Genomic DNA, 144,179 nt, shown 5'->3' on the forward strand with positions numbered 1-144,179 from the left:
CCCCATGGCGTAGCTCTGAGTCACTGGGGCTGAATTTGCAGCTTACTCAGACAAAGCACAGGCACTGCAGCCCACAGCCAGGAGGTCACGCTGCCAGTTTGCAGAGTGCCCGGACACAGCATTACAGTGCCTCATGCGCTCTGCAGAGGACTTCCTGCTGCAGCAGAGACAGCTGCTACCCTACAGCAAAAGCAGCCCTCTTCCTCACACAGGGTAGAAATCAGAAATTTTAAAACTAAGACGACTTGTAGCAACTTGACCTTTAGATGGGAGTTTGCTTCTTCACACTTCTCTCAGTTTGAGTGGTGGGAACAGATTAGCCAGGGCACTTCTGTCTGTAATCAGCTCACAGCCCAAGGTAGGAAAAACTTGGGTCACAGAAACTGCAGGAAAAAGTGTTTACAATCAGTAAATTTGTTTACACTGAAGTTCTCTTTTTTTCTGTCCTTGTCTTAAAAATAACCCTAAACACATTTCTATTGGCTTGCAGACTCCAAAACCTTTCAGCCTGGGAACAATCCTGACTTTGCAATATTTTTCTTTTATTACATGTATCAGGTTACATAAAAGCTTTCAAAGCTCCATTTCCTTTCCCTTTTTTTTTTTTTCCCTCCTTGGTTGGTTGGTTGATTGGTTGGTTTTACAGCTGAATTTAACCCTGTACGTAGCAATATCTTATCTGGACACTTCTTTCACATGAATCACAGGAAAGTAAGAGACAACATTCATTGCCATGAGCAGTTGAAAGATAATTGCTAGACAAGCACTTATGCAAAACCCAATCTTGAAACTCAGACGCGTTTTCTTTCGTACATCACACACAACCAGCTGGGATTTCCTTAGTGCCCAAGTGATAATAGAGAAAACAAATCAGCCCCCTACATCACAAAAGCAGCATTCTTACCTACAAATTTATGTGTTTCTTTTCGTCAGCTCTAAGTTAAAATGCAGCTCAACTCAAAACTTAATTAGACTCAGTGGGAGAGGTAGTAGCTTGTAACAGGTTTTTATTCTTACAGGGTTCTGAAGGCACTTCAGTGAGTAACAGAAGAGTGGACATATGGTAAACGTCCATAAACCTGGAATAATTTCAGCCCTTAAGTCTCATTGTAAGCTGGACACCCGTAGCAGACTTCCTTGAACTCTTCAGCCATCTAAAACAGCCACATAATACTAAAACTGGTGGACTGATCATTTGAAATTAATTTAGCCAGAATATTAATGAACCACAGTTTCTTCTGCTGCTTTATGTTGACCATCAGCAGTTTGTAATCTGCTTGATTTTGCTTCCTTTACCAGTTCTACAAACAATTCTGGCCCATAGCTTTTCACTAAAGCTTACAAGACCTGAAATTTGAGCAGCCCAGATTCTATTGCACAGTTGTGAGCAGAGTCCGAGCCATGAAGAATACCAGCCAGCTCCACTGCAGACCCGGGTTTGCTTAGGGCAGTGTGGCAGCGTGACCCAGCCTGGCAGCTAAGCCCCCCAGTCACTCTTCCCCAAAAGGGGTGGGGAAAAGAATCAGAAGGGCAAAAGTGAGAAAAACTTGTGGGTCAAGATAAAGCCAGTTTAACAAGTGAAGGGAAAAAAACCACCAAACAAAACAAGTAATGCAAAGGCAGTCTCTCATCACCTGCAGACTGATGCCCAGCCAGTCTCCGAGCAACACCTACTGTTGAAAAAACTCTCTCCCTAGTTTTATTGCTGAGCATGACATAATACAGTATGGAATACCTCTTTGGTCAGCTTGGGTCAGCTGTCCTGGCTGCGTCGCTCTTGCCCAACCCTAGCCTACTTGCTGGGACAGCAGAGTGAAAGACAGAGAAAGCCTTGACACTGTGCAAGCACACAATAAATAAAACACTGCTGTCTGCTACCAACACTGTTTTGGTCACCAGTCTAAAACACAGCACCATAAAGGCTGCTATGAGGAAAATTAACTCCATCTGAACCGACCCTGCACAGGCAGATAATATTGGGCTAACTCCAGACACAGCCAGTCCATTGACAGTCCAGTACTGCTGGTATTCCATGCAACAAAAAATAATATTTGGCTTTCTCTTTGTTCAAAATGTTCAGCCTTGACTAAAAGTTTGGGAAACTGAGGCAGGGAAATTAAGTAAGCTATCCTAAATCACTCCTAGACGAAGTAGAAGGGATTAGCATTCAGGGCTAGTGCTTGTCGTGAACCACAGTCCTCCAGTCTTTATCCACCAGCCCCATTTTCCTGTTGCCTCACTGGATAATCAAAGTTATTTGAATTCTACTTCCACCTCTTTACCACTAAATTACTACATCAGTATGTTGTTAGCTAAGGTTCCAAGCATTGATGCTCTGTGTTGTTTGCATGGCACTGCACTGGTACAGAGAGAGGATAAGCATAAAGTATCTGGAAATCACATAAGCAGCAAGTTAGGGACTGTAAGACTTCCCCAGCCCAACTAAAACCAGGTAGATTTGTTCTCACAGGAACATGGATCTCCTTCAGGAGGGACGGGGAAGGTTAAGGTGCTTTTTTGGGTTTTTGCATCATCTTGGTTGGATCTTTAAAAGGCAGTAGTAGTTCTAGCCCTGAGTTTTCTGCTCTGAATCTAATTTTCCCAAGGCACAAGAAGTGACTTACCTGGAGATGATAAAGGCTGCCACAAAGCTCAACAGCCAGGATGAGAACCATATTTCCTACTTTATCTTCTTTCTAGTTAGTGCAAAATGTTACCAAAAAGCATTACCACCAAATGACATCAGTGCTTAAGAGGCATAGGCACAGGAGCCCATCTAGACACACCTATCAATGTCATGTGTATCTGTTTACAGCATGATAATAAATGTCTAGCCAAATAACAAACACAAAGCAAAAAAGGGTCATCTGTCTCTGGTGTATTTTACCGATGAAATAAACCTAAGGGTGCGAGTTGGATTTCAGCAGTAGTTAACCTTTCCCCTGCCATGACGCAAAGTCTCTTTGCAAGGATGCTAAGCATAAGATATGCTAAATGGCATATTGGGGCTAACTCTGGAGACTGCCAGTCCATTGCCTTCTTATATAAAGCTTCCCAAGAGTCAGGCTGATACCCTCAGACTTCTCTGAAAACACTGCTGATCCATAGAGCCATCGGATAATTTCTTGGACCATGAAACAAGCCACAGTCTAAGGGTTATGGCTGATGGATACATGAGACACAATCGCCAGTTTGCTAACCCTAACCCTAATGTTCCCCAGGTCTGTTAGGTATTTGGTGGCATCTGGGCCCACAAGAGACTAGGCTGAATGATGCTACCCGCTTGTAGGGGACACCATGCCTGATGTCACCTTCCCCACTACCTGCCTTCCACTGCCCCCACCTTAGCATGTGTTTTGGAATAAGAGGGGATTGGTATAGCTTTTCAGTTTCACAAACTGCAAGAGAGCTGAAAGTTGGTCAAACAACTCCCTAGAATACATCCCTGTGGGTCCCATGGGTCTGCATGCTCAAGCACACACATGTGTAGTGAGGTAGCTGTTTCTGCTAAGGCAAAGAAGAACATTACCTGTTCAGAGAGCTTTGGCTGTCAGCAGAACAGATATTTTTGGCTTAGGTGGAAAATAATAATGCTAGATAGGTCTGAGGTCCTGGTCAGAGTGTACCTGATGGGTGCTGGGCTTCAAAACTGATGACAAGTTGTTCAGCTATTTGAATTTTCAGAATTAAAGTGCTGGCAGCTGGGCGGCCTGGGCTGCAGGCACAGTACAGGTGCGTACAGGTTAAGCTGCAAGCTCTTGGGAGCTGCTTTCCCATGTGAACACTAGACAGGGAATGATTACCACTTGCCTGTCATCATCTGTGTGAAAAGTAGGTCTGATATTTCCTCGTTCAATTAAATAGAAGGACCCCAAGGTCACTACCCTTCTTTCTGAAGTGGGTCCATTTCGTGTTAAGTACTTCCCTTTGTTTCCTACGCAAAGTGGTGACATGAAACAATGCCATCTCCCACGGACGAAATGACAGCTTGCTCCAGCCCTTTCATAACAGAAGCCCTTGAGGTTTGCAGCAAGGGAGCTTGATTAGGTTAGTAATCACTGCAGCACATGGAAAGCATTTATGCCCTGCAACCTTTTGTATATAAAGAATTATACTGGTTCTGCCTCTAAAGCTGGGGAGATTTACACATACAGCTTTCTCCCAGCACTGAGGGAGGAGAAACTGAGGCAGTAAAATCCTGAAAGCCAGCAATTTATTCAAGAAGGGATGCTGAGAGCACTTGAGGTCTCAAAGCTTATGGTATTTTACGCATAGTTTGCAGCACAGGGAACAAGGAATAGGATTTTCTGTAAACCCTAGCATTTTTAGAGACACAAACTAGTTTTCCAAGTCACATTGATGGTCTTGCAAAAGTTTTATTCAAGAGTTGTTACTATATAAGAGCTGTGTGCGCAGCCCTTGGTGATTCACTGCCTGTTACCTGCTGCTGTGGTGAGAGCTGCTCTAACGGATCGGCTAGAAAAGGACTTTCCAGTTCCCTCTTATTCTTAAGACTTCTTCTGAGATCTTCTGTCCTATTCTCCTTTGGCAATCAGTCACCTCACTCCCACGTAGCTATTGCACCTGACATGACCTCTGGTTAAGGACTTATTTCCAAAACCTGAAGAAATCATTTGTGCCAAGTCTGCCTACACTTTCTGTAAGAGGTACTTTGTGACCTGCAGTTCCCTGCTCGCAGGTGTGACTGGGGGAATCTCAAATCTTTTCTTCAGTACTTCATGTCTTGGGCTACAAGGTACCTGGGAAGCAAAACCAGGTAATATCCCTTTTCCTTTCTCAGAGCAGTCTCTAGTTTTAATAACCTGCCCTGTTCCTTTGGCAGCAGCACTTCCTGGGAGTTCCCTCTTCTGTAGCCAGGAAACTGGGAAACACAAATATGACACAATTACCTTCAATTACCAAAAATATTACTTTTATGGAAGAAAAGTGAAAATTTTGTCTTATTCCAGATCTGAAGCAGTGAGACACATAGTGAGATTATAGGGGAGTTTTCAGTGACTGAGGCTCACCCATGGCCTTCACAGAAGAGAGATAATCACGTTACTGCCTCTCCTTCCAGCTTCACAGTGGTTTGTATCCTTTAATCTCACACACTGAATCCTCTGTTTGCTTGGGCTTTGGAGATTCAACAACCCCCATGTGCAGTTAGCACAGAGCCGGACTCTCCTGCTAATTGCTGGTTTGATCCTGGCCACAGCCATAAATGACTGCCCTGCCTCCGTATGCACAACGTGTACATGGATCAGATACAAATTTGAACGTGCAACACAGCTCCACCCACGCTGTCTGCCGAAGTCAAATGCATCCACGTGATGAAAGGTGCAACGATAATTTAGTGTTTTCCACTTGATCCCAGGTGATGTTTCTTAGCATCCCTTGGCACATCCCTCCTTGCACACCTGCCTCACTCCCCAAAAGCTACTGAGATGCTTGTTTGGCTGAGTCCAATTCACCTTTTGGTCTCCAAGGCTCTTCTACCTGTGTTTCCAGAGAGATTAAAAAATACTGTGCACACCAAACTTCTGTAGGGCCCATCGCAGGAGCCCCAGTATCCCTCTAAAACATTTCAAGTTTGTTTTTTTTTTGCCATCCCTTCTCTTTGAATGTGTAACTGCAAACAAGCCAATAATGGCTATATGCCTTGCAGACAACATCCGTTGTTCAACGTGGAGCGCCATGTCCTTATTTTTATTTGAAGGATTCTTCTCCTGTCCCATAATACACAAGGACCCCCAACGGTTTTGCATTTGAGCTCCATCTGGTGCATCTTGGCTGTGTGTAGCAATGCCTCAGCGCCCATCCCCGCTAAGTCCTCAAGCAGGTCAAGACATGGCCATGTCCCAGCGTTGACTCATGGCCGTGCTCTCACAAGGGTTGATGACAAGCTCTTTGGTGCTCTCATTCGTGTCCCCAGTCATCTCAGTGTCCAAACAGAAGCGGGAAGCTATGTGTTCAATATGTGACCCAACTTTACCCCATCGCTGAGGAGAGATACACAAGAGAGGAGAAACAGGGGTGAACAAGATTCCTCCTTGTTATGCTTTTACTATACTGTTCCAGCATCAAGAGGACAGTCATCACTAAGACTTTGCGACCTGATGCTAGGAAGTACAGGGTTCCTCAGCCAACACTCAGCAGAGAACATGCTGAGTATTTCTCCTATCAGAAGCACTCTCATTTAAGCTCAGCCTCTGCTGATAATATACTACTAACAGCTTTTTCCCCAGGTCGCTGGTTCAAATGCCAGCTCAATGATTAACTGCAGAGAAGTGTTAGCATCTGCTGGCTGACTGGCAGCCCATGTGAACTAAATTGCCAGTTTTGGTTTGACTTCTGCAGATAAATATCCAGATCACTACCCGCACTAATAGACATCCTTATCAACACACTCATTTAAGAGGCAAAGGGCCAAACAGGCCAGACTCTGCACTCCCAGATAGACTGTGCTTCCCAAAGGAAGTTGGAGCACACGAGCGATTTGATGCGCAGTAATATTATGTTGAAAGAAAGGGCGCTTCAAAGAAAATGAGGGATTAATCAAAAAGCTCACCTGCTTGTTGTCACCTTCTTTGCAAGGTGACAGCAGCACCTGGGAACCAGGGAAGAGGGTGTACACGGACAAGCACAGCTGCTGCTGGCGGACTTGGTGGTTGTATGTGTACGTCCATTCCTGCAAAGAGGAAGAAAAAGAAAGGAGGTGAGAGAGATCAGGGTTGATTCTTGGTGTTCTTCCACCTGGAAAGCAAACACTTTGGCTTGGATCCTGCCCCCTTGGAAACCAAGCACAAACCTCATTGACTTCAAGAGGCACCAGGATAGGTCACTAGGAAGTTTCAAGCCTCCCCAAAACTGCAGCTACCATTGGAGGACTGTACGTACCAAAGACAATGTCTACAAAACCTGCTGGAAGATAATGGTTCACGAGGCAAAGGATTTCATAGCCAGAACTGAGCTGTGGTTGGGGAACAGCGAGACAGAAAAATGGCATAAAAAACAGAAATGTGCAACCACACAATGTAAAATCCTCTTTTTCCATGGAAAAGCAGCAGAAATGATCTCCAGCTAGCAACAGGAAAGAGGAGGAATTTTTGCAATACCCAGGATTCTGTTCCCAAATATCACAAAAATCAGGGGTAAAGCTCCCCTTTATATCAAAGGAACAGGACCGAACTCCAAACGTTTGCTTTACTGGTTTGCTATGATCACTGCTATCCCTGCTCCCCATGGCTGTCCTGGAGGTTTTTTTTGCTCATGTTGCTTTACATGATCACCTGCTCTTTATCAGCTCCTCAGCCCAAGAAATAATCTTTGGGGGAGCAGAGACTCGTTGTCCCGTGTAAAGCTCTCTGGGATTGTAATTTTTTCAACCCAGGGATGCTTTTCTTGGGAGAAAATGAGAAGAGGCTGACAGTTTGACCAAGATTTCCAAATGTAATGGTCAAAGCATCGTGTATGTACAGATACACTGCTTAGTCCCGTAGTATTTCACAAAAGTTTATTCCAATGCCTATTTGAGTTGAACATTCTCTGTCATTCACCTCTGCTCATATTACCCAAGAGCACCTGAGGATCTAAGGCTGTCCAGGCAGGGACATTTCCCTGCTATTTGTGTGTGTACACAAGCAGACAAGAGCTACTTTGGCTTACGGGAAACCACAAACCACGCTTTTACGTAACCCCAGAGAGTGACTTCTGTAACAAGTTTTTTGCTTATAACTTTGTGAGAGTATTAACTTTAAAATTAGGACTTGAAGGAGTTTCTGAGAGCCCCTAGCCAGGGTGCAAAACAGGATCATTTCCTGCTGTATAAACAGCCCTGAGACAGTAGTCAGGCGAGCAGCAGTAGGAGCAGACAGAAAGCTCCCACAAAGCATCCGAGAAGTTGAGCCATGGCAGGGCTGGAGGAGAAGCAGTAGGCTGGCTTCACTAGCAGAGGGCAATAACCATGCTGGAGAGTGCAAGGCTGGGTGCCAGAGCGTTTCTGCAATAGGCCCCAAGAGCCAAGGCAAACGCTTTGACAGGGTACAGGCTATGAGAAAAAGTTGCTGTGAAAGAAAAGGTGCAGAGAGAAAGCAAAAGAGTTGTGAGCTCAGACACTGAGGAGTCAGAGCTCTGGGAAGAGTGAAGTGAGCAGGGGTGCTGGCAATGGAGGGGAAGGCTGCACTCAAATGTGGGCCAGTTTAGGCTGGGTCTGGAAAAATGAAGGGTAAAAGGTGCTCCTGGGAGACTGCAACCCTTTCTGAGTGCCAGAGGGGGAAGTGAAGAATGACTGTCCTGATCTCAGAGCTGGGACACCTGCAGCTCCCCCTGACTTTGAATGGTGGAGGTTTTAGGTTGCATTAGCATGAGTTATTAGAGCAGGGAAACTCTGCCACCCCTTTGGTATTTGTCACCTTCAGCAGCTTTAACGCCTTTCCCTGACTTCAAAACAGACAGCTACAGGCATTTAATTCCTGGGAATATAAATCCCACTTCATTCAGGTTCTTAGCCACCTGGAAGGGAAAACACGCTTTTGCACAGCAGACCCAGATCCACAAGGACTTCACACTGTGATCCTCACACCCCACATTTCTTAGCCTACTACTTCCTACCAGCTAATGGAAATCAAACCTGGCTTTCTGAACAGCCTGCCCACAGGCTTCTCAGCGAGAGCCGCCCAGGATTTCAGCACATAACAAGCATTAATTTTCAAAGCCGTATTCTGCACTCAAAGGGCCTTCTGGCAACTCTTTCTTCTTTGTCAGATGGAGCAGAGTTTACCTGATCCTACAGTGAACATGTTCCAGACATCCCAACCATGCACACTGTCAGCTGCTGTGTAAACTACCAGCCTGGGAAATCAGGTGCAAAATTAGTCCTGCATCTGTGAAGAATCAAGCCCTACAGGGCAAGCTTCAACACCTGTTCTTGGCGTCTGTGCTGCTACAAGCTGCTTTGAAAACCTGCTTTACATTTTTAACCAATTGGTTGTCATTTTAGCTCAGGACAAGGCCTGAGCTACACCCGTGAGGCTCCTCAGGAGCAGCAAGCTAATCCTGCAACTCTTGAATATATTGGATCCCCCAACTAACTCAGGGAGTGGGGCTTTGTGACCTCTTAACCTCCTTGCTTCACTGAGACATTTCACAGAGGACTGCTGCTCCCAGAGGTTCTCCATGGTTCTTTTTTTTCCAAGCCAGGCTCTGTTCAAACCTTTCCAATATTCACATCCTTGTAAGGCAGGACCACCCTCCTACTGAGCAAAGTGCCACAGGATAGACAAGGTAACCATCTCTCCTAAGTTGTCCTTCATCAAAAGAAGTGAGGCCTACAGAGCTAGATATATGCATCAGTTCGATAGCTGACATTGGATCCTCCCCTCTTGCCCCCAGGCTGTCCTGCTACTCTCTTTATCTAAACTGACAGATTTTCACACAGCTCTTCTATTTTGGCAGAATGGCTTTTTATGGAAGCCAGTCCTGTTGAAAATGTTTTATCCAGTTCTACTCATGTCTTGTCTCTTTTCAGCCCTAGATGAAAGCCAGAGAAAATGATGCAGAAAATGAAGAAATTCTGGGGGAAAAAAAAAGTCACTTGAACACCACAGTATCCATTAAAAGCTTTGTGTTAAAGTACCGGCAAATGGCCATGCAAATTTTTATCTTACGTCATCTCTTCCTTTATTTGTATCAGTTGGGATGAAAATTCCTGCCTTTTTTTCCCATGAGAAACTATTTTACCTTCTAAACCCTGGCACACTGAGCGTTTACGTGGCTGGCACAGCAGCAACAAGAGCACAGCTTTGCACCCCGGTAGTTATGAATGGGGCATCAATTAGGGTACTCCTAGGAAGGGAGACCTTCGGGGAGCTAACACAGCTTGAGGGCTGCAGACTGGTCTGAAGCAATGCCAAAAGGGTTAAGAGCTGACCCCTAGCACAAAAGAAAAACAGACACATGGAATGAAACTGAGATCAAGATTTCCTGCCTTTTCAAAGACAAAGCAGTTCCTGATGAAGTGGTGGTGGAGGAAGGAGGAAGAGGGTGGACTGGGAGAGCAGAGCTACCAGCCGCACACCACGACCAGAAATCCTCCTCCTCCAAAGCCTCAGATAACACTTGCCCCATCTGAGGCTTGTGACTATTTTTCAAGGCTTTAGTATCATTTGAGCAGACACCTGTCACTGCTACTCAGCATCATTGTGAACTGAGGAAATTATTTTAAAATGCGACCTTTGGCTTGTCATAGCCTGGCTGGCAGAAGGAGAAAGAAGCCCCTCAGCCTAGCAAGAAGCAGCCCCGTGGGAGCCCAGCGTTATGTGACAGAGCTGTACATGCTCTGCTGCCAAGCAAGAGGTCAGCTGTACTCTAAAGCCGGGGTAGCAGCTATAGAAAAATGTTCCTGAAGAAGCTGGGAACAACCTCAGCCCTCTATTATCTTTCTAAAGTCACGGGGAAGGATTTCCCAAGGCACGTGACTGCACAGGTCACCTAACGATATCAAAGTGCTTCACTCATCCTGGGATGCAACTAGCACATCTCAGGAGAGGGAAAGCAAAGTACAAAAGGTGGCTATGGCAGCATGGGTGCAGAGGTCACACTGCTTCCAACCAGCCCCTCTGCTCTGCTGGCTCAGTCCAGCTCCCACAGCTCCAGCCAGCCTACAGCTGGGGCAGGACATGCCCAAGGAGGAGAAGAACAAAGACTTTTGAGGGGAGGGAGGTTAGAAGAGAATTTTTATGGTTGAGATGTCTCAGGAGGGACACTGTCATGTTAGTCTGGATAGAGGCTAAATGTTCTCCACAGAGGTCCTCAAGCCAAGGGGGGTAAGCTTCAATGCCACATCAGGCAGCTTATCACATTGCATTTCACCAAATCACAGAACAGTAGGGGTTAGACGGGACCTCTGGAGATCATCTCATCCAACCCCACTGCTTGAGCAGGGACACCTAGAGCAGAGAACACAAGAATATGTCCAGGTGGGTTTTGAATGTCTCCAGGGAAGAAGACTCCACAAGGTCCCTGGGCAGCCTGTTCCACTGCTCTGTCACGCGCACAGTAAAGAATTTTTTTCTCCTGTTTAGCTGGAACTTCCTGTGTTTCAATTTGTGCCCATTGCCCCTTTTCCTGTCGTTGGGCACTACTGAAAAGAGTCCAGTCCCATTGTCCTGACACCCACACATTAGGTATTTGTAAGTATTGATGAGATCACCCCTCAGACTTCTCTTCCCCAGGCTCAACAAACCCAGGTCTCCAGCCTTTCCTCATAAGAGAGATGCTCCAGTCCCCTGATCAGCTTCGTAGCTCTCGGCTGGACTTGCTCAAGCAGTTCCATGTCCTTCTTAAACTGGGAGGCCCAAAACTGGACACAGTACTCCAAACGTGGTCTCACTAGGGCAGAGTAGAGGGAGAGGATAACATCCCTCGACCTGCTGGCCTCACTCCTTTTAATGCACCCCAGGATGCCATTGGCCCTTCTTGGCCACAAGAGCACTTTGCTGGCTCAGGGTCAGCCTGATGTCCACCAGCACTCTCAGGTTCTTCTCAGCAGAGCTACTTTCCAGCAGGTCAACCCCCAACCTGTATTGGTGCATGGGGTTGTTCCTCCCCAGGTGCAGGACCTTACACTTGCTCTTGTTGAATATCATCAGGTTCCCCTTGGCCCAGCTCTCCAGCCTGTCCAGGTCTTGTTGGATGGCAGCACAGCCTTCTGGCGTATCAGCCACTCCTCCCAGCTTGGTATCATCAGTGAACTTGCTGAGGTTACACTCAATCCCATTGTCCAGGTCATTGATGAATATATTAAATAGGACTGGACCCAGCACAGACCCCTGGGGAACACTGCTAGTTACAGGCCTCCAACCAGACTCCACCCCATTGATCACGACCCTCTCAGTTCTGTTGTTGAGCCAGTTCTCTGTCCCCCTCACTGTCCATTCATCCAACCCACACTTCCTCAGCTTGTCTATGAGGATGCTCTGGGAGACAGTGTCGAATACCTTACTGAAGTCAAGATAGACAATCTCCACTGCTCTTCCTTTGTCGACCCAGCCAGTCACACCATTACAGAAGGCTAAATTTCCTTCACAATGAGAGTCACGGATATGCCACCCAAATGCAATGGCAGCCAGTCAGCTCCAAGGTCTGGATATTTTGGGGTGCAGGCCAGCGAAACGGATGCTGCAACCTTCCCACTCTTTCCTCACTTGTCTAGATGACTAACTTTACACTCATCTTGCTGCTACTGTTTCCATGTGCGTGAGTACCCAGGCTGAGGCGTCTTCTGCTTTTTCATCTGAAGTGTGTCATGTTTCATGGAACTGCTGATGATTAATGGTTTATTAAATAAGTCCCAGAGTCAGATGTCTATTCCAAAGATGTATGTACTAATATCAACTGACACTTGGTTTGAAAAGAAAACCAATCATTCATATCTTTATCAGGTAGACCAGGGCAAAATTATGGTCAATTATTTTTCCTCAGATGCATTTCTCTCATGAAAAACTAAATCAATCAGTTCATTTAGTAAATGACACACAACAAGATATAGAACACCAAGGCTCCTGTGGGCAGGAGTGCAGGCAAAGCCCACTGTGCCCTGAGGATGGGGAGCACTGCATAAAGATCTCTTCCAGTCACTAACTCAAAAGTAGGTCTCTCTGAGAGACACCCCAGGGGACAGAGCCTACCCTGACTGCTACCAGACCTTCTGGAGAGGGAAGGGCCAAGTGGATCCCAGGGATGAGAAGACAGGACTCTCCTACACAAAAATGAGGGGTCTTCTTGAGCCTCAGAGCCCCATTTAGTAATTCATGATTAACACCATACACAACCAGGGAAGGTTTGTGAGATCTGCTAGGGGTCTAAATCTAATTTCACCTCAGAGTATTCTTCTCAATTTACCCAAATTATGGATGTGGCCAGGGCTCACAACATCCTTCCCCTGCACTACAGATAGAAACAACTAAAATAAAGAGCAATTGATTGCCATCTGACAGCTCCTGTTCCTCTGTCCTCAAATCACGGTGATGTATGACAGCTCAGATCTTCTCACACCTGGTCCCAGGACTTCATGCATGTGATGTCAGTAAAGGGCTTGGGAAGCCTAGTAAGGAGACAGCTACGGAAGGGCAATCGAGCAACTAATTAAGCAACATCAAATTAATACTACTAACATGGATAACAAAGGATCTGGATGGCCAGGATATTGCCGTAGTACTTACTGAATGCCACGAAAACAAAGCTTTGATTTAGCTAAGCCTATTTTTCAAATAATGAAGCTTAGAGTAAACAAGATGTGACTTCAGTATGTTAAAAGTGAAGATTATTGCTCTATTCTGATATACCGAATACAAAACTAAGTAGCATTCAGGACTGCTGCATAATCTATCCTACACAGCCTGGTGACTGCAACCCCCATGTCCTCCACAAGTTCAGGTAGTCTTGTAACAATTGTGTAATTAAAACACCAGTTTCTATTTACAATGAAAATGTAAATATCCTGCTTTTACCTGAAATAATCTCCATGCGCACAAATAACAGAGAACTATCCTAGAAAGACAGAAAAAAAACAAAAGGGAAAGGTTTTTCTCTATTCCTGTCTGTGTATTGCGTGTAGCTACTCAACATTTTGTTTGTAGTGCATTTTCTGTTCCCCTGCAGAGTTAGTCCTAGATGTGCCCCAGAAATGGAGTTGCCATCCAGTGGGAAGCATTGACCTATTGCAGACAGAATCAGAATGGGAAGATGAAAGGTTTGTGGCATGAAGAATTCAAAAAATTTACTCCACCAAAATGTCAAAACAAAATGTGTTTGATGGGAATGAAACAATTCAACTTGTTGGCATGACATTTCTCATTTTAAAATACCACATCAAACTGATATTTCAGAAAGACCAATGCCATTTCATTTTGAAACACTAGCTTGCAGCAGCATTTTCCATCCTGATTTTCTCAGATTTTTAAAAAAACATCCAATTCATTGAAAGTTGCAATTGTTACTAACACATTTTTTTTTCCTTCAGCAGAGTTGACCCTGCAAAACACAGCGATCTGCTTTCATCTGCTCACTTCTCTTGCTGTTTGTGTAAAAAGTTCATGTAGCAGTGCAAGAAAGAAAAAGAATTTTAGAAACTGGAAATCAGTTAAACCGTAAGAACTGTAACTATGCGGTACTTGCAATTATATTCATTATACCTTCTGAACTGACGAAAATTCAAGTAGTCATTGTTGATTTTACCAGACTGTGAAGCAGGTATTATTTTCCTGGCTAAAGGCAGGCATACAACTGCATGCAAAAGAGATGTACATAATGACATGCTTCATTTGCACATACAAACTAGGGACATTTTCAGCAGCATCTCCAGGCTGGGCCTTTTATATGCATAGCTACTTAGTTTGAATGTGTAACCATGAGGGTTAAGGACATACGGTCAAGTGGAAGCAAGCGCACCATTGTCTATTAAATTATTTCATGGCACCCCAAAGAAGCGAGTGATTGTTATCCTCCCTGTTTTGTGGATGGGAACAGTGAGAGAACTTCCTGACATGCCCAAAATCACAAAGGGAGCCTGAAGCAAAGGCAGGTTTTGAAGCTGCATCTTCAGGGTCTTGCTCCAGCCACTCCACTGCAAGGCACATGTGCCTGCTCTTGGCTCTAGCATTTCATGGAATATGCTATTGAGAACACTGATTCATGTGTCTTTTTCTCATCTCAGTGAGACTGAAAAGAACAAGATCATCCTCATTAAATTCTCAGTAGTTTAATGAGCAATCTAATATTGAAAGAATGCAGAGTATGAAGTTATAAATACCATTGTGATTCAGTGCATTTTGAAAGAAATAAGGCTGAAAGATGAGGGGAAATTATAGTTCGCTCTGTCTTTCTCTGATCTCTGCAGATGAACGGCGCGTGGCGTTCCTGAGCAGCAGTAAGCGCTCAGTGCAGGCTAGCACAGAGATAAGCAGTCCACCCTGTACTGTGGCTCCTGCACCAGTCCCTGTTGCTGCCCAGGGCCTCCACTGAGGTAAGGAGAACTTACCAGGGTTTAACTACATACTGCCTTAGGGAAAAGGCTGGCGGAATGGGTAATCCTCCAAGAGAGCTTTAGCCAATTTAGGAAATCACCTTTAACCTGCCCTGGAGCCTTCTCTCCAGCTGGCATCACAGGGATAGGTGACACATCTTACCTGTCCTGTTGCTGCTGTGCCTTTGCTGCTGATGCAAGGATTTAAGCTCAGGATGGGGAACTCTTGGGCTTCAGACTTGTGTGACTCCAGGCAGCTCTGTCTTTGCCTGATCATCCCAGTCTGATAGAGCGATTCCTCAGGAATCCTGTGGGAACAGCATGAAAACAACATCCCTACTCCCCCAGGCAGACCGAGTACTTAAAGGGAGGCTCAGTGGGTTAAACAGGGTGCGGTTGCACTATTTCACCTTCAGAAAATGAGAGTGGCAAGATCTATTACAATACTGAATCACTGAGAGCAGTACACGGGCAGGGATGCTGCAGAAGCAGCACTCAGAGATGGATGGATGGCCTTTCTAAGAGAAAAAATAAATAACACTGCACAAGGCAAACAGAGGAGCAAGGAACAGACTATGAGCAGGTTGAAGGTCAGCCTTCAGCTTACAGGAGCAGGGAACTTTATAACAAACCACCGCAGAGCCCTGGCATTCCCTGTGAATGCTGCTATGCAATACTACATGTGGCAAAAAAGCAAGAAAACAGCTATAAATCATTTTCACACTGTGATTCTACACTCAGCCATTGCACCAGCAGGTCCCTGGAGGTATATCCAAAACATTTGCACACTTTTTGAGGATGGTTCCCCCTGACAGTGACCAGGGCAATGGATGCAATGGATTCTGGAGTAATTTTGGTGACTGAAAGGGATCTGAGCAAAAGCAACTGTGGAATTGCATAATAAGCTAAGCGTTAGGCTAGGAGTAAGGCAGAGCCACCTGAATATGGGTCATAAACTCCCAGAGTGGATGGTTTCACAACAGAGAAGTCTTGAGTATCACAGAACAGTGTGAAAGGACTGGAAATTAGGTCTTTTTTTTTTTTTTTTGTAAGCAAGAGTCATTAAGTGCTGAAACAACCACCAGCGGCTACGGTGGATTTTCCACCTTGGGACAGTTTTGTAATGAAAACTGACTATTTTCCTATACCACCTATCCCAGAGAGTGGGCAGGAGGATACCTGAGGAAGCCCCAAGAGCTAAGAGATGCTTTACCCCTCACCAGCCCTGCAAGCAAAGAGCCACAGAGTCTTTAAGACTGCTTAGAGAAAGCAGGACCACAAATGAACCACATCACACTGTGAGCAAGCTGTGTTTAAAGCCGGCACAAAATTCACTATGCCCTTCTGTGAAGCTCAAAGGAGGGGTTGCCTGTGTCTCTGAGGCAGGGAGAGGTGTGGGGACTGGAGGGGCAGAGGAAAGGGGCAGGAGGGATGGGGCATCCTGCTGGCTGCTAAAGACAGGCAGAGATCGCACATCCATACCGAAGTTCGGGATAAACGTTTTCCAGGTACCACTTGAAGCCATGGCATTTCAACCTCTTCCGCAGCTCCACTCTGCTCTGGACACTGTGGGATGAAAATATCATAGAGATACAATGGAAATCATGAAAGTGAGACCCAACACACTAGAAAGGAAGGCTGAGAGAAACCCAACTGATATGCACAGACAGCAAAGACAAGAGTATCAGCAGCTCTGTTTTCTGCTATCTCCTGCATAAGCTTGGGTGGTCGTTTTGATCTCTGACTCTTTGGAGGTCTCACTTCATAAAATGGCATGATAACATATTGCCATTTTAACAAGGAGCCTAGAGTTTGGTGGATGAAAAGGTTCATGGAAAAGCACAGTCATTTAAAAATTATAAGTAAAAAAAAAAATGTTATCTGCTATATGCAATAAGTATTTATTTAATCACAGAACTGTAGGGGTTAGAAGGGACCTCTGGATATCATCTTGTCCAACCCCCCTGCTTCAGTAGGCACACCTAGAGCAGGGGTCACAGGAACACGTCCAGGCGGGTTTTGGATATTTCCAGAGAAGGAGACTCCACAACCCCTCTGGGCAGCCTGTTCCACTGCTCTGGCACCCTCACAGTAAAGAATTTTTTTCTCCTGTTTAGCTGGAACTTCCTCTGTTTCATTTTGTGCCCATTGCCACTTTTCCTGTCATTGAGCGCAATATATTGGGTAATATATTAATGTACTAGGAAAATAATATATGCTATTATAAGTTACTCTTAGTTTACAGGACTACAGAAGGCCTTGACTTCCAAGAGCACCTAAACATGCCGTTAAGTCAGCAGAAGCTAATTACAGTGAAATACTTCTTTCTTTCATTAACTGAGGCAAAATTTCTGCTGAGGGATAGTGACATTTTCCAAACTCCAGCTCCTCCCTGGGCCAGCCTCTTCCAGCACCTTCCCTTCACATAGGCTATCTTCTCTATACCCTCATATATTTAGCAGGATGGAGCTGCTACTTCATTCGGTGTTGATGGATGGAAAGAAGATATAAATTCAGTGGAAACAGGTTAGTCACCAGGATTTCAATTTATTTATCCAGGAGACTGAAGAGTAGCCAGAAGGAATTTGGGTTTGGATTTGGAACCCTCCGTGGTCCGAAGGAGACTTTCTAAGGAAAGCAAGAGCATGTGAAAATGAGAAATTAACACAAATACTTGCAGTCCTTCTCACAGGGAGGCATTTCTGACTGTTCAAAGAACGAATGGCAAATTCCCTGCATACAAAGCACTTGCTCCTTTCCAATACAGCCTTAGTAGGCCCAAAATTTAGTGATTTTCCTGCCCCTCAGCTTCCAGCAAGTCCTCTTGGACTCTCTCCCTCTAACTCTGCTCTAGGACCAGAAGCACATATACCTAATGCCAAGGGCAGGACATAGGCAGAGGGGGTTTTCCCCCACCTTGATTCGGTTCACTCACTGGTATAAACTAGCTGTTTCTATGTTTCATTACTGTGCTCATAGCATCTGCCTACCATTAGCATTTAATTGAGCGTTACTACAGAAACAACGCAGGCAGGTTTCCACAGCAGGGTGATGTCACCGTGAACACCCACTGCAGCAGGCAGGGCACAGGTAGGGCACAGGCAGCAGAGGAAGACACTTACTTTCCATAAGGCCTCCCTTGGGCGGCAGGGCGAGCTGCATAGTAGTACTGCTTGAATTCATCCATCCACACCTCTGCAGTGCGCTTGGTGTTTCTGAAGGAGGCAACAAAAGACAGGTGAAACCAAGGAAGCCTCCGCGGTGACATTTTCTAAAATGCATCAACTGATCCACCCCACTCTCTCCTCCCGTCCTCAGCTTGGTCTTTGGCTTCACCCAAACCACCCTTGAGCCAGCCCAGCTCTCACTACTATAGAAGCTACTCTTCCTCTCCATTTATCCAGGGACCAAACACAACAGGCCAAAGCTTGGGTGAAGGATTCACCATTTCAAACTCAGGTGGATGCTTTGCATCCACCAAAGTCAGAACTAAAGCTTCTCTTAAGCACCATCTCCTAGGCAGGTGTGCCTGGGGTTTTATTTAGTGGCTGGGATGGAGCTCTGAAAAGTGGTGCAAAATTTACCAAAGACTGAAAGCAAATATTTCCTTTGCATCAATCCTGTATGGACTCTTCTGCTTTGCACTCCTGGATTTCACTGAGGCAAATCTCAGCATCCAAAACTTAAAAGAAACCACCCCAGCCACAGTGCTGTAGCATAAATGTCAGTCTTCCACATCAGCCAGGTGCCTGGAGAAGGTTTATGAACCTCAGAAAACCTGCTGACTTCAGATGGCTCTAACTCTCCTTGCAAATGACTTTGTTGCCCCCATGCCTATCCACCCATCCCGGCCTGGATCAGGGGAGTCATCCAAGCTCCTGCTCCAAGGCAGGTGAGTGCCTCCAAGATATTGCTATCACTCCACTGGGTTGTGGGTGCCGTGGGGCAGGCTCTGATCCAGCCGAGTCCCACATGGCCAGAACAGGAGATAGTCTGAATGTGAACCCAGCACAATGCTGGAGCCTGAGCTGTCACTCACACTGAAGAAGAGGCTGTGTGGAGAAAAATCAATATCTGACAGAAAGGTGGAGATATTTTTTGCTGACATCTCTGTTTAAACAGAGGTATGACATAGCATCAGGTTGCCAGAACCTGGTTCTCCTCTCGGTCTATATACTACATTAAGTTGTAGTATACTATAGGTATATAGATACTGATAGGTGATAGATACCTGATAGATACCATAAGATTACCTGATAGATACCATAAGGCTGATAGATACCATAAGGCTAATAAAATCCAAGCTCCTAATGCCTACACATATGTTTCTCCAGACCGCTCTTCAGTCCCTTGCTGATTCACAGTGCTTCTTCCTCTGTCTCTAAGGCCACTGCAATAATCTAAGTGCTCTTCCTCAAGAGGTGCTGAAGTCACAGTGTCTACATCTGTATCTAACCTTCCCCAAAGTCCAGGATATTTTTGTCTTGGCTTCCTGATCTCTTTTGGGTTTATATGAAAATTGGGGATAAATGCTGAGGCTCATACCTAGGCGTTAATTCAGACCTCCCCAAAGTCCCTGTGTACCTGTGCCTGGGGTGCAGCCAGAAGAGCTGTACCCATTCAAGCTCCCCTTGCTCCTCCTGCAGGTGCAACGCAGACGCTGCCTTTTCATTCAGGTTTGCAGCAACTCCAGCAGTGAAGAAGTTGCCACATCCCAGCCTCTTCTGTAGGAGTCTTATTTCCCTAAAGTGAGAGCCATCCTCCTGACTCTCAAATTTGTGCCCTTCTCCTTGATGCCAGCAACACCCTGTGCCCTTCACTGCAATCTTTTAATAGCAAGGTGAAAAGGTTCCCTTCCTGCCCCACACACTGTGTGGCTAGAAATCACATATTAGGTATAACTGAGAGGCGTAATTTGCACTCCCCCAGGTTGCTGTCTCATGCAAAGCATGGGGAAGCTGCAGAGAGCCCAGGTCAGTGGTGACCCCGCTGCAGGTGGCTGGGTCTTCACAAATACTGATGTCAGCTTTTTATAACACTGGGAAACCCACACTAAAAGGAATGCCTGGTATAAGTGCCCCCGGTGTTTCTCTCTGTCATTTGCTTAATGGACAACCTTCAGCCTCATACTCTAAAAAAAGGAAGAAACCCTTCCTGACTTCACTAGCTGCTCCCATCATCTTTCCAGTGTTGATTCCCACTTCTGGACTGCCTCCTTCCTTGCCTGCGGCTCCCAGGATCTTAGCCCATTTCTGCCAGCCGTTTCAGTACCTGTTTCAGTCTATGTTCCTGTGTGCGAGGACAGGTCCCCTTCAACTGGGATGCCCTGGCAGTTCCTTCGGTGTCCCCACCAGTGGGGTGCAGTCCATTGTTGCCTCTGCTCAAGGGACAGCACCAGCCTGGAGGTGAAGCTACCCACTCCAGCACCCTGCTCGGCTCCCTTCTCGGAGAGGTATTGGGAACCAAATTTTCTGGTTCAGCTGAGCCATGCTCAGCCCTCAGCTAAGGTCACTGGGTACTGACAGACGTTGCTGGCAGCCTGATTTCAGGTCATAATAAATGTGTTCTGATGACCTTAGGGTCTAAACCATTTGCTGTTACAGTAGCTAGTACTCAGGGAGATGCTGGGCCTGTCCCTCCGTTTCTGTGCTGATGAAAGGTACCATATAAGTATCCTATTTCTGTCACATTCTCGACACTGTAGAAATCTTATGGGAGAGTTGTACTGACTTGCATTTTCTTCGGCTCACGAGATTCCTGCCCAAGGATATTTAAAAGTTTTCCAAACAAACTTTCCTCCCCATCTTCCCTGCTCCTCCCTCCCCACAAGGCAGCATCTTATTCCATTTCACAAAAAACAAAGCAAGCACAAAACACCTACTTAATGTATGTATTGGCATTTCCCTCTGGAAAGATATATGGATGTTTCTTCCGGAAGACATGTCCAACGCGGCTGCAGGGGATGATTTCCAGGCTCCCTCCACACATCCACACACGGAAAGAGATTTCTACAAGAAAAGCAGCTTCAGCATTTTGTCTTTCTCTCCTAGAGCAGGCTGGATCCTGGTGTTCCCTCTCAGTTCAAACTCTGCCACATTAAACTGGTGTAAATCAGTTACTGGAGGGGCTTTCCTAGGCACAACTCCCTTAAAAGCACATTTCAAAGCTTCTTGCAATCTGTTTGAAGTCAGTGCACTTAAAACCTACCTGTAGTACAGCAAGTGCTGTCACAGTGGCAAGAGCAAGACAGTAAGCAGGTGCCTTTCCATGCAGCCCTGCTTACAACACAGAATCATCTTGACAGTTTTGTGCTCCTCTAATTACTTCTGCACTGCCTATTTCAGAGTCACTTCCCTCCAAAGGGCTGTGAAGTTCACCAGGAGAGGCCATGAATTTTGCTTATTAATCACTACAACGGTCATTATCTTTATGAATCCAGCATCAATTCTGCACAGTGAACAGAGAGCTGTGCATCTATCACCTGTCCCAGAATGGATAGGAGCTTACCCTGCCCAGCTTGTACTCTGGGCCATGAGTGCTGACTTTGTGGACCAACAAGGCACACACCTTCACACAAGTAAAGATCAGTGGTGGAAGGGATTATCCCAAGAATCTGGATAAGCTGTCAGTATGGGAAATGGCTCCTGGTTACCCAAACCATTCTCTGGCTGGTCCACAGGGCCCTTCTGGAGGAAAACGAGCCTGTGGCACAGCTGACACCAGAAGTTACGGGATGCCTGGCAGGGAGTTGGATGAAATCCTAGCTGGCAAGGTAGGATGGGTAAACAGAATGGCTGATCTAATGGGTCCATCTGGTCCTAATGCCTGTGAAGCTATGAATCTGCAGCTACATTGTCAGACAGTCATGCTTAGACAGAACCAGCGTGGAAAAAATATGAAATTACACAGAAAAGGCTCTGCACTTCTTTTCATCCTATTTTATAATCTGTTGATAGTATAGAGCTACATGTAGCATTTATTTACTCCAAAACTACAAATTCCTCTTCACACCGCCCCACTCATCTAACTACAGAAGTCAGACAGGAAGACACCCATGATCTTTGCCAGCACATGCCCCTGACAGTCCCCTCATACACCAGCACAAGGATGACTTCTCCCCAGGTCAGATGCTGGCAAGACAAGCACCTGGGGCCGGAAGGCCATTTGGGCAGCATGGACAGGTGGGCACTCCTCTTCCTCCAACAGTGGGCGCTACCAGCCTGCAAAGCTGCCATCCCTCCAAAAACAACTCACAGCTTCAGGGAGCAAAGGAGAATTGGAGCCTGGACCTCCAAAGCCACCTACTCTCAGATGCAGGTTGCTGCAGAGGTGGAAGCCCACTTCACGGTGTTCCCATCCCCACTCGCAGCACGCCTGCCTGCTCCTGAGCTGATGAAAACAAGAGGCTGGCACTGCTGCAAAGCCCTTTGATGCCTGGGTCCAAAATTCAAGGCTTGATCCCACCCCCAACAGCTGGCCCTCGCAGCAGGGGCCAGCAAAGGGTGGGGTAGGAAAGCACAGCAGGGAGGAGAAGCATTTCTTTCCAGAAATCCCCTCCCCTTCCTTTCACTGCTGAGGTTACAGGCAAGAGCTGCAACAGCAGCTGGAGCCTCACCCCTTTCCCCAGTTCTGGGTATTAACAGGCCAATAAAAGGTGCCCTTGTGCCATGTCCTGGTGCTATATTGGGAGCAACCTTAATCACAGCTGCAGGGAAATAAGATTACGGCAGGATACAGCCGCTCTAAGCTGCTGCACTCAGTTCTCCTTGCATGTGGCTGTTGCTCATTTGCCTGTGTGTCTCAGCACCAGCCACACTGCCAGTGCTGCTGAGTAAATCAGAAGGGTGCCTGATAAAATGGGACAATCAGCCAAGCAGCTGTAAACTGCTGCATCGTGCCTTCCCCTCCTGTGGTCCTTCTGTTCAGCGTGGGAAAAGAGCAACTCCCTAAAGGGAGGGAAAGACCTGCATTGTTCAGTCCTTGCCTGCTCTTAATTTAGAGCCTAATGAAAAGGTGAGCTGAGGTGATCTCTGTGCACTGGGAACTGGAATGAAAACACAGTGCTGGGGAAGATGGTGAAGAGTCTGAGCAATCTGCTTCAGACACATTGCACCCTGCAAACCCTGCTCCAGTCCCAGTGAAGGCAATTAAACTACAGGTTTCTGCAGGTAGGGACCACCCTTTGAGGCATCTAACAAACAAGGTATCCAGACAGACAGCCGAGAGCTAAATGCCTTGAGAGGAGGTAAACTGAGGCACCAGTGAAGGCATGGCACAGGGCCAGCTCAGAGAGCCTGCTCGGGGGAGCAGGACCCAGCAGTGCGGGTGGCCCCTCTGAGTGACCCCTAGGAGAGAGGCGAGCAGTACGCGCTGGGGCGCACCAGCCTTGGCCTTAGCTTGGCGAAATACCTTTAGCACATATTGCTGGCCTGCAACTCCTTCTGCCATTACTCATCAATTCACCCACAGGAGATTAAGTAAATTTAAGAAGTAAAGCACCTACAATGTCCTCTCCCTTACCCAAACACACTTGCTTCTGTTTTGCCTGAAGTCTCCAGCCCTCCCTAGCTGCCCAGTCAATAACATTAAAGGCAGCAGCAATGTTCCCCAGGACCAGAGTCCTGCATCTCCTCAGGACTAAGCTACCAGAAAAAGCACAGTTCACTGCGGGTGCCCAAAATGAGCAAGCACTCGGTCAGCTCCTGCCTTCTGTCACCTGCCCAGAACTGACCAGGGCCAGCAGGGTCACAGCTGCACTTGCCTGTGTGTGACAGAGAGGTGGGACATGCTGCCCTCTACTACTGTGCCTGCAGGAGACAGACCTTTGAACTGAGCACGCTTCTGCTCTCAGAGCAATGGGCATGATGGGATCTGCCCTGCTGCTACTTCTTGGTTGCAGCATTAGCCTGCTTGGCCCCCTCCTCACCTTCCGCCTTTGACACATAGATGTTCTGAGGCAGCATTACATGCCACAGCAAAGCCAGCGCTTGTTAGGTCAGGACTGGCCTCCTGGGGCACAGCACCAGTAAGGGGAACACAGCACTCTGTAGGATAGGCCATAGCCATGCGTGAGGGCAACACCTGCATTTCAGGGCATTGGACAAGCTGCTGGGAACGAACTGCCCCAGAGGGCAGGCTGCCCCATCACCATCATCTCCCAGGAGCAGGGGCTGGCTGCTGTCAGAGACAAGCGATGAGCAGCGATGGTCAGGAGTAGGGTAGCAGTCCCTCTCCTTCTGTCTAGTTCCCTTCTTGAATGCTTTGTTTTGGCCGTTGATCCAGCAGGGGAGGTGGGAGGGCTGCTGCTCCCTCCTAGTTTCCTCAGGGCCACCCCATTCAGAGGAGCAGATGCTTTGGGAGAGACTGGTGGCAAGACACCCACCCACAGAGAGAAAGCATGAGGGTGAGAGATCCTACTGCATAACAAGATAAAAATAAATAAAATATGCTAGATTAAAAAGGCATGTGAAGGAAACAACAGTGCCAGGCAGTGGATGGGTTACTGCAAGGCGGCAGCATCTGTCCCTTGGATGACTGACAGCACTGCTGTATGTGTTAAGACACGAGATCCTTCCTTCCTTGCTAGCCATACTCCCCAGAGGTGTCAGCTATTAAAGCCAGGTTCTGATCTGTCTCCCTGACATTGAGTGCCTCCCCCTTCTTTCACGGATACAGTCTATTGCTCTGATCTGCAGCATCACTATGACTTCAAAGAGAGAACAGCCCAGCCTGATCCAGCTCTGCTTGACATGGGGGACAAGGGACAGGCTGTTACCTCTTTCATGTGACCTCTCAAGTTTGCATGCAGGAGATTTCTTAATGCCCATCTTGCCCCATGATAATGCACAGAGGTGACTGAATTTAGGTCAGCTCTTAACCTTTTTTTCATGCAGGAAAAATGATAGTGTCAAGGAGGTCCTGGCAGCGCTCAGCCATCCAGCGATACAGGAATGGATAAGCAGCTGTGTTACTTTGCCAAGCGCTTGCATTGTGCCAGTGGAGCTACTGTTTCAGGCATTCTGCAAACTCAGGGAGGCACCGATGCCTCAGTTCATAGCTTCAAAATGCTACCATCAGACAATGGGGTAAGATACGTCTTTGCTTTATTACTGAGAAAACAAGGTCAGGAAGGAATAGGAGGGGGTGTGTGGTATTCTTTCATCTGTTGGTAACACCAAAGCTGAGAATTCTGTGGTTTAGAGTATTTACCTATAGAAAACCAAAGCAGCATGGAAGGCAGGGAGTCCCAAGTACCAACATTTGCTCACTTCCCATCATTCATGGTTTGTTGGTTCCCTTGCTCGCCTGAGACCGTAACTTACGAATCTAAGTGAGGGAAACCATGCAGTGTTAAAAGCAAAATCCAAAATGACCTTATCTCCATCTGGCATGACTCAGGAAAAGAAGACACCACAGCAAGTCATAGAAGGAAGAATGACTCACCGAAGTTCTCCCCACCCCAGATGTCCATGGCACTGTCATACTTCCCCAGGTGGTTGAACCAGGCTTTGTCGATCACAAACAGCCCCCCAGCAATGATAGGAGTCCTGCAGAATGGGTAAGGGAAGAGGGGACACTCTCTCAAACACTGCTGCAGCACCTGGATGCACAGAAGCAGCCCTTCCCTTTGCCTCCTTTTCCATTGTCAGGACATTACCTATGTATCTCCTTCTTACCAAACAAGGACAACACACCTCAAAAAGCATCTGAGCCTTTCTTTTAGCTGCCTTGGTATTTTGCTGTCAATCATAAATTGCCTGGTGCTTAATGACTGGCTAATGCACCCGTCAGCACAACTCCTACAAGCCCAAAGTTCACAGCTCTGATTGTAGGCTTCAGCATCAAAAATGCACTTAACGCTCGGGGGGTTATTCACTCAGACAGGCTTTTTGCCCGGAGCCAGCCTATTAAGAGCACCATTCCACTGAGGAGGGGAAGGCAGAGCCAATTCAGAAGGGCTTTTTAAAAGCCATCACTAGCTGTGTGATCTTCATTTCAAAACAGGGTTATTTTTCATTCTTTGGATTAGCTAAGAAAACTACACAGAGAAGGTCTGTGGAGGAGGGGAGGGCAGACCCAGAAGATAACTCGAGGAGACTCGCCATTTACTGGCACAAGTCCTGTCTCCATTCAATCGCAGACAGTGTGGATGCCTTAGCGTAGGCTCAGGGGGAGCTGGGGTCACTGCTGCGCCCAGGTGAGTCTCCACAATGCTCTATGTGGCAGGATGACCAGGAACGTGAGGTGAGCCTTCATGAAGCCAGTGAGAGCTCCTGTTAAAAACAGCATCCTAAGGAGCAGCAGCGCTTTGCTCCCCTGCGAGCTTTCTGGGGTCCTCAGCTTCCTCCAACACCCGGTCTCCTCCATGCTACACACTCCAGCGCTCCACAGCTGGGGATGCAGACACTAGCATTTGGCTTGCTGCCAGGAGAGAATTTCAGCAGAATGAGGGACTCCCTCCATCTCACGGCATGAGGACAGATGGCATCTCTCCTGTTCAGTTTTGCTATCTCTCCTGCACATCCTGAATTTCTGAGAAGCCTTCAGCAAGGTCCAGAAAATCAGTGATGCTCTGGAAAGGCTGGACTAGACACCATGTTTTATCAAGCAGGCTGAGGACACAGTGATAGCTGAGCTGAGAGAAGCAGAAGTCTGGAGCACTGGGCTTTTTCTCTAAACATATTCAGCCTCCTTAGCACTACCAAGCCATGAACAACCACAAATACACCCCTTCTACCTTTGCAGCACTCTCAGGCTTCAATGGTGGGAGATGAAGCTGTACTGCAAAACCCAAGCTAGCCAGGAGCTCGCAATAGGTATTGGAAGTTCAGAGCTGTCCTGGAAGGAATATCACACTGCTATAGTGCATGGTGACACACACAAGGTCAGATGAGATGCCTGTCCTGCCCCATGTTCCCCAGGTGCCTCCTTCACCCTCTTGACTTACTTAATGGGTTCAGTGGGATCAAGTCGTTTGGCTTTAAGCTCTGGAGAAAGCTGCTCCCATTTGAAATGCAAACTCCAGTCAAAACCTAAAACAGAAGTAGGGAAGTACCACGGGGAAATTAGAAATGGGTATGAATTAGGAGGCAATGCAGGCTGCAGAAACCATGTTTGATGGAGTATTTCCCCCCCTTTCAAATGACTGAAGCTCTTGGGAGAAAAGTCCAATGGCTAACATATTTTACTACTACATATGAACAAGAAACAACACATTGCATTACAATTGCAAAGTCAAGCACTCCAAAGGCAAGGAAAGTCAGAAATAAAGCTGCTGCTGAAACTCTACTTTGTCCCCTTGTGCACAGATACATGCTCTGATGGATATTGCGTGCTACAAATAGCACAGGCATATTAATAAGCGCCACAGTCACATCCTCCATTTGTTGCCTAGACATCCCCCATCTCCTCGTCAGCAGCCCAGCTTTCAGTGCTGCCAAGGGTGGCTTTGACATGACCCTTCTTTTCCTGCTTGACCGCCTTATCCATTGTAGCAAACACCATTCCTCATGCCACATTTACCTGTCTCTAAAATAGCCTGAAAATAGCCAGTGGGGAGCACTGAACAGTGCTAATGCACTTTCTGCAAGACGGCAGAAGCCAACAGTGTGGTGCAGAACCAGCAGCCCCTCTGGCCAGTGCATTCTCATACCATGGGACAGGCATCCACAGGGCATGCACGTGACTTGGACTCACCTCCTCTGAGGTCCGAGGAAGCCGCCACATAGGCAAAGGTGTCCAAGTTGATGATGTCAATAACGGGGCTGACCACTCGGGTGGGATCCTGGAAAGTAGAAGTGAAATGACCCATGACTTCAGATCACATCCCTCAAATGGGTCAGGGGATGCTTTAGCTCCGGCAGACACCAGGTGGCTGGAACTCTTGGTGTCATTCATGTTTGTCAGGGACAGATGCCCATCAATGCCGCCTCCTCCTCAGCCATCACATCAGTTCAACCAAGGAATTAATGGCAGCAGCACCAAGTGGCAGAGGTATTGCTGGGAGCCAGGGGCATGCTGATGAGAGAGACTGGGAAGGCAGGCACCGTCTGTCCTGGGAGAGAGGACTGTGTGCTGCTGGGCTGCTGAGCTAGCATCTCTCACCGGCTTTGGCTTCACCCACAGCCTCTCCCTCCACAGGCTGTGTATATACTTGGCACCAACCTCGGCAGGATGCAAAGCGCCATCTGCCTTTTGCAAATTCACCAATGTATTCCCCTTTCACCTCCCTTAAATGCTTTTTACTGGATTTCAGAAGTCAGGCAAGAAACAGGCAGTTGAAATGACGGAGGAAAAACACAGGCTTTCAAGCAGCTTAAATATAGGCATTTTTAAAATGAACAAACTATGGGGATAGAGTTTTGCCAAAGGTGTGAAAGGGTTAAAGAAAAAAAAAAAGACTCAAATGATTTTAAGTAGTTGGTGGTGATTTAATTAACATCTTGTTATGGGCAAAGAGATTATACAAACAGTTATGAACAAAAATATCTACAGGAGGAAGAGATTCTGACAGCTTTGACTGGTCTCTTATCTCCCTTTTTCTTTTCAAAAATTCCAAACTCCAATTATAGCTCAAACTTCAAGCTTTTACCCTCACCAGATCAAATCATTTTTCACAGCCATGCAAAGGAAAGCAGCTGAGCACACACAAGCTTGCTCGCTCACTCAGAAAAGACTCTGTTTTAGAAATTAGTCCTAGCAAAGAAGTATTTAAATGCAGCTGTAGGATGAAGCAACTGAAGGCCATGGGCCAGGACCTGGACGAGAGCTCAGGTTTTCCAAATGAGCATGACAAATGCTTGGTATTTCTGTAACAACGTCAAGTCAGGAGTCTTAACATGACTTCATGTGAGTCAAACAACCCACTGAAAGGGCAAGGTCTGCTGTACCTACGTACTGCATGGAGAAATTCAAGCCACGCCCAAGTGTGCTGAGCCTTTCAAACTCATCGCAGCAGCTGCATAGTGCCCCTCAGACTGCCGCAGCTCTGTATACCCAAGCATGCTTTAGTTGCCTGAGGGTAGGGGAAAGGTTTTAAGCAAAGCATCTGATTTGAGTGCCGAACACTGCAGGGAAAGGATCATATCTAGTCATTTAAAACTTGCCCCTCAGCATCTTACTGGTGAGCACTTCCAACTAGCCCACATTTGTCCCCAGTTTCAATTCCACACCTATACTCATTACATGGCACAACTTCTTGCAAGAAAATCTCCTTCACCTCTTGGCTGAGTGCATTACTGCAGGATGCTAGCAGCTTTCAGCAATGCAACCTTCTCCTTACCTCACTTTCCTTGCCATGTCATGGGGCCATTTATATTTACTCAGCTTTCAGGAAGGTCTCTCTGACCCTCAACAGAAAAGCATGGCATGCTCAAGAGCACAGTGCTGTTGCTATGATTTATTTTGGGTTGAGCACTGGATTGTATTATAGGCAACTTCACCCTTCTGGTTTTTTGATACCCTCCCATGCCAGGGCATGTTAATATTAACAACACCCAAATCTTCAATCCTTTTTCACATGAAATTCTTAAATACCTGAGAACGCATTTCGCCAAAACACTTCCCAAACAAAACAAATTATGGAACTAAATCAACAGGAAAAATCTCTGAGAATGGTCCTGAAGACAACAGATACATTTCAACCTTGGAAAAGGACCTTGATTCCAGCTTGTCTCTCAACCTCTACATCATGACCTTGTAATGGACAACAAAACAGGCCATGGTTGCTCCTCTGGCCCCACAGCAGCAGCAGGCAAGGCAAGAGGGCCAGGCTGCCCCTCACCTGCCTCCCCCTGCCCCAAGGGAGCAAAAAGGGGGGGGGGATGCTTGAGTTGGAAGTGGGGGGTCACCATCCACTGGCTCATTCCAGTGCCATTTGCAAATTCAGTTTTGGGGCCAGCTTGTTGAGTCATGCTGTAAAAATACCTTGGGCTAGATAATTACATTTTTAGGAAAGTTATTTATTCAGTTGAAATGCACCATTAATGGCTTCAGAGATATTTGTTCCGTAAGTAAAAACAAGAGCCTGTGTGCCCACGCGCTCACAGTCATATGCTTATAAACATGCTGGTGCAAAACACCCGCTGTTGCTGCCGCTCCCTGGGACACGTAGCCTCCCAGGCACAGGTCCCAGACCACCCCGCAGACCCCTCTCTTCCCCCCACATCCCTTCACTTGCTCTTAGACTTTCTAGTCCTGCTTGTTTCCAAACCCACATGCCAGGCACGCACCTCCCGTGCCCAAAAGTGAGCATGGGCCTGGCAGGGGGCATGCCATTGCCTGCCAGGAAAACTCAGTGTGGGGCTCAAGGGGCACCTTAACGCAGGTGCATGGTTGCACACATGGGCTCCAGCGTTTCCCACCACAGAAAGCTGTAAGAATAGCTGCTCTGGTGAAGAAAAAAAGGAAAGAGAAGCAAAGTGCTGAGTGGTTGGTGGTGGCGAAAGAGCTGGGTGTGCTTCAAGGAACTCACCACTCCTTTGCTTGAAAGTTAAATCACGTTAGCTCAAAGCAGACTGTTCCTAGGAGTAACACGGTAAGAAAATGCTTTCTAGGTGGCTACTTCTCATCACAGCAATCGGACAGGGAAGCTGGCTCTTTAACACAGCCTGAAGGTGGCAGCAGTAACATTTCATACACTCCACAGATCAATATTTTAACCCTGATAGAAAGGATGGGTATGGTGGGCCTGGGAAGAAGGAATCTGAGGACCTTATCCTGCAGCTTTTGCAAGCAGTTAAAAAGCAAACAAGTGGGACTCCACTTGCTTTGCAAGTCACTCAACACTCTTCATAGTAGTTCTCCCATACTGCCTTCAGCTGAGCTGCAAGGCACTGGGCAGGATAAGTGCAGCATGAGTAGCAGCACAAGCTTACCAACCACCTTACCTCCAGTGAGGGAAAGATTTAACCCAGAAGAGCAAATAAAAATAAGTTCATGGAGGTGATATTTGCACATGACGTTATATGCAGACCATGATGCAGTGAAACTCCTATGGCAATGCTGCATGTGGCATCTGCATTCACCTGCCCCACGGGCGCCAAATGTGGGGCACAGTCATGGAGCTGCACAGGAAGGCAGCTCTGCCTGCCCCCTTCCTGCCACCACTGCTGCCCTTCTCCTGCCAAAATACATCAAACGCTCTGCCTGGGAAACAGACAATTTCTCTGGATATTCTTCACTGAAATACAGCAGAGCTTCGGCAGAGAATGAGGAATGCCTGTCTTAAAAAAGCTCAGAGGAACAACTGTTGCAGTAAAGTTTAGTGGTGAATCCCACCCTGGGGAAGGCCAGCTATGAGGCTTGAGTGGGGTATCACAGCACACGCTCTCGTAATTGCAGGGAAGCTGCGATCGATCATATGAAAAGGCCATTTTCATTATTTTACCGTTTATCAGCAGCACTGCGGCTCAGCCTGCAAACAGAGGTTGCCAGCAGCACTGACTGCCCTTGCCCATCTGAAGGGACCTGAGCTGGTGCTGTGCCCCATTTCCCCCTGTCTCATTGCTGCTGCACACAGGGGACACACAGCCCAACCAGCACAGATATCACATATGGAGGTGAGAAAAGCAAGACACCTTGGATGATGGGCACTGTGAACACCAGCCAAGCAGATTTCTCCATAACCCATTGCCTTGGCTTCCCCTTGCTCCTCAGCAGCCTTTATTTCAACATTATTCAGTAGTTTTAAAATTACTGAGTAATAAATACTAGCAATCAGGAGCCATAGGTGTAGCAAGGGTGGAGGAATGAGGCATAGCGAAGGGAAAGGACCATGCGTCCACACTGGAGCTGAAGGCTTCATTCCCTGCACGGTGCTAGCAGGTCACCAGCACAGAGCTCCCTCTGACTCAGGTGACAAAGTGCTAGGAGACCCCATGTGCATGTCTGGTGAGACAGTTGCCGCCGGCGAAAGGCGAATGTCATTGTCTGCTCTGAAATCAGCAGAATTTAAATCCTATTAAATCAATTTATTAGTGCTTAATTTGCATGAAATTAAATTCAGCCCCTATTCAAGGAGCCATCACTCCCTTAAATCATCAGCACTGAGCATTTTACATGAGCTTAATTAAAACCTCTTCTGGAGCACTGCCCACTTATTCCCCTTCCACCACTCAACCTGTGCTTGCTGGGTAGAGCCCTACTGCCCCAGAAGGCACCTTGCCCCACGCACCAACATGCTCTCCCAGTCACAGAAACAACCCCACCTGGCTGCTGGGTGGAGGAAGATCAGCAAATGTCACTTTGTACCCCAGAAACTCATCACTTTCTTACTTGGATGCCTGCGTGCAGTTGGTTACAGTTGGGTGGTCATGCCCGTTGAGAGGGAAGAGGAGGTAGACATCAGTGATGTAACCACTGAGGGTAGCCCTGGTCTCTCAGGAGCACTCACCTCTTTGATTCTCTGCAGCAGAGGGAGTAGCCAGTCCTTATTCACCTCACAGTGACTGTCGAGGAAGGTCAGGACTCCTGCTCCTGCCACATCTGCCCCTCGGATTCGTGACCGGATCAGACCTGTTCAGGGACATACCATGTCAGCTGCCACCCAGATGGCTGGGCAACGTCCCCAAGCTCCTCCAGCATGGTCTCCTGCACTTGTGCATCTCCTGGGTTTTGACCCATCAAAATCCCATTCAGATAAAACATGGCTTGGGTTCATAGTCTCCTTCCCAGCGCTGCAAGGCATGCCAACCATTTCCCAAGGTCACCAAAGCAAATAAACGGCCCCACCAAGATTAATGATTTTTGGCACTTATGCCAATCCTTAATTTGAGCAATTATTTCTGCTGTCACCTTCTGGGGCAAAACACGACTCAAAATGCTTTCATAACCCCCTACAAGTAATAAATCTAACATAGATGTAAGTCAGTGGGGAATGGGCCAGGGGAGTCGAGGGTGGAATCACCTCATGCCAGAATTAGGCTTTTCTTAGACCGCTAACTTTTCCCTGCTGTGCCCCTTCCTGTGTCCCAGTGACCACCCTGATCTCTCTCCCACCCTGGGGACACTGCTGATCCGCAGCTCAATGGGAACATATTTTCCACAAAGGAAAGAGGCTTGGCTCTTAAGGTGCTAAGAGCTCACTTGGCTCATCAGGGCCCTGATGGTGAATTTAGAGTCCTTCAGAGCTGGGGATAGATTGCTGTGTGCGTTTGTGAGAAAGAAAAATGAACAAAGAGGGAGGTCATGGAATACAGCTGCACGCATGGATTTCACGCTAGACTCTTTGGCAAGACCACGGCTCTTAAACATGCTCTGTTCCTATTCATACAGGAGTCAAATGGCTTTCCAGCACTCCTCCTGCCTGTGGCCAATGCTCAAGTGAATCACAGCATAAGAGAGGAGATGGTCCATTGGCAAACAAGATGACACACAGGTTGCTCAAGGGGAGCAGAGATTCTTGATGAAGGAGAAAGAGTGGTAATACAAGGGGAGGCAGGGGCAGATAGAGACAGAAGGGTTTCAGGGAGCAGCCACATATCAGATCCATGCAGAAGGGAGTCACTGACTTTTAAATTTTAAATTAAAACTCCCTAGAGGAGAGGGGTCAAGGAACAGCCTCTGACCAGGAGGGAGAGGGACAGGAGAACAAAGCCTAGAGCAATCCAGTGTTTGCCAAGGTCGCCTCCTGCAACAGAGGTTGTCTCTGTATCTTTCTCTGCAACTTATAAGATCTTATGGGTAGGCACGTTCTGCTGTACCCACCCCAGCCCTCCCCAAATCCTGGCAGGTCCTGAGGAATACAGCTTCAGTGAAGTATTAAGTGAGGTAAGCCCTCCAGGCCGAGTTCCCAAATCCTGACTGCTTTATAGAGCACCAATACCTGCACGTCCATCCAGTGCTGGGAGCAAGAACATATGTACCCCCAGAACACAGAAGAGAAAGGTGAGAAGAGGTGCAAGTGTACTGAAACCTCCCCTACCCTCCTGCCAAAGCAGGTATGTGTCTTACACCCACGGGTGGGTGATGCCATCCTGACACCAGACCCACAAAGCTGAAACCTTCTGCAGAAAGAATCCACAGACAAACCCTCTCTGCTCCTCAATCTCTGCAATCTGACACTCACTTGGACTTTCACCTTCGATTTTTAGCATGAAAAAACTTCTTTGTTTTCCTCATACTGCAAAGCAGGAACTGAAAACACCCATTCAGACTATGGGGAGCTGGAAAATGTCTCAAAAGGTTGCCAGCAGCAGCCCAGTAGGACACACATTCATCCTCCATATAGCCCTTCTCAATCTTTCAAATATAATTATTTTTAAAAAAAATCTCACAGAAACAGTAGGAGCAGATCTCCTCTCTTTTATTAGAGCAAACATCTTTAAAAATAAAACCCGGGGCTTTGTTTTGCCTGTTCTAATTTTCTGGCTAATAAGCTACAGCTGAGCCTCATTGGATATCTTAATAGTCCCATCTTTTTCAGCCAGAGAGGATGGATCCATTTCAAATCCTAGTCCTTTATCACATGTCCTTTTATCAGGGCCCCCTGTCTCCAGGAGCTGCTGACCTCCCTTGTCACCCACTCCACTGAGGTTCCCCCCCTCACTCCATCACTCACGGCTCCTGAAATCTGGGCTTCCCCTGGGTCATGGGCAGGCAGCTCTTACCTTCTCGCCGTCCGTTCCGCAGGCACTTCACCTTGGGGAGCTTGCCCAACAAGCGGCAGTCGTCAGCTTGGGAAACACAAAGGGAGGACATGTCACCCTCAGCCCTCATAGTGGCTCTGGCAGCAGAAATGGTCCTAGGGGAGATTGGGAGCAGGGAGAGGTCCTCATCCTGAACTGGCTGATGGCTTGTTAGGGCAATGGCACTGCTGGGGCACAACAGCATCACCTCCCAGCTCATGCAGTGTAAATCAGGACTGGCAGAGCAGCAGTTTTCATAAAACTAGTGTAAACCTAGCAGATTTACACCGAGAACACCCGAATTACACTAAAGTCAGCATAGAAGAGCTGTGGTAGGGGTCAGAGTCAGAGGTTTTGCACATTAATGTAAATTACTATTTTTGGTAGCTGCAAAGCAATACATAAGCCATTGGATGCATGTCTATGTGGCAGGGCAGGAGCCTCCTGAGGTGGCCTGCGAGCCCTGAGTGAGGAGAAAAGGATGGTCAAAGAGAGCCCCGTGGAGCATCTGAGGGCTCTTCATGCCCAGGGCAGCAGCTGCACGGGGCAGAGGGGCCCCAGAGCCACTCACACCCAAGCTAGGGAGGCCCTGCAATCCCACATGCAGTTGCTGCCATTGCTCTTGCCCCAGTGCTGCCTGCAGCCCCAGCGTCCCTCCTCACCTGGTGCAGGCAGGTGCACCCATCACAGACCCCTCTATCTCTGCATACCCACGCCATGACCTCTGCAACCCCTTTGTGCCTCTCACCACTTCTCTGCCTCTTCTTTCTCGGCACATCTGCATGTGCCCCATCCCCACCACCCACCCTGTGCATCCACACGCACCTCCAAGTGCTTTCATCCCCTCCAGAAATCTTTGTTGGCAAGAGGCATCACCGTACTGGTATCCCTAACATCTCGGTTACTGAGCTGCATTGCTCTGCACACAACGGGGGAGCAAAAGTGGCAGGGGTTGGCCAAGTACCTACGATGGAGATTTGCTGGGAAAAGCAGGAGCCCACGTGCAGAACAACTGCATCCCAGCAAATAAAAGGTCAATGGACAGACAGAGGTGAGAAATGAGACACAACTAAACACAAGATAAAAGCACCAATTGCTTGGGGTGGGTTGCAGGGAAAAAAATTGACCATGTATGTATAGCATATTATGCAAATACATGTATTTTATGTAAATGCATGCAGACCAGATGCCAGCAGGCTCAGACTATCACAGGAAAGGAGATGCAAGACAGCTGAGAAGCTCTAATTTCAAGTAGCCAAGGGGCTGCTCTAAGTTACATGGGAAACAGGCTCCCCCCTGTTGCCCTGGGATGAGTTTAAACCCAGCCCTGCTCCTTGTCCCTGGCTCATGCTATCGGGTCTGCTGCAACAGGGGAGCTGCATTTCTACAAACCTTCCTCCTTTCAGGAAGGCAAGTGCTTTGTCTATTTAGCCAAATAACCAGCATTTGCTTCCTCCGCCCTTCAAAAAGCCTTCTCTGCTTTACACCAGGGCAGCTTGCATCCTTGCACCTGCTCCTTTTCTCCATTGCAATCACTCTACCAGTCCCCAGGCTTGCCTAGCCTGGGTCCCCGTGTGCTGGAGTCGCCCCAAAGCTCACCATAATCACTGCAACCCCTTTCCCTGGCTTCAGCAGCTCCGCGGGGAGTCAATGCCGAGAAGTAGATCTCATGTGAAATCTGTCCTTAATGCTTGCCAAGGCAGTGCCAATTTATAATATCCAAGAGTAAAGCATAGATCTTTTTTGTTTTTAAACTTCTCTGGCTTTGTTTTCACATTTCCTAGTAAATGGCTACATTTTGCAGCTCCTTGAAATTTAAGAGCCACGGACCACTCGGCCTAGATGTGGCCAAGGTGCGGCCACCCTTTTTATGCCTGAGACAGTTTTTTTAGCATTTACTCTCAGCACCTGGATCTTCCACTCACCCATCTCACCAGGCAAGGTCTTTAGTTGGGGCAGTTTCCTGGGAGGCCCTGGGGCTTCAGCTACTGGCTTTTGCTGGAGATCAGACCTATTGATTTCATTTGAGTCATGCAATTAACCGGGAGAGAATGGCAGGAAGATGTGGGCTGTCTGTGGCGTACAGCGCTATTTATGGTGCATCTCAGAAATGGGCAGCCCATGCGGGAAATCCTCTTTACATGGGTGAAAAAAGAAAAAAAAACACCACAAAAAATCAATCATGAGTTGCTGGCCACCTACATAAACATATGCAGAACATATGCATATATCAGGAGGGTCAGACTATCATTATCCTGTGCAATTCCAGTGGTCTCAACCCAGAATTGCTCCTGGCTGCAGCTGAAAGCCAGATTAAACACACTACGGCTGCAGCAGGATACAACTGAGTAAGGATTGGATTCCTGTCTACTGGGCATAAAAGTGATTTGCTATGCGCTTTTCTTGTATTATTTTCATGAGAAGAGGTTTGCTCATTTGGAATTTGAATTTTCCATGCAGCGATGCAAACCTGGCACAGCGGGGTTTGCTTTCCACACCTACAGAGCTTTAAATTTCCTTCCGCTTGGACAAACTCTTCCCCCCTCTCTGCATAAATCCTAGTCTCTCACAGTCATTTTTGATCTGGCCCCTCGCTTTTAATATAGAAAGGGTCACTTACGATCATCACTGAAGTCATCCACTAGTATGATTTCATGGACGAGGTGCACTGGGGTGCGGTTCAGCACGCTAAAGAATGAAGAGAGAAAATCCATGACAGTGCTTGACCAACTCAACAACCCAGCAAACAGGTTGGGAAAGCTTAGGAATCAACCCCTGGCAAAGCACAGAAGTCCAGGCTTGGATTTTCAGAAAGGATATACTGAATAAGAACAAGAAACCACCCCCTACCACCCCCCCTCCCCGTGGTAACCTACAGTGCCTGGCTTCCAGCTCCCTCTAGCCTGATCTAAGAGCTGAGCGCCCAGGATTCCTGGGAAACAGCCGAGATTCGCCCTTACCACCTTTGTGAGCAAAAGCAGAGCCCACGTAAAGCGAGGAGAAACAGGCTTTTCAGCAACATGCACATCACACCATGCATCCTAACAGCACTTACAGCAAAGCTGCTGTCACCCTGCAACCTCTCCTGGGGATAATGATATGGTGTCCACCAACAGCAGGGCCAACACAGAGAAAATTACCCAGCTCAAACCCATCTTTACAGAGCTCACAGCCGTGGCAGGACAACTCCTGTTTTTATCCGTGAGCTGATTGTGTTTCAGAGACTGCCGAGAGGGTAAGCGCAGCATTGGAGCCCACCTACTTAATGAAAGAGAGAGGCTGGAGGATGTGGTTCACAGCTCCCTCCAGGTGGACAGACACTGTGAAACGTGACTGAAAGCTACAATCTTCCCTTAATTATGCCACGAAGGACTTTTTAATTATTGTTATTATTATTAAAAAGTCTAGACCTGTTCTTCCCCTTTCTCACACAGCACAGAGGGCAGCAGAATTACATATGCGTAAAATCCCACCCCATCAAAGGGGTCAAGGCTGACTTCTTGAAGCAGAAACCCCAGGGCATCCCAAAAATCTAAGGGCTTCACATGGGCTTTGATAATGCCAGTTAGGTGGCACAGGCCATTCCAGAATTCAAACTCCTTTGCCTTCATCCTCAGCATGGTTCCTTTTTCTAACAGCATTTAAAGGCCCCCCAAATTTCACACCTGAGTCTGCCTTCTGATCTGGGTTAGGAAAAACCTTCAAACTTACTGCTGGCATAAGAGGACAGACACCCCCTGAAGCCCCTGACACTTCCAGATCCTTATTAATAGGTTTCCCTGGCCTCTCAGGCTCCCAAACTCCAGCAAAAAGCCTGGAAGTCTAGAAAACTGTGTCACTGGCCCAGACCCCAGTCAAGAGGGCTCCAAAAGGGCAGGATCCCCAAGGAACCCAGATGCCCAGGAGTCACCAGCCCAGTTGGCAGGAACCCAGAGGGGTCCCACAGCGTCACCCCCAGATATACAAGGACGTTCATCCAAAGGGCTACACTTCTCTGATGAAACCTTCTTGATGAAAAACCACCAGCTTACCTGCCCAGGAGGGCTTGGAGTATCTATACCTATTGCCAGGTGCCAGCTCCCACCAGGTGCTGGAATTACAACCCTCTAGAGAGGGAAGGAGCTGAGACAGATTTTTTTTGGAAGGAGAAGAGGACAACCCAAGGCAGATGTTTGAAATGGATCCTCCCTCCATGTTTTGTTCTGGGTTCCCCCCCGCCCCCAGCAGAAATCCTGAAAAAAAAGTGGGTTTTATCTCAGACCAAGGCTGGCACCTCCCTTGTGGAGCTCCTCAACATCACTTCCAGGCCCATAATTACTTTCTCTGGCAACACAATCCCAGCCACCTCCAGTTTCAGGGTCTTGGCAAAAACCATCATTTCCCCTCCACTTCAGATGTTTTGCATGTTAAGGTTTGGGTGAGGAGGAGAGGAAAGCCTCTGCCCCCTAAGCAACAAGTCATATTGGGAGCCCTAACAGCCAGGAGCTGCTGTGGCCACCCCAGCAACACTAAGGCTTGCACCAAGCAAGGGTTAGACAACACCGCTGTGCCAATGCCTGCAGCCTGCACAAAGTAATAGAAAAAGTGGCTGAATGCCCCTCCTCCTGCTGGGGCACACAGAGCAATTTAGATGTGCTGTTCCCACCTGTCAAGTGTTTTTTAATTATTATTATTAATAGGTTTGTTATTTTTAAGAAATCCCCATATGCGAGAGCTGAGTTCAGCAAATTACCGTAGCTGAGCGTCAGTACAGAGAGACAGGAGAGCAATATCATGCTCAGTGGAATATTTAACAAGCGCTGATTGCCTGGAAACCTAACTTGGTGAAACCTGCAGGAAAGAAGCAGACTTGTAAAAAAGCCAGCAAAATAAATAAATAACCTGCCGAGAGCGGGAGAGGGGGAGGCAGCGAGTAACTTGAATATTCAAAGTCTGCCTCCACCCAGTTTCCCCTACAGATTTGCCTGCCAGAAGTGCAAAGCAGGGCTTAACTCTACAGAGAGGTGTTCACAAAGGGGCTGATTCTGCTTTTGCTGGTTCTAGCAAGAATAACTCAACCAAAACCACTGCATTGGCTGTAGACTCAAACCTGGACTCATAGCAGTACCTTGTGACTTGGAGGAATTCCCTCCAGGGCACCTCTTAGGGATGAAAATCCAGCATGGACCGCTGGCCTGGAAGATGTGCAGCCCAGTCTTGGCTTAGCTGCAGGCTCCCACTGTTCCCAGGTCAAGCCATTTGCTGCGAACTCTGTGCCTAAATGCCAATGACGGCCATCTGTGGGATGCAGAGGGTTGACTACAGCAAGGAGGAAAAGGTCAGTGTGCAGGCTGATGAGGGAGCAACCTCTCCAAGGCTTGCCCCATCTCCAAGAACCGTCATCCTTCTGTGGGGTTAATGACAGACACCACCATGGATGACACCACATCCCCCGGCACCAAAAGCAGCCTCACCCAGCAGCATCACAGCCCTCTCCCATCACTTCCCTTGTGGGACTCACCCACAGCATGACACTGTGCCAAATCCCAAGTGAACAAAGCCCTGGTAAGGGTGGTCCAAAGGCTGAGTCTACCACAGCTTCAAGGGACCTGTTGTCCCCTGGTTTCAGCAGGCTTTGAGCTCATCATTGCTTCTGCGAATCTGTGCAAGCCCCAAAACTGCTGTGAAGCTATGGGCCACTTGATACAGGCATGAAGAGATCCACAGCAAAGGCTGCAACACCGCAACTGCACCACACTTCCCAACACAGGTGAGAGCGAGCACACCGGCTTTTCAGCAAAGCCAAATTCATGTCTCCAACAAATTTTCTACCTGTACTCTATTAATCACATGATAATGCACCCATGCCACTGGAAACACAGGAGATTATAAACACCCCTCCTACAGCACTCCTCAGGGAGGATGGGAAACAGAGACACCAAATACGAACAGGACATTTTCAATGTTACAGGGATTTTTTTTCAGACAGACTATAAAAGCACTTTTAAAAATTCCAAGGCAGCTTTTCTATTACTTGTGCCTTTGCTCAGCTTTGATTTTTTTTCCTATACTTTCTTTTCTTTCTTTATTTGTGTGCATGGCTTTTTTTCCTTTTATGTGGGTAAAATCAGAAGACAATTAATATTATGGTGCTTTGAAGTCCCCCTGTTATTTATAGAGTTTTTCCCTGAAATCAAACATAGGTAGATATACTGCAGTGACGGGCACATTTTCACAAATCAAAACAGCTTTTAACTTCTGTTGAGCCAGGTATCACAATGCTTTCTCCCTTAAATCACAGAAAGACCTGTTACCATCAAAATGAAAACTCTTGCCTCTAGTCCAGAAAGCGCTTACGCTTACTCAACCCCATAAGACCAGATTCGCTGCTGAATTACCTTGAAAAGTTAATGCCAAAATTCTCTTTGTTTCAGTGGATTTACCAGATGTTATGCAGATGTAACCATGGAGAAATTCACCTTAAATATTCATTGTGAGGTTGTTCTTTCATCCTCCTCAATGATTTGTTGGAATCCTTTTCCACCTACCCAAAGGTAAGCCCTGGATTGAACAATTTCACCTCCAAATAAGTACCACTGCAGAAGTCACCCTGATGCATAAGACATGGAAAATGTTTGCAGGGAGGAGTTCAGATCTTCTGACCAAAGGTCAGTATGTTTTTGGTCATCACCCAGAATACCAGTTGCTTTGGAGAGGTGACTGTGGACATCGGTCCTCAGGAACTCATGAACCTACTAATTCTCTCCATGGCAACGTACTGGGACTTGTTAGGTGGGAAAAAAATACCTTTGGGTGTATAATAAAGTGTCAAAAGGGCCAAGGGTCACAATTATCGAAATCAGACTGAGAGTGCAGAGCGAAAATGCCCGCCAAAATGAACTGCTTCAACAACCCAAAATGGCTAATTATGTAGGAAGAGAGACATCACACCAAGAATAACCATAATGAGCGTTGATTACGCTGCGGCTTTCGCATTTTATTCTTTCAAATACCCACCAAGCTCTTTGAAATTCAAGAGTTCTCTTATGTTAACATCAAAAGGTAAAAGCGCACGGAGGGCTGTGTACTTAGTCACCGTGAGAGATGATTAGCAAATTAAGAAAAAAAGAGTCCAGGGTTTAAGCAAAAAGCAGAAAAAAGATATAAAAAAAATAGTCAGCACAAAGTGCTAATTATACAGTTTCTGCGCAACACCTGGCTTGTTTTTGCTTCTTTAATCAGCCTCGTTTCAGTTATGGCACAGACTCTATACAGTGCCACGGCTGCCTAAGGAAAGAGGAATGCGGCTTTGTCATTTCCCTGCCTCAGATGTGTCTGGATGCAGACAAGGTAGTGGCACGAGGGGACGGTGTGAGGTGCTGGCTGTCCAGGACATCACTTCTCTTACTTACAAGCACTGGAAAATGAAAGGTGTGATATTCTCCCTGCTAATTAATGATCTAAATATTTGATGTGGTATTCACAGCACTCGCATCAGGACTTTTGCCAAAGGATATGTTTTGGTTTGTCAGCGAGAGGTAAATAATTAAGTCTCCTTATACCTGTTCTGAGCTCCCCAGCTGCAAGTTTGAAGAATAAATAAATAAAGACCACTCAGCAGAGTAAATGGGACTGTTTCACCCTCTGCCTGGCAGGTTGCCGGCACAACACCTCCTACACTCCTCTCCTGTCCAGCCTGCACCAGCGCTGACTGGCCATCATGCTCCCAAAATTGCCTTGCTGGAGGAAGTCACAGCACGACGGTCTCTGATGGTCCCGGAGCAGGGCATCACCCCAGGCTGCCTGCAGTTCTGCCTCCCCAGCCCTGCCTCCAGGGCAGGCAGCCTTTCTCTACCCACCATTGCCAAGGACACCCCCAGGGATTGGGCATACACCAAGCCTGGCTCGTTGCAGACCTCTTCAGGGGATACCGCAGCTCATCAACCCCTGAAATCACAACTGCCCACACAGCAGTGGCCGCATCTCAGCATATGAGCATGCTGATGCCTGCAGAGGAAGGATGAGAAGGAACGAGGATGATTTTCTCATAAGCAAGGCAGTTGATCCCCCTAACCACACAGGATTACACAATGGGGAGGCACTACTACCCATCACTGTTAAGAGCCCCAGCACCCAGCCTAGCCCCAGGTGATGAGGAGTGCATCTTTCCTGGCTGTGCTGCTCCTTCTCCAGTGACTGCTATGGCCTTGGGGATATCCTTAAGCTCTCCCACTGGAGGAGCTGGGTAGCTAGAGGTGGGCAATGAGCTGGATTCTCTTCCTAAATCCAGGCTAGCACAGGATGGAAAGAGAGGAAAGAACAAAATTGTATTTTTTTTTTAAATTGTATTGCTTATTCTTTCCCTTGCTCCTGCCTTCCCTCCTTGGGTTTACTCGCATGGTGCCATCCTCATTGGAGACTCTCATCTTCTTTAATACACTGAGCCTTGGAGCTTGAAATGAGTGAAACTGAACCACAGAGGGATAAGAAACTTGCCCAAGGTCATTCAAAAAGCGAGTGTCTGAAACAACAACCTGACGGCAGTTTCTTCACTGTCTGCCTATTTAAAAAAAAAAAAAAAAAAAAAGAAGAAAAAATCTCAGGAGCTACTTTGCTATTCACCATCTCCTCTTTTCTGGCCTCTTCTCCCCTTTTCTATTTCCATTTCTCACGACACCCATTCCCTACTACCTAGACACTTGTACGTATTCACAAGCATAGTTACACATTTATAGATGCTGACTACATCATTTGCAGAGATTTGGGCATTCGATTAATTGAGCTTTTCTTTTTTTTTTCCTCCTCCTTTTCTTCCAGCTGGCAAATGGTCAGAGAAAAGATCGTGAAACTTTTAAATGAATTAATTATTCAACACAGTCCACTAGCTTTTCTCAATAGCTCTGACACAAATTGTTCATAAACAAACTGTCACAAATGCCTGCAATGTGACTTGCATAAGGGGTACTGCGGAGGCCACGTACTGGTGTCTCTGATTCACGGGTCAGAGCACTCACATCCACACCAAGAGCCAAACACAATACACTGAGCCTGCAGTACAGCTCAGCCTTAGCACTCAGTGAGCATTAAAGCTCTCAAGCACCTAGGAAAAGTGTAGGAGTAGCAAAATCCCTCCTGCTCATCATGTACATGGTCCCTTCTGCAAGAGCTGATTTCATCTTCTTCTATAGGGTACCCTCACCAGCATTTTCCTCTGTCACCCCTCTGTGTTTACATCTGGTCCTGTAAGAAGTGCTCCCTTTGGAGGGGCAATGCTCCATTGCCCCATGGCTTTGGACAAGCCAAGCACTGTCCCTTTGTCCTGTTTCTTGCTCCTGTCAGGCTGTTAAATGAGAACATTAATTTTGCAATGAGGCTGGAAACCCCAACTTGCTGGAACTCAGGAAACCAGGTTTGCAACCCAGTCTTCCACCAGCCACAGAAAAACCAACTCTGTTCCTCAGTCCGTCCATCTGTCAACTGGGTTATACCAAGACACACCATGGAGGTGTACTACAGAGGACAGGGTAGAAGAGGTGCCCATTTTACTCACCGCTGCGCTCAAAGTGCATGGAGACACTTGGCCACAGACTGCTCCAAAAGGCACAAAGCAGTGTCAGGAGGACAGAGTTTGTTCTGAGTGGCCATGGAAAATGATCCATGTTGTTACAGCCACCGTGGGACAGAGTTATCTGAAAGATCTAATTAAACTAAGCATTTGTTGAGCAAGGGGGAAAAAACAGAGCAGCCAGAAGGCATAGAAAATTAACCTACAGAGGCTGAAGAGACAGATGAGCTCTCAACTGGTCAAAAAACAGGCACAGAGGTGGCAATACACACATAACCGTGGCCAGAGAAGAGCAGAGCAGGAGCCACGTCACCAGCACGACTTGCCACCAAGGACCGGCTGGGTCAAAGCAAGCCTCTAAGTACTGCATCCAGGAGGAAAATGGTGAACCCTGATGCAAGGAGGTCACCTCCAAACCATGGAGACCAAAAAAAGGAGGGTCAGCTCAGGAGAGCTCAGGATCTCAGCCCAAGGATCAGCAGGGGAGATGGGGACCCAAGGCTGTTATCTCGATTCCTTACTGCTCGGGCTTGTCTCTGTGGTGCAGCTCAGTGCGATGCTCCACAGGGCTCTGGCACAATTTGGAGATCAGCCTACAGGAAAGAGGGCTCACAAGGGGCCCATGAGTTGGGAAAAACCTCCCCACAGACCAAACACGAGTGCTGGAATTGCCAGGGCACCTGAACAGGGAAGAGCAAAGCTGTGGTAGAAATCACATGCAACCAGATAAGAAGGCAGTAAAGCCAACTAAACAAGTCAAGCAAAGAAAAGAAGAGGAACAGGGAAGAAAGTCTTTTTATAGCTGGAAATCAGAAACATCAGAGGACAATATCCTAGAGGAAGAAGGAAAAAATCAAACTACCTGTATTTCTAATCATGCCATCACAGTTCTCTAGTGAAGCTGAATACGGGGGACCCAGGCAGAAGAGCTGCGTCATGGGTCTAACATCTCTCATGTGACAACATCACTCAGGATCGTACTTGCCAGGACAGTTGAGTGCTGAGTCATGGGGAGAAATGAGATTAAAGTCCATCCCTGCACTTTACATGTTATCAGCATCCTATATCTCAGGGGCTAGAGGACTGCACTTGGCTTTGCCTTGCCATCTCTGTTACAACGGGTTTTGGAGAATGGTACGCCTATGCAAGGCACTATAAAGATAAAAGAGACGGTCCAGGATCAAGGATGTGGTACACCAACACCAACTGTCGGTGTTATGCACACCCAAAATCCACACATCCTAGAGAGAGAAAGTGGTGATAGATTACTAAGTGTGAAGCGAAGGAGATGGGATTGGGCACTAAACCATAAAGCAAAGCAGGAATTCAATTTCAGGACTGTCAAACTCACTTGTGGCACTGGGTGCATTCACCTGAGGAAGGATGCTGTTTTCAGAGAAAAGCCTGGCAAGGATGTGATGGCGAACAGGGCACAGCTGAAGTCTCCCCACAGCCAGCAACCCCAGTCTGACCAGTTCCAATGATGGCAAGGGGTCCCTGGGAATGCCAGGCTTTAACTGACAAGGCTTGCATCAGGGCATAAACCTTCACTATGTGGGCATGAGACACACCTGCAAACCACTTATTGCTGGCACAGAGCAAAGCACGCCCAAGCTCGCTACAGAGGAACCCACCAGATGAGACCTGGAGATAGACTCCTCAAAGATGCGGTGGACACACCTTACTACCTTACTAAATCTTCCCACAAGAGAACTTGTGGATTCAAGGCACACATTGGGATTAAATGCCGATTTTAAAAACCTGTGGTGAAAATGAAGCCTTTAGTCTATCCACTACAGCAAAACACAGCCAAAAACAAAACGACAAATGAAGGAATGGCCACATGCCCAGAGCGCTCCACCGTGTATCCAGAGGAGTACAGAAACCGTCCTTGAAAATCTAGTCTGCATGTGCACCATTAGAGCTTCTCAATTATCATGCCTTTCTGGCACTTGATGGGTCACTGGAGAAGCTCAAACAGCAGTACCAGAGCAGACATCTGCAGAATAATAGCTGTCTCTAGAGTACTGGGACAAAATACATCTGAGCACTGATACCCAGCTGGATATAAAACCTCTTATTCCAGGCTCTGTCTAATCTTCTGCTGCTCCCTCAAGACTGTCCCTGCAAACTTTCCTGAGCATCCCACTGTAAAACCTATTTCTAAGAGACCAGCTTTCACGCTAATTTCTCCCAGTAATTATTTGAGACCCTAGCTGGTAGGTCTGGTCCCATTGCTGCGGTGTGTGCAAACAGATTCTGCCTTTATTCATGAAAACTTCTAGTCCACTCACCATTTCTTAAGAACAGACTGCGAGCTCTTACCTCCTAATCGTCCTTAGCAGGGTCGACCTGGCCTCATTGTGGAAGGTGATGACAATGCTTGTTGGTGGGAGGTCCTGGCGATAGTGCAAAGTCATACACCTGGGCAGGGAGAAAGAGGAAAAGGCCATTCAGGTGCTGGAATTCAAAGTGGGAGCTCACTTCATTAACGCAGGCAGCAGATTCCATCAGTAGATGGTCCCCCAGCTACTATTAAAAAAAAAAAAAAAAAAAAAGGTTTTCTGTGTGAATCCTTTCTGAAGGAGTCAAGAAACTGCCAAGTAAGTCACTGAGAATTAAAGCAGGAAAAAGAGCTTAACTGTCATTAATAGGAAGGGATGAGAAAGGAGGCACCCAGCCTGCAGCCCTTTTCTCTAGCCATTCCTTCCCAGCTAGCACACCCTCCTGGTACCAACAGCCTCCCCACCAACAGGTAGTGGGAAGATAAATGCCCTCCTCTCCCTTTTTGTATTAGTTAGGGCACCACCACCTTCAGTAAGGATACTCCTCACTGACATTAGCATAATGGGATCCGAAATGGGTCCTTCATGCCAAAGGTAAGGCACAGGTGAGGTACCTGCAGAAGGCCAGCTGCAAATCTTATGCTGCCTCAGTGGCTCTGTCAGCTTCACGGGGCTTTTGGTGACATTCCAGAAGTACTGGGCTATCGTGCTGAGGCTTTTTTCTTTCTTAAATTGAGGCAGGGGCCCAAGCACTCTTGTACCCACCTGGCTGGTGGCACCAGCAGAGGTAAGAGCATCACTGAAGCTCCAGCTCCAAACTGCCTCACTCCCAGCTCCCGAGGCTGCAATTTCCACCAGGCAGCCACAAGGTAAACCAAGCCCTGTTTCTAAATTGATTGTTTCCTTATTCGTTTTGCCTTAATGGCATAACCTGACTACAGGGAAGATTGGGATTTAACACTTTCCAAGCCAGCCTGCAGAAGGTGAAAACCCACAGCTGCAACCACAGCCCCTGCTGCCTCCTTACCAAGGGGAAACATCGTAGACTCTGTAATTACTTTGACTTTTAGCTGATGAAATTTGTTGCTTTTATAGACCGACACCAACATAATCCTAGCTCAGGAAACCAGATACACCTCTTACATCTGTGCTACTCTTTCTAATTCCCTGTCAGACCATGTGATGGACTTAAGATGACATGCCAGTGGCAGGATGGCACCCTGTGACCAGCCTGAGGAGCTCCCCATCACAGCCATCGCACGCCTTCCCATACACATGGCACTCCCCTCTCTTGTGTCACTGCCCAGGTGCTACAACTACCATCCTCAAATGAAGCAGGAAAGAGAACCGAGCAACCACTCTTTCAAGAAACCATCAGTTTGCTCCCCCAAAGCTCTGGACCACGCTTTGCAAGGTGAAGTAAAAACAGATGGAAAAATTAAGGTGGGGATGGGGAGGAGAAAGCAAGTAACAGTAGTGAAATATTGATGGTTTATGCTATCAGCATGGTATGTTGCACCTCAGAAATGCCAAAAAGCTTGAGGTATTATTTTTAATGTGGTTTTTCACCTTTTCATTTTGAAATTACATTTCTGATTATTTACAAAATGACCTAAATAAAAGGAAAAAAGGGCATGTGGCAGGTGAAATAATTCCAAAGGTAAGGAAAAAAATGACATCTTGGATGGGACAAAATATTTGCAAGCTTACATTAAATCTGTTGCTGCCTTCTCTCACCAAAACCTTTCCCAAGTCCTGCCTCAACTTGACCAAAGCAGATTTCTCATTACTACCATGTTCTTGCAGCATAATCACCAACCCCCAAAATACATCATTCAACCAGTTCTAATTCTAGGTCTGTCCTCAAAGGACACCGAAGTTGCACAGCTACTCCTCATGCAGGAGAAAATTCAGTGACATTGCCCTGTGAGACAATACCCTCATTCATCTAAGTTACATCTCAGGGATGCTGAAAGCCGAGGGTTTCTGAATTACTAAACAGCACTAGGTCGTGCCCCGAGCTGCTCAGCTGGGTCGCTGTGGCGCCTTGCATCATCCAGGAACCAACTTCAACTGAGCTTTCCCAAGCTGATATGAGAAAGAAGATGCTGCTGCTGCTGCTTGGTGCCTGGTTTGCCACACTCAGGCTCAGCTCTCGCTTGCTTTGCAGAGCTGCAGGGACAGACTACAACGATTGCTCTCCCTGTGCTATTTATACACCATTATGTCCTAACCATTCCCAGATGCGTGTCCTTCCACCCACTTTCAGCACGGCATCAGGAGGGGTTGGGTGGTGCAAACAAGGGAAGCTATTTCTGGAAAAGAATGAAAAGAGGGCAGAAAATACAAAGTCATCAATACTTATGTTATTACAATAGTTAAGAAGCTAATAAATAAAGTTGCAGTGGATACATGCTGTATCACCCACCAGTGGTAGTGCCAGGGGTATTGCACACTGGCTGGGTCTGCCAGTGCTGTGAGAAAGGCTTCTTGTGCGTGACAACAATTTGATTTTAGAACTCCAGGTGTCTATGCACCTGATCAGCCTAATTAGACAACATGCATGAGGAAAACACTGAAACATCATATATGAGCGCCTCCAGAGCTTGGTCACTGGCTCTGTGACTCACCCCTAACTTCTGTATAATAAGGCTCACATCCCAAAAATGTAGCACTGCCGCTACGGAGTGGACAGGGACCTGGCAGCACCCCAACCTCGCCTCGCCTCTGTGACCAGCCCTGCACCGCAGGTGGCACCCGCTGCCCCAAAACCAGCCCACAAAGGGTTAGGCTGAGCTGCTGCATCTGCCAGGGCTCCTCGGGGTCCCTGTGTGGCCCTGACTCTGTCCTTGCCCAGGTTTTTATTCCTGGGCCCTTCTTTAAGGAGCCCTCCCAAACTTTCCTCCAGTTGATCCCTTTTTTTTTTTTTTCCTTCCCCCCTCAGTGTAACTGCAGCTTAAACATCCTGGCTCCTCAGAAGGCAGATTTCAGTTTAAGTTGTTGACTACAAGTGTTTTTTGGCACTTGCTTGGGTAATAAAAACCACAGCTTGGAAAAGCATTAAATCCAGCATGTCCAGAATTATTTTGTGTGACAATTACATCTGGGGTAATTTCAATTTAATACCTCACTGCAAGTGAAAATTGCAGCATGCAGCCCTAAAATTGCTGTAATAATGAAAATAAACCCACTAAGAGCTGCCTATGCTACCTCAGGCTGTCACTGGATAAACATTTTGTGCTGCTTATGGTATTTCATAGGTCACCCAATTGCCAACAGCAAAAAACCAAAAACAACACCCACAACATTTTCAGGAAACCAATGAAAGTTTGAGGGTATTCTTTTAGATTAAAAAAAAAAAAGTAATAACTGCATTGCTTCTATTTGCAGTGTGTTGAAACTCACTGGCTGAAGTAATTTACAGTTTCATGCTTTGAAACCTTGCAGCAGGACGGGGGAGCAATCTTAGCACAGCAAGTGCTAGCAGGAGCACTGCCAGGCTGAACTGCCTGCAACGTGGGCTGCTCCACCAGCTCACAGCATCTGGGGGGCAAAAGAAGACAGAAGCTAGTCTGGCCTGCCCTAAAAAACCTAGAGGGAGCATCCAGCTGGAGAAGCAATTACTATTTCCTCCTGCAAACCCAGAAATCACACTCTTATTTATTGGGAAGTTTTACTCTTCTGTTTTAAGGTTATTTCCCATTCAAATTTGAAATAATTTCAGAATCAGAAAGTTATAAAAGGGGCATTCTAGCTGCAGACATCTAAGGAATCACCCTTGGAAAATCCCAGCCTGGACTGGCTGTTCGCCGTACTTCCTTCAGGGTGGAAGGAGCAGCACATCTCATCTCCTTGTTCCGAGTATGCCATTAACAGCTCAGGGATATATTATGGTGCGCCTGTTTGTGGGGACAGGGAGCACACAGGCGGAGCCCTGTACTCATCACCAGAATCGCAAAGCCCTCCCGCAAAGTCCCAAGCTTTAGACACTCCAGTGTTCCTCACAGGCCTCTGAAGTCCCTCACTAAAGACTTTTTTCTTGGGTTGCTTTGACCCTTGTGCTCTTGGTGAATGAGGGGCTATCACACCCTGATGGCCTCTGCACGCAGCCACCCCTGCATCCCTAGAAGTCCTCCTGATGGGGCAATGCACACCCATTCCTGGGGCATGTCAACCTGTTTTAGATTTGAAATGGCAAACTTAACTCATAGCGCCCCTCACCAAACCGAAGCCCAGCTGGGAAACACTGCTACACAGCACAATGGTGAACAGAGATGGACCCTGTTCCTTGACACCTCTGGGTCCACCCCTGGGCTCATCCAGAGTGTGTTTTCTCCTTGACATCTGCCATCATGTGCCCGCAGAGCTGCACTGTGTCTCCCGAAATCTACCTCTCACACTCCCCCTCTCCTGGGTCTTGTTAACTTCCTTCAAGAGATGATTATCCCTATCCTGCTACTCCAGCTTCCCCTGCCAGGCTTGTCTTCATTCCTCTTTTCTGCTTCGATGCCATCTCTTGCCAACAGCTCTGCTGTGAATTTTTAATGTTTTTCCATGAAGTCAAAGCTCTCCCTTACCACAGCTCACCACTTCCAAAGTGCTCTCTGCGTATTTATTTTGAACAGCCAGCTTCATCAGAGCTACACCATCTTTCAACTCCCTCCTGGCTCCTTTCTTCTCCTTGGAAACACGTGGGAGAGCAGTCTCGTCACCACACGTCTAAACCAAGAGTATTTGGGTTTGTTTCTACACAGTGCTAACAGGGCTCTCCCTCTCACATCTACCCAGAGGACAGGGACCTGTCATCCGAAACAGTATGGGTTCACACCACCACCAATGGACAAACCCTACAAGCACTTGGGTTTCAGATGATATTCCTTGAGTCTGACTAGCTCTCCAAGCTTGATGGTTCTCTTGAGTGAAGACATGTGAAGAGTCACACCACAACAGTGCAAATATCATGAGTTGCATGTTATAGATTTGGATGCTCCACTGGAAGCAGAGAAGAACTTGGTGGAGAAAGGGGGAGAAACATTAAAAGTCCTTTTAGTGCACAGAAAAAGTGAACTAAATTACACAAATCTCCACAGCAACTTCTAGGAAGAGTTAATACTAACATCAAAGCTTTCAGCTCATATCCATGCTGGAAGAAGAGACCTTGCCAGCCTGGTGCACACCTCTGAAGGGACTCAGCCAGTCAGGACCAGAGCAAGTCTTTGCTCTAGCCTGGCCTTGGGCTGGACCAAGTCATCCATGCCTGCGAGAAGCCTCTACAGCTTTGCCCAGGCTATACACCAGTCAGTCAATGACTATGTCCCAGGGATCTTGATGTCATCCCAGACCCAGCTGGAGAGACAGAATGGCAGGAAAATAGAGGAGAAAGACCAGAGATACTGAAAATATGTCTGTACCTTACCAAATGGCCTGGAGCCAGTCCGCTTCTGGAAATGGGGGGCAGTCCAGGAAATAAAAACAAGGAAAGCTTTCTTTTACCATTTTTCTTTCTTATCGTGAAAACTAGCTCAGCACTCTCTGTGTTGAGCTACTTCACCTAGCTATTGTGGCCAGGCATCCTTGGTGTAGTCACTGCAATTCCTCTCTCCAGGACGCCAGAGGAAACTGGAGCAAGTCTTGACAAACAAGCAGGCGTGAAAAATTACTCCCTTGGAGGAAAATTAAAGTTACTGCTCTAGGGAGCAAAGACGACACCCACCACAGGCAAGCAAACAGTCACTAGTGGGAGGAAAGAGATTAGAGCCCCAGCTGCCTTGATGAAGCCAGTAGCAAGGGTGCCCAGGCTCTGCCTGCCTGTAGGGATGGCAGGACATGCAGGCACCTTGGTCATGCCTCTCAGCACAACCTCTCACGGTGGCATAAACCCCAGCCAGTGGGAGACCATTGTGCCTAAACCCTGTCTTGTAGCTGGAGCAAAATTACAGGTGAATTCCATTAAAATAATCTAAAAATAGGGACCATGGACATGTTGTGATTTAGAGCTATATTGCCATGTATGTGCCAACTCATATGGAAGCTAATGAGTTCATAGAGCTTTCTGCTGGACAGGACCATGCACTGTCTCACCTGATGTCTGGGAAACAGGGTCTCTGGCATTTTTCCCAGTTATCTGTGCATATCTCAGTTATCCATGCATTAAGCCCAGTGACTTGTGTCTGACAGCACAGACAAAGTGTCTGAAAGTGTCTGACACACTTTCAAAAAATCATTACTTTATGCCCTCCAGAGACAGAAAATTCAAGAAGCGCTCTTCATGTTACAATGCATCAGACTCATACAACAATATAAACAGGATATGACAATTCAGTATTTGCATGACCAGGGCACACAGAGGGGTCAGTGGCCTCCTTCATGACATTTACCTCCTGTTACCACCCTCAGTTCTTCTTGGCTCTTCCCAAGTCATCCTTCCTGCACGTTACCTCAATATTTTGTCACTCAGCTTTGAGAGACCTTCCCAAGATATGCCAGCATCTCCTCCTCCTTCTGTGGGTATGCATTGCACCCCATCAATCAGGATGAGGCTGCTGAACGGAGAGCTGACCATAGTCTGCCTTACTGCATGTCTCCAGCACCACCATGCACTGCCTGCACTGGCTGGCACCCAGGGCCATGCCAGGGGATGGCTGCTAGCAGTGAGCAGGCTGCTTGCACATCCTGCACTTGGGGTTGTGCCTGAGACAAAGACCTCCTGAGAAAGCTCTGGGGTTTCCTCCATAACACTAAGAGCTTTGATGCTGACCACACCACTAGGATACAGCACAATCTGATCACAAACGTCGCTGCTCAGCGCATGTATGTGACCTTTGTAACACAGTAGGATGAGCAGTGGCTGTTGGGATTTGTTGTGGTTTAGCCCCAGTCAGCAACTAAGTACCACACAGCCACTCACTCACTCACTCCCCCCAACCCTGTGGGATGGGGAAGAGAATCAGAAGGGCCAAAGTAAGAAAACTCGTGGGTTGAGATAAAAAGAGTTTAATAATTAAAATAAAACAGTAATAACAATAACAATAATAATAGTAATATAATGAAAAATAAAATAACGAGAGAGAGAGAGCGAGATGAACCCTCGGGAGAAGGAAAAACAAAAAATCCAAACAACAAGTGATGCAACTGCTCACCACCCGCCAACCGATGCTGACGGTCCCCATGGCACGATTGCTACCTGTCCCCCCGGCCGGCTCCCCCCAGTTAATATACTGGGCATGACAGGAACCCGGGTTCAGCTCAACTGCAGGTTGACCCGAGAAGGTCAGCCTTCTTGGGTTGACCAAGGACATTTTTCTACACAGCTTCTGGAAATTGAAATGGTGCTATGTTTGACTAGTGTACAATTACTATTTCCTCTAACTCACTGTCTCTTTCAGTCTCTCTCTTTCTTTCTTTTCCCTGCAAGATAGATATCTAAAAAATTAATCAAACAGCTAAATTTGAAAAAAGGAGGAAATGCAAGAAAGCAAAAATAACCTTCCGTGTACATGACGTGCTGCTGCCTGTGAACCTCAAAATTGATGTGATGATGCATTTATAATTTATTAAACATTTGCTGGATTTTTGTCTCTGGAAAAGGGAAGGGGAAAAAAACAGAACCTACTAAAAAGCAAGGAGAGAATAGCATGGCTGCATTTAAAAACAAGTTAAACCAGATTGTGTGTCTTGATTTTCAAAGCAGCTCATGAATAATTCAGACTTCTAGGGCCCTCCACACAGACTCAGGGTCTGTCTTGCTTCTTGACTCCCCCCACCCTTCCTTCCTCAGAACTGAGGCAAAAAGAAAAAGGAGCCAACAAAAGTGAAGAAAACAAAACAAAAACAACCTTCTTTGTCTTCAGTAGAATTTTAAAATGTGGACAAATTTCTGATGCCAGTTTTACTGGAATACCAGAGCTGACATCAAAGGTTTTCACTTGGTGAAAGCAAAAGCAAAATCTGGCACCCTGCACCTTCCTGGAAAGATCTTTAGAAGCCAGGACAAACTGGAATTATATTCCAGAGGGTCAGAACCACAGATTTAAAGATTCATTAGGGAGGACACTTTCTGACCAGAGCTTTCTGGCACCAATGGCAAATCAAAGCAGAGGAAGTGTAGAAAGTCCCCATCCCCACAACATCTCCTTAGTCATAACTGGAGAAGGAAAAGCCCAAATCTACACTGTGACAGCTCAAAAGCACTTTAAGCAAGCAGGAATCTGCAGTGTTTACAGCAAAAATCCACCCAAACGGCCCCGAAACATTGCCTGTGGTCACCCTTCTGCTACAGTTGATGGTGTAGAGCGTTAAGGTGCTAGGTAGCTGAACAAACAAACGAGAGTTTGATGGAAGAAATTGTCTCATAGCCTTAATTACCAGTAGTAGCAAGCCTTGGAAAATTAGTTCCATTGCTTACTAATACTCAACTTAGATTTCAACCTACGCAAACATACTGGGTCAATAGAAATTCTGAGACAAGCACTAAAGTTAAACAAACAACTTCATTCTGTCAGAATTACTTGGAGCAAGTTATCAAAGTAATCGATGGCACGTAATAACTATAAGACAAGTGGTCAATATATTATAGCAGTCAAAGGCAGAGGATGGCTCTAGCAGAGTGATCAATGGCACCCCGGGAATGCCAAAGCGCTTGTGATTAAATGATGTCCATCATGAAGTCATCAGCAGACCCCCGTATGGTTCAGGAGGGTGCCACACCACTCTCTGCGATGGGCACTGAGGCAATCAAGGATTTATCTTCCCTATAAAAACCCCAGGATCCTCTCTGTCTTTTGAAGGGAAGGGGGCACATAGAGTTTATAGAGGAGACCTGATGCTTCCATGGGTTGACCGGTGTTGGCACACCCATCCTGAGGGCCATGGCTGGGGCTGTGGTCAATCCTGGTCTATCAGAGAAGCTGTTCCCCTGGTGCAGCAATCGCCACAGTGATACCACGCCCTCCCACTGGCGGTTCCTGCAGCTGCCGACATGCATCGCGGCATCACTTCCACTCCAGCACATCATTTGTTCCAGAGGAGCCCAACGTGTACTTTTCATCTGATACTCAAAATAACTTGCTTTTAAGTACAGCCTGTCATTTTTAGATGGCTAGAAGTGTCAAAACCATTTGAGATCTAAATGAAATTTTTCCTTTTCAGGATGAGAAAAACAGATCTCTTTGGCCTTAAGTTTTCCTGTATTTTTACTCTTACATTCACTGAGAGTTTTGCTTTTGGTTTATCCTGAAATTGCTAACTCTTGGCTTTTCTTTTTCTTAAATAACCAAAGAACAGAAACACAGTTATTCCCTCAGCTCTACAGAGTGCTGTTCACCCGCACAGCCCCCAAATTCAGGCTCCAGAGATGTGCCATTGACAACACTGACATAACCCAGGTGTGGGGAGCAGAGCAGATCCCACCACCTGCTCCATCTCCATTTCCAGCTTTAGTGTCTCAAACGAAAGCAGCAGCAGCGCCTATGTCCGCATGCTGCTCACCTTGAAACGGAGTGGTTCATCTTCAGGACGCAGCGACTGGCAGGTCGTTGTCTTTTATTAAATACCCAGCTCTCCACCCTCCCCATCCCCCATCGTGACAGGGACATGCAGAAAGATCACTGTGCCACAGACAGATATCTGGGGAATGAGCTTTTATCTCTGGGTGAATGTGTCGCAGAAGTGGAGCTAATTAACTGGGGCTCTGTTTTTGAAAAAGGTTAATATTTTATCACATGTCTTCTATCTTGAGGAATAATTAGCCCTGGCAGTACTAGCTCTGCTGTTTCCCACGGGACTGAGCAAGAGACTGGAGGCTGGAGAGAGACACGTGACACTGATGGATAGACAGCTTCTCAACACTGGGCTAACAGTACATCTAACCAGCAGTTACTTCTCAACACAAACTAACCTGACATAGAATATTAACAGAGGCAAAACCCTGCTCTAAAGGCAGTACATATTCTGCTCATCCTAGTCTATCCCCTCAGGTACAGGGGATGCTTTAAACCAAGGCACTGTGACTCAGTCAAGAGGTTCACAGCTCCGGCACCAGAGCAGCAGTCCAAACCCCTTCTCCCCAGGCACTGCTGCCGGTGCCAGCTCTGGGGCAGTCTCTTCTCTCCTTGCTCCAATGCTTCGGTCTTCACAATAAGAGGGAAACCCCAAGGGCTCCCCCAACTCTTCCATCCCAACAACAAACCTGCTCTCATGGGGGGAACCGACTGCTGAAGCAAATTCCCACAGGGACTGCAGAGGAGAAACTCCCCCCATTGCTTGCACAGCAGTCCTCATCGGGGAGTACAGCACACAACCTCTCCCCATAAGACTGCTAAGAACAGGGCTGGGATGCAAGCAGAGTAAATGGACAAACTGGAAAAGGGTGAGAGAAGAGTAATTTCAGATCAACCCAGACATATTTTGTGCATGCGTTTTTCTTGGCAAAATGCAATGGACGGGTGGGTGGGGAATTTCCAAAATGAAATCAAAACTCTCAGGGGGAAACAAAACCAAAATAACTTAGGTGAAGGAAATATATCACTTCAAGAGCAGGGAGAAATATTTTTCATCTTTTTTTCCTCTCTGAAACAGCAACTTTTGGCAAGCAAAACATCAGTCCAAACAAAAGACGTGTTCTCCTCCAGGGAGGAGACAGCTAGGATGGAGGCTGTGCCTGCTGCTCCTGAGTGAGTTCCTAGGACTCTTGGGAGGATGCCTGTCCCGTATGGATTCTCCTCCTATCCAGCAAGGCACTGTGGGGCTGGAACAAGTGACTATTTGGAGAAACAAAACACAGCACGTAGGAAATGTAATGTTACACCATGGTGTTTGCTGGAACAGTCCAGAGTCACCCTCACTGCCAGGAGCTGGGCTCCGAGACACCAAGGTCCTACGGGCTCCCCCAGTACCGGAACTGCTGATCCCCTTTGCCCTGCAGACACCTTTTAGCTGAGAACACAGCTCAGAAATCATTTCTGCTTGCTGCGCAGACAAGTACCGTAACTCACACTCCTAGCACAGCTCTTTCAGATATAACTGGCTTTGCCCTCCAGAAAAAAAATTAGTAACACAGCCACTTAACTGACATATCCTCCTGCATTCAAAACACCCGCCTATACATTTCCATCGGCTCCTCATACAGTCTAGCTCACTCCTCAACTCCTTCCCAACAGTCACCCTCATCCTTCTCACTCAAGAAAAAGAAAAGGAGGGGGAGGAATAGGACTGCAAATCCACTGCTGCAGTCTAAGTACCATCACAGTTGCCATTTCCTGACAGCATCCATGATTGAGACACAATCAACCCTGCTCCTGAAGAACACTAGCCTCCCCCCGCATCCCTTCCCAGTACCATTTTTAATTAAAGCACCTCAGCCTGCCTTTCTCTAGGCAGCCCCTTGAGATACAAAACTGGGCCATCTCATGGCACATCAGATCCTGCCCCACCTGGTGGCTGCGAACATCCAGTGTCAGAGCCCATGACTCCAGGGTACAGTTCACAACCTGGGACTAGTTGAGCTGCAGTCAAAAACCTGAGGGGAGCCACTGCGCTGCCAGGGTGAGGAAGACATAACACCTCCAAAACCAACAGGGTGGCAATCCTTTCACTGTGATCCAGGTAGCCTGGCAGTAATGATTAACCTCAATTTCTGCCTGGAGTCGCTTGTTGCCTGACCTGACCCACCACCTCTAGCTTCAGGAGCAATCAGGCAAGGGCTGGAGGACACAGTGTTGTTGCAGGCTGCCACAGACATCAGAGCAAAATCTGGGGTTGTGTTGGGATCTCGGCACTTGGAAGCCCCTCTCCTCCCCAGGGAGGTCTGTGCAAGTCACACAGGGCAGTTCAGATGTCAGTGGGGCCTGGGGAAGACACTAACCCCCAGGAAAAGCACTAGAAGAGCCAACATGGACCACTGCAGAAGTCCCATCACATCTGAGGAGGGAAGAACAGGCTCTTCAAGACAAGTGAATGTTGGGATGATGGTCTGGCCAGCAGTGTTGCCCAAGGACAGTCCCCAACCCAGACACAGGCAGCCACCTTGGGGGACATGAGACCTCTCTCAGTCCTCAAGCCCACTATAATCCCATTTCATGCAGCCCCTTTTCATCACTATTTCCTTCCCCCCACCCCACCATTAAAAAAAAAAACAGAAAACTTCAGAAGAGTGCATTAAATAGAAAGAGGTATTTGAAAAGGATCATTGCATTCATCAAGTTTTGTCCCCTGAAGCTACCAGCCTGTGTCTCAGAAGCCATCAGGTCTAGCTGGCCTGCTCCTCAAGACCTCCACCTCCTGGCAAGCTGTCCCACGGGCCAGCAGACCACAAACATGGGGCAGCAAACTCTACAGATGCTATCATGCATTAGGGTGGCCACAACCGTTCCCAGGATGGAGACTTGAACACACACCAGCCATTTCCCAGTACTGTGCATTTCCAACCCTGTTTGCAGCTGATGAGTCCCCAGAGAGACCCATCACACTTCCTGCACAAGCTTTCCAGAAGCAGTAGGTGCAGCTATTGGAAAAAGGCCCCTTACTGACTTCCTACCAGGTGTCCCCACATCTATGTAAGACACCAGCTCCAGCAGAAGCACAAGAAACACAGGTTTTTGTAGCACTAAAATGGTCCAATGAATATTTTTCTCCACTTTCAGGCAACGCCATGAAAGTCTGAGGGATTTCTGTCTCTGAGTGGGAGAGGGATTTTTGTCTCTGACCAAGTTTTCTCAAACCTTAGGAAAGAGGAAAGTTTAGGAGTTTTAGTTCCAGCTTGAAACAAGAAGTCAGGGTTTCTTCCCCTGCCCTGAGCAGCAGAGGTCTGGACGGATCACAGCCCTGCAATCCAGGCAGGATTTAGCCGGGACCTTCCTCTCTTCTTTGAGGAAAGGCAAAGCAGATGGCCACAGTCAGTCTTCAAGTGAGTTCAGGCATCCCTATCAGGAAACACTTCAAATTATGGATCTTATTCTCTCAGAGAAATGCACATAAACCAAGAACCTCTCTCCTGGAAGGAGTGAAGTGGTTTTGGATTTACACAAATGTGAAGGAAAAAAAATGTAGAGGTCTGTGTGCACATCATATTCTGAAATACCAGGGACTAAGGAGTGCATGGAAACATAGGGAAAACATAGGGTGCTTACAGCCCAGCCTATAAGGCTTTCTCCTTTGTTGATTTGGCTCTGGCCAGCTCACATGAGGAGACTGTATCTTTACCACAGTCTTGAATGAGTACAGTAATAAGGCCACCACATCTCACACTGGATGCACTGCACAGGATGCACAGTGGAATTCAGGGCATGAAAAGAGCTGCAGAGCCCAAGCAGCATGAAAAGATGATCCTGGAACACTGTGGGGACTTTGCCAGAGTCTAAGCAACCCCATCACTGTCAAAGCCTTGCAATGTCAAGCCAGAAGAGATACATGAGTGCAATAGTTGAGTGTGGTAGTTAATTGCATCACTCTTGGGTGATGAACCCCAAAGAGAAGAGAGAATTCCCCTCACTGCTGTCCCACCAAGAAGGACCTGAGTCCACTGAACATATCAATGTCACCAAAGCAGCAGCACAGTCTCTCGCTTGTTGATCACATGGATAAAGGCCTCCAGTCACCTAAGCAGCCCTCCATCAGGGCAACTGGACAGTGGTACACAGATTTGAAACACAGATTTGCTACCAATGTAATGATCAATCCTGGAAAAGATGGTGGGTAGCAAGGACAGGAGGCTTTAGCAAGCATGCTTCAATGTGCACCTACCCCTCCTCTCATTTAAATGCACTCACTATGGGCAGAATTAGGGCCCATAGTATTCGCAAGATAGGAAAGATACGGGTAACGCAAGTGCTGCAAGGACAGCTATTCAAGCAATTGCAAAGCTTGTTAAGCAAATGCAGGCAGCTGGCAGAAAAGAACTACAAATTATGTGCGCTGCAATCAAAGTTTGTAAATCATGTCAGCTCTTACAAACGCTGGGCCAAGCCTGAGAGGCAGGAGCCCCAGAGGGGTCAGAGGTTTCTGCAACAGGAGAGAAGCTTAGGCCAGTTTTGTGGGTGACCCCTCTTTGAGCAGGAGGCTGGATCAGAGACCTCCTGTGGTCTCTTCCAACCTGAATTATCCTATGATTTTATGAAGTGCCTGCTTCTGATTAATAGCTGTCTTGCTTTCCTTGCTTAGCTGCCAACAATTGCAAATCTCAACAGTCCTTGTTCTCTCTGCCACCTGAAAACAATCTCTCTGGGTTTTGATCACTTACCTGTTCCTCAAACATCCTTGAGTTTCAAGGTCAAATTCACCCAGAAGACCAAGTACAAAATGTCACTATGTGTGGTGAACACTCCAGATGGACTGAACCCACAAAGTACAGAACTGAGCTCTTTTGAGCAAAAGACTCAGATTTTGGCCCACCTATAGTCATAGGTGGGTAAAGTTTGGCCAACAGGCACACAAAAGCCAATGTTGGCCCAGAAGCAATCGGCAACAAACTGGCCATCACAACCATGAGATGCCAGTACAGCTGTCTGACAGGGGCTGCGAGGCCAAAATAAATAGCACATGGTAGTCCAGGGGACACAGTGCACATTACTATTCAAACTACACCTCACCCTTAAGTCTTTGGCCAGATGGGACCTTCCCAGTTTGCATCCTCTAAATTGAACTTCGTGTTTCATGCTTCAGTTCATTCAAAAGTTCATTCTCCAGCAACACGTAGGCCCAAACTGTGAGTGACAGCAGGTCTAAACTCTAGCACAAAGTTATAGGTAGTGGGTTTTGATAAGGGGAGCTCTATACTGGGTCTTTTGTAGGCAGACAGCAAATTTTCCCAGCTAGGAGAACTGGCTGCACTTGTAACCAACCTGTATAGCAAAGGTCTGAATTTCTGGAGGGCTGAAGAGCTTGAAAACAGGATAACTATGACGAGAAGAGATAATAATGACGGTTCCCTAAAAAATAAAATAAATCCCAGCATCACGTGATGATCCCATCTTACATAGATGGTATGGCTGGATCTCAAACGGTTGATCAGTGGTTGGTGATAGTGTGTGGAGAGAGAGCTGGCTGCTCAAAGCCATGTGTCTCACTGACTTTCAGCTGCCCAACTGCAACAGAAGCTACAAAACATAGTAATATACTTTCTTTCACACCACCAACCTGGGCTAGCTATTTCAACCATTGCCAAAGGGTTACCAGGTTGCACAGAAGCACCATGAGTGATTCCCTCTCTTAAGACGTTGCCCAGCCTGTGAAAGTTTCAAACTTACACCACAATAGCCGATGGATGGCAGAAACAAAACTTGGCCTCTTCAGGCGGTTCCAGTTTATCCCCAAGACACACACCAACCCCTGCTCTGCTTGATGAACTCATATCTTCATCCCCAGAGATTTCAGCCTAAGGAGGTGATGGAAAAACACGGTGTTGAGCACTAACCCCTTGGGGTCTGGTGTCCAAGAGATGAAAGCAATCACCCTGTTTCCTAATGGAGATACTTTCATCTCAATGTGTTTTCCACTGTTCATTTCTGTAACTGCTCGCCTGCAGGGTCATGCTGTGCTCTTGCCTGTAGTCAGGAATAAGAATGAGATCAAGACCAAAGGCAGGGTGATCCCAGATCTGCTGGCAAGAGATCCAGAGACAGCCCTCATCTGTACAGGCTTTTGCCCAAATGTGATAAATGTTATTTTGTAATGAAATCACAAATGACCTGGCTTTGCCCAGAGAACAGCATAACAGCTGGAATAACAGATCAAGAGACAGAAAAGTCTTTGGGATATTTCTGGCAGTCATGCAGCAGCTAATAACAAACCACAAAAGCAAGAAAAGACCTGTACCCCCTTACATTCAGCCCCCTCCAACCTATGCGAGGTGCTGCCAGCCTGCTCTCCCTGAGGCATCATGCACCATTCTCCCAGGGGAGCACCCGCACAGGGACCCCCCAGCCCACACAAGAGGTTGCAGGACAAAGCAAATCCTCCAGCATGCAGACGTGGCCACACAGTCTTCTGGATTTCACTAATGCTGAGTCCAGAGATGTGGCAACATTTGAGTGCTCCATCTCCCCCATCCTCCTCGCCTGACCCCCTCTTCTGCGGGCCAGACAGGCTTAGCCTGCACAGCTCCGTCTGTCCTCATGGACAGAGACCTATCTGCCCCCACCACATGCAAGGCACCTCTGCTCAGACATGCCCCACTCCCTGCTGTCCCACCACCCCTCTGCCACCAGCAGAAGCACTCAGCAGCATCAGCCGCAGGGAGATCTCACGTACACACACACACCTGTACCCACACCACTTCTTGCCCAGGTCTACAACAGAGCGCAACCAGAGTCAGCAACTATCAAGACACTCCCTGAATAAGCAAATTTTAAAAATAACAGAATCCCTCGGGACTTAGTCTGCATCATGCAGGAAACTGGATTAGCCTAGCTACAATCCAGAGGCCACAGTGAGAAATGTATGCAGTCAGCAAAGGGAAGGGCAACAGTAGACAAGAAAAACTTCTAGGTTCAGTTCCACTTTCGACTGTTTGAGGTCCATCCAGGTAATGTCCCAGCAAACCTTCCCTCGAATTCAAAGCGAGTTTGGCCACCTCCTAGGTACTTACCTGCTTCTGCAGGTCTAATGCTCAGGTACTGCTGAGGATGGCAGAGCAGAACCTCACCTCTGTCCTGCTTGTGGAATAAAATGGGCTTTTCTACACATCATAGAATCACAGAATGGTAGGGGTTGAAAGGGACCCCTGGAGATCATCTGGTCCAACCCCCGTGCTTGAGCAGGGACCCCTGCAGCAGGGAACACAGGAACACATCCAGGCGGGTTTTGAATGTCTCCAGGGAAGAAGACTCCACAAGGTCCCTGGGCAGCCTGTTCCACTGCTCTGTCACGTGCACAGTAAAGAATTTTTTTCTCTTGTTTAGCTGGAACTTCCTGTGTTTCAATTTGTGCCTGTTGCCCCTTGTCCTGTTGTCCGGCACAATCCTCTTGACATACACCCTTCAAATATTTATAAGCATTGGTAAGATCCCCCCCTCAGTCTTCTCTTCTCCAGGCTGAACAAACCCAGGTCTCAGCCTTTCCTCAGAAGAGAGATGCTCCAGTCCCCTGATCAGCTTCGTAGCTCTCCACTGAACTGGGGAGCCCAGAACTGGATGTAGTCCTCCAGTTGAGGCCTCACTAAGGCAGAGTAGAGGGGAAGGATAACCTCCCTTGACCTGCTGGCCACACTCCTTTTAATGCACCCCAGGATGCCATTGGCCTTCTTGGCCACAAGAGCACTTTGCTGGCTCAGGGTCAGCCTGATGTCCACCAGCACTCTCAGGTTCTTCTCAGCAGAGCTACTTTCCAGCAGGTCAACCCCCAACCTGTATTGGTGCATGGGGTTGTTCCTCCCCAGGTGCAGGACCTTACACTTCCTTTGTTGAATTTCATCAGGTTCCCCTCGGCCCAGCTCTCCAGCCTGTCCAGGTCTCATTGGATGGCAGCACAGCCTTCTGGTGTATCAGCCACTCCTCCCAGTTTTGTATCATCAGCGAACTTGCTGAGGTTACACTCTGTCCCTTCGTCCAGGTCATTGATGAATATGTTGAACAGGACTGGACCCAGCACAGACCCCTGGGGAACACCGCTAGTTACAGGCCTCCAACCAGACTCTGCACCACTGATCATGACCCTTGAGAACATGTTGTTCTCCAAATATTAAGTTCCTCCTTTGGGGACTCTCAAGAAACCAGGCAAGGAAGATAAGATGCCTAAATCTCTATGTGGGGTACAAAATGCATTTCTAGCTCCTGAGACCCAGTGTTCACCTCGATTCATCTCAAAGTGGTTTTGGTCTAGCAGGCAGTAAAGTTGAAAGAAGACAAGGCAATGTCAGAAGTCCAAGGGGATCACAAACATGCTAAGCCAAAGGCAATGCATCAAAATATACTTTTCTCCTCTTCAACTCTTCAATTCCAAGAAGATATTACAATATTCTCAGTGCACTTGACTGCTTGCCACTCCTAGGATGCAATCACCATCTCAGGCAAAAACAGAACCACTTCAAAACCCGCATGCAATACAGCTGCCCTCACGCAATCTGCACGTGGACATCTACATATGTTTTCACGTGCCGTGTGCCAAACGTATTCACACAGGACACAGAGACACATGGAAGGTGTGCAGCAGCAGAGATGTATCCTCAGCCCTACATGCCCTACACAGGTACCACACCTGGCAGAGGTAGGACAATCCTTGGGACAGTGTATTTGTCTCGGTAATCCCCATCCACAGCAGAGTCAGGTATTTTCAATTACCCCAACTAGAGCTGCTCCAATGTAATGCTGATCATGCAGCCTCTGCACCCTTGGGATGCACGCTGCAATTAATGGGTCAAAATAATGCTGCAGCATGCAGTGCTTCAGGGCTGAAATCCTGAGTTTTCTGCACCTTGAGAATTCAAGACAGCAGCTCTTTGCCCCAGGGGAATGTCACAAGCATCACCTCTTCCTGTCCCTCTGTGAACAGTCCCTACGAGCAGAGCCACCAGCCCTGGGCAGCTCTCCTACCCAATGGACACTCTCCAGCTGGTACCACACTGTTGTTTGAGTCAGGAGACCTGAATGAAGTTTTATGGTGTGTGCTGTTCCCTGCAAAGGCAACATGACAGACTACAAGGGCAGAGCTTTTCTAGGGGGCACAAGTTGGTGTGACGAGGCCCCTGGGCTGCCAGGATGCTCTCATCTTCAGCAGACAATGTGATGCCTAATCTTCATATCTGCCAGTATCCTTACCAGCCTCGTGTTTCAATCACGATTTTAGCAGATGCTTTCTCTCTCTCAGACACACACATATGCACACAAATGCACCCCCTCAAGCAGCTGTAAAATTCAAGCTTAACTGGGTAGGTAGGGCCCCTTGTAAAGCACTCAGGACTCAGTGAGAGATAGAGCTTCAAAAATTTGTAGGATTACTGCTTTATGCCAGGATTTGAGAGGGCTCCATCCCTAGCCTCCTTGCTCTACCAGCTCTTGTGGCAGCACTACTAAACTCAAATCAGCGCTGCAAGACAAATAGAGGAAAACAGGCAGCAGGAAATGCGTGAGGCTACCTGCGATAGCCAGAGAAGTCGGCTGGAGGCTCTTACCTCTCCTCCACCCACTACCTTTTCACCTACTCTCCTCGTCCCCGATTTCACCTCTCTGCTTCGCCACCGTCAGCAAGCACAATCCCCAGCTCAGCTTGGTGCTGGCCACAACTCATGGTCCCAGCTAAGCCTTGCAGCCACAACAGCATCTGCACATCTATTAAACACAATGGAGCATTTGAGAGGTAGAGGTCAGCCTAAGCAGCATATGGAGCAACCACGTGGTGAATACCAGCCTCCCCAGGAGCTGTCTGCCACAGATGGAAAAAGCCCAGGAGCCATCACAACGAAATCTTCTGGCTGGGGGGTGATGCATCCTCCCTGTCAGCTTTCCAAGCCACTGAGCAGTACGGGAGACCTCAGCACCTCTCCCTCCATGTGCACACCTGGCACTGACTCACTCGGTGCCGTTTTGGTCCTGTGGTTTGCCAGTGGGAGTTGGAGAAAGTGGGATGTGGTGATGAGGTAACCCCAATGGCGTGTGGCTACCATGGCGGAGGGGGACTAGCCACCCATTCCAGCGGCATGAGATGGCTGTGCATGATGTAGATGCGCCACCTAGATCTGGAACCAGCCTGCTGCTGTGGTCACAAGGATTTTTTAACCTTGACTCTTGGTGGGGATGTGATACACCACCAGAGGACCATACATGGTCTTCTGGAGAAGGACATCCCTTCACATAGTCCGAGGGATTAGTTAATGCGCAACCAGGAATGCAGTTAACAGCAGGCAGATGCAGGTGAGTCACCAGGAGCAATGCTCCAGCTGTGAGATCTCCCAGGGCAAGGGACATGATGTAGTTGTCAGAAGCCATGGCATTTCCCTGGATGAAACCACCCATAAACCAAGAACAGGCTCGCAGCCCCATGCTGGCTAGAGGCAGGCAAGGGGAGCCACCACAACCTCTCCAGCTCCAAATCCTTATAGTACTGAGATTCTTTTCCAGCAGAAACCGTTCCACTAGTTGCAACTTAAAAAACAAAATCAATCCAGCAAACATTGCTAAGCAACTGACTGTCAGTGCCACATCCCACCCTGCTGAAAGTATTTGCCCTCTCCTTGACCTCCTGGCAAGGAGCTTGCCGCTCAGCCCTTGCCAGATTTTGTATATCCAGCTATTGTTGGCAAGTCCAGATGCTTGGCTGGATTAGCAAAGAAAACTCCAGGAAATCTGCAACCATCCTGGTGAAAAACACCCCACAGAGAGGCTGTAAGGAGCAGCAGTCCCACATCGCAGGCAATAGGATCAGGACTATGAGGTGCTGGTCTCGAGGAATTACCATGGTTTGCAAGTCTGTGTGTCTTGGTGCAGCCATGTGTTGTACAGAGGGGATAAGAGATGGAGAGTAAACCTGCTGAAAACCTGGTCGCAGAGCAGAGCAAGCTGCTTCGGGCAACAACATCTGGCTGAGAGGCTGAAGGAGAGCCTGCTTGCCCATAGGGACATGCTCAAGAGTTGGGTAAGACCCTCTGCAAGTCTCCTGCCCCTCATGCGAACTTTCTTTGGGAATAGCAGCTGGCCAGGAGCACCTTGGCATGGCTCCTGCCATGGTGGTGCCCCTTGGTGTGGGGCCTGTGCCAGGATGCACCTTTCCCCAAGGTCAGCTGAAGCAGAATCAAAGTCTGACTCTTTGGGTTCACTTTCATACAAGCAAGCCTGAGCACTTCCAGTCTGGCTTGCACAAAGCAGCCTGAGCCAGGTTTGCCATTGAAACCAAGTTTCTCTCTAAGCACAGACACTTGGCAGGCCACAAAGCGTGAGCCCTGGGGGTTTCCCATCCCTCACACAAGCCTGGTCTCCTGTACCTAGCTCTCCCCTCTGCAAGATGGACCTCTCCTAATCAGCCCCAGGCTGGACTCTCTTTACATGTTCTGGCACAGCCACCAGCAATTTCTCCCTGCTCCAAGAGCAGGCCATGCTCATCCACACTTTCCCACGCAGCTCCACTGAGTAATTCAGGACCTACTCCCAGGTTGCACAGTAGTGCAAGAGCATCACCTGCAGCAGCTCCCTTAACACCTGTGCCGTGAGCAAGGATTTCTTTCCAGAGAGGGCTTTGCAAACTCTGCACCTTCCTCTCCCCCTCAACCACCATGCCCGGACCCTTCTCCCTCCATTCCACCCATCAGTGCCTGCCTCTCCCAGGTCTCCCAGCAGCCCCATTTCCTCCGCCGCAGCTCTAATGCCCGGCTAATGGTGCACCATCCGCAGCATTGTTCCGACATATTCAATAAATCAGAATCCAATTACCGGGTTAAGGAAATTGGAAGCAAATGCAATTAGCCCTAGCCCCTCCCACATGCTGTGCCCTCGCTTCCTCCTTAATGAGAACTTTTCTTTCACAGGAGCACTCAGCACCGCATCCGCCCACCCAGGAACAAGGTGGCTGCCACTGCGCAGCGGGGGTACAGAGAGGGGGCAGCCGAGTCAATCTTCCATTTTAATAGGGCAGATGGTTAATATCCCTGGCATTAATTCTCTCCAGGAATAGCACACTTGCTCTCTGCTCAGCTATTACAGGCATCCGTCAGGGCTGACAGTTCCTCTCCAGAGAAAGGAGCATCTGGTTCTTACCACGAAAAGGAGCTAAAAAAAATATATAAATAAAAACCCACCATTGCTTGCTATAGGGCTGGAGAATTGGCACTGTTTCAGTATTTCAGCCTAAGCGCTGCATTTGGACCGGAATAGGGGAAATTCAGAGTTGGCTCAGATGGTGGGTATTGGGTTGCTCCAAATGATAGAACTTGGGCAGCAAGGCTTGGGTTCAGCACAGGGCTCCCACCAGAGCAGGGCTTCCCCCAAAAGTGCTCCAAGGAGAAGGCAGGAGAGGACAGCTACTGCCAGTGGGCTGTGACTTAATGCCAGGCACAGCTCCTTGGGAAGGGCTTGCACCAGCTGTGGGCTAGGGATTGCCGGCAGGGGCCAGGCATATACTGTGTTCTCTGAGGACAAGGAGGAAAAATCCATTGAAGGAACCCTGGGGGCATTTCCTACCCCAGTGGGACACCCTGGCATCACTCCGTCCAGCAGACTATCAATCAACCCCACTGACCATCAACAACCTGCAGCTGTGAAGGGCAGCTCTTCCCCAATGAGTTTGGAGAGGCAATCAGAGGGAGGCTACAGCTGCACTCACAGCAAGCAAGGGTGCACCGAAACTCCCACCCTGCCCTTCCCACACTGACAGCAGCTAGGAAGCATGGGTCCCTCAAGGCAACCCTCGCTGCAATCTTGCCTCCCTCAAGAGGTCCTTTGGGAGCCAAAGGATATTTTTGACCCAATGGTGCTGTAGCTGCTAGTAACCCAACTAGTTTTTACTTTCCTCTCCCCCTCCCTCAGCAACAGTCCCTATTCCCCACAGTAACTCCTCTCTCTCCAGAGCAAAATAAGTGCTCAACAGTTATTTTATACCCGTTGCACCATCTCATTGCATCCTCTGCAAAGCAAGAGTTCCCAGCACCAGTGAAGACTCTGCCCACTGTGGGGATGCACTCTCACACACCCATTACTTTTCTGAAGGGGAAAAAAAAAAGGCTTTTAATTTCTTTCCCTGTGGTCCTGGAATAATTTATACAGATTTTCATTAATAGGTTTAGGACTGCCAGAAATGCCAAGAAATCAAGTAAAGCAAAAGATTCAATCCTAAAAATACAACCCAGGCAGAACCAATCCCAAACACACCTGTTGGGCATGGGTGAAGGGCCCAGAACCTCCTAGCATGCCAAAACCACTGCCCTGAAGAAGAAAGGGACTGTTCACCCATACAATGAAGTTTCATGAGGAAGACCAGAAGAAATCGGGGGGAAGCAGAACCTGTGATGGCGGGTGTCACGGACGGCACGGTCACTGGGGATCCTCTCGCTCTCCCGCTGGTTAAAGGCATGGAGCCGGTATGGGTCCTCGCCGCCCTTCCACCTCCGGACACTCAGGTACCTCCGCTCTTCAAACTGATCCCAAAGGTCGTCCCAGTCCATGTCCGAACCCTGTGCATACAAAGTTAGCCCTGTTAGAGAGAGGAGAGACCAGAGGACACCTGACCCCACTCCAGACATCCTCCTGAGCCCTGCCAGAGGTCAGCCAGCCCTGCAGCACAGGCAAGCATCACAAGAGCAGGCTAACAAGGAGTCACATTAGGTCTTCAGGGTTTTTTTTTCCTTAGGTCTTGAAACAGCGTCAAAGAGAGCCTGCCAATTTGAATTTAAAATTACTAATTTGAAACCGAATTCAGGCCTCCGGTGGATCCCCCTCTCAAACAGCACAGTCTCAAGAAAGATAAAAGCACAATGCTCTTGTTAGGGTTTTACTTTCTCTCCAGCCAAAAAACCAAAGGTATTTTACACCACATGCCCCATTACCCCTGTAACCTTTCAAGCAGGAAAGGACCATCAGATAGGACCAGTTTTTCAAGCCCAATCCCACATTTCCACAGCTGTACCCTGGCCCCAGGGCTGGCTCCAGCAACAGGACCCTGGAAGAAGGGGGCCGTCATCCTCCCAGCCCAATTTTGATCCGTCTTTGCCACAAGTCTCCCACCAAGGACTTCAGCCCTACTACAGGGAGGAGAGTGGGCAAGCATGTGCCCATGTGGACCCCCGCCTCCAAAAGGATGGAGGAGCTGCATTTCAGGGTTACCCAACAGCCATCAGCACGTTTAAGCATCCCTTGGCAGCCTGGTGCCATCAGGGGGTTTAAGCATCCCTCAGCAGCATGCTGCTGTCATAAGGTTTAAGCATCCCTCAGCAGTCCGGTGCAGGAGCAGAGAGGACAATGCAGCACCGATAAGATCTCGTTACAGCAGCACAACCTCTTTGATCTCAGCCTACATGTAACACGGAGAGATGCAAACATTTACAGATATCTCAGCCCTGAAGAAAATTGTGATCTTATCCAGTAATTGATCTTTTCTTCTTCATTTCTTTTTTTTTTCCCCTCCTCAGTTCACACCATCTCAAAGCCGATTTTGCCTGCTAATAGCACAAAATTAAGCTTTTGAAATGGGTGATTTTTATCCCGTAATTGATTTTACTCGCATCTGGCAGCATGTTTTCTCTAGTTGTAGGAAGGGGAAGAAGGAGCACCGGCTCCTGCAAGTGAACCGTGGCAGGACCAAACCGGGTACCTCCAGCCACATGATGCCCCACACCACCCTGGATCACAGTGACACAAGCACCCCCAAAAAGCCAACAGTGCTCAGGGATGCAGGGGCTTCCGGATACAGGTTCGTATTCATCCTCCCCTGGTGTGACCCCATGGCTTTCTCAGGAGCTCCTCCAGCACCTACCCCAGTGCAGGAAAGATCAGAAGAAACCACTGAGCCACCAGCCCTACTGGGAGAAAGTTATTCAGAACGGGGTGAAAATTATTCAAGGCTGTGAGAAAGTTATAAAACCAGTAAGGTCATTGCAGGAGGTTTATAAGGAGGATGTATGTAACCCACCTGCGGGCTTTTAGGAGGAGCAACATACACAGGGTGATAAATATTGTTTATGTTTTTTCTAAGGCATCTTGCAAAACATGTTCACCGCCACAGTAAAAGATCAGGGAAAAGTGAGCCAATTGCATCTCAGAGACACCAACGGCCTGACGTTTATAAGATTTCATGATGACCCTGGGGGGCCTGGCACCATTAAAACAACTGCTGCAGAGTTGCAGTCCCTAAATTTTAATGCTGTGAAGAAAAGAAAAAGTTGGTTTTATCAAACTTAATAAGAAGAGAAATGGCTTTTAAAAGCAGCCACAAAGCACTTAAGGCTGTTAGATGTGTGTGTATATATACTTATTTTTTTTAAGTCAGTTAAACCCAGTAGCCTTGGATCAACTAGAAGGGTGCAGTTGAACAAGCATCCGACGGCTCGAGCAGTAGGGCAGCTATGGCTTCAGGAAAACTGGAGCTTCTGCACATGCTGCAAGAGCAGCAAGGCTCAAGCCAGGCCAGCAGAAGCAAGGGGTCAGCATGCAGGAGGCTCCTGGCACATGCGTCGAGGTCTGGGACAGTATTTCCCCAGCACCCGTCTAACCCCACTACCTTCCTGTTACTGGGGGATCCCAGTGGTAAATGGATAGATGGGCAAATACAAGTGCCTTATCCCATGGCATTTGCTTCTCATCCTGCCCTGGATATACCCTGCACCCAAGGGTTGCATTTCTGGTTCACACCACAGTGAATAACTAATACCCCTGTGAAATCTCCACCTGAAAGGCATCAGCTCACCTTGATTCACCCAGGCTTTCCTTTCTGGGTTGAGGAAAGCTATCAGTAGGATGGTTCCTAAATATCAGGTAGCCAAATACACATCTGAGATGAAGAGCAAATAGATGCCAAATGGAGATTAAAGAGTTATTTTAGCCACTATCTGGCCACAAAACAAGCCCACGGATTGGGTTAACTTTCTCAGCCAGAAGTAGATACCCAGGTTTGGTCATTTGCTTTCGACCCATATCTCCTGTCCAAATCTTCTGGGTGTTCTTCAGCTTTCCATCCCAAGATTCCCTGCAAGGGTAACAGAAATCAGAGCAGGATGCTAAGGCACACGCACTCGCTGACCTCTGCAAAAAAATACCTGCGCAAAGCGGTGAGGCAGCAGCCTCAGATGAAAAGCTCCCAGCTACGCAAGTAGAGGGAGGCAGGAGACGTCCCCAACCTGCACACAGGGACTTGCCTGCTTCTTGGTGCCTGATCAGGGATGGGGAAAGTGACTTAAAGCGTAAGGAGAAATCCCCTTCGCTCACCCAGGGACAGCACATCAGTTACAGGTTACTGGATAAGGTCTTCATTATAATATTTCCGCCATGTATTATCACCTCTTCCTCACAGCAGAATTCTGTCTTGGGAGTTATTTAACTGATGTGCAGAAATCTAAATTTAATTTATTATGATCTAACTCACTTTAGAAGCCAAATTACCCTGCACTAGAAAAGGATCAAGTCAATACTCCACTTGCCTTTCTATTTATCTTCTACAGGGCTTCTCTCTCCAAGCTTCATATTCATTTTCTCTCATGTACCAGTAATAAATTTCCATTTTTTTTCTTGAAATTAGGTAATTTCTCTTTCAACATTGCAGTTTAATGGCTGGTATTAATTATAGGAAACACAGTCAATGCTTAAAAGACTTTGAGAGACTCAGTGAGTCTGCAGGAAAGAGAGGGCAAAAAATATCCAAAGGGGTAGCCAGCCACTCTTGGCAAACGAGTGCTCCCTCTTCTGACACTGCATGGGCGCGGGGGGGTCCCCAGTGGGGTCAACAAGAGGGACACCACCACCCCCAGCCCAGGTAAAGAGACACGGACAAAATTCACTGTGGAGAGGAGCTCCCATCTCATGCCAGCACCCAGCCAAGAGCAGGGCTCGCAGAGAGTCTTCTGCTTTGCCAGCTCACTAAAAGCACCCCCCAAAACCACTAAAGGCATCCTCCCAAAACTGCCTGCCATCTCACAAGCAAAGGGCAAACAGCAAACCCCTAGAGAAAGCACAGAGGCAGCTTTTCACCACAACTGTACATTAAAGATCGAAAGCCTCTCTGCGCAAAGACATAATTCATCATCTGCCTCTTAAATCACGGCTCAGAAACAAAAAAGGGGAAAAAAATATTAAAAAAAAAAAAAGTGGTGCTGTGGGGGGAGAGCAGGTCATTAGCAGTAAAACTACAATTTTCTGGCAACTGCTAATGCCTTGTTTATGTGGATTTCTGCAAATATGGCATTTTAATGGCATAATAATTGTGTGATTACAGTACAGCAGAGATCGCTGGAGCAGGAAGGAGGAACAAGCGACCCAGCTGGCTGCTGCTGCAGACCTGCAGCGTCCCCACAGGATCCTCTGCCCCCTCCTGCCTGCACCCTCACCGTGATGGGAGGTCAGAGCAGGCTGGACACCAGGGAGGGGGCTGACATGTTGTGGCTGCACCTCGGCTGCAGTGAGGCGGCCTGGTGGGGAAAGGGAATTTTGGGTGACACGACTGGCCTAAGAAGAGCTGGCAGTGACCAGGGACAGGCAGGTCACACTGGTCCCCAGGGCCAGCCTCCAGGAAGAAAATTAGTGGGTGGCACAAGCCAAGAACGGACTCTTACTCACTTTCTTCTTTTGTGGCATTGTTTTAAAATAGGGAACTTAAGCATCTGCTAAAATAAAAGCCAGTTTCCTCTTGGGGCTATTGTGTGTTACTGTTAGATCAAGGTGAATTGCACTGGCACCATCCACCTCCTTTCAGGAAGCAGCAAACCCAAGACAGCCCAGTGGGCAGGCAGAGCTGCCAGCGTTAGCTGGGGAACCCCAAGTTTTGCCCAGGTGAAGGGGTTTTGCCTGTGCAGGTGCATTGACAACCCCAAGGGGATCTAGCAGTTGGCCAAATGTGCCACTACAAACCCTTGGCCCTGCCCTGCACCCAGCTTTCCCTGGAAAATCTCATTCCTACATAATCCCTCTACTGAGCATTCACTGCTGAGCTTCCATCCTGCCTTTCCTGGGACTAAGACATTTAAAAAAAATGGAAGAGTTGGGAAATAAAAAATAAATTTTAAAAAAAACCACCACATCATCACAAGCTCCAATAAACATGTGAAAACTCCAGAAACTTGGATGCCACACAGCATATCACTGCCTGGCCACGCTCAGTCGCTCTTCTGCCTGCAGACGGTTGGAGCATGCGTGTATATTCACCGCAGCTCAGGGGCACTGGAGGTGGAGGGCAATCTTTCAGCAGGAATTGCAACCAGGCATTATACAAATGAGATTTAAATGTCTTGATCAAGCGCAGGGCCCCTGCAAGAGGTTCAATTATAGAGCTGTTACCAGCCGAGGCACTAATGCCATCTGAAAGGATTATAATACTTCAAACAGGGTAGGGTTCATCCCACCTCATCCCGCCGTGACAGCGCACTTTCCCCAGAGGTGATGCAGCCCTGCTTCTTTCCTACCACCTCCATCCTCTTCCCTGTCGCCCCAAACAGCCCAATGAAGCACTGAGGTACAAGATCCTTCAGTCAAGCTTTGGCATAGTTTTCCCAATGCCAGATCCCAGTGGCTTGGCTTAGCCCTGTATGTGCAGTACTGTGCATCCCAATAGCCTCATCCCCAAGATACAAGGGGGACACAGACAGAGCACCATGGCCATGGTCTTCACCCTGCCCAGAGAGTACATGGTGGTGCCAAAATCAGGCTGCGGATTTCCTGAGACCAGGCTTCATACCCATCCTGTAGCACCATCCTCCAGTGCTGCGGGTACTGCTCAGGCAGGGAACTGGGACAGACCCCCAAAGGGTCACGTCCACACCCCTTTCTCTTATCCCCCTTCCCCAAACCACACAGCCCCCCAGTCAAGCACTTAAATACAAACTTAAGCAACTCCAGACATTTGGAAGAAGCCCACAGAAATCCCTGTTTAAATGCTTGAGGTTACACACTTGCTTAAGTGCTTCATTGGCTCAGTGCCTCTTCTCCAGCTTTGTGCTGACACCAACCATGCATTGGAAATAGAGGTAGCTCTGGGCCCTGGCTATCATCTGCCCTTGACTAGTCTCCTGCCCCATGGGGATTTTAGCTCCAGTTACTTTATTTGAGGCCTGTGAAGCTCCTCTTCCTCTTGCACTGGTACCTGGGCTCAATACGCAGGTGTACCTTGGTGGCATCTCCTCTGGGACTCATGGGGATGCACAGCAGACCCATGTCTGTCATGATCCCACCCTGCCCCAAGAAGGATTGGCAGCTCCCACTGCATGGAGGTGAATTACTGCCTCTCAAAGGAGACCTGCAGATCTAAGCCTGCTCTGACCCCACTTGCTGGGGGAAGAAAGAACAAAATTTTAAAAAAATCAAATAAAACATTAATACAGATACCTAATTAAAGCAAAGCACTTCTCCAGCAAAGCCTGTCCTGCAGCTGAGGTCCCTGGAGAAGCTCTGAGCAGCATTCACCATTAAGCTTCCTGCTGCTGCTGACCTTTCCCTGCTCATGTACACCCTCAGGCACACTGCTCCTGCTTCAAAGGATGGAGTGTCGCCTCCTCTTTGCTAGCTCAGCAGGGAACATGAGTCCCTGAGGACCTCCCAGCAAGCATCCCACTTTCTCATTTGGCCCTGAGGCCAAGGCCATGTTACCACCACCTCTGCCCAATGCCCAGTTTTCTTTACCTGTTTCTGTCCAACCCGCCCTCTAACACCCACTCCTGCATGGGCAGTGTCTGGACCTCTCCTGTGTCGCACACATGTGTTTACACAATCAAGACACCTACTGCATGAGGCAACAGAACTGATAAAGGCTGGAATGTGACCATGGAAGAAGACTTGACCTCCAGGAACTGGGAGAAGACTTGACCTTCAAGAACTATGGCTGCAACCGCTGCCTGGATGGAAACAGGCCCATTCAGGCTCTGGAGAAGGCTCTCCAGTCTTCCCATGTCTTCTCTGTGAACATCCCCATGCTCAACTAGCATCAGCACAGGCTGCTGGCCACTGATTCAGTGCAAAGAGTCATCCAGGGCTAGGGCAGCTGGGCTATCATTAAGTTGATCGCAGCTAGAATCAGCTCTCTGTGTATCTTCTGTATCTGCAGTAAATGATACACAGAGTCCGAAACATTCTCCAAAGGTTTAAATCTGCTAAACTCTCCAGCCAAACACAACAGCATGAAAAGCCGCCAGAGATTTATTGATGCTTTTTCCAGTAAGGGCACCAAAGCTTTAATTTTAAAATGGATGGCCAGGGCAGTCACCAAAATGGGGAATTTATTCGCAAATCAGGAGCAGGGGACTCAGAGTTGCAAGGAGGGAAACATGACAGATTCATTGCTTTGATGAAAGGCCAGATTTTGTTTCCAGGGCTTCCCTTAGGAGAAAGCAAGTCAGCTCAGAATTCTCACCACGCTTATCAGCAAGCGCTCACCACGCTTGCAGCAGTGCCAGGTTAAAATATACCCCCACCTCCTGCAGGCAGGCTGGGCCTGAGCTTCACGTGTGGATGATGCTCCTATCCACTGGCTGTAGCATCAGGCCACCGTCCTGCCTCCACACAGGGAAAGGCAACACGTTTGCTGGCCAGTATCACATGCCCCAGACATCCCCGTGGTAACCCCCATCATCTCCAATGTGCTGAAGAAACTTCTGCCTCCCTGAGATGATGGAGAGGAGTGCAGGATCCAGGCCACTGACCACCTCTAGAAACAACATCCAGCTACAAGATTCCCTGTGTTTCCACTTGGAAAGATGCTCCTCCTGGGCCCCCAAAATCAGGTGCATGCACACGGCTGTACAGAAGTTCACTGCATAAAGAACACATACTTTAATTCTTTAAAATAATAAATTAGCCCATAGGATAGCCTGACACATGAAGACAAATCCTGTATAATTAAGAAGGAAAGGAAGCCGATTATATCCTCCTGGAGAATATTGCTGCCTGCTTCTGTTTTATTTATACATTACACTGTATAATGAGCTGAATATTTAGGAGGTCAGCACAAACCAATCTGCTGACTGGAGAAAAGAGAAGACCTAGCTCTGTCTGTGCCAGGAGCCAAGCAGGAGGATGGAGAGGATTTTTGGTCATCTCCTCCCCCTGCCTATAGCTCCCCTGAGATGCTGTGGGACTGCTCAGATCAACTACTTACACTCAACTGCTTGTGCTCAGGCTGCACTGGTCTTCCCAAGCCTACATCAAAAAAGGTCTGAGCTCCCCCACATCCCCCTTTAAAGGGTGAGCGAGGTCAGCCCAAGCCCATTGATGCCTGCAAACTCTTCTAATGGGTCTGCAAACAGTAATTTTGGACAGCAAACAAGACCAAATAGGTTTTAAGAGTCCACAGAGTATCTCTACACTGAGATATTTTTTTCTTAAGATTTCAGGCTTAAAAAAAAAAAACAAAAAAAGGCGGAAAAACACTGGTCTGGCAGCAACTCTGCTCTGTGATGAGCCCCCCAGGTTGATGGCAATAGTCCCCCACCACCACTCCCACCAGCAGTAGGACACCTGCCACTCCCCTGGGCCCTCTCCACCTTCGCTGATGCCAGCTCTCCCAAGCGCCTTTGCCCCCTGCTAGAAGGGGTCCTCTCAGCGTTCCATTCCAGGCTCACCACCGTGTCAGGAGATGGCAGAGAGCATCTTCATGGCCATTGTGGTGCGTTAACCAGAGCACCATGGGCAGCCCCTCCATGGCCCGTTGCCACCACTCAGTGCTACTGTCCACTTGCAGCACAGCGTGGGCGAGCCTGAGAGCTGCTCCCCTGAACATCAGTGGCAATTACATGGGGTACTAATTGGGAAAGAAAGCAAGGCAGCATCCCACGTGGCCCCCACACCAGTCAGATTCAGCAAAGATCAAAAGCATTTGGGAAGAGCCCAGATCCACGGTAGGTAAATGAAGTGGCAAAAAGGAGCTCCTGCATGGACAATGTTTTGTTTTCCTTCTGTGTCTCTTCAGGATGGACATGAGCTGCTTCCCAGCCATGAAGGTCAAACCAGCCTCCCCAGGCTTCAGCAGGAGCAGCAGATGATTTAGTACTCAGGTGCCCATAGCTGCATTCGGTCTCCAGCTGAGCTTTGCTCATCCTTCTGCTTAAAAGCCAAAGCTCCTACCAAACCACAGAGCTTGAGCATCTCAGAGGTCAAAAGAGGTCTCCCCCTTCCCCACTGAGCTGCAGGTCCCACATGCCAGAGGACAGCCTGGGATGGGGCACATCGGGGAGAAAGGGCGGGGGAAAGGGGAAAAGGGAGTAAAGGGTAAAGGAGCCAGCAGCTGGAGTCCTGCTCTGAACCCAGTGCTTTAAAAAGCAGGCAGCTAATCCGAACCGCACCTCCCGAGCAAGGAAGGGATCGTGCTGTTAATACACTCAGCATCCTCGACCCAACGCAGCAGCAGCAAAGCCAGGGTAATCCATCTGGTAATTGCTTCCATGGGGATCTTTACACAGCTTTAGAAACTAATGCTACTATCCTTCCCTGAGCAGCCGCCCTTCCGAACCAAGCAGCAACGAGGGGTGATGGATAACAGCAGCATATTAATGTGAAGGGAAAAGTGCCTCTAAGGGAGGGAAAGCTCAGCCTTTATTTTGCCTTGGTTTATTCTAACAGAGGGGAAAAAAACCCAGAGATTAGAAAAATAGATATTCAAGCAAAACAAAATAATTGCAAATACACAAGGCAGTTTATATGTGTGGTTTTACCTGTCTTCAGGAAGCCACCAGCTTGCCTTTCCCCCTCCTTCTGCCAGCTGACTGCTTTTGAGGAGCAGAGCTTTACCAAGTGGACACCAAAGCACAATCTGCTCCAAGGAAGGACCTCAGCAAGGACAAGAAATGCTGTCAGTCAAAACTCCACACTCCTGCACTTGATTTCCAGCTCTGGAGAAGTCCCGGACTGCCCCCAGCCATGCCTCTGCTTTCCTGCTCCTACAGTTAACCCACAAGCTCCCAAGGCTTGGTGGGAGGCTCCCCAGAGAGCATCACCTGTGCTGAGCAGCTCCAGCACAAGGGCTTTTTTTGTCTTCCCATCTCTCACTCTTCAAAGAGTGGAAAGAGCAGAGGAAAACAATTGCTGGTGGCTAATCAAAATGCCCCAAGCCCTCTCAGAAAGTTTTCCTGGCAGATGCATGCTGTGCAAGTGATGTGCTGCAGGCCAGCCCAGCTCAAACCATGCCAAGCAGCCACCCCGGTACTGGCAAAGAAAATCTCGATTGCAGCAGGACCTTTCCAACATATTTAAAAACACCACCAGAAAACATGCAGGCTGACCTACCCTGCAATGAGAGGATGCAGGAGCCAGGGGTGGGTTTTCTGCAGCCGGCAGGGGCAGCCTACAGCACGGGCTGTGGAGTACCGACCTGTGGAGCATCCTGCTAACCCTCAGTGCACAGCCAGAGCGTGAGACCCACCACCAGTATCCCACCAACAAAAAGCGCCAGGGCTTCAATGTGACCCACCTCCTCATCTCATACACACACATTTTGCAGAAAGGCAGGCATTTCTGTAACCTGGAGCCAGTCCTCAATACACAGGTGGAGGGAGATGAAGCTCAGGTCATGGTGACAATGCTCCAGGGTGCATGTACTATCCAGGCTCCAGCCCATCCTCCCCACAACTCTCCTCAAGGAGAAATTAGATATAAAACATTTGTGACAGCAAGAACTGATCTAAACCTTTGATCCTTAGCTACCTGCTGCTGGAGTGTCTGCGAGATTCTGGGCACTGGGAGCAACATGACTGACAGCACCAGATATATAGCAGCATAATTTAGAGCATATGTGTCAGCCCAACCTTCTCCTGTCTCAGCTCAGTAATAGGAATTAAAAAACAAAACACTAAAAATCCAACACTGGCTAGTGAGAAATGCACCCTAGTAAGGTACGGTCTGTTAGAAAATAAATAAGCCTGTTGAGGAAGGATTGCAGGTCCCTGCAAGCCGCAAGCACAAGCACTGCGGGAGCCTCAAGAAAGTGCCGCGCCTTGGGATGATGCAGGCTTAGCTGGGGAGGGGGAGACTAGAGGGCACAGCACGGCTGGTGTGACCTGGCTGGACAGATCACAGGTAGATCTCCAGGGTCTGGCCACCTGTCAGCAGCACAGTGCTGGTGCTCGCAAAAGCAAACCCTGAGGAGAGCTGGGAGCTGTGGCATGGCACACACCATGTCCATGAAGCAGGGACACGCCGAGGACAACAGAGTTGGCAGCAGGGGCAAAAGCTCATATCGAGGCTTGAACAATATTTTAGGGTAAGTTTGCCCCAAAAATCATCCCCACAGGGGGAGAAGAGACAGTGCTCAGCTTCTTCTGGAGCAAAGACCCCCTTCCACCACCACAAAAGCCACCTGCTTCCCTTGAGGGACAGGCTTAAGCAGCATTATCCTTTCCAAAAAGAGAAGTGGGCAAACAAGCATGAAGATGCACACCCCACTGCCCCCTCCTGCTGCGCTCATGCGAAGGCACGAGCACAGCTCCCCACATTGGTAGGGAGATCAGAGATGCAGAAGAGAAACAGAAGGAGGGTGGGGAAAAAAACCAAAATACAAACAACCAAAGCTGTAATTGGGCTTGTAGCAAATCACATCTGTAATCTGGAGAACAGCTGTGTTACCACCAAGTGCCCATCGCTGGAGCCCTTGCACCTGGGAAGATGTTGGGTCAAAAATCACTGCTATGTCAAAGCCTGGAAACACAGGACAACCTTCCATTCTCCTTTCCTTAACACATTGGCAACATCTGATCAATATTTCTGCACATCTCTAGAAGCAAAAAAAAAAAAATTTCAAAAAGCCCACACAAAATAAAAATAAAAAACAAACCCACTGCTAGTCACCTGATGCAGCAACCGCAAAACACCTCCCGAGAGCATGGAGATCTGGATGGAAACCAGCAAACAAGCACTGAGCTTTGGTGTTATTATCGGGGGGGGAATCTGATTTTCTCTCACACATACACACACATTCTGCTGCAATAAGGAAAAGAGGATTTTTGGAGTCATCAGTCATGAAAACATAGCATGGAAGTCTTGATGGGCAGCTTCTGCTTGGGCATGCACCAGCCCCCTTAGGTGACACAGGAGGATGTTTCCTCTACTCTGGCAAGGCAGTACAGCTATCTGTTCCCAGAACGCTCCTGGCCAGCTCCACCACAACTCCACACACTGTAGCTAACCCACACGTGGAGGTAGCAAGCTTTTCCAGGTACCTCAATGCATCAAACCCCAAAACCTCATCCTCTTCAATACAGATAGCCAAGCGCTGCTGTAGATAACATTCTGTATTATCACACAATATGAGGAGGCACCATGCTCACTCTGCTTGCCCACGTGCGTGGGCAGTGGCAGGGTTCAAATCAAAGCAAAAGTAAGCCCTCCTAAATCTTCTGGCTCTTGACACTTTGCCAGCTTTGAGCTTGGATGGGTGTGGTAGCAGCAGGCATGGTACAGCTTCTAAAAGCACAGTTGGGTGGCAAGTCAACACATGCTCCATTTGTTGGCCATAGCAGTACAGAGGTTTACCACCAAAGGCTCGCCCACCTGTCTACCAGAAATGAGCTGATAGGCAACAACTCCAGGACCTCCAAACTCAGAGTCAAGCACCAAAACTGCCTGATGCTCTCTTCAACGAAGAGCATTTCGCACCAAATGAACACATCTGCTCTGCCAGAAGCTGTACAATATCTATCAAAGATGAAGGTTCCTGCTCTCAGAAAGCCGCAGCGGGGAGAGGGAAAGCACCCCACACGTCACAAGGAATGGAGAGAAGAGGCTGGATGTCATTTTAGACAGCCCCACCACCCAGTTGGGCCATGGCTCATCCTGCACACCTTTGATCCCCCTTGTTCCTGCAGCAACACACTCCCCTTGCCAGCAGCACTGCATTAAGGATAAGGTGGGATCAGACATGGAATAATACAAATGAGGTCACATTTGCTGCTGGCAGTAGGTACAAAGAAATAAGAAGCCAGTCTTCCTAGCCAGAGGTAAATGAGAGGGTGGCAGCTTTTCTTCCCACAGGTTTGGATATACCACTACAGCACCCAGTGGCCTGCAGCTACAGGGGGAAGGGACTGTCCTTTGCAGAGGAGCCATGTCTCCAGCCAGGCTTCCCAGTGGAAACCAGGGGAGATGGAGAGTGGACACAGCAGGGAGGCTCTCCACAGCTGGAGGCAAGTCTCTCACACCATCCCTGCACAGGTCTGAGTAACTGGAGATGAAACAAACACCTTTTGTTACCTGGATGGTCCTTCAAGCACATGAAGCCAAGCCCCAAATTGGTGATGCTGTTTCCCTTAATGCTGGGCATCTACTGGCTCATTTCTCCACCTTCACATCCTCCTACATCCCTCAGCAGCTTTTTCCTTCCAGCCACAGGCATGCTTCTACCACCCCTTGCTCCCCAAGACCTTGGCACAAGCCACAGCATGCCTTCAAATGGAGGGGAGAAGATGGAGATACAAAGAGCTCAGGGGTATGTTCAGGCTTTAATAAGCACACCGGCACAAGCAAAAGCCACAGCACCTTGTGGAAGGAAGGGTGAGAAGCAGAAACCCTGTGGATGGGGAAGACCTGCTGAGGAGTAGAGATGCTACTTCACAGACCCTTCCCAAAAACACAGCAGTCACACCACAGACATCCTACCAGCCATGGGGCTGGCAGGCTTGAGCATCTCAACCAGCACTGGTCTTGACGGCTCTGAAAAAAATCCCACCTGCCTGCTTTTATATTTGATTTACTGCTTGTAAATGAACCTCCAGAGCCCAAGCTCCACCTGAGCATTTTCATACTCTTAGTGCCCTCGCTGGAGCCGAAACTCTCACGAGACACGAAGTGCTCTGGACACACCACCACAGGCTCCCAGCTCTGAGCTGGACAACCTGCCACCAGCTTGTGCACAGCCCTGGGAAAGGCAGGGGCAAAGCCCCAGCTGCAATGCCTGCCGCAGCCCCAGCAAGCCTCAACGCAGATGGGAACAGGACTGGTCCCTCTGCAGCTGGCAGCATATGCTGCTGCTGCCCACATCAATGCAGGTGCCTGGAGAGACACACCAGAAATAACTGGTTACACAAGCCAAGACTTTTTCTCCTGTGCAGGCAAAGAGAGTTTTAATCCCAAACTACTGGGTACAGCTAGGCATTTGAATGCATCCCCCCTTTTTGCAGTGGAAGGAAAAACATCTCAAGGGCAATGAAATGGACCTAAAAATGTGCCGAGGCAAAAAAAGGCCAGCGGGAGGTACCAGTAGCTCGTGACAGCTAGGCTGGTGAACATCTGTATGGCAGAGATTTTCTGCTCTTGGTCTGCCAGAGACCTTTATGTCTGCTCTAAAACAGGGGAATAATGCTCACTTAGAGTCTCACACTGAATTAATTGTTGCAAAGTGGTCTATGGTTCAGCAACGACAGATAGGAAGGCAGCAGTAACTACAATCATAGCCATGCTCAGCAAGACTAACGATCTGTGCTGTGCTATGGTCCCCGGTAAGCTGTCTGTAACACTGCTTAATGCTTCAGAGGAGGATGCACAGCAGCCCCGGCAGCAGGGATGCACCTTCCTCCCTGCCCAGCTCCCTGCATTGGCCAGGGGTCTCATTCCCACCAGGCACAGCTTCTGCAGTTGTACCCCGTTGTACCACCTGGCTCTAAAACCAAGCTCGGGAGCATGGTGTTCAGAGGAGCATGGAAAAAGAAAGGGGAGGGAAAAAAAAATAAAATTGAGCAATGCTAAAGGAAACAAGTTATTTTAAAAGGCTTCCTCTCCTCTGCCAACTTCTGACTTGCTCCTGGGCTCTCTGCCCAGCAAGAAGCATCAGGCAGGGTGAGGTGCGGGCAGGGCACAGTGCAGGCAGGGCATGCACAGCAGTACCTGTCCAGAGGGTGGTATTTCCTGGTTGAAGCCACCACGCAGACCCAGTGCTGGGTAACACAGCCAGCCAAAGTGGCGCAGAGAGGCAGGGGAGGAATGAGGGTTTCGATCCCCATCCAGCTCCATAGCAGATTCCCTCCTGCCCAGGTGGAAAGGAGCAGCATGCCCACAGCTCCCTCGCTGCCAAGCAGCTTGTTCCCACACCCAGCCCCAGCTTTCCACAGCCCAGTTTTCTTACAGGCATGTGGTAAATTAAATGTAACAGCATATATGCATGCCATGTTTTCCATGCTCATTTACACACACTTCCCAGCAAAGAGCCTCCAAGCTGAACTGCTACAGCTGCCGCTGGGATGCACTGTGGGCATGGAGTGGGAAATCTGGCCCCTGGGGAGCAGAGTGACAGCCATGCACAGACAGGCTGCTCAGAAAGGCAGCAGTGCTGGGTCACATCTGTCTAAATACTCCATCTCTGATGGGAGTCTTGACAGCAAAGACCTGGGAAATAGTACAGGCGAATGAGCACAGGGACACCTCTCTGAGCACCCTGCTGCTGCCAGCACACTCCCATCTTTACATTTAACGCCTGCACAGACCTTTCTCCCATGCGTCTGTCCAGTCACTGCTGAACCCATGCAGGCTTTCAGCACCTAGAAGACGCTGTTGTAACCTTGCATCCATCTGCATTGAATTTGCCCCCTGCCAGCTTCCTCTGATGACCCCAGCTCTTGACCAGGAAAGACAGGAGGTATTTCCTATCCACTCTTTCTTGGCTATTAACTATCCTCCAGATCTCCAGCACAACCCACCCTCCTCCATGCCAATTTAAGCAGCCCAAACCTACTTCCCACAAAGAACCCATCCCAAAGTCTCGATCACCCCATGTTCCCCCTCTCTGCACAATTTCCAGTTGTACAGGCCTCTCTCCAAGTCGGCAGTAAGCAAACAGCAGGCAGGAATCACTGGGGGTTCCCGTGGCAGCACCCTGCCTGCCCTCACCCCTGGACCACCCATGGTTCACCAGCAACGCCGCTGACCTGCCAACTGTGCTCCAGCCCTCGGTGCTTGCTATGGGGCACCATTCACTCCCTGAGCATCATTCACCTCTGCTGGCAGCACGGTAAAACCCAAGCACAAGCCACCCAGCAGTGGCTGTTCAACAGTCATGTCCTCTGTCCTGCTAGTTAAATACCTATGAAAAGACAAGCAGTAAAAGACCAATTATTCTAAAATATGAGCCCAGGCTGCTAAAAGGAGTAGGGGTTGTGGGAGCAAGGTACATCAAGACAAGATGTTCTTCCCCACTGAGATGGGAAACAAAATCACAAGGATCTGGCAGGGGCTCTGCTATTTCCAGTGCTACGGCTGAGCTCTGGCAGACTTGCTTTGGCTTATCCCTCACCCCCTGCCCAGCACCAGCGATGCCAAACAGGAATGGGCAGCCAGAGCTAGTGGAGCAGGGATCTGCTGCCGGCACCGGGCTAATCCCTTACTTTCCGAGACAAAAGTGGTGAACTCATGGAATAAAATTAAAATTCTTCTTTGTGCTTTGATTTAACATTTTATCTGTATTGGAAGCAGCAGGGTAAACACGTGGGAAATGTGAAGCAAGTAACCGCTCCAGCTCAGTAGCAGGAGGAGGCAGAAGAAACACTAGGGCATCTAGGGCGAGCTCTGCGAGGCTCATTTTAAAATGTTCCCTCCGCCAACACAGATAAATATTTGAGCAAAAAATATTACAGAAAAATTCAGTTGACTCACGAAGAACAACTGTGTTAAATATAGAAAATAAATTAAATAATTAAAGGGCAAAAGAAAAGGTATTTTAGCCCTGCTTTAAGCATATTTTTCATTGCAGCCTTACATGGGGAGCCACCAAGCTGCTTTTAACTCTTGGAGTGAGTGAAGCAGGTGGCAAAGCAAGCTTTTGCCATGCTCCCAGGCCATATTTCCCCCTGTTGGGAAGTGGGGAGCAGTGGGACTGGCATGGGGAGCTCCCTCAGCCACTGCCCTGTACCCCCAGAGTACAGCACAGTCTCACCGAGGGCTCCCCATCCCTTCTCCACATCCTGATGGGGCAGCTAAAATGCAGAAACAGTAACTGCTTTTCCCAACATTGGCTCAGAAACTCTCTGTGGGATGTAAACCCACTGGGAATGATCTATAAGCCGTTAGCCCAACGGCTGGGCACTCCCAGAGCTGCAGGTATATGTGGCAGCTCTTCCAGTACAGTCCAATTCAAGCTAAAAAAAAAATTGAAAAAAAAATCCCAGCTCCAAATATACTCGAAGATCTTGGGACAGGCTGAAATTTAGGCTACAGATGTTACTGCCAGGAGTCAAGCCCTGCAATTTAAAGGTGCCCTGGCACTAACCCAGCCCAAATGCAGCTCTCATCCTCTGCTGCACTCATAAATTACACAAGGCAAAAAGAGCAAGCTCGAAGCATCTGCATGGCTTTTGAGAGCTCAGTACTGATCTCGCTTATCAAGCCTTTTACAGATCCCTAGGCAGAGTAGAGGAGCTCCTCAGACCAGCAGGGAAGCCTGAGGCTGCCCAGGAAGAGAGCCACGTAGTCCTCCACTCCCAGAAACTATTCCCCAATATTAAAGCAAGAAAAACTTGTGGAAGGCTGTGCTGGCAGGCACCTGCTGTGGCTGGGGGAACAGCAGGGCCGTCCGTCGGGCACCACTGTCCATCCCGATGGCTCTCTCCTTCCACAGCCTGCAAGATACAGTGGATAAAGGAGGCGAGCAGTAAGGTAAGAGGATAGCTAGGGAGGATATCCCAGGGAGGCGATAAGTTCAGAGCCAAGCTCTTTCATTAATGTCCCTCTCCCTTCTTCTACCAACCCCCCCAGAAAAGGTCCTTTCCTCTTTATGGAGTGACATCCTCAGAGTCTCTGCTCTAACGAGGTCAGCCTTGATGCTGGGCAACCTGGGTGGTCCACAGAGGTGAAATACTTTAAGACACATTTCTGTGTCTGTGATCAGGAGGCTGAAAACCAGCATCATCAGCTCCCTAAATAACACGCAGCGTCTGAGGCTACACCGCTGATCTCTGCAACAACCCCCTTCCTCTCAGCTACAGAAAACCTATATATAGGAAACCATACATATATGTATATGAGCTCCATATTATTTTGCCTTTTCTAAACACTCTGATAAAGCATCACAGATTCACTTTTCCTAAGCAGGAGACTAACACGCCCATGGCTAAGCAGTGTCCCCCGCCCACTGTGCCACATTCCTCTCCGTCTCTAGCCCTGGGTGCCTCCTCTTCTCTGCCAGTGCTGCTAGAAGTTGCAGAGAGGAGGATTAAATTGCTACACCAAACTAACTGAAACAAATCCAAAACATCCCCAATATTTGTCAGGCCACCCTCTTTGAATTTATCTCAGCATCAGCTTTACAGGGATGGAAGAGAGAAGTGTGTGGCCTTGGGCTGCTGGGCAACAAAAGGCACAGCCCAAGCATCAGGGACAAATTCAAGCAGGGAATAACAGGGTTGTGGTTAATGGTTCACAAACCTTTTATGAACATGCTTGCGTCTTCCTCGGTCGTGAGCAATGCACGTTGCACAGACCGGGCTCTGCATCCTTACCAGAGCTGCCAGCGCTACCAACGTCCCCTTCAAGACATCCATAATGCACTGCATTTGCAGCAGGACTGCGGGGAAGAGGCGGCAATAACAGGTGACATCAGTTGGTCCCCTCTGGGGTGTGCGAAGCATCAGGATGCCACTTTGCACCTGAAGGCATCCCCTCAGTTCCTGAGGTAGCCATATTCAATCTGAACCACCAAATTTGCCCACTCTTCCCCAGGCTGTAGAGCGACCCTTAGAAAACCTAGTAATACTGAAGGAGTTAGCCTGTTGCTTTTCCTGTCTCACTTCGACATGTGCGGCTTTGGTTTTAATTGCAAAGTCCCCACACCCTGCAAACCAAATGTAGCTGGAATTGAAACTGAAAAGTAAAACTGCCTATCAAAAAAAAATTCAAAGCACTGTACTGCCAAAACTGAGCAAAATGCACAAAGCAGCGAGCTTAAATTGGGAGGGGGGAAAAAATGGAAATTACATTAATAGCATAATTTAATTCCTAATAATGTGAGAGAGACTGGCAATGACATGGGAAGGTGAGCTATCCTCAGCCCGAGGAGACATGGCTGTTTATGAAACCATCTGGCTGCCAGCAGCTCGAACGCCACGCGAAGGTAAAGTGTAAACGGCCGCTGCATCACGTCACCGTGCCAGCTGTAGTTAGGCTAGAGCCGGGCTGGCAGCAGCCCTCTGGGCAGGGAGAGGATGCTCCGTCCTCCACCTGGTGGGGTGGGGGCGAAAAAAAAACCAACCAAAAATCATCTGCATTATGGGGAGGAGTAGCAGTCTGCGGTTTATAGGGGGTTTTATTCATTGTATGTAACTTGTTCATTTAGGAAGAGGTTTATAAATCATTGCTTTCTCAAAAGTGGGCACCAAGAAACAGCTACATGAGAATATTTCTTTGCTTTTAAGACAGCATTGCACAAAAATTATCAGATCTATTTAATGGGCTGTTGAAACAGTGTAATGCCAGCCTCTTATGTTATTCTGGTTCTTAATGATTTTTATTAAGCAAAGAGCTGGAAGGAGATCAACTTGGCATTCCTGGTCTCTGCAATTATATTCTGCTCAGACACAAGCAGGAACTATAGCTAAACAGCAACAGGTAGGATGATATTTAATGCCCACCTCTATACCTCGACATTGTCTGTTTTGAAATAGAGTCCTTGTGCCATTTACTGGCAGTGAAACTAATAGGATCCTGTAAAAATCAATCCATAAACGCACAGATGCTAAAATGAATGGTTTCCTTTCTGTTCCATTTAGGGGAGGGCTCTTTTATGGATATCTATATACTGGCATAAAAATTTCAGGAACAACTTTCCTAAGTCTTCATTAAATTCAAGGGGACTTTTGTAGAGAAGACTGCTTTAGAAGAAACTGCTATTTCACACTGCAGCTCGTTATTACCCACAAACTTAAAAGAGCGATACTCGTGAGAGCTGCCCCAACCACGCCGCGATCCCAACAGCGGGGGAAACCAAGGTTGAGGTTAGGATGGGACACCGAGCCCCATGCCCAGCACGGGAGCTATTGGACTGAAACGATGTGCCATCATCCACCAGCATCCCTGTCCTTTTGAGAGCTACTGCCACACCCACAAAACAACACTTCTGATGGGAAGACCCTGTCCAGGCTCATCCCTAGGGAGCCCAAGAAACTGGCAGTGCCAGGGTCTGCCCTGCTGTCGGTGGAGGGTTTCCAGATGGGAGAAATAAATTCATTAACTGAAACTGAGCGCTTTTGGGCAGGCCAAGGTGTACATTTCTTGATAAAATATTTAATGAACACAAATGAAAAAGAAATATTTCTTCCCCACCCTACCCGCTGTGTTAATGGCAGGGGTTGGGGGTGGGGTTTTTTTGGAGGAAGCAAAAAGACCACCTGGCCTGTTTCTCTCTTCTTAAAACAAAAGTTTATCAGAGCAGCTTTCAAACTGAGAGATTGTTCAGATTTCCGCCTCCACAAGGATATTTTTTCCAAGACCTCTTTCTTGAAAGCACCGCAATAATTCTTGCCCCAAGAGTGGGGTGGGGATTCCCAGCAAACCCCTGCATTGCTCACCGAACCAGCTTTGCAGGCTCTGGGGTCCCCCTTCTGCAGGCAGGGATACTGCCATGCAAGCCTCCCCTGGCATCATCCCACCTGACTCCAATTTCATTGGTACCGCTTGGATGCAATGACTCTGCCAGCACTGACAGCTGAAAATAGATGGGCGGAAAAGAGCCAGGTCAGGCACGCACAGTCCCCCAAAACATGTCTTTGGTCCCTCCTGATCTACAGGGGACATCAGCTCCCCGGCTTCCCTCAGCAGAGGAGGAGGAGACAGTGACCCCAGGGAGCAGCTTCACCACTGCCAGCCAGTAACACTGACATCCCTTGGATAGTCCACTGGGACTGCCCCTGGGAAAAGCCAAAAGGCAGAAAGCCACTAGCACATCACCACATCCTCTACCAGGAAAAATTTTCCATGGGACTTAACAGCTATCTCTAGTGTAAATTGGGATTAAGGGAAAAACGTATACCCAAGCCCTTTGTACATCTGCAGTGATCCGTCTTGCCTCTGGCAGCTTAACATCTCCAGAAAGATGTAGCTCTGCTGTAGGAAAAATAGCTCCTAAGTGCTCCCGGCCATGACAGATCCCGAGGCGCACAGCAGAAGTTCACAACAGCCTCCTGGCTGACAGCCATGCTCACAGAACTGAATTTCACCTTACCCTCTTTTGCCTCCTCCTCCAGCCACAGAGGCTTTTCTTCATCTCTCCTTCCTCACATTTCACTTCCAAGGTCACTGGACTACAACAGCATTGTTTTTGTTCCATACCCAACCTCAGAAAACAAATCGTTCCCAAACCATCCCACCAGACACCTTGCCTCCAACACCACCAGGAAGATGCAGATGTCCCCACACTGGTTAGCTACACATTACTCCCTTATGATGGATGCTTTCCCCCAATTTTTTGCTAGCAAGAGACCATCCCAAGTCATGAGACTTTTTTTCCTCCTCTTATAGAAGCTGTGGCTGAGGATGGCCATGCAGATGTCAAATCCTCCTGCTGCCAACCATCAAGTGCTCAACCCTGTAGAAGCCTGGCAGCCTCAAGATCCACTGGTGAAACCCCTCTCTCTCCCTGCAGATAATTTTCCATCATCCACCTTAATTTCTTCCAGCCCATGACCCATCCCAGTGAGATGCCAAAAACTCAGCAGCATACTCAAGGCAGGGGCATGCTCCTGAACTACCAACCAGTGTTATAACTTCATCAGTGTTACTAACACTTCACTTTCCCCTCCGATTTCTGCTTTTCCCCTTCTTTTAGTTAAATCAGCTAAGATTTCACTAAACTTAGCTAAGTAGCTAATTTTACAAAGCGTCCCACATTAAATCTTTCCTTGCCTCGAAGTTCCCATCTATAAAAAGAGAAACATTATCTCCAGTTCGTCTCCAGATGACAGAGGTTTAAATCACTGCCACCTGACATCTGGTTTGCAGCCCATGGGGAGCTGCCAGGCTCTGTTCAGCTCCAAGTGGATAATTACCCACCAGTAGAGGTGCCACCAACTCGGCTCCAAACACCCTTCTTCATCCCCAAAGAGCAGGCCAGGGCTGAGGGATACGGTCTGGGCAGCCCAGGGACCCAGAAACTGCTGCCACTTGCCAAAATCAGTGTAAGGCTGCAGCCTTGGGGGCTGCCAGCAGCACTTTAAAATCGAAGAAAGAAAAAAAGAAAAAAGAAATCCAGCTAAGGCAGGCAGCAAATGGAGAGGTTGCAACCTTAAGAGCTGCAGAGACATTCAAACAATAGTATCTCAGCTCAAACCTTCACCGCAGCTGTAGATGGCGAGGCTATAAATTGGCCTATGATTTAGCTCCATTTGGTGCCCTCTATTTAGTCCCACACCTCAGTACCAGCTTTCGTCCTTAGCTCTGCCATCCATTAGCTGCTGTCAGCCAGTGAGAGGGGAAGGGGGCTGCTAGCACGGCTCTCCTGCCCTTTTGGGGTACCTGCTGGGTGGGCATGGCATGCTTACATGGGAACCCCCTTTTCTTTCCCCAGCAGGTCCCATTGCAGCACCTCAAGTCATCACTAGGACCCACACTGCTGGGCCGAGGGGCCTTGGTCAAATTAGACATTTCATTTCATAGCCCATCTGTTGTTGAGTACACTATATTTTTCCCTCTTTTTTTTTTTCCTTTTTTTCCCAGGTTTGTTTTTTTTTTTTCCTTCCTGCTCCCCCTCAGTTCACATTACAGCCATCATTTATCTCTACACCACCAGCAAGCTGATTTACTGCCTTCATCAGTACAGCTCTGGCACAAGCTGCATGAAAAAGGGATGCATCAAGCCCAACACAGAATGGGGACCCAGCCATAAGAACCTGGCAGGACAGGGGGGAGAGACAGGGAAGAAAACCATCTAAAAGCAGAAAACCAAGAGCACCAACAGCACAATTTGCTTCATTCTCATTGTGGCAAACATGGGAGGACGTAGCAATGCCGGGACAGACAGACAGGTATCCTGCTGGGCATCCCTGGAAGATGGGAGTTTTGAGGCTAAGCACTCTAGGAGAGAAGGAGATTTGGGTGAGATGATCCTTTTTGCCCCCTAACAAGGCAGCAGAGAAACATGCTCCATCAGGATTGACTCAGACCATTTCTGCTAAGCACCTAGTTCGCTCTCCCTCTCCTAATGAACAGCTTGACAAGCTCAAAAATCAATGAAGTCTCGGCAAACCCTGAGCAAAGCCTCCTGCCAGAGCCCAGCCAGGCGTTGCTGCCGCACTGCTCTCTCTAACCAAAACCGACGGGGGCGTGATTAGCCGACAGGTTCGTTAATGGCCACCCCATCAGGACTCTTCTCACCAAGACCCCGTGAAAGCAAGCCATGTAAACAAGTCATCTGTGGAGCTGTCAGCCTTCTCCCTGGCAATACTGGCACAGAAAAGAGGGGCTGCTGAGGCCACTGCTGGCAACCGGCCTTGGAAAAGCCCCCAGCATGTTCCCATGGACAAGGATGTTCAGCTCAGCACCCCTCTCCCAGACACCCATGGGCCTTTCAAAGCCCCCAGCCCCACAAGTTAAATCTGAGTCTTTACAGCCAGATGCAGCATGTTTTTGGGGCCAAATGGGAAGCACCAGGACACCTCTGAAATAAGCCACCCACTTGCAATACCTGCGGTTGAGCGGGGAAGCAGGCAGAGGAGAGAGAGGACAGCCTCAGGGGACTGAGCAGGATGGGGAATAGCCCAAAGAATGCAGCAGGGTACCAAGAAACTGCTTTTGGCTCTTTTCTCTAAAATACCTGGCAGGCTGAAGCCCCCTCTGGGGCAGCTGAGGCTGCATGCAAGGGACAAGGCTTTGATGGGGAAATGGCTGTGTCCCAGCGCAAGCCAAGGAAACCCAGAAGCTGGGACAACAGCATAGGCATGGCAGGGAACGGATGCTCCCCAAACCTGATACCAGACAAGTCCCAGAGGAAAAACCAACTGGGAGCAGCCTCCCACCAGCATCCAGAGAGCTTGGGGTGGATCAGGGCCTTTTCACAATAAGCAGCTGCTGGCTTCAGTTCCAAAAGCCTCCCCACACCACCACCGTAGCACCCTGTGCCACTCCCCCATTTGCGCCACTACCAAGTATATACCAGTATATATTCACATCTACATATCTTACTCAGTTTGCTGTTTTTCCCATCCAAGTCTGAAAAGACGATGAGGAGAAACATCATGTGGTGTGTACAGCAGTGCTGCATCGTACATGTGTCCCACTCACCCTCCTGGCTCCTGACCCTCACTGTGCCTGTGCCCTGTTCTCTTAACCTCTTGGTGAGGGGCTTGTTTCCCACCTCATTTCATGGCTCTGAACCATTCCCTCTGTGTTTTGTTTGCTTAAACAGCACCGTCACTTAAGACACAGAGGAAAAAAAAAAAAAAGGAGGTGGGCAAGTGGGAGAGATTTAACTCTGCCTGTGAATCTCCTAGCTGGAGGGGCTTCACACGCTATTCAATGCAGCATCGTTGATTTAATCATCAGTGCGATGCTATTGCAAACAGCAGCAGACAGAGCCTGCAGGAGTAACGGGCTCTCTAACAGCATGGATATTAAGGGCATTTAACAGCCCTTGTAATCACGCTGTGGCTCCTTGCAAGAGCACAGCCAGGCAGCACGAGGAAAGGCACTAAACCACGCTGCCAGGTTATCAAACTTCACGGAGCTCCTTACGGCACCTGAAATCAGCCCCACTTACAGAAAAGCGAGCATTGGCTTCCCAGTACATTCTCTTGAAACCAATTCCCATGCGGCAAAAGCCCTTAAGCACATGCTGGGATAAACTGGTTGGCTTTAAAGCCTCCTTTAGTCAAAGCTGGCCCCATGCAGAATCCGGGTCCCTGTAACATGGAGTAAACATTAAGACCTTCAGCAAATTAATCTCATGTACCTGTGTTTGATGCACTGGGAAAGGATTACTGGGGGAGGAAAAGAAATCCTGAGCACGGCATGAATTTAGCTGTGCCTTGGAAATAGAGACATATCACACTTTTCAGGTCAAGCATTAGTTCATTCTCAAAGGAAAAAGATCCCCAGCTTTTCCATTCAGAAAAAAAAAGTCCTGTTATTTCAATGCAGAAATGGCCAGTTATCTATTGCAGCCTACTGTAACAAAATGCCAGCGAAGTACAGCCACTCCTGCCCTACAGACTTGAAACACAGTTTCTGGAAATAAGGAAAAAAGTGGGAATTCATTTGCTTTACCTTTCGGCTACAGTAACGGCTGCTAGTTCTACCTGAAGATCATAGAATCACAGAATGTCCTGAGTTGGAAGGGACCCACAAGGATCATTGAGCCCAACTCCTGTCCCTGCACAGGACAACCCCAAATTCACACCATGTGTCTGAGGGCGTTGTCCAAGTGCTTCTGGAATATCATCAGGCTTGGCGCCATGACTGCCTCCCTGGGGAGCCTGTTCCAGTGCTCCACCACCTTCCGGGGGAAGAACCTTTTCCTGTGATGGGGACATCATCTTAGACCGAAGCCTGCATTCAGAAAGAGAGATGCTAGCTTGGCCAGGGCCATACACTCAGCTGGTGCTAATGTCGAAACCAGTGTTAATACCAGGAGGTCTGCATCAAAAATTAGTTGATCCCAGTTGATATTTACATGCTGAAACTCGGAATTGTTTGGCTGTGAGATGGTGCAGGCAGATTTTAGCTGGACTAACACCCACATTGCCGGGTTCTCCCACCTCCCTGGTTATCTCAGCACAGCGCAGCCTGTGCACCAGAGGAAAGGGAAATAACTATCTGGTCTTTCATTCACACCTTTAATTATTCATCTTATACTGATATAAAATTAATTGAAGCAGAATAAGCTTTTATCCCAAATACGGGTGCCCACACAGAGGCATCACTGAGATTAAAAGGTGCAAATTACACTTTACTTAATGAGCTATTGCACAGGCAAACCCCTGTGCTGGACCTGAGTCCAGCTCTACCTACGGCAAGCGCCTTCATACCAGCTTCTGCCCCAGCTTTACAACTGTGGTCTAAGTACAACACTCTGGTTAAACAGCAGATGTCCAAGGGTTTGGTTAAATGGCAAAGATGTTCTGCACTTCTGGGCTGCATTTCATTTACAGAGTCAGGATTTGGCCACAACACTGGCAGTGGGACCTGATCTCTGAAGGATACAAGAAAGCACTGAGAGCAAAGAAACCCTGTTTTACAGAACACCGAGTGGGCCTATTGGGGAAGGTCGAGCACACTTCACCTCCCAGCAGCCTGTGCCCTCGAGTACCAACAGGTTGTCCTCCGGCTCCACGCATGCTAGCAGAGCTTCTGCTTGCAAAGGCGAAACTGGAGCTGATTTTCCTTCGCTGACGTTGCCTCCAGAAGAGAAGGTGTCGTCATCTCCCCAAGGCATGTGGTGTCTCTGGTGAAGAACAACATCTGAATGACCTTCCCCAGCACTCAGATGCCTATTGGAGCTCGATCCTACCTTGCAAGGTAGATTGCATTTATGTTTCACATTTGATTTTGGAAACATCATGTTTCTTGAGTGTGCAGGTGTGTCAGGAGGTCCCTGCTGAGCAGGCACATCTGTATCTCATCACCCAGTTCTCTCTTTTGCCACTTGCAAGTCCAATTTCAAATTTCAGATATTTCATTTGAAAAATGTCCCGGTGACCTCTGTTTGAGACATCCTTCCTTCTCCAAGCTTAGGGGCTGGGATTTCAAATTGGGCAGATGACCACCTCTCTAACAGGCTCAGATATTTCACTTCCCCTTGCCCCCCCAAGAACACCACTAAATCAGGCAAACTGAGGAGCCTTTGCAGAGGGTAATTTTGCACAAATACCTGACACTTCCTAAGATGGCAGCAGCTGAAGTCTCAGCAGGTTTCAGGTTGTTTGCAGGCTTGATCTTCTCACCGTTTCTAGTGCTGACCAAACCCGTCACACATCACCTCTGCAAGGGGGACATACATCCTTATTTAGCCAGGAGCCGTGCAAATACAAGTATTAGTGCTCGTGAAGCCCTTGGCCGCACAAACGTTGAGCACAACAGAAAAGTCTGCGTGCTCTGGGGTCAGCAGGGAGCAGTAAGGAATAAGACAAAAAAGTTGCTTGAAAAGGGAGCAGAGGTCATCCAGCACACTGCATGGGTACTTTTGTACATCATTACATTGGGAAGGATTCAAACTACATCTATTTCAAGGAGCTAAATTAAAGTGGTGATAGGTACGGCAGTACGCTCCACTTCATAATCTCAATCCTGGTCTTCAAACACCCAGAACAGCATTTTTCTGGGTAGTTAACTATATGGTAAAAAAAAAATGTCAGAACTCAAGAAAAAAAAGGCAAAATTATTTTCCTTCTTGCTTCCCAGAATTTCAACCCCACAGCAGAATCGCTGCTAACAGCTTCCCAAGACATGCACCATCCCTCCTACAGCAAGCTCTCCATCCACCCATCTACCCCTCCTTTGCTCCATGCCATGGCAGGAGGGCAGGGATTGCTGGTGCTGGCTGGCCCCAGGCAATGCTCATCATCTCCTCCAGTCCAGAATCAGGTCCTCCACATGCCACGACCAGCAGACCGGACCACTTGGACACTGCTGGGCTGAGCACCCGTCCCCAAGCACTGAACGGTGGTTGGTTCTTTCTTTTTTTAAGAGATCTAAACCAGAGATCTTCCTGTGGGATGGGAGGGCAGGATGGGAGGGTGCTTCATGAAGCATTTCGCAGTACCACGAGGAGAACACCATATGCAGCCTACACGCCATACACAGTTTAACTCTGAGCGTTATATGGATTTTCATCCGTTTTGATCACAGTCACAGGAGCAGATGGCTGGTTAATGCATGTTTGAGTCTCTCTCTCTCCAAATTACACCGTGTTATCATGCCGGGAAAATGCAACGGGAATTATAAACGCCACGGCTCTTCCCCGCTCCCTCCCCATCCAGCTCCACTCTTGCCAGACGGCAGGACCGTGCAACACGACAGCTTCCCTCCCAGCTCGGCTCCCAAACACCAGCTCCAGCAGCCACCGCCCCCCCTGCCCCGCATCTTCCCACTGCCAAAACCATCTACCTTCCCCAACTGGACCCAGAGTTCTGCATTTTGGCTGGGTAAGGGGCTGCAATCCCAAACATCCCTGAGGCAGATCTCAAAGGATATTAGAGAGCCTTATTCCATCCTGAAGGACCTCAAATCATCTCACCACGTAGTAGAAAAGATTACCCTGACTCAGAAGAATTCTTTAAAAAAAAAAAATTTAGAAAATCAATGTTTAATAAAAATAACTGACCCAAGCCATTGAAAATGAGCTACTGTCACCTGTAACTCCTCCCTCCCATCTTTTCTCCATTTCATCTAATGACAAACAACTAAAAATTCAATGCACAAGACATAAAAGCTGTGCACGAACTCTCCCCGACCCAGGGGGGCTGCAACTGAGGCCCGCGCCACTGAACATACTCGCATCTTATTTGCAAGCCGCATGCCTCCATAATGTGTTATGAGGTGTGTTTGTAACCAGCGGATGCAGGCAGTGGTCCTTGAGGAGGCAATGGTGTGTGTCTAAATGCAGGCAAAGCTATTTAGAAACCCAGGACAAAGCAGCCTTGCTCTCCTTGCTTGGGCCAAATTACATCCTTTGGACTTATTACTTCAGTGCTTTCAAAAAAAAAAAAAAGAAAGAAAGAAAGAATAATCCGTCTCAATTTCCTTGGCTCTGCAAACCTTATTTAGACAATAGACGGTGATTTCAGAGCTCGTTTGTTTTTGCACCACACGAGCCCTGTTCTCCTTGTATCACTTTCCAATCAGGTTTATTGTTGGCATTTCCACTAGAAAACCAAGAAGGGGGAAAGGCTAAAACCCTCAGTCACACTTGAGATGGAGGAGAAAAAAATAAAATAATAAAAAATAAAATAATGATCTATCTTTCCCTGATCTCTCAGCCTGATCTGAAAATGAACCTGTTTTGCTTCTGAATCAATTCTCTCCTGGCACCACGCTTCCTGTGGTCCTTTCTGAGATGAGATGCAATCATTAGCTCACTTGCTCCTCCAAATAATATCACAAAGCCGGAGCTCAAGCTGCTTTACAGTAATTCATCACTTATTTCTGCCTATGTGCAGCAAGGCAGGGTTTGGCAGGGGACACAAGGCCCACCCCAACAGCACTGTGGGTGCCACCGCCAATGCCTCCATGTCCTGTCTGTGGGGTCAGTCCCCATGCAAGGAGAAAAACCCCACAGAGAAATGAAACTGGCACACTGCCTCTTCCCAAAACACTTCTCCGTGACGCGCAAAGGACCGCCGCACCTCCCTCACTCCTTCAGGGCTGTAGTAAGGGTTAATTAAGGCTTATGAGGAGCTTCCAAACAGAAAGACTGAAGGCAATTTATTAGTACTACTAATGCCGCCTCCATAAACAAAGCGGTGAACTCCTGGCGAACCTGTCACCACTGATCATACTCCGAAGGCATATGTTAACAACGACACATCCTCCTCCTCCCAGCACCTGTGCCATGGGAACCCAGAGTCCCAGCCCACCCAGGACTCCCAACACCCATCCCACAGTGGGGGCCTTCCCAGGGTACCTTATAGACTGATCCAGCCCAACCTAGGGCCACTCTCCCCACCAGAGCAGTGGCTATACGGGAAAACCTATATCTAGGCAGCCCACCTTCCTGGGCTCCTATGGTAATACACAGGAAGAGTGGAGCAATGCTGATTTAGACGAGCAGAAGATGGGGCTCAAGATCTCCTCCTTGGCTCACTCTTCCCATAATGCTGACTCCTGCTGAGATTTTGGAACCAAAAAGGGGAAAGAGGGTGGGAAATCAATTTAACTGCAGCTTAGTAAGCAACTGTGCTAAGTGTCGCTGGCCAAATCTGAACATTTTACTATGAAGGAAAGGGGGGGAAAATGGCTTTGTCATTGCATGGGAAAGTGGATTGAGAGCAACACCCCCCCCCCCCCCCCGTCATCTGCTCCTCATCCCTTCCTTCTTTAAACAGGAGGAAACCAGCAAAAAACACACAGCTAACACCAGCAATCTCCTGCTCAGACTACTCCAATTAATAGTCAATCCACTGCACCCTTTGTCATTAGGCTACATATAATTACCCCTTCACACAAATGTCTTTCTTAAACAGATCCTACTTTTGCTTTCTCTGCAGATACATTCCCCGTAATTGGTTTTATTGCACCAAATGCTGGGCTGCCCTCATGGAAGGGAATGCTTATAACTGTGTTTCTTTCTCCCAGCTGCAGTAGGTTACTTTTGCTTTTCCACAGCTTCTTGCAAGCTTGCTTTTTCCACTGGCAAAGACTATAGCACCCAGAAGTACCAAACTGGCATCCCATAGGCTGAGCGCACTGAATATGCATGTCTGCGGATCCAAGAAAAACACTCGGCTCAAACCCCCATATTCAGCTACCCGGGAATTCACCAGCCTGGGACAATAATGCTACACCCGCATTTATATGGGCTTATAAGATGATGCTATTTGCAAGGCTGCTGCTCTGAGCACTGCCCTTTCCCACATCTGTGCTTGCCCAGCTTGTGCCTGCTAAACCACAACAGTCGGGCACAGTGTACCTAGCATGCTCTGCCCCAGTCTCTATGCCTAAAACCAACCTTTCAGCTTCAGGAAGGAAAGAACAACTAGTCCTGGTACCATAAAATGCTCCACAGACCTGCCTTCCCCAGGCACAGCCATTTGTAGCCCTACCCTGAAGCCATCCCATGTGCCAAGTCCCCCTGCCCACAGGAAGGCATGGATCACACTGCAGAGCCAGGGTCAAGAGATATCTCGGCAGAGCAAGAAGTAGCAAGCCCAGCCAAGACAGGCCCTAGGCCACAGGCACATCAAAATAAATGAGGATGATGTTCTCTTATCGCGGAAAGGAAGAGCAAGGAGAAGACAACAGCCTGGGGTTTCAAGTAAATAAGCCACCCTTGTACATATCTGAGGTGGTGAAAGGATAAAACATCTTCCCTGATAGTCAGCATCTTTCTCACGAGTGGAGACACTTCACAACATATGAGCTGTGTCTATGATGCCTCGGCATCCAGACACAGAGCAGATTTCAGAGACCTCCCTGCTCAAAAGCAGGATTTTCTTTTGTCAGGCCCATCACTAAGTGTCACCAAGGGCTCGGGGCCACGAGCCAGAGCTGAGCCCTCATGACAACCCAGCTGCAGGGACTTGGGCCCTTCCCTGTCACCTACCGAGGGGACACCAACATGACATGCCATGCTACACCAGCCACCACGGGACGCTGCAGCCCGGAGCGATCCCGCTGGCAGCATGTAGGTGCTCTGCAGGGACCTTGCCAGGAGAAGCAGATTACAAGAGAGACCATGACGCTCCTGGGCCCAGCTTACCCCGGGAGCACCACCACCTCTGACACCCCTTTGGAGCACAGCAGCTGGGATTTTCCAGCTCTTTCTACCCTTCCAGAGCAGAATAAAAAGTATTTTTCCTCTTCTGGTACTCAACACTTTTTGTCAACAAGACATGTATCAGCTGCATAGAAATATATTTAGCATCTTACTAGCAAAGAAGCATAATCCTTGCACCCTCTCTCTTTCTCCCTGATTTTTTTTTTTTTAAGCACCAAGCTAGGAAAGACACCTGGACATCTTGACACTCACTGTTTTGCAAAGCAAACAGGTCTTGCTCAATCAATATTTATGCCCCCATCAGTCACAGATGCAACACAGAGCTCTACCGGAATATAATGGGAGTAAAATTCATTCATTGCAATTACCAGTGAAAAGTTAACAGGGTTTTTTCATTGACTGCCAGTGTTTCACAGGTATTTTGGAGAGCACTCTGATCTGTAGTCACTAGATTAATTAAACGAGACATACAAGGCAGGCTGTTTGTCTGTGGCTGGTTTAGCAGCCAAGGTGACTGGGTGCCGACTTTGGCAGGACTTCTCATCTTGCTCCTGCTCTACAAGGACACAGGCATTTGTACAAGGAGGTGGCCGTGCCGAGAAAACCGCTTTCCCAAGTCCAACAGAAGGAAGGCAGGTGCCTGAGAAATGGCACCCATTGATGCACCAGACCTGCCCCGTCTGGTCCCACAGACAAGGACAGCTTGGGCATGACTTTCTGCTTTGTATTTCCACATCCATCACTAATATCCAGTGATCCACTAATATCCACTAATCCAGACAGCGAATGGATTTCACCCCATCTCCCACACCATTGAAGCTTTGGACATCCTAGAAATCCTGGGTTTGCTCTTAAGATTTCAGGGTGGGATTTCACCAGCAAAGCACAACAGAAGTTTTCTCGTCTCTCCTATCCTGGACCTACCCATGCCCCCAGCCAGCGTAAGCATCCATGCTATTAAATGTTCTGTCTTTTTGTTCCTGTCAGCTTTGGCACTTCAATCCCTTAATTGTTAAGATCTGAATTTTTGCAGGATACACAGTTATTTTAATCTGTTAAGTGGCTCTGCTGTTATAAAACTGACAGGAATTTAATATCTGGAAACTGTCAGCTGAGCTCCAGGTGCTGGGGCTTTCTAGATGGCAGTGATACAGAAGGAAGCTCAGGCTGGTGCGAGGCACACAGGCGCAAAGCTGGCAAGCGTCCCTTTGCATTGAGGTCTGATCCTGCAGGGTTCTGAGCACCCCAGAGCACTCTGAGCAGGCAGTGAGTGTTCTGAGCATCTCATCATCTCCCAGGAGCCACCCCCAGCTGCATTTGAACACACTCAGAGCTGTTGCATTGCGAATGCTAGTACAAGTATATCACGTCACTCTTTTTAATAAAATGAACTTTTCCTCCATAGCTTTTCTCCCGCAATCCAGCCCACAATGGACCCACTTTCCCTCCAGAGGCTGCCAGCTGTGCTTCAGCCATATTTCAGAGGGAGCAAACTGGCATGCAGGAAGGAATGAAGAGAAATAAAAGCTCCAAACCCAACAGCAAAGTCTTCCTGCCCCTCCTGCACGCACTGCTGGCCCAGAGCACCAGAACCCCCCAAGAGCCTCTCAATGCAGCTGGGCTCTTCTATACAGCCAGCTCCCCGCTTTGGCCTGCTATGGATTCACCAGGTGGAGGGGATGAGACAACCAAGGGGCTGTCACCTACCCCTCTCTTTCTCCCTCCTTAGCATCCCCGGCACAGGGCACAAGAACGAGCCAGGGGAGCCAGCACACTCACGAAACATCCCCACAGAGCCAGCTATGCTTACTCCTCACAAATCAGTTTGGGAATTTGCTTGTAATTAGTCCTGCGTATCAGTTCCCCTCATTATTTCTCAATGTAATTAAGTTATTAATTTATATGTTGTTCCCCCCCTCCCAAAGTAAAGGGCCAGATCAGAGGGAGGCAGGGGAGATGCTCGGTCGTAGCGCGAGGCCGTGAGCCCAAATTACCCAAGCACATGCCAAGCCCCAAACCACCTCCCTATGCAACTTCAGGTGGGTCACAGCAGCCTGATTTGCCAAGAAGGTTGAGTGACTCCTGTTCCTCTGGAGTCAACAAGAGCCAGGAGGATACAAAGTTCAATTAACCTCTCCGGGTCCCAGTTTATCCAGCCAGAAAACTGCCCGGGCAGTGAGACAGGCTGGAACTAATTAATGCTTGCAAAGTATTTCAGAACCCTTTGCCGAAAGGCACAGAGGGCAGGAGGCATCCATGAGTCCCAGCTGATCCGTAACCCCAAGCAGCCCCATGTCCTTACACCCTCATCCATCAGACTCTGCTTTACTGCAGGCTGAGCCCCCAGCTGCTAACCAGGCACCCGGCCGGGCCATGCGGGTAATGCACCCTGGCAGAGGCAGGCACGCCGCTATGGCTCCCTTCTCAGCCAATTTATAGGACTTTATAAAGGGCAGAAAAAGGGCAAGCACAAGTTTTGCTTATTGAGCTAACAGGGCTTGATCTGCCCTTTGAAAAAGAAAAAAAAACCCAAACACCAAGCAACAGCAGCAATAACAGCACCAGAGGGACAGGGGAGCTTGTCCCTGGAGCAACTTCACAGTCCTGAATGAAGCAAGTTACCTTCTTCTACATGTCACCAGCCCTGCAAGGTTACTACACCCCACAGCCCCAAAGGGGTCCCACACCCTAAAATCCAGCCTCGGCCTGCTCCGGCAGCCCGGGCATGTACCGCCAGCGGCGGGGAGGAGGAGAGAAAAGAGGCAACAGGGACTGACGGGAGCAAGGGCTGGCAAGAAGGGGAGCCCTTGAGCCTGCCCACCACTGGGCAGCCATGAGAGATCCACAAAGACAGGATTAGAGGCAAAAGGTGGGGGGGGGAGAAAGAGGAGGTGAAGCCAAGTTAATTACAACAGCCGGCTGCGCCTACCTCTTCAGGCACAAGTAGCTCAGGAAAGCTCAGGTATCGCTGCCAGACCTGCCCCAAACGCCTGCTTCTGCCAGGGCTGCGAGAGGCCAAGCCAGCAGCGTGTTTTGGGGGTAGGCAGGACTCAAAGACCGTGGCAGAGCCCTCACTCCAAGTACCTACTCCTTGGAAACCTTGCCAACCCCAACACAGGGTTCTCCAGCTGCAGGAAAAACATTGCAAGCCTTCCTTCAGGAAGCGGAGCACCGGATCTGGCACAGGATTTGGGGTAAAGGGCGAGGCGGGGTGCAGACCAAAATAGCAGCAATGGATGGGCAAGCCCTCCATGAGAAGCAGCTCTGCCACTGGCCCTTGGCAAGCCACCAAGGTGCCATGGCTGGCCATTGAGCTTGGGCACCACGGCCTTCTGGCATCGGACGCATGCCGTGAGCCCTGCCGGGAGACAGGCGTGGGCAGGAGGAGGCATTACCAGCTGAAGCCTAACTAGAAGGGTCTAAAGGTTAAATCCACATGAGGCATGATATATGGTGTGCATATGGCTGCAGAATTAAAGCTCGACTGAGAGAGAAAGCAGAAGGGGGTGGGGGGTGGGGGGTGGTTAAAAAAAACCCCACGTCAGAAAATGCTGCCAGGAAACCTGATGTGGATTTGCTCCATTTCTCCACCGTAGCTGTGCTACAAAGTTTGCACTGCCATTAGCAACCTACTACCTCCAGTTTCCTAAGGAATTTGAGAGGACAACTCTAACTGCTCAAGTTTTCATCATTGGCAGACAGTCCCCCTGGCCAGGGGAATGGGGCACGCTGCCAGGCTCCTCTCTGGACTGCAGCATCTCTGCCTCTGGTACCCAAGTCAGCTCTGCAGCCATTCAGAGGGGTTAACTGAAGTGACACCACGCCTCTGCGCTCACAACAAGCTTATAATTCATACTGCTCAAAAACAGTTTCCAAAGCCAAAAAAAATGTAATGCATTAAAAAAAGAAAAAAAGAAAGAAACTGCACTCTATGGATCTCAAGGGGATGCAACTGTTTTGATGGAAAATTCAGAGGAAATGAAGGAGAGGCAATTTTAGCAGTCAAATTGCTGGAGTTATGGCAACTTGGCAGTTGCAGCTTCGAAACTCAGGGCCTGATGCTGTGTGAAGGGTGAAGTTCACTTCGCCAGCTGGAGGAACCCAGCCTGGCCCCTACCAGCACTCCCCACCTCAGGGTGGGGGGAGCCTTGAATGGCAGCAGAGAAACAGAACGGGCCACAAAATGAAGCAGCAATTCAGCTGCAGGTAGTGTCAAGCGAGAAGCAAGCTTCATTTCAAGAATACAGGAGCTCACGTCAAAAAGGGGAGGTCTCGTTTTCCAATTTTTAGGAACGCAGTTCCGAGAGGAACCTATTGACACCAAAGCATAGTTACGGTTAAGAAAGCGCTTGTCTTCCAACTCTGTTTTCAGTGACTTACTACCTTCCTCTGCTAAAATAAATAAATAAACGTATATATAATTATTTATTTTGAGGCCTGAAATTGCATGGATTTGTTCCCGTCTGCCAGGACTGAAAGATTTCTGAAAGCCTGAAAAAACCTCCTCAATCATTTTAATTTAAAAAACATGGAAAACCAATAATTCCTCAGGATGAAAAAAAATCAAAGTAAGCTTTATGAGTTCTGACTTTTTTTTTTCCAATCAGGTCGTTAATTCACAGTTGCAGAGGCGACACATCTACGAGACTGTGTGAAGACATGGCCAACACATATAGCTGCTGTAAGTCATGGGCTAAACGCTCAGTTCGGTGCCACTGATGCAAGGGCTGAGGGCTTCGCACCCTTCCTCTGCTGCAATGACCCTTAATCTCAGCAGATTTTCAGGACCTGAGCACTAACCCCGATTATTTATTCACTATTTACAGCAGCATAACTAAGAGCAGCATCTAATCTGTGACCTTTGGAAAGTTAACCCTCGGCTAAACTCAGGCCGCTCTCGGCAGTTAGAGAGGAGAGGACACGGGACCTTGCTGAAAGGAAGCAAGCTGCTCGCAGCTGCCTGCTTTTCGCAGCGTCTGGGCAGCGAAACTCCTCTGTTTCACTCCCTGTGTCCAAGTGGGATGCTCCTCGCATCTCTCCCGCGCTGCCACTCCGGGGACTCAAACACGTCGCAGAGACACGCGATTGCAAACGCACCCTTCTTCCACCCGGGCCGAGGCTTACGGGGCAGCACTCCTACCCTCACCCTGTCTTCAAACAAAACCAGTAATCGAAAGCCCCAGTAATTCACCCGGGCTGGTACCCGCAGCTCTGCCAGCCGATGCGCCCCAACCACGCACCACCGAAACGCTCTCCGACTGCTCCCCTCCCCTTTCGGCCAGGACACAGGATCGAGCCCTTCCCGCTTAGGAGAGGGCTCAGAAACGCTGGGTGACCCACGGGAGGGGGGGGGGAAAGGAGTCACCCGTCCCCCCACGAGCGACACGAAGCACTCGCTTTGTTTTGCTGGGGCGCAGCCGCCCCTTCCTTACCTCCGCCGTGCGCCCCTCGGCTCCCGCCGCCTCCAACTTCTTCCTCGCGCCGAAGAAGAAGAGGAGGAGGGCGGCGAGCCAGAGCACCCCCAGCAGAGACAGCGCCAGCCGCCGCGTCGGCCGCCTCATCCTCGGGAGGGGTGGGAAAAGTCCGGCTGGGGAGCGGGGAGGGGACGAAGGTCCGGGAAGGGGTTGGGGGGGGGAGGGCGGTGGGCGCCTGCGGGAGCGGGGCTAGGCGGGGAGGAGGGTCTCACCCGCCCGCCTCGGAGCCGGCGATGCGAGTCCTGGGCTGTGCATGCTCTGCAGGGGAGGGGAGGGGAGGAGGAGGCAGAGGAGGAGGCGCCGGGGGGGGGGGGTGCTGGAGCCAGTGCCGATCGCCGAGGGAAGGTGCTGCGCGGGGGCACCCCGGGCCCGGCGGAGGAGCTGTGGGCGGGGGGGACGCGCCGCTGCCCGCACCCCACCTGGGGGGATACGGCCACCCGGGGATGGGGACACCGACCGCACCGGGTGGGGGGGGAGCGCAACCGGGGACGCCCACCTCTCTCCCCTCCCACGAACCGTGCGTGGGTCCAAGCCACTTCCCAGCGCCCCGGGGCCGAACGCGAAAGGATGCGGGGGGGCCGGGCAGCACCGCCGCCAAGTTGGCCCGGGCCGGTCCCGGTCCCGGGGCGGGAGGAGGCCACCGCTCGACAACACACAGAGGAGGCTCAGACATGACGGAAAGATTAATTTATCCAATTGAAACAGCAGGGGGAATTCAGGTAGGTGGAATTTAATTACTGGATTTGGAAGAGAAGATATGAGTCTCCAGAGCTGTCAAGAGCACTTAAAAAATAAAATCATAATCATCGGCTGTTGGTACGCCGGCAGCAGCTCGGTGCCCAGCTGTGGTCCTGGGGGCATGGTCCTCAGCCCTCATCCCTGTCCTGTGGGGTGTTCCCTGCTGGCTCCATGCACAGCCCGCACAGGGCAGCTGAAGTGGGAATACAGACATTGCTGGGGTGGGGGGAAATCAACAGAGCAGGACTCCAGAAAAGAGCTGCCTCACCCAGCTGCCCCTGCTCACCTGCCTGACTTGCTGCTCTTCCGATCCTGCCACTGACAAGTATTGCACAAGCTGAGCAATCCCTTACAGAAGACATTAGAGAATAAATTAAGTATTGGAGCAGATGCAAGTCATTCACGTTAGTACAAAAACTATAGAACAAACCCCATAAAAACAGGAATCCATGCATAAAGTAACATATGGAATGAATTGAAGATAAGATGTCAAACACTGGAAAGTCCGAGGCACATGTTGTAAACAACCTCTCCTATGCATTTCCCACACGCTCCTCCTGGTTTTATTATTTCCTGCAGTTGTTTTCTGTCACTTGCTAATTTATCATTTGTGATATTCATCCTCTGTCCTCCTCTGATTTATTTCCAGGGCTCTGTAAGCCCTTCTCCCCTAACATAATCCGTGCCTCTCAGGCCCAACATTCACAGAAAGATGCCCAGATAAAAATTTCATTAGCATCCACAAAAAGGGACATTTCTCTTTCTTTGTTTTAAGGCCGTCTGACTTTGAAATGCCTTTATCAGAACAATGAAATCCAGGTCCAGCAGGCAGGCTTAGGTTGAACTTTGTTTTACAACAACGGCAGTGGTGCAGCCAAGTGGGAGCAGAACTAACTGGGTGGGAAGAGAGTGGAAAGACCTTGTGCCCTGGTGAGCCACCAGCCCAACATCACATAGGAAGCCAGCACCAGCCTGAAAATGCCATTTCTTCCCATGGTGTGCATCACTTGTCACACCAATTAACCTTCCTCAGCTGCATTCTCAGCCAGGGTAGCTGGACCACCACGCTCTGGCTCTGCCACTATGAGACATCTCTACCCAGCCTAGAGAGAACCTGCAAGCAGATGCAGGTAGTACTCTCCTCCCCAAACTGTTGTTTTATGCTTTCTCCTGAAGGGTAAGGTGAAGCACCTGAGCAACTTTCAGCAGCTGAGGCATATCAATGGTGGCTTTTCACATGGCTTATACTTGTGTTCTTACCTCATGCCCACCCCAGCTATTGGCACCGGCTGGTTACTGCCTCCCTCTAACCCCTTCAGAGCAGAAATGGCTTTCTGACTAAAAAGATCATGTTGCCATGAGTAGAAAGTAGCTGCTGGTGTTTTCCTGGCTGGGACGAAGCATCCTTGGTCACTGTAACGCAATGTTCCCCCAACACGTTTGCAAAGGGTGCTGAGCATTTCCTACCAGACCTCGCTCCATGGCAGGCGAGCTTTTCCAGATAAAAGCACTTGGGTGTTATCATTCAAAGCTGGATTAAAAAAATTCATCTTTTTGTAGGTCAGACTTTCAGTGGAAGTTATTACAAAATATAGGGGGGAAATACAGAAAATATCAGGGACGTACATTACAAATTAGATTACAGGTAAGGTAATAAATAGGGCAGACCTGATGAAAATGCAATCAGATAATGCTATCTTATTACCTTGAGAAACAACTCCCTCTGCTGAGGGAAAGTTTTATTGGCAGGGCTTGGTGCTGTGATGAATAACTGCTATGCCTGGCCGAGATAATGGGCAAAGGCCCGACTCTGTCACTGTTACACCAGCAAGGAGGGTGACACCACCACTGCCATGGTGACACTGTACAAATCTGTGCCTGCTGGAGCCCTGTGGCTGCTCTGTGCAGGGGACCCATGATGAGACAGGAAATTTGAGGTGCTCTAGCAATGCATATGATCTCCAAGAAAGTCTGTTCCGCCTGACCACGTGCATGTATGCCGGGACAGATAATATATCAAGCAGATGATAGTCACAGCTATTTAAACAAGAATCAGGCAAGACTACAAATCTCTCTAGGTTCAGAGTTGTTTGAAGTCAGACTTTCCGAGACTTGTATAAAAATTCTACTGCAGTTCCATTAAAACCATAGCAGCAAAAAAATCTTCTGTTGTATTATTGATAACCATATGTTCTCCATTTTTCTAATTTTTCATCTGCTGATCGCAGGTGCTTTGCAAATTGGGTCCATAATGTACTACCCGTTTCCAAGAGAGCAAAACTTAAGGCCAGCAGTACAGCCAAAGACAGGAAAACATCTAAGAAACAGGTATTTAACATTTGTTGGTATCAGCATTGCAAAGTTGATGAAAAATGATTGCTTCATGAGAGCAAAAATAAGACATCATTTCTGAGTGGAATGGGGACTCTTCACAATTGCAGCCTGAGGCGATAGCCCTTTGAGGTCCTGCCTTTAAGGAAACGCTGGTAGGGAAAAGTAGCTCTCCTTGCTATTTCAAGAGCATCTGCGAAGCACAGCAAGAGCATTTCCAAAGGAATTTCATCTCACCAGGTCTACAAAAGCTGGGCACTGCTTCAGTACAGTTTGTACTAGGACTGCTCCTGGGTTTGAGTTCGGTTCACATCCAAGATCCCATCCACAGAGAAAAAACATATTTCTTTTCCAAGAATCTTGTGGTTTGTTCCTGGAAGTTTGAAAGGAGGACAAACAGATACCCTTAAAAAATTATCTGAGGAAAGGATCAAAATCTACCCCTGACTCAGGATTCTGGGAAGTCTCAGCTGAACATCACAGGTTATTTTAACTTAGAGGAACCCCACTGAGCTCTGGCTGAAAAGGGGCTTCTAGGACACAGAGCCCCACCTGGTGTAGTCCATCCTTTGGGACAGCCCAGCTCTCACTGCTGTTTATGGCAGCACAGCTGCTCCACAAAGAAGCACTTCTTGTGGTAGCAGATTTATCAGAAAGAAGGTTTGTTTGCAAAAATAAGAGACAGGCATTTGAAAGGGTCAGCATGGTAATGTGTGGTTACACGGGGAGATGGATTTAGTTCAGTGGTCAGCAGTACCCTTGTGGCCCTGCTCCAGGCTCGGGGAAAGAAGCTCATACAGAGGCTTCTCTCCCACCCCTGGAAGAGGGTGTGCTACACTTGGTGAATTTAACCACGCTGAGGACAGGACCAGGAAGGAGTGAGAGCACATCAAGCTGCTCCCACATAGCTACTTTGGCAAGTGCTGAGCATTGGCATGTTTCACAACAAGCCCAGCTGTCCCTCTTCACCCAGCAGCCAAGGTGCCAGCCTGGGTGCAGGGCCTCCAGGAGAGCAAGCCAACACATGCCCATGCCCAGGCACCACCCCGACAGCCCCAACCTGCTCCCAGGGGATGACTCAGAAACCATTTGCTACTTCTCTAGGGGTGGAGCTGTGCTTCGAATGCAGTCATGTCAGTGACTCTTCCAGGTTTATATTTAATATAGGAACAAAAATCCTTTTTTTGGATCTGCAGCTCCTCAAAAAGCCTCCAGGTCACCTAGTCTGTTCCTAATCCAGTCAACGTGGGCAGAAGAAAGGGACAAGCCAGAAGATCCTTTGCACAGGGCCTACCAGCTCTGCAGCACTTGTTACCAGCGTGCTTCAGCCCTGTGGCATGCCAGGGTACAAGTGCATCCTGAGACAGTGGCTCCTAGCCATGGCTGCCATCACACACAGTCCTCAAGGTTGTGCATGACAGTGAGGGCTCTCTGCCACCTCAGACAGTACCCTACCATCTCAAAAAGCAGCTACTGTGAAGGCTGTTGAAGATACTGTGAACATTATCCCACATTTTTGTGGCAGGTAAGCTCTGCCTTTGATTTTGTGCTGTAATGGGAGCCAAAAAAGAAAAAGACCGGCGCTTATGCTGAACAATGTTCTTCCCTGCGTATCCTCAGAGAAGACCACAAACGTTAGAGACAGCTCTGGCCTAATACCAGCAGAATTGTAAGTTAAAGTTCTTTAAACAAGTAAAAGCTCTGTAGCTGGCTGTCTCCTTTCCCTCACAGAGATGACAGAACTGTAGCTTGTCCTACACCTGCAGGCTAAACTGGAGGGTCAAACATGAAGCTGTGAAGTTCTCACCTTCTCCACTTGGGTGATGATACTGCTCTCTACCTCCTCACCTACTGCTGCAACCAGAAAGGGAAAGGGAGGGATTCCTGTGGGCTTCTTGCCACTGTTGGAGTTGCAAGCAGATCTTTTTCAGTAACTGTAAAGGATTTTTTTTTTTTTAATTAAACCACAAACGGTCTTCTTTAGCAAACTTTCCACGACCACATCTCCAGTTAATTAAAGGTTTAAGCTGTCAGGAAATGCTATGCATTAAAAAAATAAAATAAAGAGGAGAGCTACTTTTATAGCATTTGTTAATTGAAGTTCTCATCAAGTCAGCTGCGGGAACAAAAGCTGTTCCCCGAGTAGATGGGCACCAGCACACATCCAGACATTCACTTGCCGTTCCTCCAAGTCAGGTTCCCACCTTCAGACTAACTTGCATGGCACAGATAAAGGAGGCAGTACTGAGCTCCCTCAGAATTGGGACACATTCAAAGACTTCTCCATGGTAAGGCTGGAGGAGGGTGGGGGGAATTCTTGCCTACCATAACATATTATATCTGGCATCTTTAGCAACTGTAATTCACATTCTTCCCAGTCATTGTCTCCATTTGCTGCAGTGCAGGTTTTTCTGGATTAGATGCAGCCTTTTTACTAGCTCCCAGCATTTCCAGGTGCCCGATGGTGCCAGTATGAACAGATGAGGGAATAAGAGCCAGAGCAACGGGAGATTTGAAGTGGGACATGTTGACTTCAGCATGTGGCTGGGGGTACATATTACAGAGCACAAGAACGGAACCCTTGGGCAGTACTCTTCTGCTGTGACCACCTTCAGTACTGTTCACTGACTGCTTTTGACCAGTCCTGCTTTCGTGTAGCTTATTGCCACAGGAGAGCCAAGTCTTCCAGGTCCTGTCTGCCTCCAGATGTCTCTGGTGGTTGACATTCTCTCCTGATGCTCCACAACACAGGCATTTTCTGGGGACAGCCCATGGATAAGTGATGGCTGATGATCCCACAGCCTAGTTTTTCAGTGTTTTGGCCAGGGGGAAGCTGTCTAGCTCTAGGTCACTGCATCAACAACCAGTGACAGCCACTGCAAATAGCCAGAAAAGAGCATTTAAGACAAAGAAGGCAGATAGCTTTACAGGCCAAGTTGCACCAAACTATCAATAAACAAACATAGCACAGGGCAGGTGAATCTTTACCAGCAGCACCTGAGCGTTCTGGGCATCCTGCATCCTCAGCACAGCTCTGGCAGGCACCCATGCTCCCAGTGGACCCCAGTGCTGCTGTAACTCTACAGAGGACGTAGAGCTGCTTAGCTGCATCCCAAGGAGATGTGCATCTGTGTGCATGCATGCACGTGCCCACACCCCCCATCCATCTCTAAGAAAGCAGAGAACCCTGCCAGAATTCAGACTAAACCTTTTTGTTACTTTGAAAATGCCAAATCAGTCCTTTTAGCCATCTGCAGGACTATATCCCTTAGACATATCCAAGCCCATAATTGCAGTTTGAACAGGTGACACTCAACAGAATAAAGAACAACTCAGGTGATGGGTGAGAGAACACATTAGCCAAAATAAAGCTGTGTCCTTAAAGCACCTTTAATGCCTCTGTCCTTTTGTGTGCAGGTGTTAAGCAGACTTCAGAGCCAAATCTCTACTTCTGTGATATGTAAGCGTGGCCTGATGCCAACTGGGATTTAGGGATCTATTATCACAGCTGGCAATATGTAATGCTGCACCAAGCTTTTTGTGAGAAGGAGTGCTTTCACAGCTGGATGAAAAGTTTTACCTTCATCTTCCTCCTAGATAATTTTTCACAGAAAAAATTCTTGACTATTCATCCCTCCCCTCTCCTGAGGGATCCAAAAAACAGAAGAGAGTGAGCCACCTTGCTTCTTAAGATTTCGATCCCAGTATTTAGGTGAAGTGCCATGGGATAGACATTTCTTCCATATATAATCAAATGCTTTAATTATAAAGACAGAGTGATTTATATTTGATCAGGTAATTGCCTGCTCTCAATGCAAAAGCTCCAAGGTGCTAACAACTAACCCCACATCTCCTTGAAAAATAGTTAAGAGGAAGCAGTTACTCTGCAAAAAGCAGGCACAACCTCAAGATCTACGTTTGCTCCACATTGATCTTTTCATGGGATCCACTGTGAACTCTTACAGGAAAACACACACAGTGCTCCAAATCCTGCCTACCTATAAGGGAACAGTATTCAACCCTGAAAGTGCTCAGGTGGATTAACATCTCATTTCCCATCACCAAATCATTGGTGCTGGTTAAAAACCAAAGCAGCAGCTTGAGTTCCCCACTAGTCCCCTAGTAGGACAAAATTTCAAGGCTGCTGTTTAGAAAACAAAGTAATGTTTAATTGTACACATTTGTTTTGCTGTTACTGAGAAGAACAAGTTAGAACCCCAACAGCATTATTTTTTGTTCCCCACATAACACCTCATTAATGCATTCAAACCTGTTAGAATTTGTTAGTCCCAGAGGCTCTTGTTGAACCTGAACGATCAATAGATGCAACCAGAGCAGGTAAAGAGGCAATCAGGGTCCTAGAAAGTTGAAATATTTTCCATTAGGACACCATAACAACTTCCCCTGAACAAGCCTTTCAACAGCTGGTGCTACGAGCAAGGGGACACCCCAGGGAGGAGCAACCCAGGCAAGACACTTGAGGGAAGAGATGCATCTTGATTTGACCACACAGAACTGAATGTGCTCTGGACAGCAAAATGTGCTCCAAACAGCTTGGGCTATCCCACACAGGAGAGGTATTTCAGAGGAAATTCTGTGTATGGGAGATAATTGGAAGAAACCACGCCAACCTTCCGAATTCTGATCGCCTCACAGTAATGAGCACACAAGCAGATGATGCATATGCATGAGAACATAATTAAGAGTGGTAAAACCTGGAAGATTTTCAAACTCCATGGCAATTACCAACTTAAACACACAAAAAATTAAGATAGCCTTATACCCAAAGGAAAGTTATTATTCAAAGTGCCTTGCCTCATTATAGTTAGCTTGAGCTCAAACAGCAGGCTAGCAAGCAGGGGAGAGCTGCCTTCCATTAGCAGCAGGTGCTCTCCCTGGGACAGAGGCAGGATGCTGACATCCTTCTGCTCTTGCTGAGACATTTCAAACGATCCCAAAATGCTTTATCGGAACAAAAATAGAAAGCAGAGGGCGCATATGACTGGCAGCTTGGGGTCCCCTGTTGCTCTTTGGGCTTCTCTGGTGAAGAACATTCATGGACAGAGAGTTACCCTCTGTAAATAGACTCACTAAATAAATGTGGTAATTAAACTGAATATTATTCTCAGTAGAAACAGCAGCAGGGAAATGATTTGCATAAGAAATGTGGATTATTCATGTAAATGAATGTGTTATTTGTTTATAGAAAAGATTAAGTCTCGTCTAAAGACCTAGAGCTCAGCTATATGTGAAATCTAACACTCAACCAGTGTCTCAGGCCTTCACTGTGCTCTGTCCACCTTTATCGAGTTCCTCTTTGCAGGACTAGCTACATTTTTCTCCTCAGTCCATTTTGCTAAAGCTCAAACTCCTCTCAGTCCAGGGGGTAGTTAATCTTCTCTAGGAAGCCTGTTTTGGCTGCCATTGAAGTACCTTTACAGGAATTCAGGCTTTTAATCTTCATTTCTGAAAGCTGAGACCATAGGCAGGAGAAAGCGGAGCAGTTTCTAGATTTGAAATGCTGAGCAAAAAGCCTGACTTAGCAGGATGGATCCTTTAGTTTGCTTCCTCCATATGCTGGATGAAAGGAAGGCATCAGGTCCGAGGCTGACTCTGCCCTGCAAGTTCCAGAAACAGCCAGAAGTATCCTCAGTTTTGGGGGCACAACAGTATCTCAGGGCAGGCTAGCATAGCCTTGCAGCCCCCAAGAGCTGGGCTTCTGATGGAGACACAGCATGGCTGCCTCCCACCCTCACCATGCGAGGGTGCCACCCCATGACACGCTCACCATCGGGGTACTTTCACCCTGCTACCTGAGCAAACCAGAAGGGGCTGATCCTACTGTAATCATCTCCTATTAACATCACAACAACCTCATCCTTCAACCTAGCAATCCAAGCCCAGAGTTATTCAGCAAGGGAGCTGCACTGACTTAAGACAAAAAGCGGCCTTAGCTGACACCGCAGACCTTCAGCCCTGCAAAACAACCAGCTCAGCTGCTGAAACCATGCTAAGAAGGGCACAAGCACCCAGCACTGCCTCTTAGAGCAGCAGCTTTACCTACTACAATCAGGAGACCTTCTCACTAGCCTTTGCCATCAGAAACCTGCTAAGTAGAGGCAGCTCTTCTTATATGCCAAGTCATTGAGGCAAAACACTCTCAGCTGATCCCAACTTTCATGAGTATGCAACAGTGTGGGCCACCTGGGGATCTGTTGCCTTTAGTTGCTTTAAATAATTTGAGAAAGGATGAAAGTCTGCCTCACAATGAAGTGGGAAGGGCTTGATTTACTGTCACGGTAAGTTCTCCAGTGACAGCTGTGTTTGCAGCTCAGGTTTTGGCACCTTCTTTCAGCAAGGCAATGTGGACTTCTCAGCTTGCTTCAGCTGTTTCAGGTGGTTGGTGTTGATAGTAGTTCTTTGATGTTTTCAAAATTAATTGTAACATTTTCTGTTATTTAAAGAGTAGTGTTGAGGAATGGCACCTCCACATGGACTTTCTACCAAATTTCTCCTGAGATTTTGTATTTCCAAGTACTTGTGCACCATTAAAAAAAAAAAGATTAACAGGAAATAGAGGTTTCTTCAACTAGACTCAGCAATTTATTCTTGCAGCATATGAATTATTTTCTGTTAATTCATCCCCTAAATTCTTTATGCGCTTAGCTATGTGTTACTTTGATAGAGTATCCCCTTCTTTTTGCATTTGATACAATTTAAGTTCTGCAAAACTCAGCGGTTTAAACTCTTGGAAACTTGTACACATTGGAAAATATTGACCCAGACAATGGCTGTGATGTGTCCAAGCCTTGCATCCATGCTCTGCCCTGCAAAAGTAGAGAGCAGGCTGAAGGGGGAATTGAGTTCTCAGCAATGCTTATCTCAGCTGTTCAAAAATTGTGATCTCTTCAGATCAAACTACCTTAGAGATGCTCAGGATTATTTCTGTTGTCCATATTTACCCGATGAGCATTGGGAGACCAGGGCTCACAGTTCTCCACAGCCCCAAGGACAAGCATCTTAATGTCAGGCTAATATGTCTTCAGTATCACTGAAAGGCAGGTAGTGCAATGCTGGTAGAAGTTGGCCACAATGGACGTGCTCAGCATGGGCACCACCTGGGTTTCAGACAGGGCTCTGACAAGCACAGCTCCAAATTAAAATAAGACCACCAGTGGTCTGTCCCACCACTTTTATGGATGCGGCCAGACCCCGGTGCTGGGACACATGGTGTGACGTGAGCCAGTTCCTGAGTGACTTCAGGCATTGCCCTGGAAAGCTGGAGATAATGAACAACTGGAGCTAATGTGTTCAGGGGGAAACACCTCAGCCCTTCAGTTTTAATCGGCTGACACATGTGCACCCACATCCTAAGAGGAGGAGACAGTTTTAAAGACCAGGGTTTACTGAGATGTGTGTAAGATTAAGGAGCAGGTAGGAAGCATGTGTGATGTTGAGTTTGTTTTCTTTTTCCTTTTAAAAGGAAACACAATAAATGACAATAAACACCCAAATTACAGAGAAGGGGCAACAGGAAATCTCATACCCAAAGACGTGCAGCCCTCAAAGTATTCCCTGCATCCAAAATGGCCTGTGGCCATTTCCATGACCCTTTCACTGGCATGGGTGTGCTCACTGTGTGCTCCAAAGCTCTGCATTGCCTGCTCAGTTTTTAGGGCAAACACGCTAATAGGGGGCTGGATCTAGAGACTTGCAGAGCAGGCATGGCCACAATTTCTGGAGCAGTATTCCTAGCTAACACTTTGGTTTTGAAAGGGACAGCAGGCGGAGAGAGACAGTGGTAACAAGGCTATCTCAGACATAACCCCGCACTGCACATCCTCTGGAAACTTGGTGTTTAGCTGCAGAGGCAGGACTCTTCTGCGGCCTCAGCCCAAGCGAAAAACAGTGTTGCTGCTGCCAGCAGCCAGGCTGAAAGCACCCGGGTCAGGGTTGCTTAAGACCCAATTTCTCACTCATGAGCTCCAGCTCTTCAGTAGTGCAGAGCTGCTTTCAAGCAATAAGTGGTTTATGTCTAGCTGCAGTGTATTTATGAGAAAGAAATCCTGCTTTCACCTGAGGAAAAAAAGCTACTTTAGAGCAACTACCTCTTTCATTTCGTCTCGCTTAATGAGCACCAGCTATAGACATCCTTCTCATAGCCACATTTGCAGGAGTGTGAGGATCTCCACATATTTCCACAGGGTGATTGGCTCTTAACCTTTCCCTCCGCATGAGATGTGTACAGGACTTCTTAGAAACAAAATGGATCTTTTGAAAATATGACTCTTCATAGCAATCCACAATCTGGGTCTTTTGAATCTGAAAATGTAATTTCCACATTGGTAAATGGTTCACTAAATATTCCATCAAAATGGGCTGCAAGAGAAAACTGGAATTTTAATTGCATGTGTTCTTAATGGAGGTCCCCTGTGCTAGATTATGGGTGCAAATTTTCCTAGAAAAGCTTATTCCCCTCAACAGCAGTAGCGAAGGCCATTTCCATTGTCTCACAAAACAGCTGAAAATTTCTATAAAACCCAACTTTGTTTTCAGCCTGACTTTTACCTTGAATCTGGACTCCAAGGACCAATTTGACCAGCTGTAACATTATTAGTGATAAAGGGGACGTGTAATTCACCCAAGAATCATTTTATACGACAACTTTCTACCGCTTTTTCAACAACAACAAAAAACCAAACTAGGAGATAAGCCCAGGCAGAGAGCACTTCTGCCTGGTATCTGCAGCCACCATAATGCCAGGCGGGTGCTATGCAAGCAGCATCAGCCTCGGCACTGCCAGGCTGGGTAAAACTAGTCAGGATTTTGTAAGTTTTTTCCTTTATCTGCGGAAAGTCAGCTTCCTCCATTACATAGCTGATCTGAGCAAAACAAAGGTCTGCCTGCATTGGAAGGGAGCGCGATGGAGACATTAATTTCCCCAGAACAGGTAGTGTAACAAATCAATCCTGACTGCACTGATAAATTGAACTTCAAGCTTGGTGATACTGCTTTTCAGGTCTAATCCAGTGTAAGACACAGCAGGAAGGAAAGGCAAAGGCACTTGTTAGCATTTCATTCTGCAAAGAGCTACTGTCTGAGCAGGAGAGAAAAAAAATAAAGGTCGTCTTTTTCCCTTCACTTTCAGCACAGTATTGCAACTATTTTTGAGGAAGGTGACATGGGGCGGTGCATGGGTATGCGCGGGGGTGTGCGTGCTGATAGTGAAGTGCAGAACTGCCCAGCAATTGCTGGCTTCTTGCCAAGCCCCAAACCTTGGGACAGGATCATAACTCAAGCTCCTGGATGCCCGTGAGAAAACCTGGCTCACCGCAGGATGGGATTTACACAGCAGCAACGCTCTGGTACGCAAAGTGAAGAGGACCTGGTGGGCTGGGCTTCAGGACGCTGAGGTGCCGATCAAGTCTTGAATGCAGAGCCCCAGGCTGAGCACAGACAGATCACTCCCCCGGGCACTGTACAAGTACTTCTTTTTCTAAGTACTTCTTTTTCTAAGTAGACGGCAAGCCCTGGTCTCTGGGTAACACAGCAGCTAGTGCCCTGGGGACCTCATCTTCCTCCCCTCGGCACTGTAGCACTGTAAAGAATAACAAAGGGGATTTTTGCCCTTAACTTTTCTGAGTCTGGATGTAAACATCATGTCTGTAGGAAGCTCCAGCTTTTCACCCCTCTTTCACATTGGAGCACAGGGATGCATTCAGCCAGAGTCCAGCGGGACTAAGAGTGGGAAGAAATTCTCCCAGCCTTCCATGTTTGGGCAGAAAGCTTGAAATGCTGGCGTGAAAAGCTCACAAAAGAAATAAGACTTAAGGTTTGCAAATTTTGAAATCCCGTTGTTTTAACTGAGCCTCCTGGTGGGGTTGCAGGACTGGAGAGGGGGTGAGCAAGGATTGGTAGATGCTTGGATTTGGCAGCGGCTTTGACTCCATGTTCCCATGTTGTCTCTTTATTCCCATCACTGCCCTGTACAAAGGCCTGCGCTGCTGGGACACCACGTACCCACTCTGCTCAGCTGCAAGCCTTGGGCACTGCTTGCCCTGGGAAACAGTCTTTTTCCTTCCAAAAGCCTCAAAGCCCTCATTTTTATGTCTCTGGTGCAATGACAGTTTGCCCTTTAGCGGTCCCTTTTGTGGGTCATGGAGTTAGGAGTATAAGTAGTGCTTAATAATTAAAACCAAAGCAACATTATTCACTCTACACAGAGCATTTCGTGGTACGGTCAAAGTCCACTGGCGCAGCTTGGCCAGCTACGATGGTGGTTTGTGCAGTAGCTGCTTACATGAACATGATACCTCCCAGCAAAGGACTGTAACATAGTAAAACTGTAACATAAGGCAGAAATCTTGTTGGCCCCACTGTAAAACTGGTGAAAAGGAGAGATGTGACCTCAGAGAACTACACCGCAATGTCTCAACAACATGTTGACTTGCAAGTTTTAATCGATTGACCATAAATAAATACAGATAGGCAGCAATACTCAGACCTCAAACCTGGCCCAGCTTGGTTTCTCTCCAAAGGCGGTCAGCCTTAGCTGTCCAAGGGCAAGAGCCCCATCATCTTGTGATTTGAGGAAATTTGTCCCCAGAGGGCAGCTCTTTGCCTTTTGCATGAAGCCGGATGTCAGGTCTCTGCCACAGCTCTTCACTGAAGCTGTGACCACTCCAGCCATGCTTCTTGTTGCTGTAAGCCTTAACCCCTCTTTTTGAATCCTGTTAGGCTTGAGAGTAGACCCTGTCCTGTTGGCATCTGGACAGAAGCCCTGACCGTGCAGGATGCACGCAGCAAGGCTTGACAGGTACCTGCTGTATCCCGACCGCACACTAAACGTGTGCACCAACAATATCCAGGAAACAGGAAATAGTTCCAGTTGTGTATGCATCTTGCAGCAATCAGCTGTTGCTGAATATTTTGTTTGCAAAAGGTTGATTAGTTTCTTTCAATTTCATCACAGTCTTGCTGTTACAGCATACCTCATCACCCAGCTCCTCTTCACAGTCAGGCCATTATTTGCTATTCTTATTTGCACCTGCCTTTTCCAAAAAGGACCTTTATTAGCAATACTAGTCTCAAGCCACAGCCCCACTTTTCTTTCATTTCTGCTAGAGTGATACCACCCACCGCAAAGCTTAGCATCTCTACAAACACTGTGGTTACAAACGAATGCATCCTTCAGCAGCCTTTTAGACCATTTTTTCCACAATGCACATCATAAATGAGGAGTAATATATCTTCAGAATTGCCCAGAAAACGTTATTCTGTTAGCAATATAAAAGCCTCACAGTGTCCGAGTAGATGCCCTTGCCAAAAACATTTTATTGTGAGCCAGATAATTCAGTTTGAATTGTACATGGTTTGGTATAATCATTCCAGTAAAGCATTCTTTACAATTCTGTAACAGCGAGTCACATGGCTCAATAAAGTTTATTGCTGCAAATGCTTAGTGATTCACAGCATGGATGAATTCTGTTTCTTTCCTGGATCAAGTAATCAATAGCAAAATAATCTCTCTGCAATTACATTGCTCTGCATTAAAGAGGTGTGAAGTAAATAAGTACAAAATCTGATACAAAAAACAGTGTGTAAAACATTAAAATGAAGTGCAATTTGAAACTGGGTGTCCTGCATGACATTTTTGTATATAGCCCGTGGCAGAGCTATGTCCAGCCTCCTCCCAGCCTTAAATGATTCTTGCTCAGCTGACTACACACATTGTGCGACAAACCCAGTTGGGACTGACAGATTTTCATCCCATCGTGTCCAGCAGAGTCCTGCTGTGAACACTCTGCATGCATGCAGATCCCCCTGGTCATCGCCGTGGGTGCCGGGGACCATCTTTTTCAGAGCACATTGAAAAAGCAAGAGCTATGCTCTCTCAATCAACCTTTTTGGTTCTCCGGTGCTGTTCCTGCACACAGTAAATCAGTGTTTATAACATCTCCTGCTGAGCTGAGTGCAAATTAAATTAGGCTAATTTGGTTTGCACCATCATGTTCAGCTGCAAGTCACAAAAGGAAAGAGAGGCATGACAGTTGGGAGAGGACATGTGTTTTGTGATAGGAGCTACTAAGGGAGCTCCCCTCCGCAGCCCGGCAGGATGGCAGTGCTGTGACACCACTGCTCAAGGGCCCGGGATGTCTCTGCTCCCTCCAACCTGCCCTGCTTCACAGGTCCGAACCCTGTGGCTCCTGTGACACCACAGCGGGCCACTCACAATAGATGATAGATATATCATCTGTTATAAACAAGTATAAACACAGCTATCTATTTATCTGGTTCTAACAATTTTCTCATAAAAACAGTATGAAAATGACACTGTTTAGAAACAGACTGTTCCAGGGAATAGAGAGCGCACTGTTGTTTTTACCGTTTAATCCCTCCTGACTGGGAACACTTACACGCAATAGGTTTTCTCTCTAAGTATGCTTATGCTCTTGCACAGGCTTCAACACAGTGGTAAGCACATACCTGAGCTCAGGCTTTTGCTCATGTTTACATTCTTATCCACAGTTCACCTCATCCCTGAATCTCATATGCATTCTAAAATGATATTTATGAGATTAAGCACCTAAAAAGTCACAAAAAGCCAGAGAGAAGGCTGCCTATGCAAGCTTAATATAACTCCTTCCTACAAAGGCATTAGAGTATGGTCTTTCATTATATCTTCATTCCCGTTGGAGCTCTGTTTCATTCACCTAGACGAGGCTATGCAATGGAAAAAAGACACAATTGTGCTGTCCACAGGAGTGCAAAAAAAAAAAAAAAGAAACAACCACAAAGCAGCAACCTGTAACAACCACTTAGTGTGGAAATTTCCAGCCCAAATAAATAAATGGTAAGAAAGTAAAAAAGGATCTTACAGATCGATGCATCAAGTAACTCTAGCACAGTTTGATGTGAATAGTCCCACTTAAAACAAGTTCTCTAATGCTGTTCACAGCTACGCACCCAGTCTCCACTATTTAATTAGCTACAACCTACATGTGCCTGCATTGTTTAAAAGTACACACATACACACACTTTCTCTCTCCTCCTGCTTTATGAAAAATAACTGACAAATATCCAAATGTTTTACCAGACTGCTCCTGTATCATGCTACAGAGAATATCTATTCCCTGCCAATCTCTAGCAGGGAATTAAAGACTTAAATACAATATGGGATCACTTTACTTCTCACGGTACTGCACTTCTCAGTCTGCAGACAAAACCCACTGCCTTTCTGAAATAAATCTGCAAATATCACATCCTCCATCCACAACAAAGACCTGGAGGCCCAGCTCATCGCTTGGTCAAATCAGCTTACGTTCACTTCAATAGGGCTATGCTGACTTACAAAAGCAAAAGAGATGGTTTGAATGCTTGCAAATCACCTTTCAAAGTCATGGCTAGGAAAAGCATTCATTCAGGTATTCCCCCGCCTGTCTTCCCCACAAGCACACAGACTCCTGCTCTAGCAGCCTAGCGGCTGCAGAATTGGGATTTCCTCTATTAGGTGACAAGCCACTCAGGGCAGGGGCCATTTCTCTCCCAGACTGAACAGCCCCATGATGAGCACAGCCTCTGGGCACTACCACAACGTATCCCATCCTATGACAATTACAGTGTAACATCAGCATCAAGTAGGTGATCCCAACAACTGTCACTATGCTCCATGGTGTCACACTGTGCACCCATAGTGGCTGGCATCCAGCGTTCTCTTCTCAGACAGGTAGTCTGAAGTGCAATAGGACAAAAAAACCCCCATTAATTAGCAAAACTTCAATTCACCAAGTCTGTGGTCATTATGTCAAGTCTGCTTGAGGTGAAGACTTTTCATAAGAGGTAAAGTGCAGGGCTGAGCCCAGAATCCAGCGTACACAGAAAGTTGATATGAGGCAGCCTTCCTCATCCTGGTACAGGCTTGGTTGTCCCCTCTTCTACAGCATTACTTCAGGAATACAGAGTTATCATCATCCACTGTAAAGTAATGGGGAAAGTAGGTTGAACTCATCCATCCCCGGGAGCACTCCTCGATAGTCACAACTGAACTGGACTATGGGCCATTGGAAATTTTGTCTCCAGAAAGAGCAGAAGCCATAACAGGGCAGAAGACTTAGAAGCCTGAAGCCTCTTGTTGTTTCTAACCTACTCTGTAACCAGTCAGGTCAAGATACCTCTTTTTAATGCTACAGAACAAAACAGGCAGTACCACTTGCAATGAGGGAGCCTGCATTTGTCAGTCAGGGAACAGGCTTTACCTCAGATTCCCAGAGATATATCCCTTTGCCATCTTGTGTTAAGTTGAGAAAGGCCTCTGCAAAAGAAATAAATGAGGAGCATTAACTTGATAACCAAGAGATCAACATCAGCCAAGACACCCTGTCTCAGGAAAAACCTCAGGGCAGAGTGTGTAGGCTGTTCACAAGTGCACGTGGGTTCTCTTTCTGTTGCTGGAAGATCCCTGAAGGCTGGGACACGGGGAGCAGCTGAATAGTCAGGCATGTTATTGTCTGTCTATCCAGCTGTGAAACCTCAAAATGCAGGCAGTCCTAACCTCACCCACTTCAGTTTCAAGACATGTGCAAAGTGTCTACAACACGAGCTCACAGACTGAGTATCAGCTGTACCATCATCACAACTGCAGTTCACCAAAGGTATATTCCAAGGCTCTCCTCTTCCTGCAAAATGTGCAGTCTCCGTCTGTAATTTGCCTACCTCCTCCTACAGAAGGCTGGTGCAAGCCTGCATGGAGGTAAATCACTCTGATATGTACAACCTGGATGTCTACAGAAAGTGACTGGTGGAAAGGCAAAGAGAAAGCGTTTGATTTCCTCTGTATCTCTCTTTTGCTTTAAATTGATTACACTTGGTCTATTCAGAAACACAATCCTTCTAATTTTGACCTTGCCACTGCCAGCTGGAGCAGCATCAGAAGGGCCAGAGCTTAGATGGGCAGCCCACCTTCCCTAGCCAACCACATGGGAGGTGCCAGCCTCACCTCCCATGATCTCCACTTGAAGCATTAGGCACACAAAGCTCTCAAAGCTGATCTTTAAGTCAGGGTCACTGTATCTGACTGCCATCAAATTACAGACTTCATTGCTGAGTGAAATATCTTCATAAAAGAAAAAAAATTTTAAAAAAGAAAAACAGAATGAGATGGCAACTCCCAGCCGTAGGCAGTTGAATGTTCACAGATACAGTGCGTGCTCACTGCTGTGTGCACACACAAGTGAGTGGTCTTCAGCCCTTCTCCAATAGCTCCGTTTTTCAAACTTCCCCATAGATGATCAAATAACCACCAGCCCAAGCCAAACCACCATGTAGAGATATGCCCTGCAAACATGGAAGAGTTCAGATCTGATCCCCTATACTCTCAGTCCCACATGGCATCCTTTGCTCATGAGTGAATGAGGGCAATAACAGCAGCTGTGTTTAAGAGCAATACTCCACAAGAGGGTAGGAAAGGACATGAAAAATGTAATCCAGAGGAAGCTCATACAGAAAGCATCAGTCCCAATGTCAAGCAGCATTTGCAAGGAATAAAAGTATTTTCTATTAATGACCTGGGATTTTCATTCCTTTAGCAGAGGTCCACCTGGGTTTCTCACTGTGCTTTCACTGACTCAAATGAACTGGGTAAACCACACACCAAAAAGAGGAGTGGTATTTCAGCTGTAAACATGCAGAAGAGGCTACAAGGTCAAGCACCAGCCCCCACGCAAAGCTCAGTAACAACAACAGAGTATCTGGACCCATGTGTATGGTCTTCCATTTCTAGATCAAGCTTCAGACATTATATTAGTCAAGCCTGGCACCAGCATTGCCTCTGTGCAAGTCCCACACTTCCAGGTTCAGTCCCTGAGCTGTTGTCTTCAGCAGAGGTAACAATTTAGTATGAGCTAGATCTGGCCTCCCGCATGTATCTGCAAAACCCCACAGTGTCTTTTAAAATTAAATTAGCAATGAACAGGAAGGGATTTAAGAACTGGGTCTAAAATAGACAGACACTTCTGTTTCGGAGAACTATCAGTATGAGGCCACACTGGGGCAAAGATTAAGTGGCCCACTCCACAGTAAAATAATTTTCAGATATGTTTACCCAGCTAAAGAGGGAAGCAGGGATGGCTAAGACCATGCAGCCTATAATATTTGCCACTCCTCCTGGGCTCTACCTTCAGTTCTCAAGATGTTTCCCAGCTATGGGCTTTTTCCAGCCTTTATGAGGAAGAGGATGAGACTTGCCAAAATGTGCTGTGGGCTCACCTGTCTCCTGTACAGTTGCATGTAGTTCCACAAGGTCAAGCTTTCCTGATCTGCTAGTGTTTCTGTTCTGGAAAACTTCCTGGAGGGGTGGAAATATATCCTTTTATATAAAACAACCCCTCCCCCCAATAAAACCCCAAAGAGATTGTGAGCAGGGAGATATTACAAGCAGACACAGAAATTATTGTCATACCAAATAGAAAAGCAGCCTTTTCCACAGGACTCTGAATTCCTGGATACTCAGCGTGCCAGAGGCATTCAGCTTTGTGGGAGAATTAAGGTCAGAACATCTCAATTAAACATCAGAGAGCACCCATTACATTAAAAAAAAAAAAAAACAAAAACCACAAACCAAAACCTCGTAGCCACTCTAACATTCACACAATTATAAGGATAATGATTTCTTAGCCCACAAGCCTATCTACAGGCTTAATCCTCCTCCCACTAGAGTCAATGGAAACCTGGCTGCTGATTTCAGAGGCAGCAGGAATGAACCCTTTCCCCAACCAATTCCATTTTGTCACAACTGAACTGTTATTATGGAGGCTGAGAAATTCAATAAGCAGGGCTATATCCTGGTGGTAAAGAAATCACAGTAACACCCAGTCTGCCCTAAGAAATAATGCTCCAGTGAAGTATTATATGAGTCAGAAGTATCACTCATGCCAAGGATACATCCAGAACCGCCAAGATACTCTGGCAGGCATCCAGACTGAAACTTAGGTGAAAACTCTGGAAATCTGGAGACAAAATAAAGAAATAAAGTTGTTTTGAGGAGCCACTGAATATCTCTCAGAAGAATAGACTGTCCCAAAATTCCTCTTCACTTGAGAAGGCTCAGGCCCCAAAGCCTTTGTGAAACTTTGCACCCACTTGAGAAGATATATCATTTATGATGATAAAAATATGAGGCAACAGGATGGATTCTACTAGTCTCAGAAAATCCAATATGAGCTCCCTGCAGGCACGTAATACGGAATGAAATATGGTGCACTATCTCCAGCCATTAGAGAAAATGGAAGCAAAAGGACATCCAAAGCTGTAATCCCAAACAGAATTTACTGCATGACCTTGAGCAAAGTCACTTGACCTGAAGAGCTTTGGGGAGGAGCACTGCAGATTAATTGAAACCCTTGTGCTAAGCATCTCTCTCTCTCTCTTTCACAGACACACTGCCAGTTCTGTTAATATAATTAAAAGTACAGGCATCACTGAAAACATGATGCTGCATCAAAGCTTAGCATTCCTGGTTCATACATAAGTTACATGAAGAGTAACAGAAAGAGACTCTAATCTCACTGAAAATCATGATTATAGATTGCCTGTAGACTTTCACTGAGCAAGGGACAGAACCATAACTCACCAATCCCTTATCTGCAGAAAGTAAAGATGTTTAGATCTTGAAATAGCCCTGTTTAGTAAATATGAATCATGTACTGTAAAATTTTTAAATTAATGTCTTAAAATTGATAACTTATGAAAAATAAAAGCTGTGCTTAATGTAGATTTCTCACAGATAAGACAGTGCCTGGGGCGTCACTTTGCAAAGACAGAAGAGCTATCCTTGTCCACTTTTGTAGAAAAGGGAGCAACATCACACTCAAGTGGAAAAGGCATCACATCAGCCTTTTGTTCATCTTCTTTGTCGACTATAATGGCTGGACAGTGTATTTTCTGCATGGTACATCAGTTGTTACTAGTGAAGAAACTGCGAAGGAAATTGGATTCACCATTATGTCTGTAATTTCATTGTCATTATTCAGAGAAAACTGCCACCTTCCTGCTGTCCAGGTAGCATTATTTATAACTAGGGACCAAATTATGAGCTTGTGGATTGCTCTAGGCTGCCACTGGCAGAGTGGGTGTCACAGTCCTCATGAGAGAGACAACCTCAGGGCTCACCTGGTTCTCACAAGCATAAATTACACAGGTCACCTGCATCTCCATCCTGTCTCCCAAAAACAAACAGAGCAAAGAACAGCCCTATGCATGCATAGGGGGGAGGAGTAAATAAGGACAGCCCATCAAGAAAAAGATAAAGCCAAGACCTCCTTCCACCGTGTAACTGCCTACAGACCAGGCTAATTTTCTACACCTGCTAGTGGTGGCACTGCCGAGACTGTGGGGTTGCACAGGGTGAAATGAGATAATGCTTCAGAATCAAGGTTGAGGTCAAGCTGGGTTTGGAGGTCAAATTCAGAGTCTTCACCCAATATTGATGATTGCTCTTCCCCCTCATTCTTTCAGCTGTTGAAATTCAAACTAGAATAGCTTCGCTTACAAAATTTCTACCATGTTGATTCACACCCCAGCAAATCCTTTCTCTCTGGAAATCTAACATGGCATCAGAAGAGTCAGTTCAGTCAGATTCAAGCCAGTTTCTTTTCCCAGAATTCAAGAAGCAGATAGAGGACCTGAGGCTTTTCTCTAAGAGGGTTTCTTTTACAGAAACATTATTTCTCAGCACTTACTCCTCCAAGATATATTATTCAGGATCCTCTGGAGCTGAACAGCATTTATTTCAGGTTTCTGTGATATGGAAGAGAATTTTTATAATTTTTTTAAAGTATTAAATCACTTTTCTCCCTCTTTTGTTTTCCCATCATGTCCCATCTTCATTCTCTGCTTTTCTGGCCCCACTCCAGCCACTGTGAAAATCAATAGAAAAGACTCCCTTTGAATATGACAAGATTCTCAGCCTGCAAGAGCTGCAGTCTGCTCTGGGCTAAGTTCTCAGGGCTCCACACAGATCAATGCGGTAGTGCAGATTTACACTGAGTGAGGATCCAGACCGTTAACCTTTCAGCCCTGGTGCCATCTGTCCCATCAAGCACACTGTCAAGAGACCTGCTTCAAATATTACCCCTTTATCATTTACAATCCAAAAATTATAGCAACTTTGGAATACTCCGTCCTCAAACTTTTCAAAGCACAGACTTCCCCTCCTCTTTGATATACTAAAGTTTACAGTTTTTTTAGAAACTGTGACATTTGTTTGTTTAGAGGATTTTTTTAAAATGTCACTCTTCAAAAATAAAAGCCTGGTTTGAGATCATTGAGGCATGCGAGGGTAATGCATTGAGAAATGACTGTACAGCTTGCCTCTGTGTGTACTTGGACCTCCTAACAAAGAAGGAGCAGCACCTCTCAATATGTGGCAATTTCCAGCACATCTGCAAGCCGCACCATTCTCAAAATCAAAATCTTAAGCAAGTGGCAAAAAGTAAAAGCATGACTTGTTTTTAGTAACAGCTTCTGTCAAAATATTGCTAAGAAAAGTGCAAATGTGTTTCTGTGAAGCTGTGTTTCCAAACACAGGGCATGCTGCTAAATAAACACAGCTGCCTTCCCCGAAAGGTGAAACAATTGCATCCCTCACCATAGTTAGTGGGATCCCTGAGGGTCAACTCCACCCCAAATCAGGCCAGAGAGAGCATTAGAAAGAATCTTTCACAATAAGAATCATATTTCTCTAGGAAAATTAGTGAAAAAAGGAGGTGAGGGGACACCTAGTACTTAACTTCACCTCTCAAAGCAAGTTAGCTGCCATCAAACTGCGGTGAAGGATGTATGATACAAGTGTTAGTATTTCAGAGGGTGTTCTCTAATAGGTGACTTTCCTCAATGAGTGTAAGAACACCCTAAAGGGTAGGATGGATCTACACAGCCCACCACTTGGTCCCCAAATGGACATGGAACTGTTGGAGCGGGTCCAGAGGAGGGTCACAAAAATGATCTGAGGGCTGGAGCACCTCTCCTACAAGGACAGGCTGAGAGGGTTGGGGTTGTTCAGCCTGGAGAAGAGAAGGCTGTGGGGAGACCTTATTGCAGCCTTTCAGTACTTAAAGGGGGACTATAAGAAGGATGGGGACAATCTCTTTAGCAAGGCCTGTTGTGACAGGGCAAGGGGTGATGGTTTTAAACTAAAGGAGGGTAGATTTAGACTGGATATAAAGAAAAAATTTTTTACAATGAGGGTGGTGAAATACTGGAACAGGTTTCCCAGAGAGGCTGTGGAGGCCCCACCCCTAGAAACATTCAAGGTCAGGTTGGCTCTGAGCAACCTGATCTAGTTAAAGATGTCCCTGCTCACTGCAGAGGGTTGGACTATATGGCCTTTAAGGGCCCCTTCCAACCCAAACTATTCCATGATTCTATAATAAAACAGGCAATAGAGATTAACGTGTAGGGAGAACATGAGAGTCTGGTCAGCTTCTGCAGTCCGTTCTCCTGTTTGCCCAGCACACCCACCTGTTGGAAAAGGGATCTTAGAGGGTACAACACTGCCTAGTCCTTTACTATCTGTTTATGGATCTGCTGCCCATCAGTTTGCTAGTACCTTTTGAGCCTGTTGATACTGTCACATCCACAATGTCCTGCGGCATTCAGTTCCAGGCATTCACACCCTGTTGTGTAGAGAAGTATGCCTGTCTCAATGCTAACATACTCCTAAGCTTTGTGGTTAATTCTGCTGCACTGTACACACAGCCCAACCTCCTATGGCCCCTCTCTGTTCCCCACACTTCCACGTCCAAACATCCTTTGAACATCCACAGGCTTTTACTTTCACAGAGCTACATAATAGCTCTGGAGGAGTTTACCCTAGCAGCTCATGCACACACTTATCTGTTCAAAAAGCTTTGTGAAGAAATCCTCCCAAATCTTGCCTTCATACCTATCAACAATTTCCTTTAAGATATTAAAAAAAAATCAACTCAAGGAAGAAAAATACCGCCATCCAAGGCAGTTACTAAAGATGCTTTCCCAGAACTGCACTCTCATCCCCTGCCCCTCCACCTTCTCCCCACCACCACTGCAATCAATGCTACCTCACTAACACAGCTCACTGCTAAAGACAGCTCCCCACCTCATAGAAATGCTATTTCTTGGAAAGAAATACTCAGATAGCACTCAGCTGGGACAAACATTTCCCTCCCACCTCCTTTGTTGTTTGTGCAACAACAAAGAATGGGGCTCGCTCCATGCCAAGACAAGAGAGAAGGGTCCCTGTCCTCCTTTATAGAGGATAAGAGAGGACATGAAAGAAGGAATGGCCCTGTTTATGCCAGGGGAACAGACCATGCTATAAACTCCCTGCCACAAGTTAATGGCAGTGCATGCACTGCCACTGAGCTCAGTTATTTTGAAAATAACCTACAGACTGCTGCATGGGAACAAAACTGCTCAGGTCCCATGATGTCTTCAAAACTTTCAGTGCATGAAAGGAGTGGGGAGAAGTGCAAGAATGAACCAGGAGTCTCCAGAAAGCCATGAATAGGAAAGACTGCAGAGTGCATAAGATGGTGCAACTAAAAGAAGTTTGTAAAAGGCAACTAACAAAGGCATCTAAAAATTGGCACATCCCCCACATTTGATTGCATCTGTCCACGTGGCCCAAGGGACTCTGTAAGCCCAAGCTGCCCTTTCAAAAGTGCTGCAGCACAAACACTCCCATTGTCACTCAGCTTCTCCGTAAGGCAGAGCAACAGGGAAAAACCCCACACCCAGAGCTGAATACTGAACCACAGACCTCCCACTCCCCTCATACTCACTCACCTTAGAGAGAGTGAAACTGGTGTTCACACCCATTTCCCTGGAGATGCAAAAAAGCAGACACGTTAAGGAGATATCCCAGAGCTGTGTGTTTGTTTCATCACAGGTGGCAACCCCCATCCCCAGAAGGGGCCCCAACCCACTGTTGCGGCATATGTTTTTTCCCCACAGTGTTTCAGCTGCAGTGAGGGAAGCCCTCATGTCCATAGAGCTCCCCAGGGGCTGCTGGCATTTGAAGTCTCCTAAGCACCATTTGTGCACAAGCAACCACCCTAGCACCACCAGCAGGGTTTCCTGGCAAATTGATGGGTGCATTAAAAACTATTGTCCTTCTTCCAGTCTCAAACATGAGCATGCTGCAAGAATCCCTTGTGAGTGCCTAGGTCAACACTTCTTGAAAGAATAATGCCAAAAGCAGTGCTTCATCCACTGAGCATCCTATGCTGGGAGACCCCTGCAGCCAGCCTCTCCAAAAGAGACTGTGCTGCCTTTTGCATGGTAAAGTCTTTATGCTGGTCCCATTAGACTAGAAAGACTAGACCAACCCACCATTCCAAAGAATTAGGTGCTGGCAGATGGGCAGCAGCTTCTCACTGAAGAACATGCTCCCTGGAGAAGACCTGTAGGATAAATTCAGACTCCTGATGAGGCTCCAGGGTGGATGGGACAATCACATAGACACCAGGCTCCAGGTGGAAGTCATGAGTCACTTCCCGTTCATCAAGGAAGACCTGGTTCTTGTTCACAGGCTGATGTTGAGCAAAGAAAGCTGGGGGCAGCTTTCTGTTGCTTTTCTGGTACTATTAAGGAAAGAAACAGAAGAGAAATGTGTTCTGCACCAGCTGAACAAACAGACAAAAGGCATGTGGAGAATTCACAGACATAGCATAGACATCCTGCCTTCACACCTCAGAGTTTATTTTTACAGTACAAGCAGATAACAGGGCCCAAAGGACTCAGTCTCCTCCCAGGGCATGGTAGTTCTCACCATGCACCGCACCTGCCCAATTCTAAAATGACAAAGAACAGGGAGGGCATCCTGCAACATTATCAACAATATAACAGTACTTGCAAGGACCGGGAGGAGAAGTGGCTTCTGTCAACCTAAGCTACTTGCAAAAGTAATTTCTATACTGGCAGAAATGACTGCAGAGAAGAACTGGTCTACAGTCTGCACTTCACTAGCCAGAACACCCCTTGCATCCCATAGGTACTATGCACTTTGTTGCCAGCTCATCCTTTGCACTAAGGATCTGGCAGCAGAGGATTTTTCAGAGCACTGGTGACCTGAGCATACTGCAGGAGCAACCTAATCCCTAGCCCTGACTCTGTGCATGTGCCCTTGATCTGCCTGGCACTATTGGCTCTTACAGATGTTTCGCTATGCAGGCACTTTTCTGCAATAGGAGGATGGCTAAAGTGTTCATACAGGCAACGCTGAACTAATTTTTAATGCCACTGAGTGCCCAGTACACAAGCCAAATAAATAATCCTGCTAGCTAAGACCACTGTCACCTTCTGATCTTGGCTGTTCCTCAAAACATTTAGCTATTTTACTCCACAGTCTCATAGTGGAGATGCTATTCCTCTTCCTTTGCCAGTATTTTTCTTACTAATAGAGCAATCTTTCTTCTGAAGGGTTCAGGGTTACTCCTTCTCATGCCCCTTATGTTAAATTTAAAGTTTTTATATTCCAGTCAATACTTTGTTGACTGCAGTTCCAATACCTTAGATGCTGTCGGCTTGCCATCTCTCTGTATTGATCTTGGCAACTGCTACAAACCTGAAATTAAAGTCCTGGCTGCCACCATTGCCCCTTGGGTGCAGCGCAGCAGTGTGCTAGGGCCACGCTCAGACCCCCTCTGCCAGGAAGTTTAACTCAGTTGTAACCCTGAGAGTGCCCAAAATATTTAAGTCAAGAAGGAGTGCCATCTTACCTCAGGGTTACCATGCTGGAAATACAGTAAATGGGAACAGAGTTGTGCTGCCCTGACCATACATCCAAACTAGTTCTTTACCAGCACAGATTCAAAGGGACTCTCATTTACAAGGTGTTCTGGGTAGTAACAGAGTGGAAGCTATGCCCTTTCAAGACAAAAGGAGCTAAACCGTCCCCTGTTTTAAATAGCCCTCTATGGTCAGGGCCCAAATTGGGACATACACCAGGGTTTAAGTTCCAGGGCCCTTCCTCAGGTTCCAAAGGCTCCTGGCTAAAGAAAATACAGTTGGCCTGAGGAAGACAAAAACACCTGTAGCATCAGCTCTAGAGCATCCCCAGCCAGGAAGGACCCCTGGCTTGCATGGGACACAGTCTCTGTTCCCACCTCATCCCAAGACTGGGAGGCAGCAGAAAGGCAGCTCTAGCTCCCAAGAGCTGCAGCAAGCCCAGCTCAGGCACAGCCAACAATTGGGCCACCATCCCGCAACTGCAGAAGGGACGAAGTGCTGATCAGGTAAACACTGATGCCACTTCTAATGCCTTTGAAGACCCAGTGCAGAAGCTGAACAACTAATGCCTCTTTTTAAGGCCACAGAGCCCTCCTGATATGGCTGCTCTTCAGAAGAGTTAATAGATGTCTCTGCATTAATAATGACTTACTGTGGTGCCTCACTGAATTCAAATACACTGTAACCAGCTGTCAGCCAAGGAACAAAAGCAAACATACCTTTGGTGTTGTCATAACAGCTGCACCAGCCCAGGTCCCCCAGCAAACAGCCACCAGCGGTGACAAGAGACTCACCTGTAGGTCCACCTGCAGGAAGAAAAGAAACAGCATCTGTTAGGCAGGGACCTCTGGGTCTTACACAACATAGCCACATCATTGCTGAGAAGCAGCTACATACATTCAGCTGGGGTCTTTGCATTCAGAAACCTCAGCCCCTCCACCTAAAATCCCTTCCCCACAGCCATCTCTATAACTGTGCAAACTCACAGCAGCAACAGGAGCTGTGGCTCTGTTCAAGGAAGGAGAATGGCTCTGCCAGGCACTCAGATAAGCAGAGAATTGAGGGGGGGAAACTCTCACTCCTCCTAGTGATATCCCCTTACCCCTGGATACACAGAGAACTAGCAGAATTCACACACAGGAAATATACTAGGAACAGTTCTCAAGCACAATTTTACCATTGTTGGAAATAACCTGACGGCAGTGCTCTCCCTGCCCCAAAGTAAGGGGACTCCTTGTACCCTCTCCCAGCTCTTGCACATACTCCCAGAGAGGGCAAACTAGGATGACACACAGCATGCCAGAGAGGCAGCAAGTGGGGCACAGAGCCTGAGGGAACCTAGCCCTGATGTGTAAGGAGACTGGGCACAGGCAAGAAGGAAAGAACACATATCACCCTGTGCACAACAAAACTCTTGGTCTGCAAAGTTCTATGATTTACAGGAGCTGGAAGTTTTCCTATTTGGTGAAAGCGAGAAAGGCAAAGCAATTATTCGCACCTTGTAGAGTGAAAATCCAATGAAAAGGTGAGGAGCTCAGCTCTGGTGTTTGCAGCTGTGTTTCTGCATCAGGGATATAACCACATTGCAGGAACCCAGGCTTTTACTATCTTCGACTGGTAAAACATTCAGCCAGTACTGAAGGTTCATCCAAAAGCTGCCTAAGCAAAACAAGAAAAGACATTTTGATGTCATTTTCCACCACAAAATTGGTTGCCAGCTTCCCACACAATGCTTGGCATCTGACTGAAGAGGTCACAGGTTGTCTGGGCCTCCAGACACAAAGGGATTTGATCATAGGGTGCAGTTCACAAGTTTAGCAGTGCAGCCACCACGTAAGACAGGAGGAAGGCCCAGGAACAAGGAACTACATTTCCACTCACCTGCAAATAAGAGCTCGTTTTGTTCATAAATACATCCCTTTTGCTCTATCACCTCCAGTGTATGGGCTATCTGACTTCAGATCCTACCTGCTCTGCTTCCAGAAGGGCTGAGCCTCTGTATTTCCCATTCACTTAAAATACCACTACCTGGAGGTGCTGAGGATGCAAATTTTAACATACAAGTTTAATGCCCCAAAGAAGGTCAGTATTGGTGATTGATCCTAGGATCCTGCAGCATATTTCATGCCATAACCAGCCCACTGCCCTATGTTTGCAAGTGACACAGCTTCTGTGTTAGCAGAAGTTAGTCAAAGTCCTTTAGCTGCTTATTTCTAATGTTTGTGTGGAGGGTTAAGCAGGAAGAGCATGTTTCTGTTGTCAATTTTGTGTTAACAGGTATAAGGCCTTGGTAACTGAGTCAGCAGACCAATATTACCCCAGAGTCATTCAAAAGAGCACCCCTCACCATTACAGAATCACAGACTTCTTCCTGCTATACTTCCTTTAACCCATCTCCCACTCTTCAGGGAATACATCCACTTCTTCCCATCTTCCTGGCTCATCAGGTCTGGAGTTAATTTACAGATCATCAGATCTACAAAATTAATCTTAAAATCTCTCAGAGACATCCTGGGAAAAGAGTGCCAAGAGACATCTTGTCAGCAGTTTAGTTTAGTCCATATGGTTTATAAAAAGAAAAGGAAAGGGAGCAGGGAACTTCGAAGCCACACCATTCTGTGTTACATATGGTAATGCTCATATTTTATTAGGTAGTAAAGAAGAGAGCGTCTGCTCCAACAGCAGCATCTAGCAGTAGTAAATGCGTGAATAAAATTTCAGCAAAGGATAGCAGCACAGAGATTAAAACAATATTGCCACCAAAGGGACCGCAGTGAAATGACACGGGCGACAACATTGCCACCTCGTGGAGGAAGCTCTGGGTAAACCACGAACAAACAGGGCAAACGAGCTTCCCAAAGCTATCTTAAAAGGCAGGAGAAAAGCTCCTGAAAGCTGCCCGTGTCTCCAGCAGCCCTGGGAGAGCTGGCAGTGTCCTGCTTCCCCCTCACTCCTGCCACTGAAGAACAGCACGTCTCTTCCGTGTGAGCACAGCTACTGCATCTCACATCATCAAGCAGAGGAGGAGAGCAGGAACGCAAGGATGGGCTGGTATAAAGCAGATCACATATGCCTTGACCTAAGTGGCAATGTGTTGCTTCATCTCCAGATGCAGCCCCAGAGCTACTGGCAGAGAGGGGAGAGGTGAGACTGTGCCATTACCAGAATTCTCCATCCTCCTCCTTTTTCCTCAGCAAAATCTTCTACTTCGGGCTTGACAGCTCCCATTTATAAGAGCTGAGGGTATAAACATGAGGTGACTAACCAAATGTGGCCTCAAATTCAAGGCGGAGTACATAGCTTTCCTCTATAAGAAAAGGCCAAATCCCCGTCCCCACATGTCTCCACATTTAACCCCCACTAAACACAGGTTCCCTATGCCTTCAGCCAGAGGAGACTCTCCACAGGGTCCCAGGACATGTAGCTAAATGGCTCCACTTTTCTCCAGCAGAAGCCAGAAATGCTCCATTTCCATCAGCCAGTCCATTCACTTACACACACAACTTCCAAGTACTTAAAATATAAAAATCTAGACCTGTTTTGTTGGTTAATCTTCTGTCAAAGGAGACATAACAGGAAGGGTGTTTGGCATAATGAATGAATGACTAGGACAGCACAGGAGGCAGCTGGGAGTCACTTAAAAGGCAGGCCTACAGTATGTTGCTCATTATGCTCTTCAACAGGAACAGCTGGTATGTTGTCATTATGTGACAGACACACATCAGAGAAGTTTCTGCTCTGCAGACAAGGTGAGAGTCACATTCCCAACACCTCCCTGTGCTTTTCCCTCCTCCCTACCTCTGAGCCTCAGCAAACAAAGTCTGTGCAGGGAATAAAGTAAAGCTTGGAAGAAAGGAATATGCCCTGCTTCAAAGAGGAATAGGACGAAGCCTACAGTTGCCTGTGGTCTAGGATGCAAACCACTGTCTTTCATGGATCCCAATCAAAAGATTCAAACAGATGCAAACTTAGGGCCCATTTGCCTCACTAGTTGTTCCCTCTGATCTCATACCCAGTTTTATTTCCCCAAACAGCCAGGATGGAGGACTCCTTTGCAGCCACTCAACCCCAACAGTTTGCAGCCCGTGGAGGACTCTACACCGTCCTTCCTGTGATAAAGGGCTGTGTGCCCTGAAACATGCTGCTTGTTTAGAGCCTCCAGCACAGCTATCTGTCACTTTACACGCCATCCAGATCACAGCAATGTGGTCAGCATCTGATGTTCATATTACATTTCCTCCGGCATTTAGTGAGTGGAAAAGCAGAACTGAGCTTGTTGAAGCTGCATGTGTGAAGTGAGACCAACTACATAAGCGCGACCTGCTGAACACAAATCTATTAAGTCATTGCTTTGACACCAGAGGGCCTGTGCGAGCAACTATTACTTATCTTAATGCTGCTCTCAGCACTAATTCATGCCTGAAGATGGCAGCATCTTTCCTCCAAGAAACCTTTTCTCCCACTCAGCATCAGACCTTCCCTTTTTTAAACTCACCTGTCACTCCAGTCTCCTTTCCACTCAATTTTTTCCCCATGGATTTCTCAGTCTAACTAGGTTTTCTGGTCCATCTTGACAGGTCACCTAGAGAAAACAGTAATACTGTGCTTACCAGTGCCTCAGCAGTTCTCATCTGGTTTATATCACTGTACTGTGTCAGATATTAACAACAATTTTGTTTGTTCTCATAGAATTATGTTAATGATGCAAGAGCAAGTATGATGATAAAAATCTAAGAACAGGCAACACTGAATGCCAGCACAAAGAGATTAACATGCTTTATCTTACCTTCTATAACTGAAACCAGAGACCTCACAGATTCCTAATATGGAGGCTTGACTGCAAATTCCTCTTTCTTTCCATACCTGGTCATTTTTTGCTTATGTGGGGGCAGGACTGCACTACTGTGAAAGCTAAGTCCTACACCAGTGCAACGGCACAGCACAATGCAGCCCATGGGGTGACCACATAGATTAGTGCCTACTGAACTGGGATGCCATGGCAGGAGAAGAGGGAGCCAGGCCGACTAAGGGCTTTGTTGGCAGCATACAGCCGAACAGCTGACTTCACATTGGCTCCACATGCTTGGTCAGTCCCTTACTCTTACCTGGCTCTTCATCCCATCAGAGGAGCCAGACTGACAGCGCTGTCACTGAAAAAGTCTGTACCTAAAACCCTCCCTGCTGTGTGTGGGAGACACAGGCATGCATCATCCAGCTCATAGTATCTCTTCCAGCTTTCCTAGTACCTCTTGCTAGAGGTACCAAATGTGCTTTCAACCACCTCAATATTACATGTCCAAAACAACAAGATAGTAATAGAATCATAGAATTATTAAGGTTGGAAAAGACCCCTAGGATCATCAAGTCCAACCGCCAAACCAGTACCACCATGCTTCCAAACCATGCCCTGAAGCACCACGTCTACACATTTTTTGAATGCCTCCAGGAATGGTGAGTCCACCACCTCTCTGGGCAGCCTGTTCCAATGCCTGACCAATCCATCAATCCAGAGCAGAAAACATGAGCTTTGTCCCACTCTTTGGGACCTATTATTTTACTGTCCCTTACCTCTAGACGAGTATCTTTAGGGGACTCCCAATGATGCTTTTGCAGATCAGCGGGGTCCACCTGCACTCTCTGCACAGAGGCCCAGTTCAGTTCCCTTACTTTAGCCTTGACTCACATTTCCATCTGCAGTTTTTCATGTTTTGGCCCTTGTATTCCATTATCTTTACTTCTCTGTGGCCTCTCCTCTGACTTCAGAAGAGGGCTTTTTACCCCAGGAAGGTTTCAGCACATCCTCCCAGCATTATCAAAGGCCAGATGCATTTCTAGGTGATGCTCTCTGCAGAGCCCTATGAATCATTCTTACCCTTAGAGCTATGCTGATCTATAACCATTGTCCTTTACATCAAGGTCATGATACTGAAATGGACACACTTGAAAGTGAATCTTTACAAAGCACACAGTCTCTTTTAGCCTTAGACTAAGAGAAGAACACTGGGGGAGGAGATACCATAGTTGCCCTGATTAAGGGTTGAACCTATGACTGCAGTAAAAATTGGTGACATCCAAACTAACCCAGACACAGGACATTAGGGATAGTCTTACCTTTCTAATACCAGTTACTGTGTAGGCATGGCCAGCAACAAACCCATTCTTCAGGACCTTCGTTGCCTGTACACAAGGAAGAAAACCAGAAGGAAAATAAATCTTTTATTGTATCCCTACTTACACAGCAGACTCATACAAATACCAGAGACCTGTATCTCTGCAAGCAATGACTCTCAAAGCAAATGGAGAATGGTTTGAACTGAAAATAATTTAAGTCTAAGCTCCTAACAGCCATATTCTGCAGTATGCTTGGAATTGGAAGGTTGATTGGGAAGGTCCCTTCCTAAGTTTTTGATCTTTGGCTAGAGACCATCTCATTTTTTAAAAAGTCCAGGAGGTTGGGTTTTGGTTTTCAGAGTAGTAGGGTTTCTCAACAGCAGAAGTATTAGCTTAAGGCTTGGAAGCCAAGATTTGAATTTATGTTCTTACCTACACACCTCTCTATCTTAGCTATAAGCTTATTCCATTAATCTCTGTGTCTTACTACACCATCTGTAAAAATGGAAAACTTACTTAACAAAAATGGGAAAATGCAGTAAATCCTTATTTAATGGAGGTTCTTTTATAGATAAATCAGTTTCTAAACATAACAACAGGGAGCTGAGAGCAGTAGGAAATCAATCCATGTGCGAAGTTTAAGAGTGTGATTTCTACAGAAAGTCACATGTGGCAGCTTTGATACCTTTTGAGTCACAACGACTAGCTGAGCAGAGGGAAACTGGTCTGGAAAGGCTTTTAGTTGGGAAGCCATTTGATGTTACTCCAAGTCTCACCCCTAAATGCGTCTGACAGCCCATGAGAGACCTGCCGTAGGTTGCCCTTGTCAGGATATGCCACAGGTCAGGAGGGGCTGCTGCAATCTTGATCCTTATATTAACACCACCTGTAAAATTCACCAGGGCTTCTGAAACTTGCCCAATCTGCAGATCCTCATAGAAGCCATAGAGTCTAACAAAAAAAGATATCAATATATTCTCAGGGTTATAATCACAGATGATAGGTTGACAACAGCGTGCCAATGAAAACATACAATAAAGATTTGCAAAAGCAAAAGGAAAGCTGTAACTCATATTTAATTTTAAGGGAATCTTTGGCATTTAGGAAGAGGGGAATCTAGCAAATTGCCTCCAAGATTGTCCACAGTCTGAAAGGGACTCTTCACTCACTGTCATCCCTCACTGCATAACAGTGAGAACATGCCCAGCACTACTTCTTTGATAACTCTGCCTTAGTGAATGTTGCCTGAATTTATCACCAGACACTGTGCTGTGTCTAAAGACATAGTGTCTTGAGAGCTCAGTCTCCAATGGGATTTTCTTTACTATTGCAGTGCAACTTTCTCCAGTCCTTTTATTCTAACACTAACACCAAATGAAAATAACTGAACTTCTCTCCTTTGCTGTGATCTTTCTTTCAATGTTAACTAGGATTGTTCACTACTCTGCAGAGATTAGTTCAGCCCAAAATTAACAAACTCCATCAGTTATGCCTTGTTGCTTTTCTTCTTAGTCCTGATAAACCACTCTAGACAAAACACCCTGGGGAGAAGCCAGTATCCTCACTGTGCCGTGCGACCTGTTGAATGTCTCAGCTTTGGGGGACCCCAGAGCGGGAACTTACACCAAAACCACAGTACAATGCTTCAGTAGACCCCCAAAATGAGACTCCCTGGAGGTTTCCTCAAACTGATAATACATCAAAGGAGGCATAAGAAATCATCACCTTTGAAAAATCCCTATCTGTGGCCTTCAGCTCCTCTGTGGTATTTACAAGGAAGGCATCATCCTAGCCAACACACTCCAAACAGCGATAACATTCAGAAGACAACCCCTCAGGATAGGTCTGTTTTCATGCCTCCTCCTAAACCCTTGGATTTAAACTGAAGGGCCTGGATTGATAACAGCTGCTGCAGTGGCAGCTTTTACTGGGTAATAATAGAAAGATGAGAACCATTTACTACACTCCAAATGTGGCAAGACCTAGGAGATGCATTTATATACAAGAACAAACCGCGTAGGCACCAACCAACATATTTTAGAGAGACTATTTGCATAACTTGTAATGAGTCACTTACTTAGCATATGCCTTCTCCAGAAGGGCTCCCCAGAACACGTTCTTATAGACCAAGGAAACAAAGACCAGCTTCCCTGCCTCATTCACTGGCAGACGATTGTCAACCACCACGTCAACCCATTCACCAAAGTGCTAGAACTGTCAGAGGAAAAGAATAAGCTGATGTTTCCCTTGGAAGGGACCTCCCCTTGAAACAACAGGAAAGGCAAGATAGCTTAGCTGTGGGCACAGGACAAGCTGCCTTTGTGGGGGCAGCTACTTTCAGTCAGCTAACTCACCCACAGAGCCAACTCCTCAGCCCTACCCTGCCAGAGGAGAAAACAAACCCTGTATGAGATGTAAAAGAATTAAGCAAGGAAATTAGGCATAGCTGGGCTTCCAGGGAAGGAGCTCCTGATTGCTGGGTAGCAGCAATGCAGCAAGAGCTGGGCAAAGGGGCAAAAGTTTGGAGCAGATATGATCAAGCCCCCATGACTGTTGCTACTATGTAGGAAGACATTTGTGTGGATTAAAGTATGAGTAGGGCACAGCTGGAGAGAAAGGCAAAGCAGAGGTATATCCTCAGACTGGCTTGTAGTTGATCCAGGGCTTGCATTGATTTGTGGAAGGGGTGACGGGCTACCCTCCAGGCCAGGATACCCTCTGTCCACTTACCCCTGGCCAACGGGAATCATGTACAAATTATCTAATGGTGTGACACAAAACATGACAGAGGATTTCTGAAGACCTTACCACACCCCAGGGGAGCAAGATGTACCCAGAAGTGGAAAATGCCAGCATATTTCTTCTCAAAGCTCTGGTTTTGTGGTACAACTGTAGCCAAGATGTGCTGGTGGAATGTCAGGGCTTCCAGGGCCACCAGGAACCAGCAGTTCTCTGTGCCAAGACAAACGGACACATGCAGTTGGCTGAAAAGCAAGAGTTGTCAGCCAAGTTCAGGAACACCACAAAGATCCTAGCAGAAGAGCTGTTGTGCTGATGTCTTTACAATTATAACAAATCATACACAGAAAATGAGACAATCCAGACGTGTGCTTTATTTAACCAAACTATGATTGGTTTATAATGGTTCTCTCATGATCTTTTCATTTGGATACTGTTTGGTTAAATTAGAAATCCAGCAAGAAATAGCTCTCAGTGGAAACATTCCGGGTTTTTACTGATACTTTGGTCTTTTTCTGTTCTTTGTAAAGGCACGGTATTATAAAAAAAGAAACAAATTTTCCCTTTTGCTTTGAAAACATCAACTTTTCAGAAGAGAAAATAATTTCCAATAGATCTCACATGCAAGACTGTACTTATCAGACTTTGTGTTTAAGGGCTTAAAGCACCTAAAAATTAATTTAGTCCTGTCCCTACCTGTTTTGCAGATGACAATATACCCTTTTACTTCAGGTAACATGGGCATAAATATGATTTTTCTAACTGCAAAGCTGGGAAGAGAATGCACTCATACTAAGCCAAAGGTAGTGAAAGTCTCCTATTTTCTTGCTTCTGTGATCTCTGTTCAATTGTCAAACAGCAACATTACAGACCAGTAAGAGCATAGGATCACCTCCTATTGCAGTACTAGCATGCACAGAAGCAACAGAGAGAATGGCGATTTCAGCTTGTGGAGATGCCTCTCACCCCTCAAATCCCCCCTTGAAGCTTGCCAGGTTTTTTACTGAGCCTATCCCATCCTAATGATTGCTTCATCTACACCATGCCAAGTGAAGAGATAAGGATATGCGCACCTTCTATTTCTATGCCAAGTTTTATACAGTCAAAATTCCACAGAAAAGGTTATCTTGCATAAGAATACTTAGATATTTATACAGAGGAGCTTCCTTACCCACCAGTCCTTGGCAGAGATCAAGCTACTTTCTGTTTGCAGCATAAAATACCGGACTTCTGTGCAAAGCCTGGGAAGCACACAATCAAAAGAAAAGAGGGAGAGAGTCAAGTCAGCAACATGAGCTGGTTTAGCTTGAAGTCAAGGACTTTCTGTGTGCAGAGCTGCAGTCTTGTAAGATGGGAAATCCAGTGAGTTCCTAGCCTAGGATGTAAAAACCTAATGGATATGTGACACAAAACGCTCCCTCTGCCTGTTCAAAGCTTTCAAAATACTTAGGGTCCCTTTGTCCCAGCAGACATTGTTCTGGTTCAGGTATAACTCTAGCGTCATCATGTGCCGTCACGTGCTCTGGCTGACCTGACACAAGCTTGGGCACACATTTGTGCTTGGTCTACATTGAATTTGGTCTCCAACATAAGCCACTGATGCTCAGATGCATCACCATGGGTCTCCACAAAGACCTCGCTGAGAAGGCAACCCTTCAGACCTGCCAGCCCTGCTCCTCTGTAATTACTGACAAGTTTCAGCTAAAAAAAGCATATAATGGCAGTGTAACTGTTCAAACTTTCAGCTAACCTGGCTGATGTCTCCACAATTTGACTGACAATTGAGCTACAGACTGATGGCTGCTACAGAAGTTCCTGTTGCTGTGACAAAACTGTGTCTGTAAATAATTGTTCAGAGAGAAATCATGTTGTTATTTTTTCCCCTCTCGCAAGTGCCTCTGGGGTCAAATTAATAACCTAAGTGTCAAACTTAGGTTTCACTCTAATGGCCCACAAATTGCTCAAGCTAATTTTCACACTGTTGGCTTCCCCTTCAGGCAGTAGCAGAGAAACAGCAAACCCTCAGAAGGCAGTTACAGTAATTAGACACCAACCCCTATCCTTCATGAATTTGGGTGTTCAGTTTGCGGGCCATCAGTTGTAGATGTAGTAAGCCACAAGTCTGCAGGCTGAATGGCAGAATTTCACAGTTTTTGTTGCAGCACAGGGACTGAAGGATGCACAGCATCCAGCCGCAGCAAGCCTTTGATGGGCCAAGTTTGGCTTTCAGAGCAAGTGGCAGCCTTCTTCATGAAGTAGTTTTAGAGCAGCAGCATGGTGGACTGAGAGACAGAGGAGGTTTCAAGTCCATTCTAAAATCTCTGGGGTGGAGGGAACACCTGAAGGGCTTTGTAGAGGCCAGGAATCATGTTGACATTTCCCTCCCAAATACCTCTCTGCTGATATAGCTGCCTCAGCTGCAGTGCCTGGCACAACCCAGCTCAGGCCCCTGAGGATTGCACTCTTCCTCTGTCTGCAGATCCTGACTTAACACAAACCATCTGTGAGACCAAACTGTGTCTGAAACTGAGATCAGGGGCTGTTCTTCCCAAGCTCTCCTGAGCAATTTGCAAAGGTGCCTTTACTTTCCCAGTGATTTTCATTAGTTTTGCA

At 47.6% G+C, this 144,179-nt stretch overlaps 2 protein-coding genes across 3 annotated transcripts in view; both read right to left on the reverse strand.

The window, feature by feature from the left end:
* Window positions 1–990: 990 nt before the first annotated feature.
* Window positions 991–106,146, reverse strand: GALNT14 (polypeptide N-acetylgalactosaminyltransferase 14). The gene is made up of 15 exons (XM_075088701.1): window positions 105,843–106,146; window positions 69,396–69,565; window positions 46,520–46,618; window positions 37,271–37,338; window positions 34,633–34,698; window positions 32,418–32,539; window positions 27,722–27,809; window positions 26,973–27,057; window positions 25,469–25,572; window positions 20,907–21,033; window positions 18,148–18,240; window positions 16,508–16,591; window positions 15,189–15,333; window positions 6,572–6,691; window positions 991–6,002 (listed from the first exon to the last, which is right to left on the reverse strand). The coding sequence occupies exons 1-15, from the start codon at window positions 105,969–105,971 to the stop codon at window positions 5,844–5,846; spliced, it is 1,659 nt and encodes a 552-aa protein (XP_074944802.1). The 5' UTR covers window positions 105,972–106,146; the 3' UTR covers window positions 991–5,843.
* Window positions 106,147–125,931: 19,785 nt separating this feature from the next.
* LOC142055152 (calpain-14-like) overlaps window positions 125,932–144,179 on the reverse strand; it is a 19,334-nt gene continuing 1,086 nt past the window's right edge. Inside the window, exons 2-10 of one of the 2 annotated variants that reach the window (XR_012659821.1) lie at window positions 142,738–142,807; window positions 141,636–141,779; window positions 140,905–141,041; window positions 139,604–139,713; window positions 138,828–138,893; window positions 133,436–133,522; window positions 131,319–131,569; window positions 130,773–130,809; window positions 125,932–125,956 (exon numbers count right to left, since the gene is read on the reverse strand). Coding sequence is in view for 1 of the 2 variants with exons in the window: in XM_075088702.1 (XP_074944803.1) it covers window positions 131,360–131,569; window positions 133,436–133,522; window positions 138,828–138,893; window positions 139,604–139,713; window positions 140,905–140,986 (555 nt within the window). In the remaining variant the exon portion in view is untranslated. Of the gene's footprint in view, window positions 125,957–130,772; window positions 130,810–130,898; window positions 131,570–133,435; window positions 133,523–138,827; window positions 138,894–139,603; window positions 139,714–140,904; window positions 141,042–141,635; window positions 141,780–142,737; window positions 142,808–144,179 lie in introns of those variants that run through there. The other variant, XM_075088702.1, reaches the window with a different exon arrangement.

Source organism: Phalacrocorax aristotelis, chromosome 3 (genome assembly GCF_949628215.1).
Source record: "Phalacrocorax aristotelis chromosome 3, bGulAri2.1, whole genome shotgun sequence".
NCBI classification, from domain to species: domain Eukaryota; kingdom Metazoa; phylum Chordata; class Aves; order Suliformes; family Phalacrocoracidae; genus Phalacrocorax; species Phalacrocorax aristotelis.

Excerpts from the sequence above, each read along its gene's own strand:
- GALNT14 (XM_075088701.1), bottom strand. The coding sequence starts at position 105,971 with ATGAGGCGGCCGACGCGGCGGCTGGCGCTGTCTCTGCTGGGGGTGCTC. Across the intron at positions 32,540-34,632 it reads GCGGAACGGACGGCGAGAAG|GTCTGATCCGGTCACGAATC; the intron begins GTAAGAGCTGCC and ends GTCCCTGAACAG. Across the intron at positions 6,003-6,571 it reads AAGAAGGTGACAACAAGCAG|CGATGGGGTAAAGTTGGGTC; the intron begins GTGAGCTTTTTG and ends ATCTCTCCTCAG.